The sequence below is a fragment of the Mesocricetus auratus genome, unplaced genomic scaffold (assembly GCF_017639785.1).
Source record: "Mesocricetus auratus isolate SY011 unplaced genomic scaffold, BCM_Maur_2.0 Super-Scaffold_100014, whole genome shotgun sequence".
Classification (NCBI taxonomy): domain Eukaryota; kingdom Metazoa; phylum Chordata; class Mammalia; order Rodentia; family Cricetidae; genus Mesocricetus; species Mesocricetus auratus.
Genome location: NW_024429197.1, coordinates 39,239,402 through 39,365,830, shown reverse-complemented (window position 1 = coordinate 39,365,830; position 126,429 = coordinate 39,239,402). Strand labels below are relative to the sequence as shown.

At 42.4% G+C, this 126,429-nt stretch overlaps 1 protein-coding gene and 1 long non-coding RNA gene across 4 annotated transcripts; both read left to right on the top strand.

Moving 5' to 3' along the window:
• The first annotated feature begins 14,354 nt into the window (after positions 1-14,354).
• On the top strand, positions 14,355-73,720 carry Ube2u (ubiquitin conjugating enzyme E2 U). Of its 3 annotated transcripts, XM_040757109.1 has the most exons (10): positions 14,355-14,817; positions 16,546-16,627; positions 17,892-17,984; positions 20,611-20,708; positions 25,724-25,841; positions 41,608-41,656; positions 49,010-49,098; positions 57,197-57,278; positions 71,464-71,561; positions 73,414-73,720. In XM_040757109.1, the coding sequence occupies exons 1-10, from the start codon at positions 14,752-14,754 to the stop codon at positions 73,590-73,592; spliced, it is 954 nt and encodes a 317-aa protein (XP_040613043.1). In that variant the 5' UTR covers positions 14,355-14,751; the 3' UTR covers positions 73,593-73,720. The 3 variants fall into 3 exon arrangements, with proteins under 3 accessions (XP_040613043.1, XP_040613044.1, XP_040613045.1); XM_040757110.1 differs by lacking the exon at positions 57,197-57,278; XM_040757111.1 differs by lacking the exon at positions 71,464-71,561 and having other exon boundaries at positions 14,356-14,817; positions 73,414-73,552.
• A 31,965-nt stretch (positions 73,721-105,685) lies between these two features.
• On the top strand, positions 105,686-106,636 carry LOC121144062. Its single transcript, XR_005881401.1, has 3 exons — positions 105,686-105,974; positions 106,092-106,293; positions 106,499-106,636. It is a non-coding gene; the product is annotated as an uncharacterized LOC121144062 (long non-coding RNA).
• Positions 106,637-126,429: the final 19,793 nt, after the last annotated feature.

Below are 126,429 nucleotides of genomic sequence, written 5' to 3'. Positions count from 1 at the left end.
GGACAGATGGAAAGAAATAAACTCAGGGCTGAAATCAATGACTAGAAACAAAAAAAAATCAATGAAGCCAAGAGTTGGTTCTTTGAGAGAAAATCAGTAAGACTGATAAAATGTTACACAAATTAACTAAAAGATACAGAGGGAAGATCCAAATTAATAAAATTAGAGCTGAAAAGGAGGGTGTAAGACAATGAGGAACTCCAGAGAATCATAAGGACACCCTATAAAACTCTGTATTCCACCAAACTGGAAAACCTAAAATAAATGAATTTCTTCATAATAACCTACCAAAGTTGAATCGGGAAGATAAGCAATTTGAGCAGACCCTTAGCCCCTAGAGAAATAGGAGGAGTATTTAAAATCTCCCAAGCAGGAAAACCTGGGCCAAATGCTTTCAGTGCAGAATTCTACTGGGCCTTCAAAGAAGAACTGATACCAATACTGTGCAAACTATTCTGAAAAATAAAAACTGAAAAAAATTCCTAATTCTTTTTATAAGACCAGAATAGATGTGATACTAAAGTAACACAATGATCAAACAAAGAGAGAGAATTATAGACCAATTTCCCTTATGGACATAGATGCAAAAATTCTCAATAAAATACTTGCAAAACTATGGACAAGCAGAAACTTGAGGGTAGATTGCCCCATTTTAGCTAGACAAAGTGAGGTCACCACCCTCCATAGGAAATCCTCTCATCTTCGGGGTCTAGTAGCTGAAGACTGATGGTATCCTGGGACCTCTGCCCCAACACCATGGAGACCACAGGAGCCTGGAATGATCATCTAGGCAACGGACATGGATTCGTCTCTGTCATTTTAATTAATACATAGGCCATTTAGATTATACTTCCTGCTATAATTTATCTTTCTCAGGTCTCTGATGGCACTGATGGCTAAGCTAACTGTACCTTTGTCAGCTTGGTAGCAGCAGGCAACCAGCAACTTCCCTCAAGGTTGTAGCCACCTTGTGAGTTCATCAAGAGCTACTAAGTATCTTATTAAGCAAAGACTGACAGGTTTGCCTTATTAAAAGGCTTCATATTAAAGGATAAACAAGTTTTAGGTTTTCACTAACAGAACATAACTTGCAGTGATTATTCTCAATAGTGACTACTCTGACAAATGATTAGATAGAAATAAAGTGTTCTAAGATAGATAAAGGTATGAAGATATGAAAACTTAAGTTCTGATGATATAAAAATGATTTAGGATATATAAAAATGGAGAAGGTTTTAGATTTCTCCCCCTTCTACACTACTGTTATACTAAGATTTCAAAAGTTCAGAGTTTTGATGTTGATCAATAGAGTTCTGATAAGCTGATAGTGTACTTTCAAGTCAGTCAAAACCTCAAGATTCTCAATTTCCTTTTATCTTCTAATATAGACTTAAAGATGACCCAAAGCTATAATTTTTGCTAGGACTCAAAGGCATGAGTCTATTCCAGCTGTTTTACAGACATCTGTGAGCTGATTTTCCTACAATACGGATTTCAGTACAATGGTATCTTAGAGTTTCTATTGCTGTGCAAAGACATCATGACCACAGCAACTCTTTTTTTCTTTTTTCTTTTTAAATTTAAGTTAGAAACAAGCTTGTTTCACATGTCAATCCTAGCTCCCTCTCTCCGTCCCCTCCTCCCCCCCCCCACCAGGGCTCCCAGTCCCCCACCCGATCTCCACTCCGATCCCCAGAGAGGGTGAGGCCCTCCATGGTGGATCTCCAGTGACTGTCATTTCATCAAGGGCAGGGCCTAGGCCCTCCCCCAAGAGTCCCAGCTGAGAGAGTATCCCATATTGTGGCATGGGCACTCAAAGTCTATTTGTACGCCAGGGATAAATACTACCCAAGGCCCCTAGATTACCTAGGCCTCCTCACTAACACCCACCTTAAAAAGGAAAATATTTAATTGGGGTAGCTTGCTTAGAGTTCAGTGGTTTAGCCATCATTGTGACAAGCAAGGCAGTATGCAGGTAGACATGGTGCTGGGAAAGAAACTGAGAGTTCTCACATTGATGGGGGATGTCCTTCCGTCTATATGCTTCTCTTATAGGTTGATGAAGAAAGCACTGTTTGGCCAATAGTCAGGCAGGAAGGATAGGTGGGGCTACAAAACCAGGAGAAGACTGGAAGAAGAAGGCAGAAAGAGGCCACAAAGAGACACCATGTAGCAGAGAAAGGCATAACAGGTCCGGACCCTTCTCTGGTAAGATGAGACTACTTGGAAATACTTAGGTTAATAGAAATGGGTTAATAATTAAGACACAGCTAGCCAATAGAATCCCTAGCCATCCATCGGCCAATGGTTTTATAATTAATATAGCATCTGTGTGCTTATTTGGGGTGAATTGGAATGGGACCAGTTAGGACAGAAACCTCCATCATTACTTCTTGATCCATAGGCAATAGGAAGTGGTCTGAAATACTGGGCATGGCTTCAACATATATGAGACCTCAAAGCCCACACACACTGTGACACACTTCCTCCATCAAGGCCATGCCTGCTCCAACAAAGCCACACTTCCCAATAGTGCCATTCTATGAGCTTATAGGGGCCAATTACATTCAAACCACCACATTCTACTCTCTGGCTCCCATAATCTTATAACAATACCATAATGCAAAATGCTTTTAATCCAACTTCAAAAGTCCCCATAGTCTATTCCTGTCTCAACAATGTTTAAAAGTCCAAAATTCAAAGACTCTTCTGAGACTCATGCAATTTCTTAACTATAATCTCCTTTTAAATCAAAATCAAAAAGCAATCACATACTTCCAAGATATAAAGACATAGGATATACATTACCATTCAAAAACGTGTGAAAGGTAGCATAGTGAGGAAACACTGGTCCAAAGCAAGACCGAAAACAAGCTGGGCAAACTCCAAACTCTGCATCTCATGTCTGAAGTCAAAATGCTCTTTATATCTCCAACTCCTTTCAACCTTGTTGACTACAACACACTTCCTTCTCTTGGGCTGTTTCCATTCCCTGTTAGCATCTTTGCTCAGCAAGTATCCCACAGCTCTGGCATCTATAACATCTTGGGTTCTCCAAAAGCAATCTTCACAGCTTCTTGCAATGGCCTCTCTAGGCCTCCATTCAAAGGCACCCCTGACACACGTCTGACTTCACTCAGTTTCCTTTAGTTTCATAGGCCAGGACCACATGGCCAAAGCTGCCAAGATCTGCTGTTTACTGTGTTTGGAACATGGGTGGCCCCACTGTTCAATTACATCTTCACCAGTTTTCTATTTTTGATGCTTGCCTTCACTGACTAAGTTGGACTGTCCTTGAACTTGCTCTGTAGACTAGGCTGGCCTCAAACTCAGAAATCTGACAGTCTCTGCCTATAGGTGCTAGGATTAAAGGTTTGCACCACCACGCACAGCTTTAAGCTTTTCTTTAATTCATTTTCACAAGTTGGAATCTTAGCTGGGTGAGATCTCGTACTGAGGTCACCACTTTTAGCTTTAGGCAGACTCTTCAGACAAGGGCAAAAAGCAGTCACATTCTTCACCAAAATATCACAAGAATGATCTCTAGGCCACATATTAAAATTGTTCTCCTCTGAAAACTCTTGACAATCCCCCCAATTCATCAAATCACACTTAGCACCACTGTCTTCTATGCTTCTGATAGTATGTCCTATTAAGCAATGCTTCAAGCATTCAACTGCTTTTCTAATCTACAATCCCAAGGTCCCTATTCCTTCAATCAAAAGCATCATTGGGCCTATCACAGCAATACTCCATTCCTGATACCAACTTCTGTCCTAGGCAGGGTTTCTGTGGCTATGAAGAGACATCATGACCATAGCAAGTCTTATGAAAGAAACATGTAATTGAGGTGTCTTGATAAGAGTTCAGAAGTTCAGTCCATTATTACCATGGTGGGAAGCAAGGCAGCATGCAGACAGACATGGTGCTAGAGAAGGAGCTGAGAGTTCTTATAATTTGGCCTGCAAGCAACAGGAAGTGTTCTGAAATACTGGGTGTGGCTTGAGCATATATGAGACCTCAAAGCCCACCTCCACAGTGACATAGTCCACCTCCAACAAGGCCATACCTATTCCAACAAAGCCACTCCTCCCAATGGTGCCATTCCCTATCAGCTTATCGGGGCCAATTACATCACTACCACCAGTGATGATGCAAGTATATCTAGAACTTTTAACTTCTTTTGCAAACTAAAAATTCATGTAAACCTCATAGAGTCAAAGAAGCCATAAGATTTGGATCTACCTGTCACAGGTCAAACAGACTCCAGATAAGCACAGCCTAAGTTTTTCTACCTGACTATTTCTGAGGGTGGATTCTCTCCCCTGGTCTTAGGACTCCTTCTTTCCCCAATTACTAGGACTACAGGCCTGAAAATTCCAAATGTTAGATTTTCCTTTGTGTTCCTAAAATTTAACTTCTGCACCTAGCCTATTTTTGCCTGAGCACATTTCCACTTCGGCTGACAGACACCATGCAGGGATCACCTGTGGACTGCAAACTGCTGATCTCTGGACTGGCTGAAAGCTGATATAAACCAGTCCAACCTACCTATGCAATTGCTCCTCTTCAGCTGGGTCAGCTCCTAGATGCTTCTGATGAATGCTCCACTGACTGCCCAGGCCAGCCTTTGATAGCCTTTCAGTCTTCCTGGGACCTGACAGTGATGCCCTAGTTTTAGCTGGAAATAATTAGAGAATAGAGGATATCATCCCTTGCCTCCACAACAGGTTGAAATGCTAAGTGGAAAGGAAAGTCTCCGGCATGGGAGAAAGTGGCTACCTGTAATGCCAACTGGCATACCAGGAAAATGGGCCCAGATTTATCAACAGGTAGATTCGTTAACTGAAATAGTTCTACAATATGGTAGTGTGCTTGGCTTGCTCTATGTAGAACAAAGAGGTATTATATGGTTTTAAGAGAAAATTATTATTTCTATACATTTTGAATTATAAGCTGGCTGTACTCAAAGAAATATTACAAAAAGGGGACCTGAGAGGAAATAAATGGCTGGTGCCCCATCCATTTCCAGGCTCCTCCTAGGTAGTAACTCTGATGTCAGCCATCACAGGGCCTTTGGGCCTCCTGCTTCTGCTAATTACTGTTAGCTCTTATATCATTAATATAATAACTAAATGATAATTCCTATCTGGGCATGATTTAGATACCAATATAAACAGGTAACCATCACAGAGTCAAGGATTTAACTCAGGATAAAACTCAAAGGGAGACTCTAAGAGTCAAATTAATTTGTAAGCCCAACCTGCCCAAGGAACAGGTAACTTCCTGAATGCTGGGAATTGTATTTCTTGGAAAATAACAAAGCCACATGGGAAATATGACCATGTGGTTTTGTCCTTAGAAAGACCCTGTAATGTGTCTCCTCACCACTTCCTGGGATTATGGAGAGTGGACCTGACCAAAGTCCCTTCTGGTCAGTGTTAATTAAAGCTTGCTTCAAATTTGGCTCAAAATTGTGGAACTGGCTTTTCTCTTGTGAATCTCAGAATTAATGGGGGAGCGGGGTAAACATGAGCTCCCATCCCTAACCAAGACACTGTCTCCAACTGACATCTACTTGCCAAGAAAAAATTAGTTTTCTCCAATGGAGTCTCACTGGGTATATTAATCACACTTAAGGGAAGATCCCAGACCCAGCAGTAGATGGCCAAGACAAAATGAACTTTTTGTCTCATATTGCTCTGCTTAGGCATTTTTTTTTGTCTTGTTTTTTGTTTGTATAATTTGGTTTCTGATTTTGTGTTTTTAAGGATTTAATTTTTGTGTTTCTTGTTATTTCTTCTTTTTTTATTTTGACTTGTTTCCTTTGTTTGCTGTTTGTTTGTTTTGTTTTTCTAAAAGAGAAATGCCGGGCGTTGGTAACACACGCCTTTAATCCCAGCACTTGGGAGGCAGAGGCAGGTGGATCTCTGTTAGTTCGAGGCCAGCCTGATCTACAGAGCCAGTTCCAAGAGAGTGAGAGAGAAAGAAAGGACCTGGAATTTGGTGGGTGGGGAGGCGGGAAAGATTTGGGAGGAGTGGGGGGAGAGAAAACTATGATAAGTATATACTGTATGCTAAAAAATTGTCAATAAAAATAAGTAAATAAACAATTTTAAAATAAAGAACTTCGCATACTAGACTAGACAACTTACCGCTCAGCCAAGAAAGTTTAATGGTCAGTGACATGTATTAGGCATCCTTGTGCTATAGCAATCATTGTTCAGCTTGGTTCTTGTCAGAATTATCTAAAACTTGTAACCCGTAAAGACTACAGCAGAATGTGTCAGAAAAGGTGCCTGAGAGTAAGTTCTATAACATGGCATGTCACACCATATCCAAGATTCCTTTTTCTTCCTGGAAGACTAGAAGTCTATATTTTCAACTACTCCAGCATAGGAGCTGACTGACCTTGAGTAAGTAAGGTTCCCTATTTCCTTATCTAGGAGATAGTCTAAGTAGAGCATCCTGGATAACAGCATTCGGGGATGAGAGAGCAGCTAAGTTACGGTGCCAACTTAGTGAATTTGGGGACCTGGCTCAATCAGCCATGCCGCCAAAGGAAAACAAGGATTTTAATCTCCCCATCACTCCACAGACATGTGAACTGCAGTTACTGAACCACTGTTTCCTCACCTGAAACTATATCTGTTTCATAGGTTTGTTTTTTTTTAATGAGCTAAATCATGGTAATTATAGAGAAAAAAACTGACAAAGTTCTCAGCAAATTTGGTCCATATAATTTTACAGCTTTTTGTAATTCCAAGCTTTTAGATGATTTAGTAAGAATATATAGATATGTATTATACAGATATAATTATATAAATGAAAAATAAGTGTCTAGCATGTGCTAGTAGCTCAAAAAATAATATTATAATTCCTCATGTTTTACACAGTTTTTATAAAAGGATACATTATTTTCAAACAAAGTTAATAGAGTACAAAATATTCTGTTTGCTTATTCACGCCTATATTATAATGTAGAACACGCGGCACTGATGCTGGAGATCCAAGGGTGGGCTTTGCCCACCAGTAGTTGTAACCAGCCCTCAGAAGTACACAATAAGTAAAAACAGCTTAAAGACACATCCCTCAGCCACCCCTAAACCATATGCCATCCCCACCCTTGCAAAGCCAACCTCAAAGCCTGTCCTGTGTTGAATTTCTGGAACTACCCCTGGAGGGTGACTGAAAACACCATGGAAAGATATACTAAAGTGACACACATGAAGGAAGCCTGGAATAATTGTGCCTTTTAGCCACCCATCCACAATTGCACTCAGATATTATAAATGCTGTGTCTCTCGACAGATGGCATTTTCCGGTGGGGAAATGAAAGGAGACCCAGCTCTCCTAAAACACTTCAGCACATGTAGCGTTCCAGGCAGACCCTGCATTCCTTCATCACAGACACCTCCAGCATCTTCTCCTAACATGACTCTGAGCATGACTTTCATAACTTTGATTATGAGGGCTTGAATGCCAGCCTGTCACAGGAAACAAATTGGGTGCTTTTTCATGGCCAAGTTCCAAGTTCCAAAAACAAGTAAATGGCTTTTATCAAGTTATTACACAATTCTCACTAAAAAAGACAAAAAAAAAAAAAACAGTGCCTTGGTACTGAAGTTACCATGACAAACCAAGCCCCTTTGCAAGGGACTCTTCTAGGTTAGCAATGCCAAGTCCAAGTTCATTGTCCCAGGCACACCAGGGCTGCTGCTCACACTAGCCAAAGCCGAGGATGGTAAAATCAAAGCCAATGTGTATTGGTTCTGAGTTCTTCTGTTATTCATGTTTAGCTCTAAATAGAGATTAGGAGGCTTACATCTCAGGTGCCTCATGGGGAGAGATCATATTTTTTTGCTAAATAATTCTGAAATCCAGGGGCTCCGACTTTGAAAAGAGGAACCAAGCGTGCCTTCAACTGATGCTTTTATTAGTGAAAAATAAATGTTTTAAATGAGAAATTTCAGGAATTCAAGCCACTGAGCTGGGCTGCCCACCTCTTTCTTCCTGTTTGATCTTTGAAGATTAGAGTTCGGTACTTTCCGTGACATTTATATTGAGGAAGGAATATAAGATTATTAAAAGCAGAGAAACTCAATATTGGGAAGGCACATCAAAAGGTCTTCATGACAAAGAAGAGATCATCTGATTTGAAACCCGTGACTAGAAGCATGTGTGCTGCACTTATTTTCTGGTTAACAGCGTAACATACGTCAAAATATGACTTAAAGCACTTCTCGAAGCTGAGCTGACACTTGGCCATCCTCCACTTTCTTTTGCTCTTGAGGGTGGGGCTTCAAATCCAAACGAGGTTAACACTTTGTACTGAGACATATTCCTGGTGGATGAGGAAAACAGTCTTTTTGTTGAAGTAAAATAAAAACATCTGTTCAGGTCCCCAGGGAAAGAATTATTTTTAAAAAGAAGAAGGGGGGATGGGAAAGCCTGGTTTCAAAGCTGGAGACAGCTTCAGTAACATTACATATGTCAGACAATTACACTGTCTGTTGCCTGGCTCACCAAGGACGATGAAAATTTGTATGTGAGCTGTAGCTGATCTTGAATTTTAAAGATTGCTCCTCCATATTTATCCACTCACCTTGTGCAAAGTCACATGGGAAGAGCTATTCCCTGGCTTCAAATTCTCTTCCTGGTGAAGCAGGATAAACACAGGTCAGTAAGTGACCAGTTTCCCATGATATGGTGTGTCTTGATCAGCAGCTGTGTCCTCTGGATAGATGTTATATTTGTTTGATGTTTTTGATGTAATATGAAATAAAGTTAAGCATCCCTGATCTAAAAATCCAAAATGGGAAGGGCTTCAAAATCTGAATCTATTGAGTTGCTAGCCTGAAGCTTGGTTTCAGATCTTGGTGTGTTTTGGACTTCAGATTTGGGGACTAGAAGTGTTTGCATATATTTATGTCCAATGTCAAGAAAACATTTCTAATCCTAAGAATTTCAGATGAATCATACTCAAGCTGCATATAACTCAGCATCTCAACATAGCATCCATTGATCTCAGTGGTTCCATCAACCTGATCCAGGTGTGGCTTGTGTCATAATCTGCTCAGGGTTTCAGGGTGTTGGCAGCTATGATCTGGAATTCAAGTTCCCTTCCAGGCTCATGGGCTTGTGGCAGAATCCCATGCCTTTCAGTTGATGGGCAGATACTCTGATCCTCTTGTCACTGCTGGCCAGTTGCTCCTTGCAACTCTGGCATGCTGTCCACACCATCATATGGCCTCTTCCATTTTCAATGCTAAAAACAGAAAATCAATCTGCCACGTGTGGACTCCCTTAGTTTTCTGGACCACTGATTTCTAGAATGTCCTAGTCCCATTAGGGCTCACCTGGGTCAATTAGGTTCACAATGCTGGAGGGATTACCAGATCTTAAGATATATTACTGAGACACAGTAATAAAAACAAGATGGTATTGGCACAAAAACAGACAAGTAGGGCAGTACTTCAGCCACTTAATATTTGACAAGGACATTAAAAATATATACACTAAAGAAAAGATCGTCAACAAATGGCACTAGGAAAACTGGTTGTCCACTTGCAGTGGGATGAAATTAGACCCGTATCTGTCATCTTGCACAAAAACTTGCACAAAACCTGAGACTGAAATGGCTAGAAGAAAGCATGGCCAGTACTCTACGTGGTATTGGTATAGGAAAGGATTTCTTGAATAGGACTCATTTGCCCAATAATTAAGGTCAACATCTGACAACAAGTCAGCTTAATGAAACCAAAAGATATCTGCACAGCTAAAGAAATAATCAACTGAGTAAAGAGGAAGCCAACAAAATAGGAGAGAACCATTCCCAGTTACACATGTGACAGAGGGTCAATATCCAGAATATATAAAGAGCTCAACAACAACAACAGAAAAGGTCAAGAAGAGGGGCGGGGGAGACCCATTCCAGAAAAGGGGGTGTGGAAGATGTAAATGGCTAAGAAATATCTCAAAAAATATTCGGGAAATGCAACTCAAAACAACTTTGAGACTTTTATCTTACCCCAGTCACAAGGGTAAAGATCAATGGAACAACTGACAGCAAATGCTGGAGGAGATGTGGGCATAAAGGAAACCTTTACATACTGATGGTGGGATTACAAACTGTGCAGCCGCTATGGAAATCAGAGTGGTGAATTCTCAGAAAACAACTAAAAATAAATCTACCATATGACCCACCTATTCCACTCCTAAACACGTGCCCAAAGGACTCAGAATCATACTCCACAGACACTTGTTTAGCTGTGTTCATTGTTGCTCTCTTTACAATATCTAGGAAATAGAAACAACCTAAATGCCCTAAACCAACAAATGGACAGTGCACTGTAGAATACTATTTGGCTGTAAAGAAAAGTGAAATCATGAACTTCCCAGGTAAGTGGATGGAACCAGAAAAGATCATATTGAACCAGAAAGACGAATGTTACCTGTTCTTTTTCATTGGAGGCTCCTAGCTCCAGATCTTCAAATGTGAGTACATGGCCTGAAGTAACTAGAAATACCAGGAAAGTGAAATGGGACCATTGTCAGGATAGGGATTTAGGGAACAAAAGAGAGGAAATGGGAAATGGGAAAAGAAGGGAGTCTGTAGGGAGGGGAATGGAGGTAAAAGCAGAAGAATGTGTAAAGAGGGTAAAAGGAAATAGCAGGATACAAGTGATCTGATGGAAATGAAGGGGCCTCCTAATGGAACAGGGACAGAGGTAAGTAGAGAAGGATGGAGGCTGATAATAACAATATGGATGTCTGAAAAAGCCACAAGGAATCATACTATTAACTATTCACCTTCAAAAAACTCCACAATACACATAATTCAGTCTTGTAACTATACAGATAAAGTTTTAACAAACTCCTCTCATCTGGACTAATGATACTCCCTCCAAGAGCCAAAGACCACCTATCAAAAACCCAGACATGAGAACCCCTCCTTTGAGTTGTTAGTAGGGGTTGTCTAAGAGACTCTCCAAACATACAGCCTGTTGCTGTTGCCCTTCATTACCCCCCAGAGGTGGAAGGTAAGTCTTTGTCATTGAAGACACCATGCATTTTAGAAACAGAACCCAGAGACACCCTCAGCTAGAAGTGACCTGAATGCCCCTTAACTGGGGACTAGCTTTTACAGTACCAGAGGGAGGGAGACAAACAACAGACCTACCCAGCTATGATGCCTAGGCACCACATCAACAACCAGCATAACCCTAAGGGTGAAGCAGGGGCATGAATAGCTTAATAACAAACCAACAGCTCTCTAATTGGACTTAAGACCCATTCAACAACAGAGATGTCATTCCTGGTATTGTAAACCTAGCTAACTACTCAATGCTAGCAAACTCATGATTATTAGAAGGTAATCGACAACCACAAATTAACCAGTATAATATTAACTATTTATAACCATCTGCCCTTGCCCCCACAGAGTATAATCTTCAAGGAAACTTCTCTTTGAATCATATGGAGACCACTACGGAAAATCACAACCAAAATACAGAATTGTGGAGTCCAGTCCCAGGGAATACAGCTACAAAACACTCCCACACCTAAGGTTCAGGGAATGTTGTAGGACAGGAGGTGAAAAGATATAAGAGCCAGAGGGTCAAAGAATTTGCTGTAAGATTTTGTCTCCTAGTAACATCAGAAGGTACACTCATAAGGTCTCACCAACATGACCACCCAAACATGAACTGAACAAGGACGACACCAATGAGCATATCAAATTGGATGGGAAGAAGCCCAAGATACCTCAACCTTACACAAAGAACTACAGGCAATTGTAAAGCTGGGAGTAGGAAGGGTGGTCCTCCCTAGAAGCAAATTGGTCATACAGTGCCAAACATCAGCCCTGAAAACATACATCCAAATAACATTATATAGACTCAATAGGTTATATTTAGGAATATATGTTTATACATGTGTATATATGTATGCAATAACAATTAATGAAAAAATAGAGCATGAATTGGAAGAGGAGTGGGATGGGGTATATGGCAAGGTTTGGAGGGAGGTGAGGAAAGGGATATATGTTGTAAGTAAGTTATGGACTCAAAACTAAAAAGAAAATCTAAGAATAAGAAATTTACAGGTGAAAATGAAGCTAGAACAGTCAGTAGAAACAAAACTACAGATGCACACAGATAGTGTCACCCACTAATGAGAGGAGTGGAAATCTGTTAATGCAGCACAGAGTGCTTATTTGGTAGGACATGAAATAATGGAAGGCACCTGAATGTGGATGTCAGTTAGGAAACCCAGGTAATCTATGGGGCCTTGGGTAGTATTGAGTGCCCATGCCACAATACGGGAGGCTCTCTCAGCCAGGACTCTTGAAGGAGGGCCTAGACCCTACCCTGGATGACATGACAGACTCTGGAGATACACCATGGAGGGCCTCACTCTTCCTAGGGATCAGAGTGAAGATTGGGTGGGGGGTTGAGGGGCCTGGTCGGGAGGGATGGGGAGGAGGGGAGGGAGAGGGAGCTGGGATTGACATGTGAAACAAATGAAGAGGAAAAAAAGAAATAGTGGGAGGCAGTGTGACCAGTGGTTAAAAACGTGGGTGACAGAGCTAGTACCCTGGGTTTGCCTCCTGCCTCTGTTGCACTCAGCTGCCAACTGTCTGTTGTCTCTGGACCTCAGCGTCCCCATCTGTAAATTCAAATCATGAGTGCATACTTACAACTTGTTTTGGAGGCTAAAACTAATTCTCACAAGGCACTTAACACAATGACCAGCTCATAGAACGTGTTAGCTATCTGTGCCAAAGAGGGTTACTTCTCTTACTACTCACAATGTCCTTGCAACATGTTAGCACTAACTCATGTAAGGATGAGAAAACATGCGTATCATGGGACTAACTTCTTCAAGACTACAATTGCTAATAAAACAGATATGCTGTGATACAGCCCAGGTCCTTGCAAGCTTCTGCTTGGTTACAACCACATATGAAGATAGTAGAGGACCTGGGAGTGGGGTGAAGTTTCCTGATTGAGTTATTTTAGCCCTGTCCTCGTTTAGTTTCTAATACTGTGATAAATACCATGACTAAAAGCAACTTGAGATAGAAATGTTTATTTCATCTTCCAGCTTACAGTCTGTCACTGAGAGAATCCAGAGCAAGAATTCAAGACAGGAACCTAGAGGCAGAAAAGGATGCAGAAGCCATAGAGAGGCGCTGCCTACTAGCTTGCTCCCCATGACTTGCTCAGCCTGCTCTCTTGTATAACCTGCTCAGAGCTAGCACCACTCACAATTGACTGCTCAGAACCCAAGCCTTCCTGCCCTCCTCTTCTCCTCTGCTCTGTCCGTGTTCCATGGCTGCCCTCCTTGCTATCCTCAGCTAGACATTAAGTCTCTGTATGCTAAGAGCTGAGTCATGTCCCAGCAATTGTCTGCACATCTTTGCTTGTGTCTGGGACTTCCATTGTTATCTCTCTTTACCCCCAATCTTTCATCCTGCTCGGTTCAATTCATTCAGTCATGTCTTGATGCCTTTCTGAGTCACCTGCTTCGGAGCTGGCAGTGAGGAATAGACATGCCACCATTTATATTCTGGTGGGTGATGGTTACATGGTAGTAATATGCAAAGATGAACCCAGGTTAAATTAGAGACAACTCATCCTGGTGGCTCCAAAAGGCTTTGCAAGAGGAATTTAGGAGTTTCCAATGTGTAAGCATTGATCATCAGAGAACAGGAATGAAACTCGGGCAAAGAGGATGGTTGGTAGACACGGGAAAAGGGCATGCAGTTCAGTACCAAGGGCACCTCAAGTGTGAATCGGGGTGAGAGAAACAGCAGCGTAGGAGAAAACAGTCGCCGTTTAAAATGCTGAAGATGGAGGCAAAATGAACCGGGGAAGTAGCAAGTTCCCGTTAAAGTACTTTAGGCAGGAATCGCATGCTCACATGTTAGTTTAAATCTATGGTTGGCAGGTCCTATGAGAGGATGCTCTGTGTCTACTAGGCAAGTGACAAGGCTGTTGTTAACTTGAGCGAAGTTAGGAAAATGAGTGAAAGACATGAAGAGGGTTGGGATTGCTGTCAGCTATCCAGCCTGGAAAAGAGGTGAGTAAATTGGGGTAGAAGCCTAGGTGGGAAGCAGGAATGGTTTTGGGTTTTAAATTGGCTTTTGGAAAGTTTTTGCGAAAGGCGGCTGTTTACAGTTTACAGTCCTAGGATGCAGGGAAAGCCCTCTACACCAGCGGAGTCCCGGAGCACTGAGGGGCGGGGATTGCCATCTTGAATGCTGACTTCATTGGCCTTCCCCACGGAGACTGTTCATCGATTGGCTAAGAGGAGCCGCAACCTCAAGGTGGCACCTCCTCCAAAGGCCTGTCGCTTAGCAACTGGTTTGCTTCGTCCAGCTGAGCTGACACTGCTTTCACCTGTAAGGTAGAAAGAGAACTTGCCAGCACTGCTTCGGGCTTGCCCTTTCCACTCCCTCTTCGCGTGCTCACAGCACGGGCTTCTCTAAAATGGTCCCCCAAGTTTGTCTTGTGGGTGGTGGCTGGCAGTGAGATACCTCGGATAAGAAGGACCTCAGTTCTGGAGGTCTCTGCTTGGGGGCGTCAGAGAGGTGGGAAGTCACAACAAAATCGAAACTTAGCAGTCATTTAACTGGGGAACTAGTAACCGTTAACCAGGGGTCAAGAGGGTAACTCGAGACCTCTGCCAAAAGAGTTCCACCCAGAGTAGTTCAGGGACAGGTGGCAGTCCCTCCACTGCTTCACCATGCACTCCAGAGCTTACATCTTGCTGAGAAGAGAGCTCGAGCAGTTACAACGCAACACAAATGAGGTAAGTACAGGGGTGTGGAGGGTTCTGTTTCATCCGGTGATGAAGCAGGCTAGTACGTATTTATTCCATAAACCATGATTGAACTATACCGACTTTCCCACTATAGTATTCCAGAATGATAACTACTGTTTCAAGGTTATGATGGGTAACAATTTTAAGTATATTGTGAGGGGCAATGTCTCTAAGCTGAAGCCCCGGATTATCAGAGTGTGTCAAGGAGTGACTGGAAAATTCAATTCGTACTCATTAATATCGTAGCCAAGTAGTGTTTCGTTTTCCTACCAGCAAACTAGCACCCAGATTCCGTATAGATTTGTCCCAAGATACACTCCATCATTTTCTGACGCTTTGTGTTCTATTGCATACTCTCTAGTACTTCTTTCTTTTACCAACACAAGGCATAAGTGGCTTTGCCTTCTAATTTTAATGCAGAAAAAAATACCCTTTGCCCAATGACCCCAGTGAAGTTATTGATGTTCATTTGTGCCATTGGGTTAATTTATGGAAAATGAAAAATAAATGAGAGGGAGAAAGGGGAAATGCTTTTTAAAAACATAGAAACAAAGCCATCCTTAGAAGAGTGTGTGCAGTTGTACTAACAATAGCCCTGTTGGTGGTAGGTCATAATACATGTTCATTTCATGCCCACTATAAACACACTTTTTTAAAACCCTCTGGAGATGCTTAGGATCAACTATATATGCATTACGGGTGTGTGGACCTCATATTGAATAGCACTTCTGTTTGGTCTAAACGTTGTTGTTCTCTGGCATAATAGAATTTAGTGGTGGATTATATCAGTGCAGATAATGAAGAAAGACAAATATAGTGCTTGCTTTGATAGTCACTGCACTTACTTATTCACTATGTTGGCTCAGAAATAATTTGCTGAACTTATTCAGGTACACTCAGCGTAGCTGTTATGATTTTTGTGAAACACATTCTTGTCTCTTCATAGAAACAATACTTAAATATAGGAAAAGTTTGCTTTTATATACAACAGTAAGCTGGGCATTTTTATTTTCTTTTCCTAAAAAAGTTTTGTAAAGTTTAATGAAAATTTTTTAAAAATCACATCTAAATTAACCATACTTAAAGCATATACGTACATTTCAGTGAACCTCCACATATTTATAATGGCCATTTGGAAAAAGAAACTGTGGAGCTTCACATTGGATTTTACACTTTCAAGACTGAACATATTTTTATCCATTTATCCATTACCAAAAGCAAACAAAAATCATGGCAGAGTTAGAACTAGAAATGCAATTAACTTTATATTCTCTTTCATAACACAAGAAAAACTCCAACTCATAAATACAACGAACTTGAGTTCAGAATTTTTTAGTGAAAATGTCCCTACATCATGCCTTCCACATGACATTCATCATCTTCCAGAACTTTCAGGAAACACGTGCTTTCCAATTCCTAAATATTTCCCCCTTTTTCCATTGGATCTTAAATGATCATGCCCTCCACATATACTGTCTCAGTTTTCTGGTCCCACTAGTGATTTCTATGCTTAGCAATTTGTTTTTAATTTACTATCATTTCATGTGTTCCCTAGCAACTACCTTAACTTAAGACAAGCAGCACTTCCCCATATCAACAAATAAAACTATCAAGAAAAAAAATCAAGGTTTTGAAATTAAATGAAACCCAGACTCTGATTTTCAAAGCAGGTCACTTTAATCTATTTTTGTTTTACTGTTTTTTTTTTTATGACAGGGTGTTACTGCTTTTCCTGTAAGTGAAGATCTGATGACCTGGGAAGCTCAGATCCAAGGACTTGAGAATTCAATCTGGGAAGGTTTGTGTTTCCAAAGTCAATCTGTCTTGAGAGATGGCAGGGAAGGGGGAGCTAGGGATCAACTCCTGGACCTTAATGTTACTGTGTTTGTTCCCTTTTCAAATTTTTATTTATTTATTATTTTTATTTCATGTGCATTCACATCTTGCCTGCATGTATGTCTGTGTGACGGTATCAGAACCCCTGGAACTGCAGTTACAGGCATTTATAAGCTGCCATGGAGGTGCTGAGAATTGAACCTGGGTCCTCCGGAAGAACAGCCATTGCTCTTAACTGCTGAGCCATCTCTCCAGTTCCGCGTTACTGTATTTTTAAGAAGCAAACACAATAAAGTGTATTTATCAGAATATTCGCCAACAGTCTACATGAGAGCAGGGACTACCTATCAAATTCCCTGTTAACTTCAGCATTCCACACTTATTTCTTGGCTTTCCTTTCATAATTTCCCCCTAAATTTCCAGAAGTCAAATCCTCAAGGAACCCAGACCACTATAAACTTTATTAACTATGAGTTATTTCAGTTATTTATTTAAAGGAGAGTCTTTAAGTGAAGTGAGTGAGACAAACATAAAACAACAATGACAGTAAAATATAATTTATGTTGCCATGGATTTTGGAAAGAATGCCAAAGAAGGGGGAGGGATTAGCAATCCCACCCACAGGAGTCAAGAGGGCTTTCAAAGGAAGGAGCATTTGAGTAGCCAAGTTCTAAAGGAGAGGGACATTCATGCTGCGGGCAAGAAGGGTTGCTGCAGTTTGTGGGAAAGAGGAGTTCCATCAATATGAGAGGAGGCAGTGTGCAGGGGACAGAGACCCTGAGTGCCAAGAACTGTGGGAGAAAGAAACTCCAACTGAGTGCAGTCATGTGGAAAAGGGTCTGGTTCACAACAAAGAATGGCCTGTGCACACTGAAGGAATTTAAGAAAGTCACAGGGAAGCAGCTGGTGAGATGGCTCAGCAGGTAAGAGCACTTGCTGCCGAGCCTAAAGACATGAGTTCAAATCCCAGAACCCATGCAGTAGAAGGCAAAGGCTGTCTTTGGCATGTTGTCCTCTAACGTACATGCTCATGTGGATTCGTGCAAGCGTGCACAGACACACACACACACACACACACACACACGCACTTAAAAAAATAAGAAAATTATATTGAAGGAAAAAACAAGAAAATAATGGATAGGTTTAATCATAGAAGACCTCCAGTGTTCAATCAGGCTAGAGCTAACCATAACACTTTAATGTCATCATTCATTTCTATATTACAGGATTTGTTTTCCACCTGGCAATAGATTTTACACCAGAATACAACCTTGCTCCTCCAGCTGTGAAATTTCTAACAATTCCTTTTCATCCAAATGGTAAGGACTAAGTGAGACTCTTATTGTTGTGCTATTATGGCTTTGTCTATACAATCTTTCGGGGGGGGGTGCTTAATAACCATGTTCCTCTTTAACAACCTACAATTAAAGTAAGAATGCTCACTGGAGAAGCTTTAAAAGACAGAAAAAATGGCAATCCCTTTGAATCCTAATGGTGAAACCATTTTCAATAGTTTACCTCATCAGTCCTCATTTTTCTGTGCACACATTTTTCCAAAATTGAGATGTGATGTATGGTTTGTAATCTAGTTTTACTTTAAATGGTATGCTTTCCTGCCTTGGAAACTTGTTAGTTTTAATTATGTATGTATGTGACGGGTGAGGGCTGTGCACATGAGTGCGGTGCTGTGCAGGTCAGAAGAGGGTTTTGGATCCCCGGGAGCAGGTGTTACAGGTCTTTATGAGCCACCCAGTGTGAGTGCTACGAACCAAGCTCAGCAGTGCTCTTGACAGAGAATCCATCTCCCCAGTCCCGTCTTGCATTTCCATGCAATCTGTAAAAGACCGTCTTAAATGGCTGGATAGTACACTATTTATTGTTTAAGTTAAATCTAAGTTTTCATCTTATAAAAATAATACACGAGATAACTTAATCTTTGGGGGGAAAAGTATGTCAGGTTGCTCTGCTGAGTTCTATGTAAAGTGGTTGCCTGAAGCATCGCATTTCCTTTAATTGGATTCTAAAACAGAAGACAAGGTGATGCAACTGTTTAATTGGATTCTAAAACAGAAGACAAGGTGATGCAACTGTTTAATTGGATTCTAAACAGAAGACAAGGTGATGCAACTGTTTGCCGGTTTGTATAGGAGCCTCTCCCTGAAACTACTGAAAATCATGACATCTAAGCTATACAAACTTTTAAAAACCTTTATAGCTGTGCACATTATAAACAAACTAAAGCATAACAGACTGCATTATGCAAACTCAGGGACCATTCGTGGTACAGGATAGAATATATACACCACATAAAGAACCCTTGTGAACTACCAGAAAACAGTGTGAAATCCATGAAGAAACACTGGATAGACAGAACACAACAACACAATCTCATTGTGAAGAAAATAGATGCATATCAAAACATTGGGACTCATCACTTCTGTTTACAGAATTTTAAAAGCATTAAAACTCAGTTTTAGTGGGCTTGGGCAGACATTATTCCTTGACATGATGATGACCTTTTAGGGAAGTGATTTGAAAATTTATAATTGGGTATAATATATTTTTCCAGGTTTATAGATTATCCTGTAGATATAGTAGCACAAGAGTATGTTATATTGAAGGATGCCCATTTCCAGTACACTTAGCCCGCAGCCTTGCTGCGTCTTCTCCCATGTACTTCAAATCATTGCTGGGTTACTTAACAATATGCATGGTTGGTCTACTACATTGTCTCAGAAATATTGACAGGAAAAATGTTTGTACAAATTCAATATAAATTTTATCTTTTCTGAATACTTCTGAACCTCTGTTGAACCCACGGATTCCCAACCTATATATACAAACAATGGCTGTTGACAAAGAAATTTTTTTACATAGGAAGTTTTTAAGTGAAATTTTCTATATACTACATCTTTCCCCTATGTAGAAAAAGGAAGGCCTATGAAAACTGGATTTATTTTCTTTGTCACTGTGGTGTCCTTAGAATAGTCATGTCTTTTTAATAAACATATCTGAACCAGCAAAGTGATCCATCAGGGAAGGGCACCAGCTGAGCAGCCTGACAATCCCCAACTCCCACAAGTTGTCCTCTGACCTCTGGACATACATTGGAGTACATGGGTATATGCACATGCATGCATACACACACACACGCACACACACAGATGAATGTAAGTCAATTTTAATAAATAAATACAACTAGAGATATGTTGCACATTTATTTTAAATGAAAAAAAACACAATGTAAAAGTGTCCTTTCGTGTGATAAACAGTTGAGCACTTACAGGTATACAGAAGGAAGTTTGTAGATCAATGTGACTTAATAGCAGAATTGTTAGGCAGGGAACATTCATATTTTACTTTATATTTTCTTATATACTTTTTCCCTATTATTTTTGTAATTAAAATTAGTTTTGCAGCTGGGCAGATGGCTTGTGCAAGCATAAGAACCTGACTTCAAATCTTATGTACTCATGTAAAACTCCAGTCACAGCCACCCACCCCTCTAACACCAGCAATGTGTGGAGAGAGGGGGAGCTCCGAGCAAGAGGATTGCTAGGACTTAATGACCACCAGCTTCAATGAGAAACCCTTTCTCAAAGAAGTAAGATGGAGACAGACAGAGCAGGGTACCTGGCCTCCTCCTCTGGCTTCTTGGCATTCACAGGCATGCACACCCATACACACATGCACATGTGAATCACACACATACACACTCACACACAAGCCTCAAGAACATACTATATTTGAAATTCATATTATCGAATTGCTGCACCAGGAGCCTATAATCAGCTAAAGCTGATGGACACTGGAGACCCACGCAGTGACTATCATTATATGAAATAGGAAAAGAGGAAGAAGAGTAGATGAAATAGTTTTCTTGATGTGTCAATATGATGCTCTATAAGTTTTGAATGCTAAAATTAATACGTTGTTTTAATACAGTAGACCTGTATACCGGTCAGCCCAGTATAGACTTTTTGAACAGCCTTGACAACTGGAACACAAATTATACACTAAGCAGCATCTTACTTGCTCTACAGGTAAGAATACAGTTACTGTAATGCTCTTTCTGTGTGTTAGATTCTACTTAAGACAGGCCTCACTATGTAGCCCCAGGTTGACCTTGAACTCCTGATTATCCTGCCTCCACCTCCTGAGCGCTGGAATTACAGGCATGTACACCATGCCTAACTTAATGGTTTAACACATTTAATGCTCCCACCTACTCATCACACAAGGGTTAACATGTACTCAACGTATTCAAATGCCTAGAGGACCTTAGCAAGCTGGTGTCAATCAAAATGTCTTCATCTTGAACTGAAGAGTGGATCTTCAGCTGAAGACTTATTTTGAAATTGATGGTTAAAGCCCTTCACAGACAAAGAATACACATTTTATGAAAGAAGAAAAAAACCACTGAGATGCTTTAAATTACAGACATACAGCCGGGCTTTATTTCAGCTTCTAACACTGAACGTGTCTTTGGAGTTTTTCCTAGTTCCTGGGCCTCGTCTGCCTCAGAGGAGTTAGTCACTGGTTACACCTTAAAATATTCAGCTTTTTTCTGTGTTCCAGACAATGCTAGCTGCTCTCTTTCTCTTATAAGTGTTCATATCAAATGTGGTGAATAATGAAACCAAAGATACTCTCTCCTCAGGTCAATGTCTGGTTCCCAAATGCCACATTCACCGCTGAGCTCACGTCCTCAGACACATACACCTCCATCACATGTCCTCCTTTTTCATCAAATGCTAACATCAATTATTTCAGTAGCATTGCTTTGACTGCAATATTCTCCCAAGGAATCTATTTGTCATCAAGAATATCGGTGACAAATTATTAAATTTTGAGCATTTGGACTACCTGGAGAATAATTTTAACACAATTCAATTTTTCACCAGGATTGTACTATAATTTTGATTTCTTATTCCTGAAAATAAAAGTTAATATTATGGCGAATCATCTTGGCAGATTAAAATGTCACTTTTAAAACCATTCATTTCATTCATTCATTCTATAAACATATATTGAACATCCACCTACCAGTGTGAGCTTGTGTTCTGATAGAGAAATCTGAGACCTGGAGCAGGAGAGATGACTCAATGTTAGAATCACCCGTTGGCTCTCACATTCTCTTCAGGGCTAAGTACAAATTCTGTCCCATAACAGAGGACCTGCTTTTTGCAGTCGGGCTCAGACACACTTTTGTGTCCCCATGCTTTTCTGCCCTCACATTACTTGATGCAATTCTGATCAAAAAGAATTTACAGAGTTGCAAACTCTAACAGTACAAACCCAAACAAGGCTTGAACCTCGAGTAATGCTCGGTCACCTCTCCATCAGATGGCCACCCATCTTTCTCCTGCTATCCAGACTGTCCATCAAGGGCTCTTCACATCATAGTGAGGCCAAGTGATTCTCTCTCTCATATGTCTTTCCTAATTCCTTTTACTAGGGCAGGATTTATGGCTTTGGTTTGGAGGATGCTTGCCTTGCCAGTGTTTAGGTTTCTACCCAAGTACTGTGGCAATTCAATGTGCATACTATTTCCTGAACTCTTTTTCTATTGAGTATAGTTGATAGCCTCATTGAAGTTTTCCCTTACTCTTCAGTAATTTCATTTAAATCACTGCCTGTGACCAATGGTTACTAGTAATGGACACCACAAATACAGATCATAATTATTGTTTACTTCCTTTTGAATGAAAAAGCATATTAATTACCATATTGTTGCTTTTCTCAGAGATGGCACTTTAAATATCCTTTAAAGTATTTTAAAAATACTAGTCATCACACCAGAAAGATTGCAATCTTAAATAATCAGATTTTCTAATTCACATAAAATAAAAAGGTAAAAATCAATACTCATCGATAAATCAAATTTCAAAACCATGGACTGCAACCAAATGGATATTATAAAATCTATCTCTCTATTGTTGTAGTCACTTACTGAAGATCCAGAATGGTCCGTTTATCTCTGGAGATTTTTGTTATTGAAATTCCATCACCATGTGGCTAAGTTAAAGACTGGGTCTTTGTTATACTTGGCTCCTTTAGCAGTGTGTCTGACTTACACATATGCTAATATACTAATAACATACACTAACAGGCCAATTTTTAGAAAAATCATTAAGTGCATGCAAAAGCTGAGTATATGCTATGTGCGTAAGTCTCAGACACACAGTTAATGAGAAAATAAGCAGTTAGATTTGCCAGATGCGCCTTGCTGAATAAGATTCTCTCCAGTCACAGACCAAAAGCTTGCTCTTGAAAATTAGTCTCCTCGGCTTCCCACCCACTTTGAAAGATCAGGTGGGATATGCACTGAATCCTTACGTAGGCAATTTTCATGATCCTGGAAATGCAACCTGAATGTGTTTCTCGAAGAGAAAACTCTAGTAATAGGAGAGAATGCCTGTTACTTTTGAAATATCAGATGTCAAAATGATTGCGTTCATTTGAGAAAGTCTGCTATAACTTGCACTTTTTTGTTTTGGTTTTGCTTATGGTTTTCTGTATGCATTTATCACTTACTGTGTGTGTGTGTGTGTGTGTGTGTGTGTGTGTGTGTGTGTGTGTGTGCGCGTGCGCGCTACAACATGCACATGGGAGTCAAAGGACAACTTTCTGGAGAAGTTTCTCTCCTTTCACTGTGTGGGCCCTGGGGACCAGACTCACGTAGTGAAGCTTGGCAGCAAGCCCCATCACCCATGAACCATCTCCCTTGCCTCCTTTTTTCTTTCTTTGCTTGCTTGCTTTAAGGAAGGGGCTCACTATGAAGTCCTGGCTGACCTCAAATTCACCTCTCCTGCTTCCATCTGCCCAGATGTGTGCCACCATACATGACTTTTTCATGTTATTTATGTTTACCTTTGTCTCTTTATTTGGGGGTGACAGGCCATGAAGTGCATGTGGATGTCAGAGGACAGCTTATGGGACTCAGTTCCCCTTCCACCATGTGTGTTCCAGGGATCAAACATGATAGTCAGGCTTGATGGTAAATACCATTACCCACTGAGCTATCTTGCCTACCTGGTTTTTTTATTAACTTTTCAGCTGCAATTCTTCCTTTTTCCCTGTATCCACACTGAAGTATGATAGCAGTATCCTAGTTTGTTTCTCTGTTGCTGTGATAAAACATTAAACAAAATTAACATGGAGATGGAAGGGTTTATTAACTTACACTTTCTGATCACCATCCATCACTGGGGAAGCCATGACAGGAACTCGAGGCAGAAACCTGGAGTCAAGAACTGACACAGAGATCACAAAGGAGTGGTCATTCCTCGTGGCATGCTCAGCTTGATACATCTCAGAACTACCTGCCTGGAGGGGCACTACCTACAGTGGGCTGGGTCCTTCTACATCAATCATTAATCAAGAAAATGGACCATAGGCTTGCCGACAGGCCAAGTTGATGGAGGCTATTCCTCAATAAAGGTGCCCTTTTCCCAGATGGCCCCAGTTTTTGTAAAGTTGACAAACAAAAAACAAACAGGCACAAGTAGTGCCTGCAATAATCCTGTTCACTGTGTTCTATCAGCCTGTGTATTATAACATGCAAGGTTCAAAATATTGAATTATTATAACAAACATTTTCAGCTTAGAGTAAAGCAATTTTTTAGGTGACCAAGAAGCAAATCATGGTCTAGCACCACAATTTTGGTCACCACTGGTCATCTGTTTGACCCAAGTGCATGGATTCTGTGGTATGCAGAATTTTAAAGGGGTTCCCCCAAAACACTAATGTAAGGGAAGCCTTTTCCTTGAGAGAAGCCTTCCTGCCAGCCTGGCTCCAGAGCCGCATCAGTCCCAAATAAACACACAGGAGGCTATATTAATTATGAAGCTGTTGGTCTTGCTTGTTTCTTACTGGCTAGCTCTGACTTAAGTATTTATCCCATAATTGTTAATCTAAGTATTTCTCTTACCGGAGAATAGTTCCGGGCTTCCTACCCCATGGCATTACATCTTGACTCTCCGTGTTTCTCCTACCCAGAGTCCTCCTGGACAACTAGTCCCACCTATCTTGGTTCCCTATTGGCCAACAGTGCTTTATTGACATATACATAGGACTTCCCCCATCACACTAACCTACATACTACTGTGAATGGACTACCTACAGAATTTTGGTTATCAGTCAGCTCACCTTAAGACAAGAAAGTTAGTCTATACTATGTGAAGTGTTGATTGTCTCTTAGCATTGGAAGGTAGGAGAATGAAGACAGTTGAAGAAGGAATGTGACCAAAGGAAAGGTCAGATTCCAAGCTCTGGGAGGTTTTCTCACACCATGGCTGGCTCTGAGATGCTAAATGTCAAAGACAAGGACTGAAGAGATGTCTATAGGAGCAAAGGCTGGCACACAGCTAACAGTCTGAGCAATAATGAGATCCTCAATGCTACAGCTGCAAGGAACTCAATTCATCCAACCTCATGCTTGTGAGAACATATCAGATTCTTCTGCCAAGAGCCCAGCCTGCTGCCTCGTGGCCTCTGACCTTGTTCAGTCTGGAAACTAGTCATACATCCTGGGTTTTCCACCTAAAAATACAGAGATTACAAGATTTTTTTCTTTTAAGATGCTAATTTGTGATAGTCACAACAATCACAGAATGCTACTACAGACATAAATCAATCATTTAGTGCCTGAAAGGGATATCGACACTTGTGTGTAAGCTTCCATACCTGTGTGTTTATCCATGCTCTAATGTGGTCTCCTATTAGTATGTAATGGAAGTTTTTTCATTGTTCTCTGATGCCTAGCCTACTTTACATAAAAATCCAATTTAAATTTATATGAAAGGAATGGATGTTATAGAGGGGGAAAAAGCTTTTGCTTTGATCCCAGTGTTTAATGAATACACAAAATAAAAGCAAGATAGAGTGAGTTTCCCGGGGATGATCTGTATCTCATCATCTCTATGCCTATTTCCTAGGATGTATAGACATACGAGGCACTCGTTAAATGCTTGTTGAGTTTACATGCATTGGCTTGCCTTGCTATTCCAAGAAAATTTTATTTTAAACTTGTTTGCTGTATGTGCTTTCTTTTAGGTCATGCTTTCCAACCCTATCCTAGAAAACCCAGTGAATTTGGAAGCAGCACAGCTGTTCATTAAAGATGAGTCTATGTATAGAAGAGTAATTCAGAAACTTTCCCAGCCAGCACCAGGTAAGAATTGCTTGCAAGGTTTTCCTTGGCAATTAGCATCTCTACATGAAATATTTAGAGCAAATAATTGACTTGTAAAGGATATTTTAATATTTTCTGTATCCATTTTCAGTAATGAAATGACATTAAATTTCCTCTCCAATGACTATTTTTCAAACCACTCAGTTGGTCCTTTTACACTTTTAATTTTTTATTATTAATGTGTGGTTTGCATGAGTGGGTAGACACGGTGCATGTGTGGAGATGAGAGGAAGACTTGAAGGAGTTTGTTCTCTCCTCCCACCATGGATCCCCATTATTAAACTCATGCCATCCAGCCTGTGTATCAAGGGACTTTTGCCTGCTGAGCAGCCATCTTGCCAGCACAGTGTTAAAGTATCATCAAAGATTTTAAGTGCAATGTAATTACATGTTATGGTCATGTAAATGATAGAGATGGATGCTGTCAGCTGAAATTCATCTATCCATCATCCTATGGCATCTAATATTTATCCTCACATCTGTAATGGGTGTTTCTCAGACTACCTGTAGTTCCCCAGATGTTGCTAACCCTTGCCTCCTTTCCTCCCATTGAAGAAAACATTCAGCACTTTCTTCCTGGGCATTCCTTTCCCAGATATTCCTTCTAATGGTCCTGCGGGGATGACGCTGGAAGCACCCCAGTCTTCTTTCTACTTATTTATTGGTATCCTTGGGTCTCTGCCAGCATTCTCTACTCTTTGTGCTGGCTCCTTCCACCTCCATTGTTTTCCTGTATTGTCTCTCCAGTCAGCGCAGCTCAGAGGGCTTTCCCACAGGCAAGCAAGTTCTGTCTTTCCTGCCCTGGCCCGCCTAGAAGCATTCAGAAACCTTGTGCACTATTATAACTGCCTCTCCAGCCAGCAGACTTCTATCACTTTGCATAGTTTTCTCTCATATTTTTATGACCTCACCCCTGCTGCCCTTCTGAGACTCCACGTTTTACAGTCCATTCATACGACGTGTAAATGCTTGTACCATCACCATCGTGATCAGTTCAATTTTTCCTCCTTCACAGGCTTTTGGATCCAGTATGAATTAAGCAGTATTAATCAGAAGTCTTCTCCAGTGCCTCCGGACATGTATTCATTTTTTTCCGGAGTTTTTCCAGCTTTGGCTGGCACTTTCGAAGTTGATCGATACATAGAGGAATAGCATTGCTTCACACTGGCATCATTTCTGAACCTAGCAGTTTTCCGTGCCATCCACCGACACATTCTCTAGAAAAGTACTGGCTCTCAGTAAATAGCTGTAAGACGTGTGAAGACTATACACCATTTAACCTTTCACTGAAACCTACAAATACCCTCACTATAAAGAAATATTCTGTAAGGTGAAGTGTGTCCATATGCTGATGAATAGCAATTTTTTAAAGCTGGGTTCAAAGAATGTTCTACAACAAATGACTCTGTACAATAGACTCCAATTTTGTCCTTCTGTGGGATAAACTTGAAATTAAAGCTAAGTATGATAGCACATACCTGCCATTCCAGTACTTAGACTTAGCTATGCAGCAAGATCTTGGCTCAAATAAAAACAAACACTAACTTACTTTCCCTGTTTCTGTGATTTAAAAAAATCTTAAACTACAACTTAAGGAAGAAGAGTCTTATTTTGGTTTATAGATGGTGGTTATAGTCCACTGTGGTAGGGAAATCACGGGAATAGAAGCATGAAGCAGCTGGTCATGTTGCACGCACAGTCAAGAGGCAGAGAGCAATGCATGCTGGTACTCAACTTTCTTTCTCCTATTTATGCAGTCTAGGACCCATCCCCAGCAAATGGTGCCACTCACAATAGATGGTCTTATCTACTTCTGACTATCCTAATTAAGAAAATAGCACACAGTTATGTTCAGAGATCCATCATCTTCTAGATGATCTCATCAAGCTCACAATAAAGATTAACAATTGCAGCTCCAGTCCTTGTCAATACGACACCCAATTGCATCACCTTCAATCAATATCTTCCACTTTTGTCCCTAAACTCTCATGTTCGTCTCATAACACAAAATAGAATCCAACTTCAGAAGTCCCTATAGTCACCAACAATTCTACCAGTGCAAATGTCCAAGGTTCTCGACTCATTTGAGATTCAAGGCAAAGGCTTCTAACATGCAGTGGCACAGAATAAGCATTCATATTCCAAAAGGGAAGAATAGGGGCATAGAAAGGAATGATCAGATCAAAGCAAGACCCAAATCCAGTAGGAAAAACACCAACTACTGCAGCTCCATCCTTAGCACCTGGAGCTCATGATTGGATCATCTGGGCTTCCCCGGGTTTATGTCCCCTACTGCTCCAGTGCTATTCCAGTCTATAGCATATGCAGAATCTCTCATACAAGCTCCATTCTGTACCTGTAGCCTGCCTTGGTACACATCCCATGGTCCTGAAATACCCAACATTCTGACATCTCCCTTGTAACTTAGACTCCACCTTTAATGCCCACTTCAGGACCTCCTTGCAGGGACTCCAACCCTGCCACACTGTCTTGCCTTATCCTCTGCCTAGAACTACTGATCAGGACTTTATGACTCTCTCTCATGCTTGTAAAAACAGTGCCACATAGGTGATACTGTGAAGTTCTGATGACCTTGGGAAAACACTTCTCTATTCAGTTGCTTTGGAGGAACAGGGAAACTCTGCAGTTTAGGCTTTCTTCCTGCAAATGAATTTGGATTTTTACAAGGTTCAGCCTCTGATGGGTGAGGTTTTACCCTTAGGACACCTTGCCCAAAGTCCCAGTGAAACCCAAGCTCAGTGCCGCTCATCTCTGTAACAATTACAGCTGTTTTCTCAGCGCCAGCTGAAATGCCCTCCTGTCTTGAAGTTTTCCCTGCCAAACCAATTCGTCCATCAGCTGTAAATTCAACTTCACTCAAGTTCTCAGGACACAGGCAGAATGAATCCAGATTCTTAGCCAAAATATCACAGGAACTGCCCAAGCCAGTTCATGGAGTTCCTGTTCCCTGGCTGGGCCCACACTGACCATGTGTCTCTGGTCATTCTTGTCTTTTAGGTTGCTATCAGAATAGCTCATTTAAGCTCTGCTTGCAGCATTAAAGAGCTTTCCTGGCCCAAACCTCTACATTCGTCCCTCAAACCAGTTCCAAAGGGCTAAGAACAATATGGTCAGGTTTCCTCATTGCAAAGTTGATGTATTATTTATTCCTTTACTGATGTCATAAAGCACTCTGACAAAGGCAATCTAATTAAGGAAGGCTTTGTTTGGGTTCACAGTTTGAGGCTACTGTGGTCCACAGCCAGGGGGCAGAGAGCAATGAATGCAGTGTGTAACCAGCTTTCCCAGGTTTCCACTATAGGACACAAGCCCTGGTGTAGTTGGCGGTTCTTCTCTGTTTCTCCTGGTCTAGTTGGTGTGCACTGGCTGACTCGCCACCTTGGCTGTTCTGGGAGTAGAGTCTAGGACCCCATCAAAGGAATGCGTTTCTGAGGCTGTTAGGCTAAGAGCACGCTGATTTGGAGGCAGCAGCTGCTTCTATACCCCAGGAGGAAGAAGCGTCAGGAAGCTTACATAGAGCTGTATTAGACAGAAGTACATCTATGTGGACTTGTGTGAAAACTACATCCAGCAGGAAATAACTGCCTGTAAACACTTGCAAAAAGGTCCCCGCAAGGCTATAAGCATGCTCACTTTTATATTATACATATGGAATACTACGACAGAAATCCAGAAAACACACAGGAAGAATTATTGTCACATCTTAGACAATATGAATTTGGGTCAATACACGAGAAACATGAGGCAACTCATTTTACCATCTTGAGGCACTAACTGTAGACGAGAACTCTGTCCTCGGTGTCCAGTGTAGTAGCTGACTGAGGGGCTGAATAAAAATCTGTAGAATGAGTGAATGCAAAAAAAAAATCCCACCTATTTAGATTCAGATTTTACTTCATAGTTTACTTAGTACTTCGAAGGGCTTCTAATCATCTTGTCCTCACCACCTCATCCACGGGGAGGAATCCAAGGGTGAGGGGATTAGTTGGAGGCCACATAGCACCAGGGAATCCACACAGACCTTCCCATTCTATAGTGCTTCCAAGTTCAATGGGATGAATGGAATCAATTGTTTAGGGGTCAAATTGTAAGAATTTGCATGTGTAAAATGAAAGGCCAATGCAGTAGCCAAATTCAATTCAATGAAGATGTTCCTGGGAAACTATTTACTAAGGGTAAAGCAAAGTAGGAAATGTGTTACCCAGCTTTACCCTCCTGTTTGTTGGGCCCTTGTCTGAAACACCTGCGCACTTCACTTGGAACATGATACTTTCTAAGAAGCTGCTTAGCTTGTGCAAGATCAAAGGTGGTGGAAGGTGTTTTCCAGACATCTGAAGAGATGTCCTGCAGAGGGAAGCTTGAGTCTGCGTGGTTCCAGAAAACTATGGTCCTGACATTTACATGTCAGTCAACCTGTCCTAGGTCTTCCAGACAGTAGCCGCTGAAGTCCAATATTTGCAGGCTTGGCGCTATTTTGTACCAGAATATATCTTAACTACATTGGAGATGTTTTCCTCAATAGTCAGTGTTGGGAATTAGTTTATCCTAACCCCCAGATATGTAGACACACAAACGCTGTTATTCCCCCAGGTTTCCCCAAATAACTTCAGGGTTGGTCCAGCCTACAAAGCAATCCAAGCTCTGAGTCCACACTGGTTAGCTAGTGACCCAGTGGCTGTTTCCCGCCCTAATTTGGCTCCTGTCCTTGTGACTTGACTCCCTTATCTAGAGTGCTCACACACCTCAAGCTACCTTGTATCATCCTGATAGAACTGTCCCTAGTGACCCCTTTTACTTGAAGTGTGCTAATTTGGGCAATGAATTATCAGTCCGCTGGTAGACTCCTAACTGACCATTCCGAGAAGCAAATGCTACTGTAGCTGCATCCTTCATCATAGACAGTAGCCTACAAGTCCTAAAGAAGTTCTCTAACTCCAGTTGCTTAGGAGATGAGATCAGTTGGCCAGGTATTAAAATCAAAATGGCGTTATTTTATAAGCACCAGTGTTGATTCAGGAGAGCTAAATGGCTATTTGCAATGTTATCTAAGAGGCTTGTTGCCTCGTTAAGCCAGGAATTGGACAAGGAGCCACTCAAGCATCTTCCAGCGTACCCTTGCTGGTCATGAAAATTTGGAGGAAAGTAGGTCTGGGAGGGGCCAGTGTGTAGCAGCCGTCTGCCTTCCTCACTGATTAATGCGGCCTTCTGACTTGTCACGAAGGGATCTCGCATCAGCTCTGTGTCCTCTGTTGTTTCCCAAGCTGTTCTCCGAAGTTTGCTTTCTGGATGTTTAACTTCTGAGGACTGCGGTTGCTTTGACATTTTAAACATAGTTTTATATGATTTTTAAATTTTTTGGTTGAAGGAAAGGCTTGAGTATCAAAATAGAAAAAAAAACAATAAATGGTAACTAATTCTGGTATGATGATTGTTTTTATTAGCCAGGTGTCTTCATGTAGTTTTCAATAGAGGAAGATCATTTTAACTATCAGGTGCTAATCTAAATAAACTATTATAATAAGCTGGCAGATGAGTCAATAAACTACCATACATAACTGTCAGGTGAATTAATATCTGAATAAAGGGAATTACAGAAGTCGGGGGATTATAATACTTCTTTATATCATATGCCTTTTCAAAACTTGTTTTTGAAATTAAATCCTCCTGTATATAGTTTTCACAGAAGTACCCTGTCTGCTATAGAGTGAGCAAGCTTCCTGCCTCTTCCTCCTCCTGGCATATGTATTCAAATATGTTCTGTTCAATTTATAGTTAGGAAATGGCCGTTAGCATTTGATTCTCCAGTGTAAGCTCCCAATTAGTTCGCTGATTTTTTAAAAATTGCTATAACTTTGAAAGAACATTTTCTCTACATGGCAAGCTGTTGAAGTTTCACAGAATTGTGAGTCTTCGTTTTTATTTTTGAAAACATTCGTGGGGGAGGCGTGTGGGGTGGAGGTGGGGGTGGAGATTCTCCTTCCCCTGGAAAATGTATTTTCTAGACAGCAGAGGGAAGAACATTTAGCCCGGTGGCACTGCTCACTTCTCACATAACAGAAGCCTCAGAAGCGTCCCTGAAACCTAGCGACTGCAACGTTCTTGCACACATCCTTAGGGGGAAGGGAAGTTAAAAAGGTCCTCGCTGAGACAGCCCACTGCTCAGCTTCTTTGCCTCTTCGTGTTTGAGCGGCTCACATAGGCCGGGAAACCTTTTAGCGAAGTGTCTAAGATGTTAGTTTTACCTGAAATGTTAGGCTTATATTTTCGCCAAAGGAACACATTCACAGCTTTGAAAGCAGAAAGCAGAACTCAGTTTTGAGTTATAGCACTTCAAGACCTTAAAAGCCTGAAGCGGTCATCCTTGAGTGCTGCCCCCTGGAGGCAGCAACGATCTGCGCGCTTAGCTATTTCTTCCAGTACTAGCCCACCAAATTTTTTACAGCAGCTTTCCTGCTAGTTATTTCTGAGATTTTCAGTTATTAGTTGTTATTTGTTATTTGTCTTATGAAACACAAAGATCGGCCTCTTACGTTGTTATTCACACCTACACTTCTTCCACCTCATAATTTCTTTCTCTTTTTTTTGTGGTTTTTTGTTTTGTTTTGTTTTGTTTTGCTTTGGTTTTGGTTTTGGTTTTTCGAGACAGGGTTTCTCTGTATTGTTTTGGAGGCTGTCCTGCAACTCACTCTGTAGACCAGGCAGTCCTCGAACCCACAGAGATCCGCCTGACTCTGTCTCCCGAGTGCTGGGATTAAAGACGTGCACCACCAACGCCCAGCCCTTTCATAGTTTTTGTTATGTCAATATATAATTTTTAAAAATTTGTTAAGACTTTGTAATTACTTTTTAAATGCTTTAAATACTCCTCACAGTTCAGACATGGTGATTGTCTTTCCTTTCATGTCCCGAACGGCCTGATTTTTTTTTTTCTTTCCCTTGCTTCAGTAAAAGTCCTATCAAGAAGGCTAAACTTCCCGGTCAAATTGTGAAATAGCTCCTAGTTATTTGATCAGTCGTCTTCCCTCACTTTTGTTTCTGTCAATTTCTTAGTTAGTGTACAAATGACATTCCTGGTTTCATCAAGGCGTCCTCATACATAAGCATTCTTAACTGTTCTTCCTCTACTTTCCCCCTCTCCCACTGCTCTCCCCATCTCCCTCTGCCTGCCTTTTTCACGTGTGACGCTGCCCTCGCTACTTCCCACCTCCTCGAAGAGCGTTTCCCCTGAGTCTCATGATCTGATGTCTAAGTGTGGCTTGTTTCACTTGACTCAATGATTTTCAGTTGCATCCATTTTCCCTTGCAGATGCCTAGAAATCCATTGTAAATGTAAACCACATTTTCTTTGTCTGTTCATCTGTTGGTGGACATCTCAACCAGCCTATTTCTTGACTACTATGAATAGTGCAGCTATAAACATAATCATGTGGTATGTTGCTTAAGAGCCTTGAGAAATGTACTCAGCTTTTTGGCGAGTCTCCATACTAATTTCTAGAATGGTTGTGTAAGTTTATATCCCTAATGGCAATGAATGAATAAGGATTTCTCTTCTCTAACTTCCATTCGGCATGTGTTCTCGTCTGCTTCCTTGGCAGCTGTTCTAACTGGGGTGAAATGGACTCAAAGAGTAGTTTCAATTTGCAGTCCCCTAACAGCTAAGAATGTTGAACATCTTGGGTATCTTCTTTTCATGGTGTCCTTTCAGTTACTTGGCTGTTCTGGGTTTGGATGAGCTGCTTTGGGGCTGTTTAACTTTCACGGTTCTTTATGGATCCCCCTGTCTGACATGCAATTGGTTGTTTGTCTACAAACAGTCTCTTCACCTAGTGATGGTTTATTTTAATGTGCTGAAGCTTCTTAACTTCAAATAATCTCCTTTGTCAATTTTGGGCATTATTTTCTGTACTATTCAACACTGTTGAATTGTACAGAATAGAATTCTGCACAAACCTTTGCCTAAGCCTGTATCTTGAAGTGTTTTACCTGTTTCTCTCTCGAAGTTTCAAAGTTTCAGGTCTTACATTAAGGTCATTAATCCATTTTGACTAATTTTTTGCAAGGTGAGGAATGAGGATCTATTTTCACTTTTCTGCACATAGAAATCCAGTTTAACCAGCGCCGTTTGATTAAAGGAGTATTATATTCTTCAATTTATGCTTTTGATGGCCTTTAAAAAAAAAGAAACTATTTGGTGTCTATAGCTGCAGAGGGTCCTTTCTGGGTCCTCTGCTCTACACCATTGCTCCACATGTCTGTTTTTGTGCCAGTGTGCGGTGGCTTGAAAGAAAATGACCCCCAAAAAGAGCGGCATTATTAGGGGGTGGGGCCTTGTCAGAGGAAGTGTGTCACTGTGGAGGCGGGCTTTGAGGTCTCTTTTGCTCAAGCTTTCTACTGCCTGCCTAGCAAGATGTAAAGGCTCTCAGCTCCAGCACCACATCTGCCTGCATGCCACCACACTTCCTGCCATGATGATAATGGACTGAACCTCTGAAACTGTTAGTGAGCCCCTTCAATTACATGATTTCCTTATAAGAGTTACAAGGTCATGGGAGTCTCTTCACAGCAATAAAAACCCTAACTAAGACATGGTGTCATGTTATTTTTGTTACCGTGGCTCTGTAATATATTTTAAGACCAGATATTATGATGCCTCCAACATTTTTCTTTCTGCAAAGGATTGCTTTATCTAGTCAAGGTCTTTGTGTTTCCATGTGAATTTCAGGATCGATTTTTCTAGTTCTGTGAAGAATGTCATTAGGATTTTGACAGAAGTTACCATCAGCCTGTAGATTATTTTCAGTAACACAGGTATGTTTCCCATTAATTAAGCCTATCCATGATCATCAGAGATGTTGGTTTAGTGTCTGTATGCTCTAAGAGCTTTCTGATGGGTATTTAGGATCTTAAATAAAGATTCAAGATGTCTGAACATAGAGATGATGTAACTGCTTCCCTTTGTATTTGCATTTCTTTTAATTTTTTTCATTTTATGTGTATTTAGGTGTTTTGCCTGTGTGTACGTCTGTGCACAATGTGCATACAGCGCCCAAGGGAACAGAAGAGGGTGTCAGATCCCCTGGGATTGGAGTTGAAGGTGGTTGTGAACCTCCTTGTGCATGTTGGGAACTGAGCTCACAGAGCGACCAATGCTCTTAAGCTATAAATCAACTCTTCAGCCTCCTTTCACTTTTGTTGTCTTACTGCTTAACAGAAGACTTTGAGCACTTTATTGAATAGAGTTTAAAGGAAATGTTCTCCATTTTTTCATGTTTAGTTTAATGTTGGCTATAGGTTTTTCATACAACCTTTATTATGTCAGGATGTTGTGTGCTCTCCTCTCTCTCTTTGTCTCTCTGTCTCTCTGTCTCTGTCTCTCTGTCTCTCTGTCTCTCTCTCTCCTCTCCTCTTCTGTCTTCTCCTTTTCTCTCCTCTACTTTCCTTTACCCCTTCTCTCTGTCTCTCTTTCTCTCCACTAAGCAGGCATTGAACTCACTATGTAGACTGGGATGGCCCTCCTACTTCTGCCTCCTGAGTGCAAGGACTGAAAGCATGTACCACCATTTACAGAATATTCCTGGGGTTGTATTTTTTTAACTCTAAAAATGGGGTTATTTTTATTTCGAATGTATGAGCATTTGCTTGCATATGTTTTTGTACCATGTACATGCCTTGTGCTTGCAGAAGCCAGAAGTCATTGGATCCCTAGAAACTAGAGTTACACATAGCTGTGAGCCACCATGCAGGTACTGGGACTAGAACCCAGATTCTCAACCAAAGTATCACATGCTCTTAACTACTGAGCCATCTCTCCAGTTCTTATTTCTAGTTTCTTTAAGACTTTTATCATTAAGAAAAGTTGAAGGATCCTTTTGGTATCTGCTGGGATGATGATATGGTTTCTGTTCTTATGTGTCTTTATGTCCCAAGTTATTTTTATGCATTTGTATATGTTTGGCCAAATTTGCATCCATGGAAGAAACAAGCTTAGTCATTGTTCTCACTTGATTTCTGTGGTTGTGATAAGACACTCTGATCAAAAGCACATAGGGTAGAAAAGATTTATTTGGCTTACACTTTCAGGTCTCAGTCTATCCTTGAAGGAAAGCAGAGCATGAACCCAACCAAGAACTTGAAGCAGAAACCATGCTGCTTGCTGGCTTACTCAAGCTCATATTTGCCTAACTTTCTTATATACCCCAGGACCACCTGTCCAGGGAATGGTACCACCTATACTGGTAATCAACACGGTCCTCCACAGACATACCCAGGGCCAGTGTGGTACAGGCAATTCCTCGATTGAGCGTTCTTCTTTTAGGTGACTCTAGGTTGGCAGTTAAAGTTGACAGTTAAGTCTAACTAGGACAGTCATGATATGAGATCTTTTTAATGTGTTCCCCAACTGTTTTCACAAGAAATATTTAAGAATTTTTACATGTATTTTCATCAAAGAAACTGATCTGTAGTTTTCTTTCTTTGGTGTATCTTTATGCAGTTTTGGAATCATGGTCATACTACCTTGTAGAATGCCTTTGGTAGTATTCCTTCCCCTTCTACTACGTGAAACAGTTTGAGGAGTATTGGTATTAACTCTTCTTTGAAGGCCTGGTAAAAATGGTCAGTGAATCCATCTAAAACTGAACTTTTCTTATTTTGCATTGTTTTAATTTTAATTACTACCCAGTTCATTGAATACCGTAGATCTGTTTAAGTGGTTTAAGTCTTGACTTAAATTTGGTAGGTCATTTGTATGAGGAATTCATATTTGTTCTAGATTTTCCAGATTTTTAAAGTGTAAGTTTCCAAAGTACTCCCTAATGATTCTCTGGGTGTTTGTTGTTGTTGTTGTAATTTGTATTAACCTTATTTTTCACACCTCTCACTTCATTAATTTGGATGTTCTCTTTATTTTTGTTATTTGATTAGTTACCTGTAAATCTTATATTTATTTTTCAAAGTACCAACTCTTGATTGATTCTATAAATTATTAGTCCCCATTTCATTAATTTCTTCCATGATCTTTATTATTTCTTGCCATCCTGGGTTAGGATTTGTTTTGTTTCTTTCATGACTCACTGATCCTTCAGAGAGTGTATTGTTCAGTCTCCATTTATTCCTGTAGTTTCTGCAGTCTTTCTCCCTACTTATTTCTGATTTTACTGTACTATAATTTAATAATATATTAGATTATTTTGACTGCTTTTTATTTGGTAAAGTTTGACTTTCAGCCTAGAATGTGGTCTCTTTACTTACAGAAAGTCCAATAGGCTGCTGGCAAAAGAAGGATATTGTTTCCTTTGGATGAAATATTTCATAGCTGTTAAGTCCATTTGGTCTATGGTATAGATTAGCTCTGGGGTTCCTTTCATTGATTTTAAATTGGAATGAATCTAGAAAGAAGAGTGAAATAATGAAACCAGCCACTATTATTGTATTAGCACCCATCTATCCTTTCCTCCATTAGTGTTTGCTTTATAAAACTAGGAGTCACATTGTTTAGTGCATATATATTTATAATTGCTTAGTATTCTCAATGGATTGTTTCCTTTAGTAAAGCACAGTCCCATTCTCTGTCTCTTCTGACGCATTTCAATTTGAAGTCCCTTTATCAGCCATCAGAGTGCTATGCAAGGTGATTCTAGTTTCTGTTCACTTGGTAGATTACTTTTCCATCTCTGTCAGCCTGTAAGTATCTTCCAATGAGGTGTGTTTCTCAGAGACAGCAGAAGTTTGGATCTAACTTTTTATTTAATCCAGTCAGTCTATGCGTCTTTATTGGTGAACTGAAGCCACTTTACATTTTGTGTTGTAATATAGAGATATTTACTAATTTTTGTAATTTGTTGACTGCTTTTCTGGTTGGCTGGATTATTGTTTCTTATATTCTCTTCTATCAGTATCAAAGGTTTGCTGTGTAAGACATGATGGATTCCCTCATAGCTCTCCTTCATTCCATCATTCTCCTCCTGAAATCTGTTCTATGATGTCCTCCATGATGAATATTGGCTCTCTCAATCCTTTGTGTATAAAACTCCTTTAAGTGCCTTTGGCAGTGCTGACTTAGTGGCCACAAACTGCTTTATTTGTACTTGTCTTGAAATGTCTTAATTGTTTTAAATAGCACTGATGTATATAGCAGTCTTGGTTGTTGTGATGGCTTAAAGAAAAATGGCCCCAAAAGGGAGTGGCACTAATGGGAAGTATGGCCTTGTTGGAGGAAGTGTGTCACTGTGGGGGTGGTCTTTGAAATCTCCTATGCTCAAGCTACACCCAATGAGACAGACCATTTCCTGTTGCCTGCAAGATGTAAGACTCTCAGCTACTTCTCCAACACCATATCTGCCTGCATACCACCATGTCAAATCATGTTAATTATGGACTAAACCTCTGAAAATGTAAGCCACTCAATTAACAGTTTTCCTATATAAGTGTTGCTGTGGTCATGGTGTCTCTTTAAAGCAATAGAAACCCTAACTAAGACAGTTGGTAAGTATTTTTAAAGATTGAAATGTATCATAGAGATATCTGATGTTTGGCCTCTGTGGTGTCATCCTCTTAAAGCTGTTGGTGTTGTGACTTTGTTTTGTATTTTTGACATCTTGATTATAATATGCTGTGAAGATATTCTCTAGTCATGTCTACTTAGAATTCTAAATGCTTCTTGTATTCAAATGTGTTTTTCTTTCTAGTTTTGAAATTTTTTCCTGTTGTCATTTCTTTGACAATTCTCTATGCATCTTTCTATTCTTTGTATTCTTATTTTTTTCTGAATTTCAACTTCATTTATTATCATTGTGGGATGTGCAGTGTCATCACACACAGGCCACTGAATGCATGTGGAGGTTAGGGGACAATTTCATAGAGTTTCTTCCCTCCATCCTCCTTTAAGTGGGTTCTGGCCATCTATCAAACCCACAACAGCAGGCTTGTACAGGAAGAACCCTTACCTGCTGAGCATCTCATTGGTCTGGTTTTGTCTCTGTTTGTGTCACTAAATGCCATGGTCATTCTATCCCATTCCCATTTGATACTTTTCTAATTGGTACAGTGTTTCACCAGCCTGTCTTGATACTCTTTCTGCTTGGTCAGTTCTATCGATGTTTCCCATTGTGTTCTTTACTTGATTCATTGATTATTTTTTTTCACTTTCAAACTCTCTTTTTTAAAATCTCAACTTTCTTGCTGATGTTTCCTTCCATGTTGCTGACTTTTTCTTCAACCATATGGCTTATTTCTTATCCATATTTTGATACTCTCTTCTCTGTCACTGACTTTCTTCTCTAGATCTGAATTGAATTCATCCACTTTGAATTTCACCCTCTCTCAGGTGATTGATCATTTTTACATAGAATCTTGGAAACTCCATCTGAAATCTTCCTTACTTCAGCATCTTTGATTTTAGGAGTTGAGGAGGTAAGAACTTTTGCAGGAGTCATGTTACTGTGCCTTTTCTAGTTTCCTGCACTTTTGGCTCACAGGATGTGTATTGTTTGACTAGTAAATGCTTCTGGATTTGGGAAGTGGGCACATAGTTCTTACTGAGCAGCCTACTCTTGGGAGCTCAATTCTCAATAACACTCAGCTAGGAGGAGATAAACTCCTGTGTCAGCAATATCAACCAACAAGACATGGAAATACACTTGCAGTGATGTATTAGTATGTGTATGTAGGTGCATGCGTGCATGCATGTGCATGCATGTGTGTGTGTGTGTGTGTGTGTGTATGTTGTCACCCTGACAGGATCAAAAATTACCTCAGAGACAAATCCCTATGTTTATCTGTGAGAGATTTTCTAGAGTAGGTTAATGGAGGTGGGAAAAACTACCCTGACTGCTGGACTGAATAAAATGGAGAACGTGAGTTTAGTGACTGCATTCTTCACTCTCTGCCTAGTGACTGTGGATGCAATGTGAGCCGCTGCGTCCAGCTTCCTCCTTCATGCCTGCCTTGCCACAGTGGACTGTGTTCTCAAACACAGTGTTCCCTTTCTTAAGTTGCTTTTGTCAAGTATTTGCCCAGCAAGGAGACAGCAACTATATGACACTTAAAATCAATTGCAATTCACTAATATGCACCAAATGACCACAGAACTCCTGTAGCAGGTACTGTGACGTTAGAAATTAGTTAAGGGTGGGACTAGTGAATGACCGAGATCCAGGAAGGAGGAGAGAAAAGCAGGATCCGGGGTGGGAAGCAAGGTTAAGCATGAAAGCAGAGAGACAATGGAGAATGGTAAAGAACATTATAGAGGGGAAGGGAAAAGAAAATTGTGTAGGAAGTGTGATCTGAACAAGAATGGCCCTCAGAGACTCATAGGTTTGAAGATTTGCTCCCTCCTTGGTGGAACTGTTTGGGAACACTTAGCAGGGTTAGTAGGCGTGGCCTTGCTCTGGGTGACATTTTAGCTGAAGGGTGTCGCCCACGTATTGTTGGGAGTCTAGGAAGTAGCAAGATATGGACAGGCAAATGACCTGCCTTTGTCCTTCCGAGGCTTCCTGAGTAGCAGTTTCTCTGCTGGGAAACAGCTGTTGTGTTCAGAATTCTCAGACACTTCAGCAGTGAATGACAACTATGTGACTCCAGAATTTGACCCCATTCTGACCTCAGGCTCGAAGCCATCAAACTTCAGGGCCTTCTGAGTTGAGGACCTGTGTCCTGGGACTCCAAGGGCAGGGCTGTCTCTCCTCCTATACTTACTTCCCAGCCTGAGCTCGGCTCCTGCTGCCTATACTTTCCACTCTCCACCCCTGGGCCTTCCCTCCCCCAGAGGCTGTGACAGGCCCCAAAGAGTGTTTCTAACCTGTGGGTGTTCCCTAATCTCAGGCCCTCAGGGAAGCTCAGTTGTTAACAATAGAAGGGCCCAGCTGCTGCTTGACAAAATGGAATCTCTCCTCCACTGACTCTGCTCCAAGGAATCACTGTCTCGCCAATATGTGCAGCTCGATTTGAGGCTGTGGGAGCCGTGGGCTTGTTTTGAGGGCAGGCCTGCCTGTCTGCTCTAGGCCTTCTGCATTCCCTCCCCCACCAGGGATCGACGCCAATGCAGCTGTACTGTGCTCTGCCTGTCTCTCAGTGTCATGGTGTGGTTTCCGTTCCCCCCCCGATCTTTCCCAGTACCCTTCACTTCCTTCAGGAATTTCTGAAGCTTTTATCTATGTTTCTCTCATTGGGATAAAGTCTGTTTTGGTTTTTCTTTGTGTGAACATCTCTTTCACAGTCCCTCAGAGGGGAGGGGTCTTTACTGACTCCCCGCCTTCTGTCCTCCACACTCCTGTGCTGTTCAGCCCCGAGTCTCCAGGACTGTTTCTGCAGTGGGGAGGCGTCCTCCCTCCTTCCTGGGCAGGGACTCCACGCGGTTCTCAGCGGTGAGGATGGTGAGGGCAGGTCTGTGCTCACTGGGCCTCTGGCCTCTCCTCTCAGAGTTACCTGGCACCTCTGGCCCCTGAGTTCTCTTCTGGGATGCAGCTCTGCTTGCTGTCTGTTGGCCTGCTTCTCCTACTTGAGCCGTTGGGTTCCAGATTCCGGGGACCTGCCAACACAGTTGCCACTTGACATTTGCTTTCCTTCTTGAAATTCTTTCTTGTCGTTTTCCTGTGACAGATTCGATGTTTTGTGCTATACTTTTGTCCCTTTCGTGTGGTATTATCGAGGTTCTAGAAAGAATACACATAGCATCCCCTCTTCCGGCTCTGAGTCAGCACACCCCTTTTCTGCTTTCTCTTTGCAGTAACAGAGGGCAGCCTAGTGTCAATTGAAGAGCCACAGGAACGTGTCAGGTAAGGTTTGCTTGATCCCTGTCTCCGTCGGTTTTCCAAACCAAACTCCTGTTAAATGATACTGACTTATGGTTTGTAATGAAAACATTCAAAAAAATCTATATTTATGTTATGTCTGAGTACGTGGGTATCTGTGGAGAACAAAAGAGAGCATTGGTTCCTGGAAGTTATAGTCTCCTGTGACTGTCAGCCACCTGATGAGGCTTCTGGGAAGTGAACTCTGATTCCCCGGAAGAGCAGTAATTGCTCTTAACTGCTGAGTCATCTCTCCAGCCCTACCCTTTACGACATTTAACTTAGAAAGGGAGGTATTTGTTTCTCTTATAATAAATATTTTTAGGAAGAAGATGGGAAATTATTGAGTTCTTTCTATTGAATCTACCTTTGTCTATAATGAATGGATCTATTTAATTTGTATTTTTTATGGAAAGAAGTGTTCCATGGAATAAGGATAAGCCATTGTAGATCACAAAACCATGAGCATTGTCAGAGAAGATACAGTTAACCTTATCCTAGAAAACTGAATCAGGGCCAAAGCCGTTGTATCTTTTCTTTCTTTCTTTCTTTTACATTTTATATTTTTATTTTTAATGGGGGTGGTGTACGTGAGCAGTGCCCAGAGAGGCCAGAAGAGGATGTCGGATCCCTCCAATGAGAAATTCCAGGGGATTGTGAGCTTTGCAGTCATTTCATGTTGGGAGTCAAACTGGTCCTCTAGAAGAGCAGCAAATCCCCTTGAGCTCTGAGCCATCTCTCCAGCCTGGCAATGTAGCATTACTCTGGCTTTGAGCATCTGAGTAAGGCACAGTCTATAGTCTCCCAGACTGTAAATACTTGATAAAAGTATTCCAGCCTTTGCTTTCCTGAGCTCTAAACTTAAAGCCAATTAGCTAGTGTTGAAGTCATGCTTGATCTAGCCCAGGTTCCCCTGACTGCCATCATAAAAGGTAAGCAAACTTTGGTCACTTAAGTGACTTCTGTTTATGACACAGTCCTGAAAATGTGCAGAAAGATGGTGTTCAGTCCAGTGAATGGTCCCCTTGGCTGGGACTCAGTGAAGGCACTGCTGTCTACTCAACCTGTGGAGGATCCTCATCATCTAACAACACCAGACACGTGTTGTCTTATTATCTATGAAATAAGGGTATCCCTGGAACAGCAAATGTTCTTGCTGCCTGGCGTTTAACTGTTCGCAGTATCCTGCACACAGTGCTGGCACTAAACTCAGGTCTGGTTTGGTTTCAGCTGTTTCTCTGAACCTAGACAAGGATAAATGACACCAAATCAGGTCCAGTTTATCAGGCTATCTTTGTGCAACCCTGAATTCTCTAGAGAAGCTAGAGAGTCAGGAATTCAGAAACACTCCATGGTTCTGGTAAATATCATGAGGAGACTGGCTGTGTTGGGCTCCCATGTTTGCCCCATATGCTTGTTCTGGTGTACAGCTCAACTGCGTCTTCTCTCTTTGGTTTGGGTCACTCATTCTTTGTTTATTGGTATTTGTGTTTATGTGTTCATGTGGTGTGTGTGTGTGTGTGTGTGAGAGAGAGAGAGAGAGAGAGAGAGAGAGAGAGAGAGAGAGAGAGAGAGAGAGAGAGAGAGAGAGAGAGAGGAGAGAGGAGAGAGAGGAGAGGAAGGGTTTTTCAGGCCAATAGTTAGAGGGTAGGGAAGTCATGGTGGTAGCTGGTCGCATTGTGGTCAAGAAGAAGAGACATGTTGCTGCTTGGCTCTCCTTTTCCTTTTAAAAAATGTTTTGAGACATGAGGCTAGAGAGTTAGCTCAACGGTTTAGAGCCCTTGTTGGCTTGCAGAGGACCTGGGTACAATTCCCAGCACCCACACGGTGTCTCTCAGTTATCCCTAACTCCAGTTCCAGGGGATACAATGCTTTCATCTGACTCCTGGAGACACCAGGCACACATATGGTACGCATACATGAATGCAGGCAAAACAGTTACAGTCATAAAATATAAATAAATCTAAAGACAAGTAATCTGAAACAGAACAATTATGACAACATACTATAATAAAGCGCCATTGAATGAGTATAGTGTCTCTGTGTCTTATACTATTTTATTGCCCTGCACTTACTCTTCCTGCTATGATGTGAGTTGACAGATGCCTTCATGAAAAGATGAAGTGTCATGAGTGATGCAGGCATTGTAAGATAGATTATACACTGTGGCAGTCCATCTGAGAGTCTTAATGGCTGTTGGGTGACTGTTGGGCATGGAGTATGTTGAGCGTGGATACTCTGGATAAGGGTTTAAGTCTCCTTCCAGGTGACAGAGCAAAATGCCACAAGATTCACCCTGCTGCTTAAACTGTGAGCAATTTAAAACTTAGGGGAAAAATTCTTTCTGGAATTTTCCATCAAGGGGAAAAGGCAGGCTCACTGCCTGGAAGAAGAAAATAATGGTGATGCTGTCTTATGAAAGCAACATGCAGTTCGAACACCAGCTGGTTGGAAACGTCTCCTACACCACCAGCTAGTTCTTAGCGTCATGGTTAAGACTAGAAGGTCTGGAATTAGCAGGGCGAACTCTCTGGCTCTGTTACTTATTGGCTGTGTGATGGGGTTAGCTATGTAACCTTTCCACACTTGTTTCCTCTTCGCAAAAAGAGAAAGAACTTTTCTCATGGGGTTGTCATGAGTATTCAGTGAAATCATGCAAGGAAAGAGCCAAGTTTAGCGCCTCGTCAGCACTCAGAGTCACTGGCCTCCTCGACTGCCTTCCCAAAGTATCTCGTCATTTCTCACAGCTCTATAGACAGCCTCCTAGCTGCCTTACTATCTTCTAGTCTTTATGCCAGAGTTAGGGCAATGAATGCATCTGTGGGAAGTGTTATCTGTCATCTAATTCCACAGGATGAAGTCTCAACACTTTTAAACTTAACTTGAGGCTCTCCATCAGCTGGACATGCTCTTCCTTCTTCCGGTCTCTCATTTCTCCAAAACCCCACCATCTCTTGGGATTTCCTGTAAATCTTGAATATCCTGTAATATTGTACTTCTGTTTCTGTGCAAATTTTTCTAGTTAGAGAACCCCCTTTCTCCTCATTCCATACTCTTATTCATCAAAGTCGGGGTACAGTCAGATAATTCTAAATGAAGTCTGCCACAGGAAACACCTGGGGTGTCATCTCAGTACCTCTCATTCTCTTCTCCCACCATGTAGAGAGCCAGCTCTAAATGAGAGCAGGATTGACAGCCCAGGCTGTCGGACCACAGCACTTATTTCAGGGATAGGATCAGGAATTACAAAGATTAAACCAGGACTGGGGAGATGGCTCTCTAGGTAAGGACATTTGCTACACATGAGGACCAGAGTTCCATTCCCAAAACCATGTAAAAGCTGGACTGACTGTTTGCACCTGCAGTCCCAACATGATTGCAAATGTAAGACAGTAAGATAGCTAGGGCTTGCTGGCCAGCCAGCCTAGCCAAAAAGGGGCAAGTTCTAGGTTCAGTAAGGGACCCTGTCTTGAGTTAACAAGACAGAGAGGGATAGAGCAATCCTTCCAATGTTCAATCCACTCAGTGGTTTCCCTTGGCCACCACATGAGTGCACATGGCTACATGTGGGCACATGCACACATCAATGTGTGCACTCATGCATACACATACAGGATTGAATTAGGGTGAGGCTCATTGCAACATTCTAGACAGCATATGTTGGTATCTTAGGTCAGCCCCTTTGTTATCTTTACTGCTTTGTTGCTGTCATCCTTTTACAATCCCAGGCAAGTGTTAGAAGGGGGAAACTCAACCAATTCTTAAGTAGGATTAAATACATTGAGAACAATCAATATATACGTAGTAATATAGCATCATTTAACTTTTATCTCAGAAATATTTTGTGGATTTCAGTATAGGTGTCTTACATATCTTTTGTTACATTGTGATACTATTACATTGACATGTAAGCATCTTCTTGCTGGTGACACACCTCTAGAACCTCAGCATTGGGGACACTGAGATAAGAAGCTGACGAGTTGTCTCAAACACCTTTATTTTTCCTGTTTGGAAACACACACACACACACACACACACACACACAGTTTATTTAAAATATTCCTTTGTCCCTAGGATCTTTGCTATATTCACTTACCAGTTTTTAAGCTTTCTGTACTAAATTGGATTTAACTAAGGACATAATCATGTCATCTGGGAAAAAAATTTGTAGTAGTCTGCCCCTTACCCATAGTTTTACTCTCTGAGGTTTTAGTTACCTGTGATTAGTCATGGTACATGCTTGGAATGATACCCAGGTCCTCTGAAAGAGCAACAAGAGCTCTAAACTGTTGAGCCATCTCCCTAGTCCCATGCCCCCAAAACATTTTTTTAAAAACAAGAGCCAGGCAGCAACAAGTATTGCTCTCTTCTTCTTGACCACAATGAGACCAGCTGCCACCATGACTTACATTGTGCTGGTGCAACTCAACAATAAATGATCACAGTTCAGTTAAACACCAGACTCACCCTTGCTGACTCCCTTTAAGCTGGTGTCTGTGCTTCCTCATCTCACACTGGTTTGGAGATTGTTATCCTTAACAGCTTCATCTGTCAATATCTTTTTTTTTTCATTAATAATTTCACCATCAGATCCCTAGAGATAATTTTGGTTCCTCTGTCATAGCTTCATGTGAGTTCACCTCTAAAATCACATTCATATTTTACTTCAATCCCACAGAATTCTTTCTATTAATAGAAAACTAGTCTTCCGGGCTTTGCAAAAGATTTGACCCCAACATTCCTTCATCTCTCACATGTCTGATAACCATTAGATCTTTCTTCAGTACTGGTTTGGTTTCGTCTGTGCCTGTTCCTAACCTTCGCTCCCAACCCTGTTAGCTCTCAGGTAGCTCACACCTCCACTGCTTCCTTTCCTAGGTGATCCTACATTTAGTCTTATGGAATTTTCCTGGTGTGAGACCCCCCCCCTGAGGAAACTGTTGCTCAAGTCCCAGCTTCTTCTTTACTTTCCTATTTAGGAACTACTGATGGCTCTCAGCTCTGATGGACCAAGGTAGTCAACTAATTCTAACCACTCTCTGCCTGCATTGAAGATCCTGTACCACCTGTTTGAACAGCCTTCAGCTGCTCTCAGTCTGAACCCTCCGCTGACGTCATCCTTGTCTTCCCTTCCTCCAAGATCCTCAGTGTATACATGCATGCACTCCATACCCCAGCCCGGAAGATGGCTGAAGCTGTTCCCTGAGTCTAGGATGCCTCCTTCCTTTCCACACACATACACCCCAAATGACTCCCTGATGAGTGTCAAACAAAAGTTTTATTACCTCCATCCAAATTCTTTCATTTATTGCCACTTCAAAAGACGTATTGTGAGTTCGAGACCAGCCTGGTCTACATAGTGAATTCCAGGTCATGTTATCCAAATGCTGAACCACGCAGCACCTTATTATGGGAATAGAGAAAGCTGTTCTCTTCACTCATTCAACAGAATAATCAGCTTTAGTGCCCAGTATAAATTTTATTTCCTCATTTTTCACTGTCACAGACAATATTCAGTATATTCCTGATATCGATGGGAGCCACGCATACATTTTTATGCCGTTTATCTCCTTATTAGCTCCATAGCCTATCTGAATAATAGTAAATATAATTATTATTTTAAGGAACTATTTCCTTTATAGAATTGGAAATGCAAACGTTTAAGATATTCTGCTTTGTGTATTCAAGCTAACCACAGTTACACCTTTTAGGGTAATATTTTTAATTATTCTGGAAGAAAGAAAAGCAATCCCCAGAGGGCTAACAGTTTGAAACGGAACAGGGCACCTCTGGGAAGGGAGAGGGTCATGGGTCATCCTCAAACAGACAAAAGACAATGGAGACGATTGTGTCTAAAGATGGTATATGTTTTTTCTTGAGACAGTGTGTTGACAGTTTCCTTCCTCTTGGGTCATTGTTGTCTGCTAAATGATCTGTGACAGCAAATTGATCTCAAGATTTCCATGCAGGAGACACAAGGCAGCCTTTCATTTTGTTGTCCTCTCTGCGAAACGCTAAAACATTTCAGGGGGAAATTCATGTTACCTTAACATATCATTTGGCCATGTGAAGCTTGGCAGCTGTGCTGGAAGCAATAATAGTAATGGTTAATTTATCTTCACCCAGTTTCAGAGTTCTACTTACGTGTGATTGGAAAAGTAATAGCACATTTGAAAAACGTTAGTCTTCTTTTTTTTTTTTGAAAAAATGTTAGTCTTAAAATTAGGTGTCGCAAACTACGAAATAAATGGATGCACTGATCCATTTAAATATTGCCCCATTAATTTCAAAACTGAGTCAAATATTTACCTTAAGGATCTTACAGTTGACCCATAAAAATTAATACTAATATATTTGTTTTGACTAAAAATGTGTTTCTTCTCCCAAAGAACTGAGAAATTAAATTGGAGAACAGACAGGGATATTACACCTGGTTTTCCAGCATCTACTTGCACTGGTCAGCTGGCGATATCACGTGGCTGAATGTTATCTCTGAGTAATGTTTTGTTTATAGAGCTATAAATCACTGGGTTCAACAAGTTCATGGTAAAAGTATGAGCAGACACAGTGACTCGGAAGTATTCTACAGTTGCCACTTACTGCTTTTCAATACTCTTCATTCTCCTGCTAGGGCATAATGGCACTACTAGAAAGGGGTTCAGGTGGGGGGGATGAGAAAAGAGGGGTGATTCCATGTGGCTAGATTCTGTGTAAAAATTAGTCTCCATTCTGATGCTTTTATTCTCCCTGTGAGTAGGAAATAAAAAGAATCATACCAAATGGAGCTGATATGACATTTAAGAAAATTTTACTGTAGAATTTAAAAAATTACAAATATGCTTCCCTTAAAGTTCCTTTTAAATACTGGCATTAAAGGCAGAGGTCTTAAAGCTATTTCTTTTTGCAGTATACATAAATGTGCTCGTAAGTGGATATTTCCAATTCATTATTGAAAAATGAACTACACTACACAGCTTGTCTTTTCTGTGATTTATACTTGTCAGTGGTGAAATTAATGTGTTTGATCCATCTATTAAATGTGCATTTGTTAAAGATATATGTCCAAAACCCAGCATGGTGGCACACACACATAATCCGAGCACACAGGGGCTGAAGCAGGAAGATTGTTAGTTTCAGCCTGGGACACACAGAGATCCAGACTATCAGGGACACACATATCTGGTCTCAAAAAGAATGAAAAAAAGAAAGAGAGAGAGAGAGAGAGGAAAGAAGTATCATAATTTTCAAATCAGTCTAGTTTGATATGATATTAGCTGAATTGTGTGCTGTAATAATTTGGCAAATTATATATGGTCTGACTTTTGTTTATATTTTCAGAGTAATTAAAACAATCTCGTTTAATGATTACTACAAGACATGGTCAGAGATTGCCACGTCAAAAACTACAGAACTCTCCAAAACTCCATGTAAGCTGATCTAGCCTTATTCTGTGTCCTTCTAATATCTATTGACCTGCTGGTTGTTCTCAGTTTGTCTTGCTTTCAAAGACTGGTTGACACGTGTCTGCTCTGCAAGAGTAATAAAGTATTCTGTTGACTCTCTATACTATACTGTTCACTCAACAACTGTTAATTTAGTTCATTTGTGTAGAGCCCTGACCTGAGTCTGTTCAAAAGCCAGCAGAAGGGAGAGCTGATGGAGCTCTTAATCTTATGAGGTTAACTTAACTGCCTTCACCCAAGAAAGAAGAGTTCACAGCAGGGTGGACCTTTCCATTTCAAAGGCAATTATCCCCTAAGCCAGAGTCTCTCTCCACCGTGGAGAGCAAATGCAGTCAGAAAATGTGAGAGTGGAGAGCTGTTCAGTTACACCAGTGTAAGGAAACATTGTCAGAGGACCACAAGGACAGAATATGAGAGCTGGGCAACCAGTTCCATTTAGCTGGACTTTTAAACTACATGTCTTTATTTGCCTCCAAGTAGGCTATCCCGTTAAGTGAAAATGTGCCTTTGCCCCAGCCATCCAGCCGAAGGAGTAGGGCATTGTGAAATTAGAAAGGGCCGCACATCCCAGTGTCTGCGATGATGCTTTGTAATGCTTCTCTTTCTTAGCTGTTACTGCCTATGTTCTCCCTGATGTGTGTGTGATACCCTGCATCCAGTTTTATTCTTTTTTCCTAAGTGCTCTTCTGCCTCTTTTCTCAGTAATGACCTCTTTTCCTACCCTTCTCCGGATCTCCCTGAAGGGCCCCTCCTACTGCCATGTTTTTATCAGTCAGTGATGTCAAAGCCACCTCTCTAGCCAGACTCTCTTCTGCCCCCACACGCACATTTGCAGACCTGCACCAAGGCTCACCAACAGGCATGCCATTTAAGTAGCCTGAACCTGGTCCACTTTGAGCTCCCAAAAGTGTCCTTTCTTCCTTCTGTGTCTTAGGCACTGGTAACTCACTATTTTTGCATTTTCTTCCACCTAAGAATCCTTAAAACAACTATAAGTCTTTTAATCTTTTTTTGTATTCCTGATTTATCTCTTGCCTCTACCCTGGTGGTCACTGCTTTAGTCTCATTGTACATCATCCCATAGTAGTTGTTTCCTAACTATAGCAAAAAGTTGTATTTAGTTTTGGGGCATAAGTTAAGGCAAAAGTACTACTACGCTTAACTAACACAAAACCAAGTAAGATAGATAATGTTTATGAAATTACATGTTCTTTCAGAAAAGATGGTTGTTGACTATTTTAAAATTATACATTATCATCCTCACTCACACACTAGTGGTTGAAAAAAATCATTCAAAGTGCATTATGATATGCATTATGTACACAGATTTTAGCAATGCTATTAGTTCAAAAGCTATTTCTAGCATTAGAGTTAGCGGGTGTTTAATTTCAAAGTTTGGTGGCCAGATGTACCTTAGCGAGTTGGTACATTTCAAGTACCTACCATGTATGGAGTATGGAGGGAGGCACACAGATGGATTTGGGGATAATAAGCATTTGTTGTTAAAACATGACGTTGAAAGATACTATAACTCCAGGAACTAAGAGGCAAATTCCTCCAAAAAAAAAGATTTATTTTTCTTTCAGGATGGCAATGTGTAAATACATAGGGGTCCTCAGAAACTTAACTCCTAGACAAAAGATACAATAATGTGCCAGAATTTGAGAGCATTTGGGAATAATTGTCTCTTAATAAAAAGCTGTTTTAAAATGGAAGAAAATTATGGCAGTTTCCCGATGGCGGTTCCTCCCTCGAAGATGTTTGACTCCAACTTGTTGAATTTTGTTGTTTCTACTTCAGTCAGTTACTAACCCAGTCTGTAACTCATCCTCTGTGAAAGCAAGAGCCCGGGCATACATATTTCTCTGCAGCCCAGAAATAGTTCTGGAACTTTGAATCTAACAGTGGATGGCAGATTTCACAATCCCACTGCCCTCCTTCCCCTGGAATCATTCTAAAACTGTTCCGAGAGACTGCCTTTCAAAACAACCAGAACCGAATTTTCAAAGTAAATGCAACCCTGACACATACTGTTGGCCATGTTGTCTTCTGATAGTTCAACTGGACAAGAGCCAACATTCTCTTTTTAATGGCCTAAGTTCCTTTCAGTAAAGAAGACACAGCTTTTATATTGTAGAATGCTTCTCCAGTGACTCAGAAATACATAGGAAGCCTCTTATAACTTCGTTTATGCATGTATGTTCTTATCACTGGTGAGGTTATTCATAATACATGCATATTTTAAGTGTTTTGTATTTTATGAGTGGGAAATAGTTGTATTTTGATTTGGATATTAACACTTTTTCTTATCTTTGAGTCACAAAGCTATGTCTCAATATCAATGCCATAATAGTCACAAGTGTATTCTTTCACAATAAGTATAGAGTATATCTGTATATATTATGCTTTTAACCACTCCAGTTCATCATTCCTTCAATTATTCAACCAATATTTATTTACTAAACACCTTAATATATGTAACCAATAACCATACATCTATATGTCTGAGGGACCAGACATTATTCTAACCCTCTTTTTTTTCAGATGAGAAATGAGACTAAGAGAAACCAGGTAATTTAGCTAAGGTCACCCACATAGAAGAAGATACCATATATTGATAAAGGAGGTAAATTCTGGAGCCAAATTTCCAGGGCTTATCTTGGCTATCATTTGCTGGCTGTGTGACATTGGCAAGTCTATTGCTGTCCTTGGCCTAGTTTGCCTTGTTTATAAAAATGAGAGTAGTCACAACACCATCATGTCATAGGTTAGAAGTGCCTAGATAGCAGCATTCAGTACATGTGCCCATTTGTAATCATTAGTGCTGTGGTTCAAAGCCTTGGATTAGACCTCTGGCCCTGCATTCCCCTCCTATGCTGCTTTCTGCCTTTATAGTATGACGGCATATTATCCCAGCATAGTGTGAGATTTACATTCAAATAATGAAGGATGAGTAGCATTTCTGAAACGCATGTCATTTCCATTCACAATCATAGGAAATCATACAGAGAAATACACCAGTGACCCCACTGTGCTCTGCCCATCTCTATAAAATGTCAAATACAGGGTTTGGCAGAGAGAAAAGCCATGCATATGGTTATAGGAACGGCTCTTTAACGGCAGAATGTGATCTCCATACGGAAATGCTTACGTTCCAGGAAAAGAATTCCTGAGAGCAGCACGCTGTGCAGCCTGAGCGGAGGCTCCCTGGTGCTTGTTTGCTGTCAGCAGGCAAACCAAACAGCCTCCGGCATCAGGGGGGTGCTTGCTTTCACCCCAGGAGACTTTCAGTCTTTGAGGCTTCCAAAGGCCCCTCCTTCCTCGCGAGAGGCAGTGTGCCTGCCTCCAGAGCTGTGCTGCACAGCCCCAGCTGCTCATTAGAGCCACCTGAGGAGCCTGTAAAAATTCCGACAGAAAGAGCACACCCAGACCAGTTCCATCAGGGTTGGCAGGAGGACTGGGTAGTGGGGGTTTTGAAAGCTCCCCAGGTGACCATAACGCACAGCCACAGGTGGGAATAGCATGATGTCAGAAGTTAGCAACGCCTTAGTCCTATGCTAGTTTTTGCAAAGCACAGGTAAGAAAGTGAGTGGCTTACCTAATTGAACACCATCTTTCATTCCTATTAATGAGCAAAGAATATTCTCCCTACTTTTAGATGCTCTGCGGTTGCATGAGATAATATTTACGTAAACAAAACACACTAGTGCAAACCGGTACCATGTTTTCTGGATGTGACAGTCCCTCCAGAGAAGATGGATGACTTTGAAGTAAACACAACTTGGATTCTCCTACATTTTTAGAGACCTCAACTCAGGCCAGGCTAGGATTCCTGGTTTCAATGCCAAAGATGAGACATAGTTGGAAAGTCTGTTAAAACTATTTTAGCATAGATTTAAGCAAGGGATTTAAGAGACAGGCACTCAGAAAGAAAGTCACACCTGAGTGGGTTATATGTTTCTCAAGAGAAAGTAAGAAAAATAAGGCTTGGGCTTCTCAAAGAAGAGTGATGACTGATTGTCTCAGTATTATCCATAGGTACCATTTTGGTGACTCTCAAGTTACATTTCAAAAGGTTGCTCTGAGATTCCTACCTGCTTTGTTCTCATTTGATAAGTGAGATTATAGAGTGGTTCTGGAGGTACCTTAGATGGAATTATAATCTGATAAAGGGAAACCAGAAGCCTCTAGGGTTGCACAAGGACTTTGGTACACATGTGTCCTTTTCCTGCAAATGGGGTTTCTGGTGAGATTCCTAGAAAATTACAGGTTTACAGCTGGGAAGGGAGAGAGGCCCTAAGCAGTTGTTAACCGTGCATTCTTGCTTTCCTGCTGCCAAGGGGCTTCAACTGGATTCCAAGGAGAGAAGTATCTCTCTCTTCTCATGCCCCCACTCCTAAATTTTCCCTGCTTCTTTCTATCCTGCCCCATTATGAAAAAAAATGAGCAGAGAGACAGAAGAGTTCTATCTCCCGCCCTGCTGCAAAAATAAACAAATCCCAGAATGGAAACAACACTGTAATTTCCAAGAGAAAGAATTATACTATGGAAGAGAAAAAAATTACATTACGAAAGCTGTGGAAGGGACCCTTTTCTGCCATGACATACAAAATTGTCCCACAAGCAAGAGATGTGAGGGAGAGATTTCACCCTCTAGAACTTAGGCCCCTAACTCCCCCTCTGTCCCTCTCCTGCCCTCATCCTTCATTGCTGTCCTCTAATCAGCATTGTTTCTTGAACATGTATGTGCTAACAGTTGACTGTGTGACTTGGAGACAGAAGATGCATTTTGTAAGTAAGCTCTCTAAGGAGTTTACGGGCAGGTGGCAGGAGACAGCGAAGTCAAAATAATAATAATAATAATAATAATAATAATGATAATGATAGAAGTAAAGTATGAGAAGTGTTGAAAGTCTGTAGGAAGAACTGTGATGTCTTCACCCGTGAGATGCAAGAAAACTGTGAAGCAAGAGTCAAGAGAACATGGATGGACGGCTTGGGAGAGGTGACCTGGTCCCTCTGGATTTGTAATATATAAGGTAGAGACTGTCTGCCACACAGATTCACATACACAATGCAGGAAAAGTTTTTCTTTTTTTCTAAGGAAAAATATGAATTTTCTTTAAATGGAAACTTGCAAAAGTCTTAATTTTGTCCATGCAAATGGAAGATTACTAATAAGAAGACACTGGAGAGGACTGAAGAGATGGCTCAGAGGTTAAGAGCACTGACTGCTCTTCCAGAGGTTCTGAGTTCAATTCCCAGCAACCACATGTTGGCTCACAACCATCTGTAATGAGATCTAGTGCCCTCTTCTGTTGTGCAGAGACCTGCAGACAGAACACTGGATACATAATAAATAAATAAATCTTTATTTTAAAAAAGGAAAAAGGAGAAGAAGAAGAAGAAGTGGAGGAGGAGGAAGAGGAGGAAAAAAAGGAGGAAGAGAAGGAAGAGGAGGAAGAAGGGGAAGAAGAAAGAGAAGAAGGAGGAGAAGGAGAAGATGATGACGACACTGGAATATTGCTAGTCTGTTTGTCTGGACTGGAACATTGCCAGTCTATTTGTCTGGTATAATGGCTCTCCTCCACACTACTCTGTGTACACACAGCCTAGAGTAATAATTCCAGTAATGTTACTTAGAATACTCACCTATAGGAAAGACACCGAAAATTCCAGAGAGCTGAGATTGGCTTCTTTAATGGGAAGGATGCTCTCCTCAAATGCCAGCCTGGAGTCAATTGAGGCTTGGAAGACAGTGTGGTTGCATGTGCTTGTGTGGATCTGAGGAAGAAAAAAGTTAGAGTGTATATAGGAACATTGCTGGTGCAAAATCATGTAATTTAACAGAAGGGAAAAACTTTTTTTAAATAAAAAGCAAATGACATTACATTACAAAGAAAAAGTAAAATCATTGGCCAGGTGTGGTGGGGCACACCTTTAATGTCAGTGCTCAGGATGCAGGGCAGGCAGATCTATTTGAGTTTGAGGCCAGCCTGGCCTACAGAACTAGTTCCAGGACAGTCAGGGCTACACAGAGAAGCCCTGTCAAAAGAAAAATTAAACCATTGATATGATAGAGATTCCAAATAACAATTAGACTAGTGGAAAGCATCTGGCCAGTTAGGTGGTTCAAGTACAAACTCAGAATAGGGGAGGGGAAGGGAGAAGGGAGGAGGAAGGGGAGAGGAAAAGGGAGGAGAGAGGGGAGGGGAGAGAGGAGAAGGAAGGAAGGGAAGGGAAATGGGAGGAGAGGGAAGGGGAGTAGTATGTGTGGATATGTGACATAAGTTAAGAATACAGAACAGTTTTCAGTACATTTTATGTGAATTTGATTGGCAGCATAAAGCTTGTGACTAAGCACAAACTTGTGAGCCAGTAAGGTAACATGATTTCAAAATATTCTAGTGAAGACATGAGCTAGGTTGACAGAAATGCAGCAAGCACACTTGCACCTGTACCAGTCAAACTAAATAAAAATCCTGATGTTTTGGGAGTGCTAGGAACAGAAGCACAGTGCTCTGCCCTGAACTGAATTTTCTGCTGTGGACATAAAGGGGTTTTTGTTTTGTTTTAGTTATGTATAATTATATGTGTCTGCTAGTGGAAGCCGGAGGTGTTAGATCCCCTGGAGTTGGAACTACAGGCAGTTGTGAGTACCATGTGGTGAGAAGTGAATGATCTGGATCCTCTGGCAGAACAGCAAATGCTCTTAACCACCAATCCATCTCTCCAGCTTCTGGACATAAATCTTAATAAGAACTAAGGTTCTTTGAGAACAGTGAAAATGATTGTCATAGAAAACCCAGGTTCTAAGAAAACATTGAAGGAGTAGAGGCTTCCTTAAGATATGCCTTAGAGCCTCACTGCTGGGGAGAAGGATGAACTTGACTGGCATGAATGCAGGAAGATGAACTCCCAGTGCTCAGATCAAGGGAGGCCACTGGAGCCCTTGTCATCAACTAGGAGAAGGGACGGTGTCACGGAAACATGGCCAAAGGGCTCCCTCAGGGCCAGCAGGACCATCTGTTTGAGACTCTTGCTCTGTGGAAAATCCAGATCTGAAATGTCCCTGGCAGTAGGTGTGCCCCAGAAGCTTTACTTGATATGCACAGCCTCTGGATTTTCCCAGGACTGGAAGCAAAACAAAATAGCAGTTCTCAGAGTAGAAACGAAAACATTGTTACTTCCAATCCCAAGATTTAATTTTTCGCTCCAAGTGCTAAATTAGAAATTCATTAAACTATTAAGGTCCGTGATTTTCATGAGTTTCTCTTAATACTTTATTACTATTACTATTACTAAGTTTCTGCAAGTTTAAAGATGTAATTGGCTTTTTTATTAGTGTATCATGAATTGGGTAGCATTTAACTAAGGGATAGGACAGCTTGGCTCCTACAGGAACGAGAAAAAAAAAACAGGCTAGTTTTCTCATAAGGGGACAGAAGAGGGGACTCTATCATCTCACTGCCCGGCCTGTTTGCTTTGTTTGGGGACTCTGCTGCTTGCTTGAAGCATTCATGACACTATGAGCATGTCAACAAAAAAGGAAACGCCACCTTTTGTTGTTGTTGTTGTTTTTCCCCAAGATATGGTTTCTCTGTGTAGCCCTGGCTGTAATAGGACACACTCTGGAGACCAGGCAGGCTGGCCTCAAATTCAGAAATCCCTCTGCTTCTGCCTCCCTAGTGCTGGAATTAAAGGCATGTACCACCACCCAGATTAAAGAACTCCATCTTGTATTGGTGTTGGGGCCTAGTGTAGAACCTCAGTCCAAAACAATGGTCTCCCATAAATTTTATTTAACTGCATAAATGATATGTAAACGAATGTCATTATAATGAAAACAATTTCTGAGTCACAATCTACTTATTTCAAACAATATCGAGTATTACACAGCTCCAATATAAAGAAAACACTTGCAAAGTCTTCATGCATTGTAACATGAACTATATAGTGTGTGCAATTGCCACATATCAACTTAATGAGAAGTGAGTTACTTTCAGCTCTGAACTATATTAAAGAATGTATATGAAGACTTCTTGTAATCACTTTATTCCAGCTTTTGGAGACCCAAATTTCATGGAACGGTATTACAGATGGAAGCAACAGGATCAGCAGCGGCCCAAGCAGTGGAAGCCGACGTAAGACACCTAAGTGCTTTGATTGTGTGACATCGCTGACCTTGAGTCTCAGTGATTCCGCTCTCTATCTCCTGAGCTATTAGCAGAAACCCTGAGAATCGCAGCCTCTGCCTTTTCTAAGCATAAGAACAATGATAAGAGAGTATAATCTCCCTTCAGTGGAACTCAGGTAGGAAAGCTGGCAAACATGGAGATGGGACATGAGCCATAGTGAAGACCAAGCCGGTCCTCAGAGTTAGTTATCACATTACCTTTTCATCTTTCTCATAGCTCTGACTTCATTTTCCCAAACATTTCCCACTCAGGAACTACACACACACACACACACACACACACACACACACACACACACACACACACACACGTGGGTGTATATCTTTATTCTTGTATGATTTAATTTATTTTATTGGAGGAAGATACAGGAATAAAGTGTTTGCCATGCATGTATGAAGACCAGAGTCCAGGTCCCAACACCCGTATAAATGCCAGGTAGGCCGGCTGTCCATCCTGCAATCCCTGTTCTCAGAAGATAGAGACAGGGATACTTTTTCTACTAACCAAATTGGAGAGCTCCGGGTTAAGCAAGGAACCCTACCTTAGTAGAACAATCAAGAAAGGCATCAAATGTCAACCATTAGCCTCCATACTCTTGTGCATAGCTATACATGTAAACACGTAGGTATATATGCACACACACACACACAGATACACATGTGTATTCACACCACATACACACAACAAATAATGGTATATTAACTATACAAAATGATAGATTTTATAATGATTCTTTACCCAAATATAACACATACTCAGACTATATTAAGCAATCACCTTCTCTCCCTGACCATCTCTCTGTTAGGCCCCTTCCTCTTCCCAGTCTCCCTTCTATTTTCAGTGTGTGTGTGTGTGTGTGTGTGTGTGTGTGTGTGTTCTGGATTCTGCATAGGAGAGAAAGCATGTCAACAGTGTGCTTTCTTCCGTGTTCAGCAAACATGCTACCATGAGGCATGGGGAGGGAAGACTCTGTTGCACTCAGGCTCCTCATCTTGCATTTTAGCTGCTGTTATCAGCAGTCAGTATTCTGCATTTTTTCAGAGGCGACTATATGGTCATTAAACACACACTGTGTTCTGAATTTGAGCAAAGTCAAATAGGCTTTCCTATCCTTTTCTTCTTCTCCAAACTTTAGCAACAACTTTTCTTTGGGCCAAAGTAAAGCAAAGTTTTTATATTACTCTTCTGCTCTCGGCATAAATTATAGACAGGACAGAAATATATTAAGCTGAATTTGAAGGCCTGTTTCAAGTTTCTTTTGCAGTTGAAAAATTTCTTCAGAATCTAAGATGGTCATTGTTTTGACGTGACTCCCTTTCCTGTTTCCTGTAACAGAGCTCCTTTGTCTTATTTGTTTGCTCATTGGTTCATTATGTTGGCCAGAGTCTCCCAGAAGCCCAAGATTTAGAAAAATGAGGACCATGTCAATATCAACTTAGTCACTCACTTCTACATGTGGCTAAAATAACTGAGCTGTTTGAGTGATAGAACGCTTCAAAATACATTATTAGGTCAAGGTATGTGCAGTGACCCTGTCAGGAGAAAGCGCTCACACCTCATGCCATCTGGTGGCTGATGAGAATATGTACAGATCAAATGCTATTTGCTTCTTACAAATTGTGAAATTGAGTAGTCAGAAAAATAATACTTTGGATAAAGTTTTTAAAAGATGCTTCATTTATGGGCACTTTATAGTGGCAAAAAATATTTGTATATGCAACTGAATGCACGCCTAGCAGAAACCCAAGGAGTAGTGAAACTCAGCTTCTTTCCAAAATGCATGATATGTGACAAAGTGCTCAACTGAAGTAAAAAATGCTTTCAAGTGAGTAATTGTATAGGTGTGCCAAAATACTTTAATGTTCTTTAAAGGTTATTATTTTATGCATGAGTGTGCATGCGTGGGTGTGGTGTGCACGTGTACAATGTATAAGTCACATCCCCTGGAGATGGAGTTACAGGTAGTTGTAAATTGCCTGATGTGGGTTATGGGAACCGAACTCTGGTCTTCTGAGAGAGAGAAAAGCTTTTTTAACTTCTGAGCCATCTCTCCAGCCTCCTTTGTGGTGTTTTTGTTGGGGCTGCATGTTAGCTACTTATTGTTGTCAACAGATAAATACCCAAGGAAAGGATGTAAGAAGGAAGGATGGGCTTTGGCTGGCCGTGTGAGGGTATGGGCTATCATGGTGGGGAAGGCATGAGGCGGGAGGCAAGGAGGCCATCACGCTGTGCCCACAGTTAAGGAGCACAGAGTGCTGGCACCCAGTTTATTGTCTCCTTTTTCTTATTTTACTCAGTCCAGGGTCCTAGCCCATGGGGAAGTGCTACACAGTCAAGATGGCTCCTTCTTCCCCAGTCAAATCTCTCTGGAAATCAGACATGCCCATAAGTATGTCTCCTTCATGATTCTAAATCAAGTTAACAATTTAAAGTAGCCATCATGGCAGGGTGAGGGGCTTTCAGGACTCCTGGAGACACACCCCAGGGTAGGCATTGCACCATTAGCAAGCCCTCAACCACTGAGCTAAGTACCCAGCCCCTGGTTTCTTGAGACAAGGCTGGCTTTGAACTAACTTTGTAACCTTTCAAACTCTCTGTCCTCCTGCCTCAGCCTTTTGGGTGTGGAGATTACAAATGTGTACCATCATGCCTACCATCTCTCTGTTTCCAAAAAATGTTTGAAAATGTCTTCCTTATCCTTATATTTCCTGTTTAAAGAGGAAAATAAAAAAAAACAAAAACAGAGTTGGAAATGTGGCTCAGTGGTAGAGTTCCTAGCTTACCACATATAAGAATATTAACGCCATCCTCATTAATTATCCATTCATTAGTTCTTTAGAAATAAAACACAAATTGAGACTTCTATCCGCATCGTTTATTACTCTTCCTGTTATTCCCCTGCTCACTGTCCTCCTCCAGCAATACTTGATTCCTAAGCAATACTCAACTATTTTCTCACTAGTTCATGGAGACTTGAGATTTCTTCTGCTGTCAACCTGGAGTATCTCTCCCAGCAGAGGCTTTTACTGGGATTCTGAGTTAAGTCTTGGCCTGAGCCAAAAGGTAGCCTTTGCTGTATGTGCTTAAGTGTGGAGCCCTGGAACTGTCTGGTTACCACCTCTGGGACCTTGAACATCATAGCTGACTCCCTTTGCTTTAGTTGTATTCACTCAATAACACCTGCCTTCCAAAGAGCTCTTGAGGACTCACTAATTCAACATATGTAAATACTTCTAATGCTGCCTAGCACACAGATACGCCCATAAGGCTTGCCATTGCTAGTTCTGCTTCTGCTCTGGCCCTTGTTCCCATCACAGAAGGGAAACTTTTCTTTGGAAATAGTAGGGGGAAGAGGCAGGCAGATCTTGGCAGGGCTCTTCCCTCTCAGAAAGTGTCACCCTGGTCATAACACAACCTTCCTTACAAAAGCTGTTTTGCATTGAGTTTCCTGAATGATCCCACATATTTAAAGTTTAGCATGTGAACATTCAAGAAACATCCTGAGGAGTGGGAAATATGGGAAGTTTATGCCCCCCAGCATACCAAAGAATGAAAATAATCTCTGGCAGAAATATGTAAAAAATGTAAATTTATCTCAAGTTAGAAAATAACACGTAGCTGACCGCATGTATCTAGTGCCATCATGCCTGCAGTTTGCCTTCTCTCCTCCACCTCTCGTCTGCCTGGCTCAGCATTCCACGAGGGTGACATGGATCCAGCACATACTTCTCCATGTGAAACTGCCCTTTGTGTGCTCCAAGGTCCCAAGCACTCCATCCCCTCTTCTGTAGTATGAAGCTCCTGTCTCTGTCAGCACCCCTGTGTTTCAGATTCGTCTGTTCATGGGCAAGTACCTAGGACAGGGGAATTGGAATAGCTTTGCATTCTCAATGCTTAGTGGAGTGCATAGCATATAGTAGGTACTCAGTCAACTTTGTTGAAAAAAAATGCATGTGTATCTTGCCTCACCATTTACTATTAGAATTGAAGGAAATTAATTTTAGGGAAAAATGAAAGTTAAGGCCCATGATGTAGAGATCTTGGTTCTGTTTGGGGAGTTCTAGGGTATAGTCCATAAACCAGGATTGAAAACTGGAAATATGACTGTCATAAATATTTTATGCAAATTCTAAACTCTTACACGTATTTTGGTTGCTATTAATAGAAACTCATTATCATAATCAGCTCATAAATATTCACCAATCAATCTTGTGATTTGGTGTTCATTTCTAAGGCTTTCTTTTTACACCACTTTGACTGTCATTTGAATATTCATGAATGTCTCATTCCTAAGACACAGGAAAGAAAATGGCTCTAACATCTGATCATTTTACTTACTTTCTCAAGAGAAATAGTGAACATATAAAATCAGAAAATAATGAAGGTCATTCTTTAGAGTGTTTTTGGTCATGTACACTCAAAACTGCCATACACTACAGCAAATAATAGAAACAATCTCTATCCAGGGTCTAAGCTCCAAGAGCTAGCACGTTATCTAAGTTATTAGTTCTGGTGGAGTCTTATTTTCAGTTTATAAAGAATTTGTAAAAGAATGTTGCTCCTGGTGGAGAAACCCACAGAAACAGCTGACCTGAACAAGGGGTTGCTTATGGACCCCAGATTGATAGCTGGGAAACCAGCATAGGACTGTTCCAGACCCCCTGAACAAGGATGTTGGTTTGGAGGTCTGGTTAATTTATGGGGCCTCTGGTAGTGGAACAGTATTTATCCCTAGTCCATGAATGGACTTTGGGAGCCCACTCCACATAGAAGGACACTCTCAGCCTACACACACAGGGGAGGGTCTAAGCCCTGCTCCAAATGATGTGACAGACTTTGAAGATCCCCCATGGAAGGCCTCACCCTCCCTGGGGAGCAGAAAGGGGATGGGATAGGGGGGTCAGTGGGGAGCAGGGTAGGAGGGGAGGGAGAGGGAGCTGGGATTGATATGTAAAAGAAGCTTGTTTCTAATTTACATTAAAAAGATGTAAAAAAGAAAAAAAGACTGTTGCTCCTGTGCCCACAGCAGGTTGTTATAGTCTGAGTCTTTTGTGTTCCCCAAAGACCATGTGTCCTGCTTTTTCTGTCAATTTGATACAAGCTAGAGTTATCTGGGAAAAGAAACCTTAATTTGGAAAAGGCCTGCATCAGATTGCCTGTGGATAAGTCTGTGAGGCATTTTCTTGATAGCTAATTGCTAGAGGAAAGCCCAGCCTATGGTGGTCACCCCAGGTGACCAAGGTGTCACCTTGGGGCAGGTGGTCCTGGGTGGTAGAAGAAAGCAGCTTAGTGAACCATGAGGAACAAGTCAGTGGCATGCTCCTGCATGGCTTCTGCTTCAGTTCCTGTTTTCAGGTCCCAGCCCTGAGTTCCAGCTTTCCTGATGATAGATTGTAACTTGTAACCCAAATAAACCTTCTCTGCAGTTGCTTCTCTGCAAGTTCCATCACAGCAATGGAAAAGCAAGCCAGTAAAGCATGCTAAGGGCTTGGTCTGTGGTCCTGCCAGGAGTTGGTGGGATCTTCAGGAGGTATGGCCTAGTTCAAGGAACTTAGGTCACTGGGGCATGCTTTGGAGAGGGGGACACTGAGACTCAAACCACTTCATTTGGTTTCCAACTACCATGAAATAAGCAGTTTTGTTTCACTGTGAGGTCTCCCCTTGTCAAAGGTTCAAAATGATAGGACCAAGTGACCAAGGACTGAAACCATGATCCACAAAGAAACCTTTTTTTTTTTAAAGTTGACTATCTCAGGTATTTTGTCCCAGTGAAAGAAGCTAAAAGAGAGTTATAGAAAGAACAGGAAGTAGTATGAGAGAATAGTATCCACTCACTAGGTATTTCCCCTCCATCCCTGATGTTCTGTTGGAGTTGACAGGCAGGGCTATCAGTGCGACATACGAAGATATACGTAAGCATCCTGCAAAGCCACAGCTAAGCAGCCCCACAGCCCATCACTTAGCCCGCCCCGTGCACAGCACCAAACCCAGACTCCTTGCCTCCATTTTCAATGGGGTCACCACCTCTGACACTTTTCTCTGATTTACCAGTTTAAAAATATTGGAGGCACCAAGATCAACCAAGTTGTGTTGATAAGCACAAATCTTATTTGAAAATTAAAACAAGTATGTCCTGCTTGGCTACTAGTAGGTCCTTCCCGGAGACTGGAAGTCTCAGTACGTGTGTCCCTCCTGTCTGCTCACAGCCAGGAGCAGATCATGTCCACCTTTAAAGGAGAGGGGTTTGTGTGAGTGCCTCCATATCAGGGTTTACTCTTAAACAGTCTTCCTTTAGACCTTTGAAAAGGAGATGAATACCTGTGCCACGTCAGATAGCAATGTAAAACTTTCTTGTATTTGCAGAGCACACTCCGGACTCAGGAGTCCTGCATTTCGACTTCTGAAGTTAGTGTGTATTATGTTTATATCTGACTTTAACCAGTTGTGGGTTTTTTAAAATCTGTTTGGGTGTATTTAAACCCATAAAACACAAATAATCTTTTTCTTAGAATAGTAATTGCCTTTTCCTCCAGTTACATAGACTTATTTTAATGCATTTCACGTATGTTAGTGCAGTCCTTTCATCGTGATTGGATTTAAACATCCTTCTTATAGGCTTACATAATTACATAGTGAATATATTTTTAAAGGAAATCCAGCCTTTTTTATTCCCCTAAGATTAGACCTTTAGTGCCATCTTGTGTTTAAAGAGAGAATTGGCATCAATGTGGACAAGTGTTCATGTTTTAAAATATAAAGGAAAAAAATATATTCAAGAAAGAAAAAAGTACTTTTAAAAACTGAGTTCTCCCAGGCATAGTAGCACACACATAGAATTCCAGAACTCTGGATGGTGGAGGCAGGAGGGTTAAGAATTCAAGACCAGTATCAGCAACATCATTTATGGGAGTCATCTGCTGTCATATACTATCTCCAAGGACCAAGTGGCAGAACACTTGCCTAGCCCTCCGGAGGCCCTGGGTTTAACCTGTAGTCCACAAACCAAAGAAAGGTGAAAACAGAAATAAACAATTCCTCTCAGGCCAGTACTTTCTCTCTCCTTAGATGCTTTTAGGGACTCGGAACGTCACATGTCATGACGCACCCACTCAACTCTAATCTTCTTTCCTAGTTTACATCTAACACCTGATGGTGTTCGACTATTCCAATGCCTTCCATTTGTCTGTGAGACCTTCCAGGAAATTAGAAAGTATCCACACATTATAAAACTGCAGAAAAGGGTAAAACTAAAATAAGCTTAAGCTTTCTAGGGTTACACATTTAATAGCAGCTGAAATTTAGATTTTGGCCTGCATTGCCACAGACAGGCACCAGGGCAGACACTGAGGCCTGGGGCAGGGCTGGAGCTGAGAGAAGGTGTGATTCAAAACAAGTCATGGCAGAAACAGATCGCAGCTCATTCTCGGACATCTTAGCCTGGCTGTCTCTGGCGTGTGAAGTCACTCTGACTCAGAAGAGAGCTGACACCCTCTTCCCCTCGATGCTCCTTTTGAAAATCTGTGTCTCCAGCTCCTTAAATGTATTTCAGTGGATTCTTGGTTCTTTTCCCTTCCTCTTATGGAGGTAATCGATTTCACCAATTTACTGTGGCTTTGTGGCTGTGGCAGAGATTTGGTGGACCCTGACTTAAACAGGTCTCCTCTGGTGAGCCTGGTGGCAGAGACAGGAGAACTGTCCAGATGTTTTCAGGACAGCTAATCTGGACCACACAGCACAGCAGCAGAAACAAGAGGGGCCCTTCCTCAGCAAGGTGGAAGGTGAGAACCACAGCCCAGAAGTTGACCTCTGACCTGCACATTTGTTCTGTACTTTGTGTATACCGTACCCACAGATGCAGGTGCACGTGTGATAAGTAATTTTAAATCATATTTTCTTTAAGACAGGGCCTTATCAGTAACAAGGGAGAGAGAATGAACATTGGATGGATTTGAGAGGAGTCATGTCTAGCTTCTAGTAAAAGACTGTCCTGGAACCATAAAAATAAATAAATTAAATTAAAAAAAACAAGAAATTTCAAACTGATTGAAAGGTACTGAGTTCCACATCACAACAAAACACAGACATATTTAAAGGAAGATAAGAAAATTCAGAGCCTGACTAATCAAAATTAGTTTTTAGCCTTCCATATTAAACAACCAGTTATGAATATAAGCAGGAGTATGACCCCAGACCAGAAGTAATTAACATTGATGGTACAGTTAGTAGACATGAACCTTAAAGCAGCAATATTCATATCCAATAAAAGATGGCCAACTCAAAACAAACTCAGTAATACATTTGGATATTTTTTGTCTCCCAATGCTTTGTCTGGGCAATTTTTTAAACCTTGGTGGTCTTTGGCTTATGTATTATGAATTCTGATTTTGTGGTTTTATGAGTTTTCTCACTCTGTGTGTATGTGCTTCTAGTGACTTTTCTTTGTTTCGCTCTCTCTATGTTGTTCTATTCTGGTTTGTTTCCTTATTTGCCTGTTTGTTTTCTAAAGAGAGAGGGGAAGGTAAGGAGTTGGATGGGTGGGAAGGTGCGGGGGATCTGGGAGGAGATGAGGGAGGGGAAACCATGGTCAGAATATATTATATGGAAAGAAATCTATTTTAAACTAAAATAAAACCATAAAAATGAAGAGGAAATAAACAGAAGACACATAAAAGAACAGATAATCTATAGATAAAAATAAATCAACATGGTACAAATACAGACTGTGTGGAGCATGGATATAGTAGTACATTCTTGAAATCCCAGCAGTTGGGAATCTAAGGCAGGAGGATCACAAGTTTGAGGCCACGCTGGATTAATAGATCCTGTCTCCAAAAGAGGTATATATACATATATATAATTTATATGTAATATGCTTACATATTATACATTAAACTTTATCAACACACTAAATTATATATAAATGTATACATACAACTTAAAATTAATATCTGCAAACACACCTTCCTATGGGAAGACCAGAAAAATCACTGTAGAGGAAATCTTCAGTGAACTCAAAAGTATAACAATCATGTTCACTTAAGCAACATGTACAGTTCACTTAAGCAACAGGTGCAGAAACGCCTACACCAAGATGACATGAGAATCACGATGTCTTCCATAGTTTCAACATGACACTTCCAAAAGGCATATATATAAAAGACATATATATATATGAAAAGGAGACCTATATACATGCTAACTTAAATATTTTTTAAAGAACACACTCCATGCTCCATGTAAACTCTTAGTAGAGAAGGGAAAAGACCAAAACAAGACTAAAGAGCAAGAGTGAGCCACGGGACCATTATCAGATGAAGCAAGAGGCATGCAATTGGAGAAGAAGGGACAGGAAACTATCAGAAGAAATTGCTAAGGCTTACGAATTTCCAAATTGATGAAAATCTTAAAGACACACACCAAGAAAAATCATCAATCCCAAGAAAAAGAAATATTAAGAAATACCAAAGTCTATCCTAATCAAATGGCTGGAACTCAGGGATGAGGAAAAAATCTAACAGTAGCAAAGGGGGCTGGGATGTGTGACTCAACAGTCAACTACTTGTCTGGCAAAAGTGAGACTCTGCATTTGAACCCTAGCACCACAAAACAACAACAACAACAACAACAACAACAACACACACATACACACACGCACACAGGCACGCACACAAGCTAGCAAAGGTTTGTTTTTTAATTCACACATAGAGAATGAATGAGAACAACCAATAACATCATGTCAGAAAATGTGTAAGTGAAACACAATGAATGACAACCTTTAAGTACTTGAAACTGTTAAACCTGGAATCTATATCCAATAAGCATATCTCTCTGAAATAAAAGTCTCAGACCAATAAATCTAATGAGCACAAGTCTTGAAAGACAATGTCTATTGAGACATAATTAGAGTAGATAGATAGCCTGGCAGTGATGGTACACCCCTTTAATCTCAGCACTCTGGAGGCAGAGCTCTGTAAGTACGAGGCCAGCCTAGTCTACAGAGCGAGTTCCAGGACAGCCAGGGCTACACAGAAAAAGCCTGTCTTGAAAACAAAAAGACAAGGACTTGTGGGGGCAGCGCCCATGATTGGGGGAAAAAGAAAAGAAAAGAAATGGATAGCTGAAATAATTACATATCTGATAAACTGTATCTAGACCTAAAATACCTGTACAAAACACTAAGCACAGGACGGTTTCTGTGGAGAATTTTCTTCACACTTAGGAAAATAACTGAAATATACACAAAATCTTTCAGAGCCAGGTTGGGGAGGAAGAGCTCCCAGCACCTGTCCTAGGGCATTAGCTCCACAAAAGCCAAGTGCATGCAAAGTGGAGCTCAGTGTGTCCCAGGTACATAAATGCTACACTTAAAATAGTTCAAACATGTAACTCTAACAATTATTTTTAAATTAGTCCAAGTGGGCTTTACACCGGAATATAATCTTCATTTAACAGCTAAAATCTCCAAACCATCAAAGAGAAGATGAATGAAGGTTCAAACGACCTTCTCAGTAGTGAAGAGAAATGAATAGGACAGAGCCCGGCGTTGGTGGCACACGCCTTTAATCCCAGCACTCGGGAGGCAGAGGCAGGCAGATCTCTGTGAGTCTGAGACCAGCCTGGTCTATGAGAGCTAGTTCCAGGACAGCCTCCAAAGCCACAAAGAAACCCTGTCTCGAAAAACCAAAAAAAAAAAAAAATAGGACAGAGCTGACCACAGTGGCACTCACCACTTAGGAGACTGAGGCAGGAGGCCAGCCTGGGCTACAGAGTAAGTCTGAAGCCATTCTGACTATACAGTGCATAAAAAATAATCCATATCAAATAAACAAACAAACAAACAGAAGGGCTGGGAGTGTGGAGACCTTCTTCAACTGGATAAAACACATCTGTGAAGAATCAATACAGAAGGGAGAAAGACCAAAAGCCTTGCCACTGTTCTCTGAGAGAAGAAGACATTATTGGTCGCCATTCTTATGCAATGTTTGTTTGGGAGGTGGGCTTCATAGCATTCTAGGATGTGTCACCGCTGAGCCGTCTTGATTTCTATATTGGTTCCACTTTGTCTCCTCTTCATAGAGGTGAGCCTCCTTGTCCATCCCATTCTTCCAGCCCCAGTTCCCCATGTAGTCCGATGTGGCACAAAATGGATACTCCAAGTAAAGGAGCTGTCAGAAGTATTGCATAAATGGGCTACACCTTGAACAAGAATGTCTCTCTGCCTCTTGATTTTGATTAACAACTTTTTTCAAAAGGTGACCGTCCCCAAACTTTTTATGGAAAGTTTCACTTCTGTACTGATCCTTCAGACATCTTCGTAGCTTGACTTAGGCTCTCTGTTGTCTTCACTGTCTTGTTAGTTTCTCCGGAAGTCACGAATTTTTCTGTTCAAACATCTCCCTGATGTAATGGGTTGGATAGAGGTCCCTTTCTCCATTTTTATCCTTCCCTTTTTGCATCTCAGACTAAGACCCTGTTTCAAAGGCAATGTCTGCTTGCCCATCCTTGACGTGAGGGTTTGTACCTAGTTTTATTGCACCTTATTATGCCATGTTCAGTTGATATCCATGAGAGGCCTGCTCTTCTCTGAAGGGAAGTGGAGAAGCAGTGGATCTGGGGGAAAGGGAAAGTTTCGGGGGGAGACTGGGAGAAATGGAGGGAAGGGAAACTCTGATCAGGATGTCTGTATGAGAGAAGAATAAATAAACAGAAAAATAATAAAAGTTAATAAAACAAAAAAATTAAAAACGATGTCTACAAGATATAAATTGTTAAGATGAAGCCACGCTGAACTGGCAGGTGTCCTATCTAAGACTTTGGCCCTGTTAAAAAAGAGTTGGACACTCGTTTTTTACGAGTGGCACATTCCTAAAATCCTAGTGCGCAGGAGGCTGAGGCAGGAATAGGTGGAGTTTGAAATCTCTCTGAACCTTGCTGCAAGAGCAAGAGTAAGGACTCTTGCAAATACACAAAGACACACCTGGGAGGGGCAGCTTTGGAACAGAGTGAAGACAGAAGTTAGAATCTGTAGCTATGAGCCAAGGGATCCAAGGGTTGCTGGGAGCCTTGTTGGAGGAAGCATGTCACTATGGAGGAAGGCTTTGGGGTCTCTTATATGCGCAAGTCATGATCAGTCTCCCAGACCACTTCCTGTTGTCTTCAGATCAAGATGTAAGAACTCTCAGCTCACATGGTCCCCTGGTAAAGGGGAACGGGACAAGAGCTCCTGAACAAATAGAAAGCATGGGGGCAGGGGCGAGGGAGGGAGGATAAAGAGGAGGGAAGAAGAGGAGGAGGGAGAAGAACATGAGGGATTGAGTCAGGAGATGAATAGAGGAGAGCAAGAAAAGAGACATCAATAGAGGGAGCCATTATAGGTTTAAAGAGAAATCTGGCACTAGGGAATTGTACAGATATCCACAGGGATGACACCAACTAGGAATCTAAGCAGTAGTGGAGAGGCTACCTTAAATGCCCTTCCCCTATAATGAGAGTGATGACTACCTTAAATGTCATCCTAGAGCCTTCATCCAGTAGCTGATGGAAGCAGAAGCAGAGATGCACAGCTAAGCACTGGGCCAAACTCCTGGAATCCAGTTGTAGAGAGGGAGGAGTGACCAACAAAGGAGTCAAGACCATGCTGGGAAAACCCACAGAAACAGCTAACCTGAGCAAGTGGGAACTCATGGACCCCAGTCTGACAGCTGGGGAACCAACATAAGATGAAACCAGGCCTCCTGAATGTGGGTGTCAGCTAGGAGCACTGGGAAGTCTATGGGACCTCTGGAAGTGGAACCAGGATGTATCCCTAGTGCACTTTCCCCATGGAGGGATACTCTCTTAGCCTAGATACACAGGGGAGGGCCTAGACCCTGCCCCAAATGACTTGACAGATTTTGATGATCCCTCATGGAAGGCCTCACCCTCCCTAGGGAGTGGATGGGGGTGGTATGGGAGAGTCAGTGGGGGGCATGGGAGGATGGAAGGGAGAAGGAACTGGGATTGATATGTAAAATAAGATTGTTTCTAATTTAAATAAAATTTATTTTTAAAAAGAAGAACTCTCAGCTCCTTCTCCAGCACCATGTCTGCCTGAATGTTGCCTTGCTTCTCACCATGATGATAATGGATTAAGTCTTTGAAATGTAAGCCAGCCACCCCATTTGAATACTTTCCTTTATAAGAGTTGGCATGGTCATGGTATCTCACAGCAATAGAAACCCTAACTAAGATACAACCACAGTCTAAAAATATTAATAAAAAATCTAGAAAAAATAGTTCTTTAAATGCATGTATTCCTAGAAAAAATAATAGTTCTTTAAATGCATGTATTCTTAATGACATACTGGAATTTGGCAGCCTCTATCCCCTTCTTCTCACCCAGAGTGGGACTTGGCCTTTAGTCCAGCACTCATACACTATCCACCATGTCACTCAGTAACTGATTGGGTTATCAATCACCTTGACAGTATCTCAGGAAGCCCCTTTTCCCTTAATGGCAGCCTACAAAGCACATGGATAATGATGTAGTAATTTGGACAAACCAAAGATACTGTAAACTGCTTTCTGGAAGGACAACCCCTGACTTAATCAGCAAAGGAAAACCACACTGAGGTTACTGAAGTTGGATCTTCCATTTGTGAGAAGAGAAAAAGAAATGTGTCTTAGTGTCATTGCCCCTCCCTGCAAAGGTCAGGGTGACAAGACATCAGAGGTATTAAATATATGCATGTGTGTATTTTGTGGGGCCTGGCACTGGCCTTGGTTCTACTCATCCATTGGGGGTCCCAAACACATGTAGTGCAGAGGCAAAGGGGGCATTTTAAGACACCAAGTTTGTGCTCATTTGTCACGGTAGCCCTCGCTTTGCAGCATTCTATTTTTACCTTTGCAATATGGCAGCATGTACCATAGGAATCCCCAGCACAATTGTTTCTCTCACTACTGCTCCTTTGGAAAAGCACATACTAAAATGATGCCATTGTTGGTCAGCACTCAGAATGGCACCATGTCCTAGCCTGTCATTCCCGGCCCATGTTCCACCTTTCTGTTTCATTCAACCTGTTTGGTTTGTCTTCCCTAAATTAATGTATACTTCCCACAGTTCACAGATGCCTTTCCCCCTGTTTTACAGGCTCGGGCTCACTAAGTGTCGGTTTGCTAGAGAAAATAGATCACCAGAACACAGTAGCAATCAGTTCGCCCAAAGGATGGTTGTCGGCCCATCTCCAAGTAAATTGAATTCAGCTTTCTTTCCTTTTATATCTCAGTTATCAATTATAATAGTGAGTTATTGCTCAGGTGAAGTAAGTTTGAGTGCACAAGGCTTAAAAAGTGTGCTGCAGCTGTACCAAAATTAGTTCAACAAACCAATTACGTAGGAATTAAAGACTGTTAAACTGAACTGTTTTTTATACTTTCAAGCTTGCTTTGCATCTTAATCTGTTAATATTTGAAAGGTTAAGGGTAAGTTGCAAACTGTGAAAAAGTAGCCAAAACCAAAATGCTTGGAAACTAACGTGTAGATATATGGTCACTGTTGAAGTTGAAGAGTAGAGTGTTGTCTACCCATGCTTTGTCCGCCACAGCTCACATCTGCTATTGTTACCAGACCTCAAATCTCTTCATCACTTCCCATTTCCTTCAGGGTGAAATTGAGGCTGCTTGGTTTTCCCATAACTGTCTGTCTTTTTCAGTAACACCTCTTACTCTTATCCCTCCATCCCTCCAGCCAGCGGGTCACACTTCCTTATTTTCTGCATTATTTTAATTATTTAGGAAAGTACACAGGTTCTTCATATCCCACTACAAACACACTCTTTCTTTCTTTCTTTCTTTCTTTCTTTCTTTCTTTTTTTTGTTTTGTTTTTTAAGACAAGGTATCTCTGTGTAGCGTTTGGCTGTCCTGGAACTCACACTGTAGACCAGGCTGGCCTCAAACTCACAGAGATCTGCCTGCTTCTGGCCCCCAACTGCTGGGATTAAAGGTGTGCAATTCCACTGCCCAGCTATTACCCCTTCTTAATCTTCAAGTATGTAGGCATCCTTTTCCATCCAATTCAGATATAGGATGAGCATCTCTAATGCAAAAACCTGACACCAGAAATGCTCTAAAACTTCTGAGAGTGAAGATGTTGCCATGTTGTCCCATGCGTAAAATTATTACACACATTGTATAAGTTACCCTTTGGTCATGAGGTGTATATGAAACAAATTGTTTTTAATTATTATTAGTTCCTTGTGAATTTCATAAGTGTGTTCTGATCATATATGCCCTCCTGCAACTATAATGAATTCTGTGTTTAGGTTTGGACCATCAGAAAATATTTCATCATGTGCAGGCAGATATTCCAGAAATCTAAATCACCTTTGGTTTTCTCCATTTCTCACTAGGCATTCTCAGTCCATGCTGACCCCTCTAGAAGTTTCCCAAGAGTTCTCATAGCACCTCTCTCATGGCCATGTCATCCTCTGTATAAAACTGCGACAACACACACTTACAGACTCATAGTTCTTGTGTGCCAGGAATATCTGAGCTGATCCTCTGCTCACACACTTGCACAACCTTGAGGGCGAAACCTGGGAAGAATCTGCCTTCCATCTCAGCAAGGTTGCTGACAGAATGGCTTTTCCTAAAATACAGTACATATATTGTAAACCCTAACCCTAACCCTAACCCTAACCCTATGTAAACATAGGCCAACTGGATGAACTAATGAGTAATGAAAAGGTTTAGAAAAAAGGAAAGAATGAAGGTTTTAAAAGGGAGGAGGGCTGGAGAGACAGCTCAGCAGTTAACAGTTCTTACTGCTCTTAAGGAGGACAGCAGCTCAGGTACCAGCACTCAAGAAGGCCAGCTCACAACCATCTGCAACTCCCCCTCCAGGGGCTCTACTTCCTCTCCTGGCTTCCACAGGCACTGAACACACACACACACACACACACACACACACACACACACATTTTCTATAAAAAAGAATGTTTTAAATGGTTGTATGTTACCATTCAGATAATTTAGCATTAGATCTCATTGATCATCCCACTAAGTTCAATAAATGTCTGTTTTCCCCTTTTCCCACCACAGCTGAAGTTTCTTATGATTCTATGGAAAGTGAATCACGGTCTTATGAACCAGAGCCAGAGTGGAGTAAAGAAAACCAGCCAGAAGAAAGCGAGTCAAATGAGTCCTGGGAAAAGGAAGTGGACAACCTGGTCGCCTGGACCAATGCTCTCGATATAGATTCCTTGGACTATACGAACTAACATTCAAGGGTTTTCAACACCACCCAGTCATCATGCAGCAACCATGGCGGATGTTAGGGCACGGCTTCTGCTCTCTACCCCTGTCGGTCTTATCTTTCTGCAAGCACAAAATACAAGTATGAATCAGAGAACTGCTTGCTCTGGGTTCTTCAGACTCTGTTCTTGCTTGGAACTAAGTGAGTCAAAATCAGGTTCTCACTGCAGCATCTGTCAATGCTGCTTTTCATATCCCCACAACCCACAGGGCAACACGTGGTATGGGATTAGGGAAAATGCTGAAGGAGAAAAGAATGGAAAAGCCTTTCAGAGACTGCACATAACCCAAGTACAGGCAGCTGTGATTTCACCCGGACCTGCCTAGGTTCTCGGGTCCTCTGTAATCAAGGGAAGAGATGCCACCATCCACTCTTCAGTTTTCCTAGACCTCCACCAGCCATCCCTCATATCTATCCTTTGTTCTCTGTCACTTTACTGTCTCAGCTTGTACATGCCGTGGCTCTTCTATAACAAAACACATTCCTGCCATGGCCTGCAGCCCTCTTCCCCTCCACACGCTGTCCAAATCAGATTTGTCAATGGCATTTGTCACTACACTTACTATTCCTTTAGTTGTCACATTTGGACATGCTGCACAGTAGAACCTATCCTCTAACTATAATCTAAACTTGTTGAGATTACCAAAGAATGGAATTCTACATAAGCCTGGTCATGCTTATGGAGCCTCCAGCTTCTCCCTTTCTTAAAGGATTGTTTTTGTTTTGTTTGGTTGGTTTTTGCCTGTAATCAGCACACGCACGTGTGTGTGTGTGTGTGTGTGTGTGTGTGTGTGTGTGTGTGTGTGTGTGTGTGTGTGTGTGTGTGCAGTCCCCAAGGAGGCCAGAGGGAGCTGGAGTTAGAACCTGCCGGGTGTGGGTGATGGAAACTATTTTCATGCCGTTTGCATGAGCAGTATGTACTCTTAACCACTGAGCACTGTCTAGCCCCTGGACTATGCCTTTCAAAGCAATGCTTATTGCCATGCCCTCACCAGCACATATCCATGCATGCATGTAAGTCCAACTCTGGGTCTAGTTATCAGGCAGTCTATTTCTATGAAATAAAAAACCACTCTACAGCATGGCTTCTGATCATGTGCTACACTTCCCTGGTTAACTAACTGCCCCAAGTCTGCCTGAGACAGTTCAGACAGTAAGGCCTCAACTGATCACAAACTCTGACACCTTTGCTGTCCACCTATTCTCCTCACCCAACCCCCAACCAGGGTTACAAAATTTTCCTCCTTCAACAGCTGCCACATCCAGCAGAGAGCCACGTCACAAAACACATCTGGATCGGGACCACTAAGAGTTCTTTTTTTGGGGGGGGTTCAAGACAGGGTTTCTCTGTGGCTTTGGAGGCTGTCCTGGAACTAGCTCTTATAGACCAGACTGGTCTCTGAACTCACAGAGATCCCTCTGCCTCTGCCTCCCAAGTGCTGGGATTAAAGGCGTGCACCACCACCCAGACACTAAGAGTTCTCACACACCTGATGAGAACTATTACAAATGACTTATCCTGCACCTCTGTGATGTAGGATGTAGAGGAAGATGCCTTTGGTGATGGTCACAGCCACAGAAGGTAGATTTCTGAACCATGTCTCCAATGCAATTTTAGGATGGCAAATCGGTGGAAACAAACCCCAAATGGACCATGACAATAGCTAATCAAAAGCTTTTCTTTCTCTCTGGCTGCCGTATATGATATTTCCTTTCCTCTTAATCCCTTCCCTTCAGAACTGGGGGAGGGGGGGTCACACTTGCTTTCACTTCCTGTAGCCATGATATCTGACAGTGGAGTAAGGGAAGGGGTGAGGTGGGGACAGGGATACTAGTCAATAGGACAAGGTGGTGTGGCTGTCCTTCTGTCCCGGCGCTCATGCTGAGTCTCGGGTAGAGCCATCCTTTCTACTGACTCAACCCTGTGCTCTTCTCTCCACCTTCTCATGTCATCTGTCCATTTCCTTTAAAAGCATCTTGACTTGAGAATGCCATGTGTATCTGCAGTGCCCTAGTAGGAGCTCATCCTCCCTCTTCCCCCCTCCACAGTCATACCTCAGATGCCTTCTTACAGTTGGAGGGACAGTCTTAAGACAAAGGCTGGAGGCTCACATCACTCCAGGCCATTTAATCACCAGGACTGCAAATGTTTTCCTCTAGATATATATGCGATAAACCCATACTCTTATTTTACCACTTTCTATCATGAAGCTTTCAAAAGCAGTAGACAAGAGGATACTTTAAACATTTAAATTTTTTATTTCAATTAAAAATTTTAAATATAATTACATTATTTCCCACCTCCTACTCCTCTTTCTAACTCTTCCCATGACCCCCTATCTAACTCAAAAGTGTGTCTTCTTTTTAATTATGATTGTGTGTGAATATGTAAAGTATAACCTGTTCAATCCATTTAGTGTTGCTCAGATGTGTATGTTTCAAGGCTGACCACTTGGTGTTGGACAACCTATTGGGGGGCCATTTCTGGTAAAGACTAGTTCTCCTTCAGCCAACTGTGTTTAATTGCCTGTATCTATTAGCCAAGAGGTGGGACCCTGTGAGAGTTCTCTTTTTCAAGTTCGTATTTCTATTGGCATTATCATCGTTCAGGTCTTGCTTAAGCACCTGTATTTCCCTGTCATTTCTAAGAGGCACGGTCTCACAGAAAGCTTTCTAATCCTCAGATTCTTACAATCTTTCCACCCACCTTCCCGTGATGTTGCCTGAGTCTCTTAGATGGGGGATTGTACTGTAGATGAGTCAGTTTGGGCTGGACACCCTACTAAGATGAGTTGTTCTCCTCATTTTGACCACGTATGGCTTTCCATAATGAATGGTGTCTGTCTACTTCAAGGAGAAATTTGTTTGATGAGCGATGAAAGCTGCACTCCTCTTTGACAATATAGCTAAGTGTTTAGAGTGATTTAGGAAAGTAGCTGCAGTCCATTCTTCTCTAGGCCTCATGGTCTCACTATCAGAGGTAGCTGACTGCATTTCCAGACCAGGCATGATGGCCTTCCCGTCACGTGGACCTGTGTTCAGTTAGACAGCTCTTGGTTACTGCCAAAAAAATGAGTGTCACTATTGCACTTTAAGGTGGCTTAGAAGCATCACATCTGGGTTTATTTCCCTCCCAAGGCAGCTTACATAACACCTATATAAGCACCTGTGAAAGATATTCCTCGGGGAAGGGGCTGCGGGTTTTTTTCTTTTTATCTAGCTAACAAACTTCCTTTATGCCATCTCTCACCTTCCTAAACCACAATGCCCTCCGTGAGTCAGAAGGACACCCACTCCAGCACTGCTCCCTACCTTTGTGTCTTGGTCTCTTCGGGTTGCTATTCAAAATGCTACAAACTTTGTAGCTTAGAAACAACAGAAATTCATTTATCTCAGCTGGAGAGAATGGTAAGTGTCGAGGTGTTATGCAGCATTTCTGTGTTTACCAGAGTTTACTCATTCAGTCACAGGCAGACTTGAGAATCATTTCCAGTTTGACTGTGTGCCTAGAAAAGCTACTGTGTCAAACCCATCCTAAGAGCAATGATTCATTCTTGTCTAATCCCTTCTGTGAGTATAGGCTGGGCCTTGTTGATTGATAGCTAATGTGATATGTATTGAGGATAATGGGATTGTCATGCCTGTCACTATGTCATATTATGTAAGATTCCATCTCAGCCAACTGAGCGGGTCTCCTGAAGGCTTTGAAGAAGACCTGTAGTGTTGGGGAAAGGTCACAAGGCAAGGAATTGCCATCTGCTTGCAGAAGTTGATAGTAGGGCATAGCTGATCATCAATGAGGTAATGAATGACCTCAATCCTACCACCTCCAGAAATGCTGTAAATAGTAGTATAACCCAGAAAAGGCTTATGCTCTAAAAAATGATGTTACCTAACCAACATTCTGCCTCAGCTCTGTGCAAGCCTGGGCACCACCCCAGGCCATGTCCAGAGTTCTGTCTTGGAAACTAGAAGACAGCAGAAGACTCTGGTTTGTGCTGCCACATTTAGTAGTTGGTCATACAGAAAATTAATTTAGCCTTTGCAAACATTTGGAGTCTTTTCATAGACCTATGCTTTACTGTGTTGTAAATAAATACAGAGAACAGAGGTGGTTAGATTAAAGGCGGGAGTGTGTTGGAGCTTTTAAGAAGCTGCCAAACTGTCTCCCAGTCATATTATAGTAGAATGGTTCTGGTTGTCTCTTCATGATGACTAGTTCTTGATGTCAGCCATTGTAGAATGCATAAATGTCGTCACTCTCCTTTTCCCTGAAGACCAGCACACTGCCTGTGTTTTCATTTGCTTACTTGTGGTGCTTTTGTCTTAAAGCACCCTATGATGCTTATTTTCCCATAATATTTTGAGAGTTCTAATCCTGGCTAGCAGCTCCTTATCAGATCATGACCTGAAGACATTCAATTTTCAAACTAGTGGCTGGTCTTTTTCTTTTCATCATCTTATCACTGTCTTTTCAAGAGCAATTTTTAAAAATTTGATTAAGTTTGATTATTTTCTCTTACAAATTATGTTCTTTGTATTATTTATGATAACTGCTTATTTAATCCAGTCAACAAGACTTCCTTTTGTTTCTTGTAGAAATTGCATAATTGTGGGTTTTATATTATATCTACCATGTATTAAAAGCTAACTTTAGCCGGGCGGTGGTGGCACATGCCTTTAATCCCAGCACTTGGGAGGCAGAGGCAGGCGGATCTCTGTGAGTTCAAGGTCAGCCGGGTCTACAGAGCGAGTTCCAGGACAGGCTCCAAACAATACAGAGAAATTCTGTCTCTAAAAACCAAAAATAAAAACAACAACAACAAAAATGCACCAGTAAAGCTAGAGCAGAATCGATATGTACTGATTAATGACTTAATAAGTTCTAGTTATAACTTGCTGCCAGTTAAGTTCCAAGAAGATATATCGTGGCAATAAATTGATCATGCAAAGCTTAACCAGCTAGCAAATCCTAAGGAGACATAGGGTTAGGAGTGGCAGCTCTGGATTCAAATTCCAGCCTTGCCCTGAGTGAATTTTGATCAACTTTTAACCCTTCAAAGCTTTGTTTTCATCTTGGTAAGCACAGTCATTTAAAAAAATAGGCATACAAGATTCCATGAGTGCATTGCATTAGGTTTCTGTATCTAAGTATTGGGATAACAATAGTGTCTGTCAGGGCTGGAGAAATGGCTCAGCAGTTAAGAGTGCGGGGACCCACATAAGACTCATGCCAGGTGCCTCACAGCCACCTGTGGTTCCAGAGCCAGGGAATCCAACCCCTGTGCTCCATGAACACCTGCACTCAGGTCCACAAGCCTTCACACAGGCACACATACATGCACTTAAATAAAAAGAAAAAAATGTAAATCGTGCCTTGAAACCCTGTCTCAAAAAACAACAACAACAAAAAAGAATCCAACCAACCTCTTCTGAACCACTGCCACTTCTTTTTGTCACTTCTTGCTGATACTGAAAGGTTTTGGGCTTGGAGTTCAAGTGAACACTGAGCTAGAATGTCCTTTGGGGGTGAAATATTTATTAGAAGAGTTATCAATGCTGTAAACAGACAGACAACATCATGGCAGGGGCTGTGGGAATCCCTGCAAGCTCTGCTACTGGCAGGGAAATGATCTGCTAGAGACAAGAAAGAAATTCAGTTTGGCACAACTTAGTTATCCAGGCTGTTCAAACTTCTAGAGTCTCACCCTGAGCAGTTTATTTAAACACAGTGCAAGTTTGGGGAAGAGTTCCTCATGACAATTATCACAACAAAGCTTGCATTATCACATGGAAACTCATTTGCTAAGCACATCTCTTTTGCAAAGTGCCTGTGAGCTCTTTCATAAGGATGGGCTCTACTGACTGAGAAGCAGTGCTCAGGGTGAGGGTCTAGGGAGGAAGGGTTTATAGTAAGCATAATAGTAAAGTCCTTTGCAAAGTGCATGGGACTGCTTTCCCAAGAATGAACTCTATTGGCGAGAAACAATGCTCTGGAGTCTGGGGGAGTCTACAAAATAGCAAAGATCACCAGACTCTTACCACGCACTCCCAGCCTTCGGAATGAAAAACAGGTGTAAATCCCTTCTGTTGAAGAGAAAAGCCTTTCTATATAACATTTCTGATTTCTCTATTGCTATCTGTGAACACAAGAACCTAGGACCCTCTGCAAGGGGCTTTGAGGAAAGTTCAGGTCCCAATGTCATAGATAAAGAGACAGCAGTGAAGGGACTCTGAAGAGACTTGGGTCCTGAATCCTGTCCACTCTTACAGATTTCAGTGGAGGAGGAGGTTTAATGCCACACAGTTATAAGGAGTAGTCCACAGCGCAGGCCAGCTTTCCAGGGAAGGTGTCTGTAATGGGGCAGAGGACACATCTTGTGGAGTTGTTCCTAGTATACTGGCTGCCCTCTGATGTCTCTTAGTCTGGCAACATGAACCTGTAAACTTCGCTGGGAATGTGAGAATGGTATCTATTATTCTCTTGGACTATGGACACCTGCAAGTCTATAATGGACTAGATTCGCAAAAAGGCTTCCCATTCCCTTTACAGCCATCACAAGTAGGTATGGCCTGATTAGCCCCAGTCCAAAACCTACCACACAGTAGTATTACGTCATAGTATTCTTTAACTTCATTATTTTTGATTCCCAATTTTTGGTTGACTAATTTTGTTCTCTGACAATGTCATGCATTTATACAATGCATCTAGATTGTTCGTACCTCCCTCCCATCCCTACCAGTCCCATTCTGAGATTAATGACTTGGTTTTGCTTTGTAACCCATTTGTTTAACTGAGGCTACCTGTGTGAGTGTTGGATAGGAACCATCCATGGGATAGTAATCTCCATTGGGTTTGTTGATAGTTTTTCTTAGAGTTAGCTCTAAAGGTTCCCTGGAAATCTCATATATTCTCATCGATTTTATTCCTTCTGGTGTCTCTGTTACCAGTTCTTAGACCAAGTATAATGAGCCCTCCCCCTTTGAGGTCTGTATGGTGATCTCAGTGGTCAGACCTTAAAACCCAACTCTTAGGTTCCAATACCTGTTAAAATGGAAACAAAGACCTAATCCATCAAGGACCTATCCTATAGTTATAGGATCCAGGAAAGTTCCCTAAATATACTAACTTTGCTTTTTGGCTTCTGTAGTTTCACTTTTTGCTAACTATTCTTGTTAACTGAAGTGTATCAAAGAGGATGTGGTTTTCACCCATAAAAGACAAAGAACTGTGAGGCTCAGGCTGTATGATTTGGACAAGTTCTCTGTGTAGCTGCCATGTATGTTCTCTGGTGGACTTAACTGGTAACAGTGTTGAACACCCAGAAGGAGAGCTTTACCAGTCTTGTAATTTTAACTTTTGTGTAACATTTAGATAAAGCTTCTGTTATAAATACAAACAAAAGCTTTAAATAAATCCTGATTTCATTATGGCTTGATTTCCTCAAATGGTTAAACACCAGCAAAGCAAAATACAAATGATTATTGTGTTAGACATACATTCTTTGCTCTGCTCTTTTGAGCCATTTCTCATGAGTGTTATCATCACAATAAGCTTAGGAATTGTGGTAACCTATGACCAGCAAATACACACCAGTCTTACATCCCACCCTCCATAAGCCTTGACAGTGTATTCATATTCTCTGGGTTTCAGTTTCAGCTATTTTTATTTTGTTCTCATGACTTTAGGAAAAAATCTTATATTTTATACAAAATCTGTATAATCTAAAATATTCTCTTTTCTTTTTAATCCTTTTTACCAAAATATAACCTCATATTTACAGTTTTGTAAATTTCTCTCACCTACTTACTGTGTCTTTCCTATTTCATTTCCCTAAACAAGAATACAAATTACATACATGACCCACTGTAGCACCTTTTATTTATATTCATATATAATTATACATAATTATCAAACTGTTGTTGCAAGTCTCAGGCAAACCTTGTCACCACTTAGGTTTTCATATCTCCTTTCCTGTGGTCTCCCACAGTCTCAGTTAGAGAAAGCTTTGATTGCAGGACAAACCTGCAGAAACAATATTTGATCATTTTCTGATTTTTCTTTCCTTTGGATTGGGAATTACTTTACCAGAGCTTCAACAGCTTGCTAATGAACTACCTGGGGGAAATGTCAGAGAAGAAAATCCTCATTTCTTCTTTTCTCTGGCTCTCTAGGTCTAGAATTTTCATTGGCCAACTCTGGTTAGTCCCTGGGTCTGAGTTTCCCTACATACTCAACTGCTCCACACTTGGTGATTGGATTGGTCCTTGCAGCTGCTTCAGCCATCTCCATGTCCTGGCAGGACCATGGAACCACAGAGGTAGACTCTAACTCCCTTCAGATCTAGAACACATTGCAGCACATTTTTTGACCTCTGAAACTTCCAGTCACCAAATTTACCTACATTGGTCCACACATGAAGTTGCTTAGTTGACCCAGTTAAAGGGGTCCCTTTCTTGTGGAGCACTCTCCAAGTTCCCCCCACATCAGCTTTGTAGCTCTCAAAATTGTCTTGTGTCTTTTCAGAAGTGTTGGGGAGGCACAAAGTCCTGACACAGTAGGCCACCAAAAAGGGAAATGGGACACATCCCCCACTTTCTCGAGACTGGGGTCCCCACCCTAACAGAAACCCTATAGGACTCCTGTGCTGGCTAGTTTTTAATGTCAACCTGACACAGACAGGCTAGAGTCATCTTGGAAGAGAGAACCTCATTTGAGAAAATGCCTGTGGGCAGGCCTGTGGTGTGTTTTCTTGATTAATGATGTGGGTGGGCCCATTCCACAAGGGGCAGTGCCACCCACTGGCAGTGGTCCTGGATGGCATGAGAAAGCAGGCCGAGCAAGCCAGGAAATAGCACTGTTCCATGGCCTCTGCATTAGAGCCCGACTCCAAGTTGCCCTGTTTCAGTCCCCACTCTGACTTTCCTCAGTGAAGGGCTATGATGAGGAAATGTAAGATGAAACAAACCCTTTCCTCCTCAAGTTGGTTTTGGTCATAGTGTTTTATCACAGCAATAGATACCCTAACTAAGACAAAGCCAGAGCAGTAGCATAGGAGACAGATATAAAAGGGATTAAAATAGGAAATTAATAGGTTAAACATCCCTATCTGCAGGTAACATGGTTCTATACTTACAAGACCCTCATGGACTTCACCCAAGCGTCCTGAATCTTGATAGACACTTTCAGCAAGATATCAGGATACAGAATCATCATATTTTAAAAAATCAGCAGTTTATATCAATAACAAAGTTTCTGGGAAGGAAATTAGGAAAAATATGCCATTCACAAGAACACACACACACACACACACACACACACAAAATATCTAGGAGTAAATTTAACCATGGAGGTGAAAGATTTCTATAAAGAAACTTGAGGCTCAGGTGGGTACTAGTCAGTCACAAGCCAGCCAGGGCCTTATAGTGTCCTTAAAACTTGCTGTGCAAACCAGAGAGCCAGCAGTCTCTGCCTTCCCAGGGCTGGGATTAAAGGTGTGCTCCACCACACCAGACTCTAAGCTTTCCTTTAGTTTCGTTTCACAATCTGGAAACTTAGCTGCGTGGGATCCTGCCATGAGGTCATCACTCCTTTTTTTCTATTTCTTAATCAGTTTATCTCCTTGAACACAGGACTTAGCTCTATTCCAAGTCCTGGTGCTCTTTTTCTCCTCAAAAATCACATTTTTAAAATTCTCTCTGCTCAGCTTGCTCCTTTTCATTATGAATCTTCATTAGAATCACCACTAATGTCCACGCAGCATAGTCTATACTAGGCTGTTGAGATTTCTTCTGACAACAGAATTAATCCAAAGCTCTTCACTTTAGCTTCAGGTTGTCTCTTCAGTCAAAGGCTAAAAGCAGCCACTTTCTTCACCAGAATATCACAAGAACGATCTCTCGGCAACATAATACAATTCTTCTCCTATGAAACCTGAGCGAGCCCCTAACAGTTCAACTAAGTCTCAGCACCTCTGTGTTCCATGCTCCTTTTAGTATGGTCCATTAAGCAGTGCTTAAAGCATTGCACTACTTTCATAGTCCAAAGTACCAAAGTCCAAATTAAAGAAAACAAAAAACATGGTCAGGCCTGTCACAGCACTATACCTATTACCAATTTCTATCTTAGGGTTTTCTATTGCTGTGAAGAGACACCATGACCACAGCAACTCTTATAAAGAAAACATTTTATTGAGTGGCTCACTCACAGTTCAGAGGTTCAGTCCATTATCATCATGGCAGGGAGCACGGCACAGGCAGACAAGGTGATGGAGCTGAGAGTGCTGCATCTTACAGGCAACAGGAAGTTGACTGAGGAAACCCCAAAGCCCACCCCCACAGTGACACACCTCCTCCAACAAGGCCACACCCACTCCAACAAAGCCACTCCCTATGAGATTATGGGGCCAATTACATTCAAATGTCCCTAACATTGTTCATTCAAAAGTGTATTGTTATTTGGGTCAGCAAATGGCTCGGTGGGCAAATGTGTTTGCTGCCTGAAAAGATGCAACCCTGACAGTCTGAGTTCAATCCCCAGAACCCGTGAAAGGGTAGGAGAGAACTGTCTCCACACACTTATCCTCTGGTATCTACATGCTTGCCGTGGTACATGTACCCACACAAACACATTAAAACACACACTGCAGTAATAAATAAAATCTAATTTAAAAATAATGTGTTGTTGGACTGGAAAAATGACTCATGGGTAAAGGGTTTGCCATGCAAGTTTGAGGAGCAGAGTTCAGATCTCCAGAACCCAGATAAAAGCTGGGCAGACACGGTGGCCACCAGTAACCCCAGCACATGGAAGACAACAACCAGGGATCCCTGAAGTAAGCTGACTAGCTAGACTAGCCAGAAATGTTGAGCTCCAGATTCATCAGGATCCCTGCCTCAGTAAACAAAGAGAAATCCAGAAGACACCCTTCGAAAACTTCCAGGCTCCAGACACCCCGTGTAATGCCCTATACACATACATATTATTCATAAACATGCAAACACACAGGTAGATACACCACATACGATGCACACATACAGTAATGGGTGTTCTTCTGTGTTCAAGTATCTCTGAATTTTCTGAAGTTTACTAACTTTTTTTAAACTGGTTTGGGATTTTCCTACTCGCTGAACTCTTTTCCTGTTGAAATTATTTACAGGGGGTTGGTGAGGTGTCTGGGGAAGTGTAGGTGCTTGTCACCAAGCCTGAGGACCTAAGTTCTACCCCTAAGGACCCACATGATAAGGGTACGGGAAGAAAAGACTCCTGAGACTTGTTCTCTGACATTCACATGTTCTCTGCAGTGTGTGGGTATCTGCACATGAGCGTGCAAACATACACACACACACACACACACACACAGTGTCATTTAAAATTTGGTCTACAATATTCCTTATTTACCTTTCTGTTTGCTTTGCACTCAGCTTGCTCTTGTTTTTATTTGTTATTTTTGTGGGGATGTTTGTTTGGGAGAGGTGTTTGGAGGTAAGTTCTCGACATTACATCAACTCTTGGCGCTGGGGGTTACCGCTGTGTACCACTATGCTCAGCTTAGCTGACTCTCCCCCACCCCATTCCTTACAATCAAAGCTGGTACTATAAATTAGAGACTTGTTAACCCAAGAACTTGCAACAGACCAATTGTTCTTAATCCAAAAATGTCCCCCAAAAGGTTTTGAGAGCTGACCTGCAGAAAAGTTCCAGGTTTTAGAGTATTTTGGATTTGGGGGTTTCCTGGTTAGGCACATTGAACTGGTAATGTCTAAGCAAGCATTTTGAAACCCTCGGGGTCCCCACATTTTTAGAAAAGGGGACGGCCGGGCATTGGTGGCTCACGCCTTTAATCCCAGCACTCAGGAGGCAGAGGCAGGTGGATCTCTGTGAGTTCAAGGCCAGCCTGGTCTACAGAGCAAGTTCCAGGACAGCCTCCAAAACAATACAGAGAAACCCTGTCTCGAAAAAAAAAAAAAAAAAAAAAAAAAAGAAAAGGGGACCAACCCTGGGTAAAGCACTCTTTGACACTGCTTGCTTCCCTGGCATACAGAGGAAGTGTTATGATTTGCGTTTTCACTCGAGTCCTAATTCTGTTTTTATTCTTTGACCCATGTACTATTTAGAAGTTGTTTTTAGTAAATATTTGGAGATTTCCCAGAGATCTTTCTGCTTTTGATTTCTAAAAAAAAATCCATGTGGAAAGAGAACATTTCCTAAAATATCATAAGAGTTTTTTCATTACCAAGTTAGGATTATATTTCCTATTTTTAGGTGCAAAGGGAAAAAGTATGTCAAAAATACATGCGAGTTGAAATAGAAGCATTTAGAAACAAAACACTAAATTGCAGTTTGAGAGCATTTCTTACTCTTACCCCAGAGGCAGCAGGGGTTGCTGGTTGGGAAATCCAAATTTGGAGCCAGACACCAAGAGTCAGTCACATGCTTTGCAAACTGTGTGGACAGGGGACATAGTGTTAATCTATTTTCACGCAGTTTCTGAAGTCAGGAAAGGCAGTCACGGCACCTAAGTTTCAATGGCTGCTGAGAAGACCACACAAATACACAAATGCATTATAAAAATACTAAACGTAGTGTAGACCTTTAGTGAGCCCTGTGCGTGTATCTGACAAAAGAAATTGTACTTCTGTTAATTCCTCTAATAGAATATGGAAGAATTCTGTATTCTCAGTTTCTGCAGACCTGAACCCAAACCCATCAATTCCACGGCCGACTTTGAAGAGCATCCATGCATAGGACTTTGAGATGCAGCTTGATGGGAGATTTTTCTTAAATCCATCCTTGGTGTGTGACAAGTGGTGCAGTTGGGTCACCTATTGCTGGAAGGGACAGATCGGCCTCTACTACACAAGGCGAATCCGAAGTAGAAGTGTGCGTGGACATGAGCCCGATCTCTGTGACTTGCAGACTTCCGAGAACAGAGGAGGATAAAAGATGGGAAATTTAATTTCAAAACATTCCCCCCAAATGCTGCTATTGATGTTATTACAGTCTTACTGTTTTCTAAAATCCGCTTCCGACTCCTCTTTCCCTGCAGGTGGCGCCCGTTAGCCGCTGTGGCCAGCGTTAGGCACTGTGGTCCCCCAAAGCCACGCACCATGAAAGGCTTGCACGGTTCAGGAGCATTTATGAGTGGGGCCATTGTGCTTCCCTGGGGTAGATGTTTCCTCACAGCGAGAGAGCTAAGAGGAAATAATCCCTAGTTTAACAATGGTGCTCCGTGATAAAGTCCGAGACAACCTGGAGAAGTCAGTCAACCCTGCCTGTTAGAGTGCAGAGTCCCTGTGCTCAGTGACTTCCAACACTCAGAACCAGCCCTGGGGGGTCGTAGAGGGCGGGGCGTGCCCTAAGTAACAACCAACCAGAAAGCTGCAGGGCCGGATCTCCACTTAGAGCAACTCCTGCCTCCTTCTCATTACAGGCTACCTGGTCCCTAAAGAGCAAAGATCACCGGTGTTTAAGGACAAGAGGCCATGGGGGACCCTATGAGCACCGACAGTTGAAGTTGATTAAGACCTAGAAGGCCCAGTACTTTCCTCTTCCTCATCCCTTCCCCCTGCCCATCCCTTCTCTTCTCCCTATCTATCCTCTTTCCTTCCTTCCCTCCCCTCCCCTCCCCTCCCCTTCCCTTCTCTTTCTCTCTCTCTCTCTTCTTCCCCTCCAGAAAGAGAGAGACCAAACCTTGTACTAAACAAGTCCATTGCTTAACCACCCTTCTGAGCACGTGTTCTGTTTAACTAATCTGAGCCGCAGATACAAAAACTGTGTGCGTGTGTTTTGGGGTCTTTATCAGGCATGCAGGGAAAGGCACACTTCCCTGCAGGAGGTCTACGGGGCCCCTTCTTGATTTATTGTGGCCTCGGAGTTCAGGCCCTCTCCCCTGTTCTTCGTCTCATTCTTGAGTTCTTGGAGACCACACTGGAATCCAAATGAAAAGTGATCACCCTAACAACCAGGGATAATTAAATTTACTAGTTGAATTTTGTTTCCACAAATACAATTACAACATCCAATCTCATCTCCTGGGGCTTTTTGCATGTCTTTGCAAGGAGCCCTTGGTAACAATGCTCTACTTAGCATAGAGAAAAAAGTTTTCTGCAGAGGGGACAGCCATTCATAACAGGTGTGTTCACAAGTTGCTAGCCACCTCTAAGGGAAACTATGCACCTAAGACTGCCCTGGTTAAACTCTGCATGTGACAGTTGCATTATAGAAAGTCTAAAATAAACCCAGTGTCACAAGGGAAGGTTAATAGTAGGATAATACTACTCTAATGTTCACAAAGTTTATCATATTTCTAAATGCCCACTTTGGGTGACCAATAGGAACACGCCCACACCCACACACGTGCATACACACACAGAGCCGCAAACAGCAGACAATGTAATGAGACTCAAAGTCACGGGGACTCATTTTCCTCTGAGTTAGGAGTGGCTGGCAGTTGTGGTATATGACACTACCAAAGACCAAGCCCTTTTCCTTTCTACACTTCCACATATGGAGTGCTGCCTTTTGTTTCGATGCCTTTATGACCACAAAATAATGTGACTGCAAGACCTCCAGGCTCCCTGGGTTCAAGACTTAGAGACTGGGGAAGGGAAAAGATGAAAACGCTGCTTCCTACTTCTGTTTCAAAGCAAAGGGCTACCCTCTGCAGTTAGGTGGTTGGATATCCTGGATGACCTAGGTCAGGGAACTTTAATATCTCCTAAGAAACTGATAGGAGTCATTCATCCTAAAGCAAGGTCCTCTCTAAGTGATGTTTCCAGTCAGAGATCAGCTTAGAACATCAAAACTGTGGAATGACTGGGTCCATTCTGTCTCAGAGTGGCCTACTTTCTGAGTGAGCACCTCCTAAACTAGAGTGTCAGACCTGGCAACCAGGGTCATTGCCACTGTTCAGAAAGAGACCCTGGGGCCCAGAAAAGTGCCACACACTTCTTATCATTTCTCTAACTTGGGTTTGAATATAGTCATTTGGCCAAAAACTACAGAGTCAAATCAGAAGAAACTTGGAGGGTGCTCTCGGGCTCTCTATAGCTACTGGGAAAGGGAAGGAAACAGATCAAGAGGGTGTGCGGGTAAGGAACAAGCTGCAGTGGTTTGGCCAGAATATTTGCAGGGGATCTTGTCTCATAAAGGGGGCGGGGCATGATTCCTATTAAAGTAAAAGTTTTGAAAACAAAGAGAGAGTGAATTAAATCAAGAATCCTTAGAAACATAGATCTGAATAGATACAACCTTTCAAATTCAATTTGCCTTCTGTTGTGAAAAGAGACTGGGAAACTCTCTCTCTCTCTCTCTCTCTCTGTGTGTGTGTGTGTGTGTGTGTGTGTGTGTGTGTGAGTGTAAAATACAACTAGTGTGTTGAAAAGACATCTGCATCCATGTGTACCACTTATAATATCCAATCCAAGACATAGAATCAGTGTAACTGTCCAGGAACAAATAAAGAAATTGTGACTGGTGCACACTATGGCCCACCATAGACTATTATATGGCCATAAGAAAGACTGATTTTTTTTCAATTGAAGCTACATGGACTGAAGAATGTGGTAAGTGAAATAAGGCCAAAACAGACAAATGCTACACGTTGTTATCAATATGTGGATGCTAAAAACTTAATCTCAGAGTAGACAATAGAATAATGGCTACCAGGTACCAGTGAAGGTGTGGGAGGGAGAAGCATGGAGAAGATGTGGCTAATGGATACCAGGTGCAGTTGGATGGGAAAACACAGACTCTAGCATCCTATAGCACAGAAAAGCAGCTGTTCAGCAATCATTAACTGAACAGCAAGTAAGGAAACATGCGTGTTCCCAAAACAAGGAATTGATATGTTTGAGGTGGTAGACACACAATTACCCTATCTGACATTCTACAATGTACCTGTATGGAAATGCCACACAGTGCCCGGTGAATATGCACAATTACTATGTTCTCAAAATGTATTTTACATAAAGAAAAGATTTACAAAATCAAAGAAAAATATTATCTGCACATTAAGCTAACTTAAAATTTTCCCAAAGCTTTTAGTTAATTTGTCTTGAAGTCCAGTCACTTGTGAAGTCTCCCTGTGGGCCTGCTGTGGTTACTAATCCTGGCTGTTAACTTGACTGGATTGAGAACCACCTAGAAACTTGGATAAACACACTTCTGAGCCTGTCTGTGACAGTATTCCCAAGAGGATTGGCATGTGGGCCAGTAAGCCGAGTTGGGAAAGGCCTGCCCTCAATATGGTGTGCACCATCCAGTAGCATGGAGGCCCAGATGGAACAAAAAGCAGAACGGGAAGCTCACACACACCATAGGTTCAGTCCTTCTCAACATATATGCTCAGACTGCTGCCGTTAACCGGTGGACCTCAGACTCCAGCCTCTTCAGCCTGTAAACTCAAACTCACACCAGCTACTCTGCAGGGACTGGGTCACTCTCATTCTGACACTTCTAAAGTCTTGGACTGAGCTGCTACTGATTATCCCTGCTCTCCAGCCTGCAGATGGCTGCTATGGGCGACTCACCTCTCATTATGTAACAATCTCCTTATAATTCTACGTACATCCCATTGTTTTCTCTTTTATAATTTCCTCAATAATATGCAGGGATTCTCTAGTGGGGGGTACAGACCTCCATTATGTCTATCGGAACATCTGCAATAGTACGATGGTTAAGTAGCTCTATTGATCAAAAAAGTGTATCAGCTAATTTCGCTATGTAACAAATGACCCCTCAACTCTGTGGTCCAAACAACAACTACTTACTTGTCTCCCAGTTTTTCCTGTGAAGCTGCGTCAGGCTCAGCTTTCCAGCTCCTCTAGGAATGGTAGGCGTGCCAATAATTCTACAGTCAGCATCCAGCTTAGTTGCTGTCTGGTCTAGCGAGCAGCAACTCCAACAGCTTGTCTTTGTTCTCTTTGGTCTTTTATCCTTGAATGGGCCTGCACAGACTTGGTCCCACAACAGCGGAATAGGTTTCCAGAGAAGGAAAATGGAGGTCCCTTGAGGCTCTGGTTCAGACTTGGCACTTCTGCTAAAATCTATTATGCAAAACAGCTCACAAGCCCAGACCAGACTCGAGGGAGGCAAACTGACTATCTCTAATGGAAGGAGTTGCAAGGGCACATTACGAAGAGACAAATGCAGGGAGGAGACTTTTTCAATCTGCTACTGAAAGCCCAGATAATCAGTAGCAACTTCTTTCTCCTCCAGGGAAGGCCTCCGTTTACTCAAGTGCCAGACACAGTAGTAGGGGACAAGATAGTTCAGTGGTTTTGTGTGAAATATGAAAGACTAGGCCTGGGCTAGAGATAGGGCTCAGTGGTTAAGATCATAGACTGCTCTTACAAACGACCAAAATTGGATTCCCAGCTCCCACTTTTGTCAGCTCACAATTGCTTGGAACTCCAGTTCTGGGGGAATCCAACACCTCTGGACTCCACGGAAGCTTGTACTCCCATGTACATACCCATACACAGATGTACACACCAACACATTACTTTAAAATGATAAAATACTTAAAAATAGGCCTCTCCTAGATAGACAGGAGCAACTTATTTCAAGTTTTTAGATCTAGAGCAGCCTTTCTGGTTGTTCAGTAAAAAGGAAGCTGTTTCCATCTTATAATATGAATATATTTAAAAATCAACCAGAGTAATCCCATGTGGAGACTTACCCACTCCTCCTGCCTCTAGATGCCATGCTCCACGAGGACAAGGCTTTTGAGATTCTCTCACTAGGCTGTGTCTCTTGTGCCTGAACCCTGTCTGGCATGCACTGGGCACTCGGTCCATCCCTGGATCATGTGTCTCATGGGCAGGAGGCAGATGAGAGTGACACTCTGGGCGCTGTCACGTGCACAGAGTAACTCTGTTGGTTTTTTCCTTGTTTATTTCTTCTTTTCTGGTATTATTTAAGGCGAGGCTGCATGTGAGAGCGGACTGATGCCATGATCACCTTGCCCAGCCCTGGCTGCCAGCAAGTGAGACTGAGTAGGGACAGTAGGGACTAGGGACAGGTATTGCCTCAGATGTTTTGATATTTCAATGAATGAGGTTGCAAATGAGAGAATGTGGCAGTCACAGCGGGGAACAGACAAAAGCAGCCACTGTGTTTTATTCTTCAGGAACTAAAATGCTAGGTCTTCCGTTCCTCCAGCTGACCAATGGCAATGACTTTGAAGTTGCTTTCAGTCAGCTGTGGACCAGCAGAGACCATGAGGTCATCGGCTTGTTCATACATTGGTTCACTATGGCTGTGTTGTAGTTAGTGGGTAAGTGCTCAGGAAAATGAAGCAAGAGAAGGAGGCAGACACCGGGTGATGAATGAGAGAAGCTGTCAGCGGGAATGAATCAGGATCAGCTGATGAGGGAGGGGAGAAAAGAGCAGATGGGCTGAGGGCTGTGTAGTAGCCTAGGCCGGCAAGACTCGATGGGGAACTAGACCACATTCTCTGCTTAGCAAGCACTACAGACAGGGCCATTTATTTAAATGGTGAATTGAGAGATCTAGAACGGCAGGCCAGAGGGATAGTACAGTGGGTAGAGACGCTTGTGACCAAGGCTAATAATGATCTGAGTTCAATCCCCAGAACCCACAAGGTGGAGGGAGAGGGGTGGAGAGGAGAGGAAAGAAGAGGGGAGGGGAGGGAGAGGAGGGGAAGGGGAGGGGAACGGGATGGCAGGGGAGAGGATGGCAGGGGAGGGGATGGGAGAGGAGAGGCAGGGAGGGGAGGGAAGGGGAGGGCAGGGGAGAGGAGAGGCGGGGAGGGGAGGGGAGGGGAGAAGAGGAGAGGAGAGGAGTGTGTGCTGCGTTGGGGGATAGCAGTAAGGGTGATGTCAGAACATGGTAGGAAAACAGTAAGAAAATGAAACCCAAAGTTACCCAGAAAATTCAGAGGAGCAAGGCAGGGAGTGGAGGAGGAGTGGGGCTGGAGGAGCCCCATTTACCTCCACTGCTGGCTCCTGCCACTGCTCTTCATCCCCATAAGAAGCCATATTGTCTCATCTGAACAGCAGCGTGAGCTGCCCCTCCCTCTTCTGCAAAGTCTCACCTTTGAATTTCCCAAATTCCCAGCATGGCATTAATACTAGGGTTCTGAGGAGCACACGGCTGAGCCAGATGTCCGTCCACCAGAAAAAAGTCCTGCTCTGTGATGCTGTACAGCAGCCCACAGATGTAGCTAAGACTCACATCTGTGCCCACCAATCACTGGCATTGGACATATACTGGACCTCTCTACACCCAGGCCCCTCCCCTGGTGGCTGAAAGTAAGAATAGTGACAGTTTCAGAGGAGTCTGTGATGATTAACTGGCTTAACAATTCTCATTGTCAGGGCCAACGCAGAGTATGGTCCAAGCAGACCCTAATAGGGGTCTGTGTCATCATGTCATGGTGTAGCTGGAGGAAGTTGTGGGCATTCAGGCCTCTTTTGCACCTGAGCAGAAGCTGCAGCCAGGCAGAGGTTTCTGGGCATCCTGGGTGCCCCACACTGGATGGGAGAAGGCAACAATGACCACACTTGCCATTTGTCAGCTAGGATTGGTGACTCTTGCCTGTAACTCCAGCATGTAGTAGACTGAGTCAGGAGGATTGCTCCAGGTTAGAGAGCACCCAGGCCTACACAGGGAGTTCCAGGGCAGGCTGGGTCACAGAGCAAGGCCCTGTTTCAAACAAACAGCAATACAGAGTTCCAAAGCATCACTCTGGTTCATAACTCATGAGGAAGAGGCTTCCTTTGCAGGGACTGGATAGTTAACAGGAGACATTAGGAGCCTCTGTTGAGTTTAGAGCCTGTGGCCCTGCATAACTCTTGGAGCTTCATGGAGATTGGCCAGCCTGAGAACTTTCTCCACAGACTCCTGAGGTGCCCCACCCCCAGCCCCAGTCCTGGCTTGGGATGTGGGACAGTGCATCTGTCGCCTCCTCCTCTGCCAGCCTGGTGACCTGGCAGACTGCCAGCCTATCAGCCAGGGCATTTGGGGAGGTCTGATTTTAATCAATTTCTATTTCCTGTAGAAACAGGTTTTTTCAGTGGCTTTGTAACAGCAAAAAGCGCTTTTGATCACATTAGGGCTAACCATGGCAGCCAAGTTGGCAGCCTGTATGCAGATTGCCTACAATGGCAGATTGTTTAGAGTTTAGTGCAACTCAAAGCCACCTAAGGAGGGGGGAGAGAGGAGAAGAAAGGGGGGAAAGCGAAAGGAAAGAAATAATAACCCTAGTCCCGTGTTATATAATTACATAATGCAGCCATAATTCTCTTGAAGGAAAATCAATTCACCTCTCTGTATCTCTCATCCTGCCTGTCTCCCTTTTTTCTGTCTCTTGAAATGCAGTGTCTCTCTCACAGGCACTAGTGTGAAAACACACACACACACACACACACACACACACACACACACACACACACACACGCACGCACACACCGTGGTTCAGTGGTTATGGTTGGAAAATCCTGCAGGCAACGAGTTCCAACTTGCCTTCTTTCTTCCTTGTCTTTTCCCCCTACATATTACATGCGAGGAGAGCTGAAGTAGTAAAATATCAAGAATACCCTGAAGGAACATGTAGGTTGAAAGATCGAGGAGTCAGGAAGGGAAAAAACGATTGTGTTAAAAGTAAATGAGAAGATACAAAATCAAATGAGGAGGACTTGGCTGGCCAGATGGCTCAGCAGGTAAAGGTACTGGTTATGGAGCCTGAGGACCTGAGTTCATTCCCTGGCATCCACATGGTGGAAAGAGAAAACTGACTCTCACAAGTGGTCCTCTGACCTCCACTTGTATAGTATGCGCCCACACGCACACACATACACAAATAAATAAGTGGCTTTAAAAATAATCAGCATATTAAAATATATGGTGAAAGGAATGGTCTGAAATTTGAAATTTAATGAGTTTAATAGTCAGACAATATCTAGTTTGGTCATATATTCTTAGAAAAGTCTGGTTCTCCATTTCCCAACTTGATCAAACATTCTGCCCTGCCAACACCTCTCATGCTGTCAATGCATTAATCTCACTGTGCCTTCAGAGAGTCCCTGCAGGCCTTCTGTTTGGTTCCCAGAATGCTTTCCTAGCCATCCAAACTTGATTGACACAGGTTCTACTCTCAGGACTATCTGAGATAGCTGGATAATCTAGTTGTGTTTATAGATGGCAATGTGCCTGTGTCATGCTTGTATTGTTCTGGAAGAAAACATGACCCCTCAAATTAGAAGCTCTGGGTGCCTACGTAAGCATGTTGGGGAGTAGTTCTCTACAAGAATGGTCCTCCTGTGTTCGGGCACACAAGCTCCATGATTCACTTGCTTTGGAACTGGTCTTGCTGGGTATACATCACTACCAATGACAAACACTCAGGTTTAAGGCACCTACAGTAAACCTCAGCCTTCTGAGTAGCAAAGAACCAAGGGATTGAAAAGCTCTGGGATTACTGAGAAAGCAAAAGACACTGGGGAAAACCAGAAGTGCACTCTTGGCTGTGCTGCAGGGCCAAAGGCTAGTCCAATGGAAATGGGTACGAGAATGGAACCTTTAGCTCAACTGAACAGTGACCCCTGCACTGCCTCACAGCCTTGGCATTGCTTTCCATTTCTGCTTACAAGAGAGGGGTGGGGGGCTGCAGAGATGGCTCAGTGGTTGAGAGCACTGGCTGCTCTTCCAGAGGTCCTGAGTTTGATTGCCAACAACCACATGGTGGCTCACAACCACCTATGGTAGTAGGATCTGATGCCCTCTTCTGCTTTAAAGACCCACACCCAGACAGAGCACTCACATACATCAAACAAACAAACAAATAAATAAGATCCTTTAAAAAAACAAGATGGGCTTCTTGCCATCATATTTTGATTTTGGGGGCTGGGGGCAAGAGAGGGCAGGCAGGGTTCCTCAAGCACGTTTATGGAGCTCTGAGAAATGAGCCTTAAGCTGAGACAAAGGGAAGAAAGCAGCACTCTTGATGCTTGAGTGTGGACACACTAACCAGAGCGAGACTCTGAGAGGTGGAGGGGAAAGTGGCCTTGCCTGGCTTGAAAGCCCTCACAAGACTCAGGAGTACATGCCGGTCCTGACTATTTAGCAGTACTTCTCAATGTTACTGATACCAAGCTTAGGAAACCATAGGATCCCCAGCCCCACCTACCCCCAGCGTCGTTGGTTCAGCAGTTAGAAGGGCCCCAGAAGGCACGTTTTCATTTCTTTTAATTGACAAATCAAATGTGTGTGTTGCACAACATAATCCCTTGGCACATTTACATAATCTGAACGATGTGGATCAAGCTACTTAGCACACCCACTTCCTCAAACACTCGTCACTTTTTGTGATGAAGACAGTCAGACTGTAGTCCCAGCCATTTGAGCATCTGCAGTATGTTGTCATGAACCACAGTCACCCAAGATATGCAACGTCTCAAACTTAACTCTGCTTGGTGGAAATTTCATGTCCTTCAACCAGCTCCTCCAGAACGTCCTGACCTCTCAACTGCGCTGACATTGACTCAACTCTCTGCTTCTATGAGCCAGACTTTTAGATTCAGCATGTGTGAGAGCACACGGAGTTTCTGCCTGTACCTGTACGATATCTTACTCTCAGCACGGTGACCTCCAGGTTCAGCCGTGTTGTCACAGATGACAGGGTTCTTTTCACTATGACAGTATCCCATTGTGTGTGCCAACCGTCCTTTGTTCACCAGCGGATGGACACTTGAGTTGGTTGTTGTGAAAAGTGCCTCAGTGACCATGCCATATAGACTTGCCTTTACACACATTGGTTGGTGGATCGTGAGGCAGCTCTGTTTGGGGCTTTGGGGAACCTCTATACTGTCATCCATCATGGGCCTGCTAACTTACACTCTAACCAATGGTGTGCAAAGGCTCCACTTTCTCCATGTCCTTGCCAAGACTTACTTTGCCTCCTGACAGCTGCTCAGTACATTTAAGGAGTACTAAATTAGATAGTATTCACTTGTTCACAAATATTATTGGGGGGCTGCTGAGCAGGCTCAGCAGTTAAGAACATTTGCTGCTCTTATAGAGGATCAGGGTTTTATTTCTCTCACCCTCATCAGATGGATCACAACTGCCTGTAACTCTAGTTCTAGGGAACCTGATACCCCCTCTTCTACTGTCCCCCAGTAGCTGAATGCGTGCATTGCACACACACGCATGCATATACATATATATACATATATATATATATACATATAATAAAATTATATTTTAAAAAGAGATGGCAGGTTCTTTCCATTGGGATAAACACCAAGGAAAGAGAACTCAGAAGATCCTGCTGGCCTAGGGGATGGGGGGCTGCCCCACCTGGCAGGTGCAGTCAGGGTTAGGGTGAGAGCTTACATTGGATCAGGGACAGTTGTTGGGGATTAAATGTGGTGAGGGGTGGGAGCTGAACAAGACTACAAGGACTTGGCAGAAAGACTAGAAAGACAGGCTATCAGAACAGAAAGTAGTAAGAGTAGCACATTCTAAAGCCCTGAGAGCAGGAAGCTGGTGTGGAAACCTGAGTGGCTCCTTTTGGTTAGGGTTGAGCCACTACTATGTCCCACAGAAAGCTCAGTCCCTGGACTCAGGCACCACCCTCCAGGAATTGGATCATGGCTCCACTCCCATTGTGTTGTCAATAAGATGCATAGATAGGTTAAGACAGGTGTGCCTCTTGTGAAATAAGAAGGGTAACTGTCTCCTAGGTAACGGTCAGGTTTGTGTCCACAGAAAACTCCCTGTATGTTAGTATTATTAGCATACTTTTTTTTTGGTTTTTTTGGTTTTTCGATCTCTGTGGCTTTGGAGGATGTCCTGGAACTCACTTTGTAGACCAGGCTGGCCTCGAACTCACAGAGATCCCCCTGCCTCTGCCTCCCGAGTGCTGGGATTAAAGGCGTGGTACCTAGTATTTAGCACGATTTTCAGGGCACTGAATCATTTGAGTCTCTCAATAACCTGGAGAGGCAGCCATTATGACTAATCCCATTTTTACAAACGAGAAAATTGGAACTGAAAGAGGTTAAGAAATCCAAACAAACTAATCGCAGTTTAAACTTGAACCCAGGTCTCTTAATCCCTAACACAATCTGTCCTTTCTTTCAGCTCAAAACAAGGGAATCAGATTACAGAAGCCTTGAGCATGGCATTCATGAGTCATCCTGAATTCTGTGCACCATTGCTGAGACCATTGCAACAGAGTATGGACATACTGGAATAAATACTGCCAAAGGATGAGTCTCCTGAATTAAATGGCAGATAGAACCCCTGGGTCCTGAGCAGGAAGAAATCAGTTGATAACAGCATTTGGGGGAGCATCTTGGTTAGTTTTCTGTCAACTTGACACAAGCTAGAGTCATTTGGGAAGAGGAACTCCCAACTGAGAAAATGCCTGTAAGCAAGTCTGTAGTGTATTTTCTTGATTAAAGACTGATGTGGGTGGTCGCAGCACATGGGAGGTGGTGGCACCCCTGAGCAGATGGTCCAGAGTTGTATAAGAAATCTGGCTAAGTAAATCATGAGAAACAAGCCAATAAGCCACACTCCTCCGTGGCCTCTGCATCAGTTCCTGCCTCCAGGCTCCTGCCTTGAGTTCCATCCCTGCCTTCCCTCTGTGATGAAATGTGACCTGAAAGCTGTAAGATTAAGTAGCCTCCACCCCAGATGCTTTTGGTCATGGTGTTTCATCACAGCGATAGATACCCTAACAAAGATGGGTAATAAAACAGAGTCATAGCACAGTGAGGTTGCTGAGTGAGAAGGGAAGAGAGGAACCATGGATGGAAAAGAAAAGGAAAGAGTCTTAACAAGCAATAGAAAATGCTTAGAATGGGGCAATTCGTAGCTGCTGTTTTCACACCTTCTGTTGCTTTTCCTGATTCTCTGGTGACCCAGCATTCTTTCGATAGCTTTGCAGGGAACTTTCTATTCCACAAGTGCTGGGGTCATTGTTGTTTACTCTTCCGCAGATCAAGGACCAAGGTCTTAGCACTAAACTCTGAAAGGTGACATGGAGAGGCCCAGCCCTGGGGGGGGGGGCTTGACTGTGGAGGAAGCTTTTCAGCATTTGAAGCACTAATATGTCTCGAATAAAAGCATTGATTAGGAAGGCTGGGTGGATAGACTTCACTGTGGTGATCAGTGACATATGGTTTACATCCTGGGTATAGAGAGTAAGGTGTTTCATGGAGTCTGGTAATGTCAATATTAAGTAACACAAAACTGCATTCTGGGAGCCTCCTACCCAGAATCCCATCTACTCCTTTATCTGCTACTCTTTCGTGTGCATCGGTGTGGAGATGGGCTCCATTGTACAGCCACATGCCAACTAGATTAGTGATGGGTGTGATTTCTACAGAGAATAAATTGTTAAAAGTGTGTCCCTCGTAAGTCGCAAAGCTGATATTCAAACGAAGTCTTCTTCCTATCTCTATTGCTTTAAGGCTTGCTGAGAAATGTGGCCTATAAAGGTAATTTTTAGATAATCTATGACAGAAATGTTCAAACAGCATAGAGGTGGCTGGGTCAGAAAGCAAAGTCACCTTCACATGCTGTCAGAGGTCTTCAGTAAATCAAGTAGCCTATAATGAGTTCAGGCATGGGTCGCTGCAACTCTCTATGATGTTATCTTTGAGAAAGTCAGAAGGACCATCCCAGCCACATAGCCTATAACTATCTTTTCCTTCCCCAACAGACTGCGCTAGAGGAGATCTGCTATGCCGAGTTGTGTTAGGTGGCTTTGAAATGAATACAGATGGGAACAGAGTTTGTCCCGTGGGTGAATGATGTTTTCTCTGCGATAATAAAAACCTGATGAGTCCTACGCCTTTCCATGAAAATGTTATGCCACATCTTTGGGGACTCACATGTGAGGTGCTGATCTCAACCACTGAACTCCAAACTGGAACAAGAAAATGTCACAAGCTTGACAAACAGACACCAAGGGTCCAGGCCCTGAAAGGTTGAGAATCAGCTCAGCCTGCAACAGGCCCACACCCATCATATTTAGAATTTTGAAACCTTGTTCACTAACAACGCCACTGCCCAGGTTCAGAAAATGCCAGATCTGGTGTTCATCACTTCTTCAGAGTAGTAAGCTCTATCTCAAGCTTCACTTAGACTTTTCTCTGTTTTTACCCCCACTCTCAGCCAGACTTTAATAATAGGACCCCAACAAGATTATGCCTCACTCACCCTGAGTTTGGTATATTGCATTTATGAGGTATATTACCTCTGAGATTTGTCCTTAGGATGCTCTCTGTCTTTAAGCATTGGGAGACAAAGTGGGAAGACCTCTTTGTGACAATACCCCATATAATTTGTGCAGTCATACTTTATCTCCTCATTATAAATGTACAAAACAGGGTGGTGAGAGCTGTAGGGAGAGAGCTGAAATTGAGTAGTATACATATGAAAGCCCTGCCAGGCGGTGGTGGCACAAGCCTTTAATCCCAGCACTGGAGAGGCAGAGGCAGGCGGATCTCTGTGAGTTCGAGACCAGCCTGATCTATAAGAGCTAGTTCCAGGACAGGCTCCAAAACCACAGAGAAACCCTGTCTCAAAAAAACAAAAAACAAACCAAAACACATGGAAGCCCCTTTTTAAAAAATTATCATTTTAATTTTATGTACATGACTGTTTTGCCTACATAGATGTATGTTTGTGTACCACATGCATCCCTGATGCCCACAGAGGGTGGATTAGAACATTTTATGCTCAGGAACTGGAGTTTACAAACTGTTGTGAACTGCTGTGTGAGTGCTGAGAATCAAACCCGGATCTTCTGCAAGAGCAGCCAGTGTTCTTAGGCACTGATCCATCTCTCCAGCCCTAAAAGGAAGCCTGTATCAGTTACGAAGCAAAACTTGAATGAAGGGAACAGACCACATAGATATCTAAGGAAAGCAACTCCCTAGTTCAGAGAAGAGCAGGTGAATTCAAAACCCTGGGGAAGGAGCCTACCTATTGGGTCCAGAACAAAGAGGAGACTAGTATGGAGAAGGAAGGATGAACAAAAAGGAGAGATTGGCAATAGCTTTGAGCCAAGGCACAGAAAAGCCACAAAGAAACTGGTTTTAGAATTCGAAGAAGGCTCAGCAGGTAAAAACACTTGCCACCCAACAATGCAAGCCTGGAGGCCTGAGTTCAATCCCTGGAACCAGCATAAAAGTAGAAGGAGACAACCAAGTCTACAGAGTGGCTCACCAACTTCCACGGGTGTACAGTGGCACACACACACACATGCACGCACACACACGCATGCACACACACACACACACCAACATCATAATCATCACCACAATAACAACAGCAGTAACAACAATGTAATAATAATAATAATGGTTTTACTAAAACTCCAACTGATGTGAAAACCCTGGAATGTTTTGAGCTAAGGTAGGATATAACCTAACATGTCTTGAAAGAGTCTCTGTTATGTGGAGAATAGACTAAGAAGATTCATGAGGTGAGTTAGGAGCCCAGTGAAGGAAAAGGAGCTTCACATAGAGGGTGAGTGGACAGATGACTTTAATGTGAAGTTTACAGAATTTGCTGATGGCTCAGATGTTTGCTACAAGAAAGATACGGTAGTTCAGACTAGCTGAAACAGCTTTACCTGAAGAATTAAGAAAATGGCATCATCATTAACTATGCAAGAACATTATATTGTGCAATGAACAGATTTGAGATTGGAAGAAAAACTAAGGTTAGTTTTTTATCATGGTTACTTTGTGAAAAGACAAAAACCTTTCATTCCAATAGCCCCAGCAGTTCTCACTGATCCAGGGAGGACAACTGAGGTCCACATGTGAAGGCAGCTGTAAGCACAGAACCCCTTTCCCCCACAAAGCAGAAGAAATAAGGGAGAAAGCTGCTAGCTGGTGTGTCAGAGTGGAAGAATCTGGGGGAAGACAGAGGCTCGGGGCTTACTCACACTCTTACCCTGTGTGTTTTCACACAGTAACAAAGGCAGCTGTGTACACTTTAGGACTACCTCCAGATAAAGTGTCTGCTCCTCATGATATCACCACCCTCTTTTAGTAAAAGCACAACTCACCTTTTGTCCTTGGGCAAAGGTGAAAAAGCACAGTGTCGTACATAAGGAACTTCAAGGGCACCATGTTTATGGAAGTTCAAGACCAGGACCAGCTAACACAAGGCCAAAGACTTCAGCAAGAGCTAATGGTAACAGAGAGCCTCATATACCATGACCAGGAGTTTTCTTCATTTATAGCTTGGAAAGGCAACCAGTGATCTAGATGTAACATAGACAGGTCAGCTTTCCTTGATTGGCAGCACAAATCCACCCTTAATGGTCTTAATGATTGTCTTAACTGACTCTGGCTACTGTAACAAAATCTCAGAGACTGGGCAACTTAAACAGAATTCACCCACACTATATTCCTGGAGGCTGGTAGATCAAGGTCAAGGAGCTAGCAGCAGAAGAGTTAGTTCCTGATGAGACTCTCTTCCTTTGGGAATTATGAATTCTATCTATTAATCTGGTGGTAACACAAGTATTGAGGCCACACCTATGTTACTTAAGGCCAGCACACCAATTCTCAGCCCTTTCACATTACATGTGAAAAGGGAAATCATGCTGACAATTCTTGTATTTAGAGCCTGGCTCTTGCTATTTGTGGCACAAACTTGTGCTGGTTTACAACACTGAACCACAATTTATTCACTCCTAAGATTAGGATAATAATATCTGCACAGTTCTTGGAATTTTTGTAGGATCCAAATAAGCAAATGTACATAGAGCATATACTATAGACCATAAAGCATAACTCACATGAAGGTTACACTTCTTGAATATATCGTATCACTATAATATAATTGAAACTTTCATGGAACCCCATCAGTGGATATATTTGCATATGCATTTGTGTTTTCTGTGAGATTCTGGAAACATTCATCCAATACTATGCCCTTACAGCCTGTGGCATATAATGAACATTTTTCCCGCCAGCCTGGTCCTAGAGCCACGTCAGTCCCAAATGAACATGCAGGATGCTATATTAATTATGAAGCTGTTGGCCGTTTACTATGGCTGGCTAGCTCTGACTTAATTATTAACCCATAACTACTGAGTATTTCCACATGGTCTTCTCTTACTGGAAAAAGGGTCTGGACCTCTTATTTCTCTCGCATCCTACATGGAGACTGACTGTGCCTCCGTTTCCCAGAATCCTCCACCTCTCCTAGTCCCACCTATCTTGCTTCCCTATTGGCCAACAGTGCTTTATTCAGCAACCAATAAGACAAACATATATACAGAAGGACTTCCCCCATCAGTGGCATCTTATTTCCCATTGATGACCCAGGTGCTTGAATGAATGTTTATGGAATTGAGCCAATGTTAATCTTCATCAGCCCTTCTTGTTGCTAACTCTTACAACACACATATGAGAACATCACCTCTTGTGGATAATGCTGTCTTTAGTAGTGATGCAGGAAAGTACTCATATTCCTAGAGAAAGCCAAGTTCATGCAGTGGTTTGTTTGGCTTTCTTTCTGTTTAGAATTTTCTCTCCTTTCAAGACATATGCGGGCATCCTGCATGATTAAAGAAGATGTTAAAGGACGATTAACATCAAAACAAAATTAGCCCCATTAAGATGAACAAAGAGCCCACAGAGCAGCGGGGCAGCACTAAGCACCTGGAATGGGTTAGTTACTGCATTTAAGGCAATTAGTGTGGAAGGCATCCGTATTTTTCTTTGTTTTATTTCTTCCTTAGTGAGCAGTAGTTTTCAGAGAAAGGGGACCATTGTTCCCACTCATATGCCAGCATGTTAGATTTGTATTTGTTCTAAGTGTGCATCTCACTTGTCTCCACATTCTTCAGCAACTGTGTAGCCAGTGTTTGGGGAGCATCCTGGGCTCTGAAGGTGTCATCACTTTTAGTCGCAAGCCGCACTCATTCTTGAGGCAATCGTGCCTTAAACGCATGGTACATTAATTGTTACAGCATTGTGCAATTCCCTTGGAAAAGCATATTACAGCCTCATTAAAACCACATTACTTTATCATGATTCACAGGGAGTAGACTAGGAAATGAATTATTGAGTAACTTCTTATTAACACAAAAGAAGTCTGTCACGCTAAATTATATAGTGTAGTTTAAGACATCAATTACAGGCTTCGGAAGCCGTGTATACAAAGATATTCTTCAACCCAAATGCCTCTACTCCCCGACACCGCTCATTGCCTTCTCAAACGTCAGTATTTGCAAAAAGATGGGCTGCCTAGGCAGGCTCACACAAATTATTTACGCAGAAATGAGGCTTAGCAGCACAGGTTGTCATAAGAGATAAATAATGTGTGTAGGACCTGGGATGTTTCTATGGCAGGGAGGTTCCAGACGACTTCACATTTCCAAATATAAAATCTCTTAAAAGAAGTGAGCACCCACCAGCTCAGCAGACTCGTGTAATTGGCTCAGTGCTGTGGGCACTGAGCTCACTGCCACACCACAGGGACGGAGGCCCCAAAGGGTTAAAGAATTTGCGTAGGTTGGGGCACAGTTGGGATTCAGTGCCACCTCCCTCTGTCTTGTTATATGCATCAGAATACGGCTTTCGTACAACAAGGCTTCCTTTATCCACCAAACCTGGAAGGAGGAGTACAAAAGATGACACAGAGCCTCAGACATGGCTGCATTGTTAAAATGCATTGTTTTTCTACCTCAGTAAACAAGATCGCCACAGAGTTCAGCTCAGCGCCAGAGCCCTTGTCTGGCATGCACAAGACTCTGGGTTTGGTCTCTCATCCCCTCATACAAAGATTTTTTCAGTAAATACACCTTACCATAAAAAGGACATTGCACAATGATAAACTCAGCCTTTCGTGGCTATACACCATGTCCAAGAACTATCCCATCTGTTAGTGCAGCTTAGAAACGGAAAAAACAGAAGAATTAATAGATTGAAAAGGACACATGAGTAAGCCCACGGTCCTAGGATGGGAGGACAAGGCTCTGAAAGGATGCCCAGCAACTGAATACGCGGGCAGAGAAAATTATTATAATGAGGGGCTGGAAAAATAACTCTGCCCTTAAAGGCTAAGGCTCACAGCCAAAACGTCAAGAGTTCAGTCCCCGGCAGCCATATTAAGCCCGTCTCCTCAGCTTCCCCTTTCTCCTCTACAACAGCTCATGTGCGCACACTCATCGGTTCAAGGAAAGGAAACTACATCTAAAGTGAGGAGGCGGCAGTTACAGCACTTGTTGCAGAGAACCAGGTTTCAGGTCCCACATGTTGGCTCACAATGATCTGTAGCTACAATTCCAGGGGACCCAAAGCCACCTTCCCACCTCCACAGGACACACAGGCAAAACGCTCACAGGTATAAAATAAAGTAAATCCTTAAAAATGAACAAGCCAAAGATTTTTAATTATTCTCTTTGGAGAATGGAGATGTTGATGTCGGGTCTCTTAAAGATCACGGTGGAAGTAACGTTGGATAATCTGCTTCGTCTGCCTCATGAAATTCCTCTCACTGCCTCCCTGTGATAGCTGTTACTTCCCCCATTGTAAAGATGACAAAACTGAACAACACATGTTCACATAACTGCTCAGGTCACAGTCAGGACCTGAACCTGAGTTGATCTGGCTTTGCAGCACCCATCTTTGGCCGCTTAACAGTGGCCCTCTGTCAAGGCCATACCCTAGGTTTCCTGCTCTTTGCCTCAAAGGGAAGGTTGTGGTGGAGAAGAACTAAGCCGCCTCTGGTGGTGACCACCTTGGCTCAGGTCCTGAGCCAGAGCAGAAGGAAAGAGAGAGAGGGAGAGGCAGAGAGGTAGGGAGAGGGGAAGAGAAAGAAGGGGAGGGAGAGGAAAGGGAGAGGGGAAGAGGAGATGGAAGAGGAGGAGGAGGAAGAGGAGGTGAAGGAGGAGGAGGCTTCCTTTTATAAGGGGATAAAGCGCATGCGCAGCGTGAAAGCGCTCTACTTAGTGGCTTCAGCGTGTACAGTGGGTCACAATGTCACATCTTGGCGGCTGCTGCTGATACGTCCTGCGAGGTCCCTGAGAGCAGGCCGGTATAAATGCCTGAATGCTTACACCTTTACCTTCATTAGCGATGTCAGGAAGCCAGCGTGGCTAGCTGGGCCAGACTGCAGGAAAGAGGCTATGAAGTTCTTCTGTTTACTGACAGAGAAACGTGTCCTAGAGAGGCGATGAAGTGGAGAAGCGGGTAACACTCCCCCAGAGATGAGGTCATGGAATTACAATGTTGAGAGAGGGTTCCCAGGGGCCCCTCAAAAGTGAGCAGTGGCAATTTCTGTTGAAAGATTTTGAGAGGCTTCCATTTTCTTCAGCTTTTCTAAATTTCCTCACTGGTAAGTGACTAGAGCCCTATCCTAAAAACACTCTGCTTGTGATGGGGTCGGGGCATGGGCGGGGCAGAGGCAGGGCAAAGCTAAAAGATGGACAGCAGGATTTCTGATTGCCTGTAGGTACTGCCTGGTGTTCTGGTGGGTCGCCCTGTCTTATAGAGAGGTCCATAAAGATGACCAAGTAATGGGAGCATCATGTCCGGGGGAAGGAAAGAACATTATCTGTTCAGAGAAGGACGACTATCTCTGGCCTCAGCACCAACAGTGCAGGAAGACAGCAGCATCTCCCTTCCAACAGTGGGACAACTGCATGTCCTGTAATGTAAGTTCCTTCCTCACCAGAAACAAAGGCCCTCCAAAATCTGCCCATACCCCTAGGGCTCATGGGAAAAAAAGCTGCCTGGGCCCCAAGTCTCAGTGCTACCCCAAAATTCACTGCCTTGCTCCTCTGGAGGCTGGCACCCCTGTCGTGTTCCTTTGTGTCAGAGAGTGTGGGTCTAGGGAAGTCTTCATTCTTCTAACCTCAGGTGAGCCTGAGTGCGCCTTGCTGAGGAGAGCTCTTGACACATGAAGCAGTCCAAGGCTGACATCTTCTGCTGCCATGGAGACGAGCTAAGAGACACTGTTCTATCTTCAAGCAGAGTTCAAAGGAACTAGGACTCACACTGCATTGAAAAATAAAATTATTTCATACTTTTAATCTCTCCAGAGGGCCGACAGTCTCAAGGTATGACGTGGCCTTGGGGTAACCAGAACAAAGCTTGGACAAGATGATAAGATCTGTGTATTTAAAACCCAGAAATAGCAAACTGGCACCTAGAAAACTCTCAGTTAGAAGAATGGTTAAGATCCCTAAGGTGTAGTTCCATAGAAACCAATGACAACCTTTCTATACGTCTGTCAAGAGAAAGAGGCCATTGTGGCAAGGATGTTAGGTATGCCTTTTGTCTAATGAGGCAGGCTACATGGGATGGATGATAAGCTAATACATTTTTTAGTGAGATAGATTATGGTATGAACTAAAGCAGATGGAAAGGGTTCAGAATGAAAGAGGTCTCTCTGCTTCTGAGTGAGCAAGCGTAAACACTGTCAAAGCATGGACACTGAAGGCCCTCCCATGATCCCTGGAGAGTACATTTCCTTCAGTCAGGTAGTCTGATGTTGTGTTCCCCTCACCCTGGTCCTGGCCCAGGGTTCTAGGACCACCTCCGCTTGCACTGATTGTGTTTCCCTGACGGGTTATGGTCCTCCTTGGGTGACAGTCCTCCTTGGGTGACGACAGTCCTCCTTGGGTGGCAACAGTCCTCCTTGGGTGACGACAGTCCTCCTTGGGTGACGACAGTCCTCCTTGGGTGACGACAGTCCTCCTTGGGTGACGACAGTCCTCCTTGGGTGTCTATTTGGCACCAGTCTCCCACCAACAGGTTTTCAAGTTTTCCGAGAAATTTTCAAATGTGTGTCCTCCCTACCACACTCACAGGAGCCATGCTGGTGAAAAATTAGACATAAGCAAAGGAAGGAAGAAGCACACAGCCAAAAGCCAAGCGGAAGTGGCTGCATGACCTCATGACCTCTTCCAAGCCAGAGTGGGAGAAGGCCTCGTAGTCAACAATTCGCTTCCAAACATAAAACAAATAATCTTACCCATGTTGTTCCTAGGACGATTGCAGTGACAAGTCCTAAATTATCCTACAGAGAAGTAAGGTTGCTAACTTTGCACCAGAATCTTGAGATGTGTACCAAGACCTGGCTTGGCCAGGGCCTTTTCTTTACCCCTTCAGATCCTGCAGGAGAGAGTATTAACTGAGATGTGCCTATCACTTAATGAAATAAGAAGTTCCCTACTTCACACAGATGTTAGCTGGTAGTGAACATGGTGATGGGCATTCAGCTCCAGATAATCTCTCCGTGACCAGATTAATGGAGGCCCTGCCATCTGCAACATGTGGCTTTCAGGGTCTTGTCACCAGACTAGCAGCAGGGGAAGGGAAGAAATGAAGGGCTCAGCCTGGATTGGGTCCGCACCACTTCCCCGTGCCTCATGCCAGTCAGGGTGCAGTCATATGCCACTCATTGCTGCCAGGAAGGCTGGGGGAGACGGTCTAGATAAAAGGGGTAGATGGGGTAGGGAGAGCGTTTGGGACAATGTCTGAGTGGCAGTCCAGTGGGTCTCAATGCTACATGTTATATTGCCACTAGGACTCTTTAAAACCTCTTACTTAGAACCTCAACATATAAGCAGAGTGTTTGCTTTTAAGTACAGGCTCTGGAATAAGACAAAATTAGGCTCATCTCTGTCTTTTGCTGCTAGGTGTCCACCCTTCCCCCCACCCCAGTTTAGGTGATCCTGAACACAATGATTAATAGTGTGTCTGGAAGCCAATGAGACCTGGGTTAACTAGCCAGAGGATGATTCTGCTATTTGATTGCTGTGGGATCTTGATTTATATTTTGCCTTTCATTAAACCTTTTTCTAAGATGGAGACTCTATTCCATGTATCATCTGGTTGTTGGAAAAATCAAATGAACTGTAGTATATAACTTGATTACTCCCTGCCTGGCACATTTCAGAATAGTCAATAAATAATAGTGTATTTGTTAACATCTTAAAGATTTTGGTTTCTGGTCTTCTCGGAAGGAAAGCTGAAGGCTGAGGTCAGATCTACACAAACACACCATTACAATGAAATACCTGACCTCTGCTAGTTTAAAAAATAAAGGCATAGCTGTCAGGATTCATGGGCAAGCAGAACTGTTGGTGACAATTCTTCTCTAGAGCCATGAAAACAGACCACCAAAGACCAAGTGAGCTTCTCTCTCTGTCCCAGCCTTATTTCTCCATGTTCCACAACCAAAGAAGGTGGTACCTTCAGACAGGTCTGGCTGTCTGTTCTGAATTGCAGCCACAGTAATGGTAATCATGTTTATGGTCTGTGGGGCCTTGAGGACTAACCTAGCCAGCAGCTCACAGAGAGGTAGTTAAACCCCCTGATTCTGCTATTTTTATTCAGTTATCTTATGGCTTCTGGGGGTGCCCTGCTCCACTGTGCAGGATTCCTTCCTTTAAATTCCTTAACTACTGTCTTTAATGCTTTTTCAGATGACTTTACAGTCTGTAGGATACCAAACAGCATTAGATTACAAAAACACCTTTTTACAGAAGGTGGACATAGTCTCTGAAGACCTGCTGCTGTCTACACCAAGCAAGTACCAGTTGGTCTTGGATTGCTAAATGGACACCAAAAAAGAAATGTTCTACCATTTGTATCAGTTGTGTGGTGATTTGAATGTAATTGGCCCCCATAAGTTCATAGGGAGTATCTCTATTAGGAGATGCAGCCTTGTTGGAGTAGGTATGGTCTTGTTGGAGGAAATGTGTCACTATGGAGGCAGGCTTTAAGGTCCCATATATGCTGAAGTCATGCCTAGTGAATTGGTCCACTTCCTGTTGCCTTCTGATCAAGATGTAACCAGCACCATGTCTGCCTGCATGTTGTCTCCCTGCTGCCATGCTCTCGGACATGATGATAATGGACTAAACCTCTGAACTGTAAGCAGCCACCTCAATTAAATGTTTTCCTTTATAAGAGTTGCCATGGTCGTGGTGTCTCTTCACAGCAATAGAAACCCTAACTAAGACAGGTTGTATCTTCAAAACAGCAATGCTGGGCATAGTGGCATGGATGGAAGACAATACCCCATCTAGAACTCTATAATACATTCTTTCTATGAGATATCTTGCTTCCTTATCTTGGGGTGCTACAGGGTCATTGTGTATCTGCCTTCTACTTATGGTCGTAAAGGAGCCACCTGGTGCTGCTTATTCAGTCGGATTAAGACCCAAGTGGGAACAAGGCTGTGATCTAGGCATCCGTGCTTGCTTCTGGAGCCAATTCTCCAGTTCTAACTGGCTCCCCATCAGAATCCTTGTCCTTACCTTTTCATCAGCCACATTTGGTTCCTGAATCAGTCCCAGCCTGAAAGAAGAGTCTCTCAGTATACTTTCTTTTAGGGGAGAAATATATACAGTGTACTCTGCAGAAATAGCTTCTCACCCAAGGTGTGGTTATTTGAATAGGAATGTCCCCCCACAGGCTCATATGTTTAAATACATGCTCATTAGGGAGTGGTGTTAACTGAGAGAAAATAAGGAGTGTGGCCTTGTTGGAGGAAGTGTGTCACTAGGAGTGGGCTTTAGGGTTTCAAGAGCCCAAGCCCTGCCAAGTGGCTCTCTCTCTTCTTGCTGCCTGTGGATCCAGATGTAGAACCCTCAACTGCCAAGCCTGCCTGAGTGCGGCCACACTCCCTGCCATGAGGGTAATGTTCTGAAAATCTGAAACTGTAAGCCAATTCTGATTAAATGCTTTCCTTTGTAAGAGTTGCCACGGCCATGGTGTCTCTTCACAGCAATACAACACTAAGACACTAGGTCAAATTTAATCCTTTTCATCTGTTCTGTCACTTTGTGTTTGTGATGAACTGTTGCTCTGACTTTAAAGCCTCCTAGCAGCTCACTAGCAGGGCATTTATTCAGCTTCCTATTAATGCCCACTTCCCTCAGTAACGCCTGTCCTTTCTCAAGTCCCTGATATTCACTGCATAGTGAAAACAAAGTGATCCTAAGGACTTGTGTGGGCTGGTCCATCAGGATCACTTGCCTCAGTTTACATGACCTTTGTTTCAGGGAGGGATGGGTTTCTCTATCTCACAACACTCACACTGATGCCACCATTAACATAAGTTAAAATAAGTTAACATAAGTTTTATGCTATAGCATTGTTAAGGCTCATGTGTGCATGCTGAATCATGGAGTTTTCTCCCCTTCCTCTCTATTAAAGGCCAGACTGGAAGGACATATCTTCTACCGCTTCTAACTCACTTTCTTCCTCTTCATTATCTAAATCTTCCCGCGGGTTCCAGGTTTTTGAACCCCAGGAAGGCTCTTCAGCATGTAGCTAATCTGCTCTTTCCCTTCCATTTCATCAGCTGTAAGACACTACAATCCACCAATACCATGTCGTCTTCCCTTTTCTCCACCTTTCCCTCTAAATCAGAGATAATAGACAGGGCAGTGTTCTCATGCCTCTTCTCCTCTGCAAGTCTTCCCCAACACAGGCAAACTCATTCTGAACAGATCGCTCCGCCTCAGCTATGTCTTCTGCACGCAGAAGATGCCACCACGTGCTTATGATTTTGCCTCACACGTATTAGTTGCAGTGTATTCTTTCCTCAGCTCCTTTGAGGGCATCTCACTCATCAAGGACATATCTCACCTTGTGCCTCATGGAGGAATTCCCTGTGAGGGTGCTTCACTCTCAGAATATTGGCCTTCTTTTGTGTCCTGGAACCCTCCTTAGGGAGTATAAACTACCCCTTCACCAAAGAGCCTCTCCATCACTTACTACATAGGGAAAGGTAGCCATTTAGGCATTCCCTGAAATGCTCCAAACTCACATGGTACAGCTTCAACTGCCAGTCTTACCACCATCACAAGGGTCATAGACTTGTTCCTGTCCACATTCTCTGTGGCTCTGTCAGCCTTCTTTAAGCACTGCTTATGTCGTATGACTTTTCCTGGGTAGATGTCAATAAATACCCGTTCACTCAGACATGCATTGATGGCAGAGTGAGAAGTGACTCTACCAAAGTCCAGTGCTGTGGAATATTATTTTAACTCTGAAAAGACATGTTGCATTTGTTTCTGCTGTGGAATGTTACTTTAACTGTGTAAAGATGTGTTACAATTGCTTATGCTGCCTTTGTTAACGATATAAAGATGTGTTGCATTTGTTTCACATTGCCTGCCTAAGGCACCTGATTGGTCTAATTAAAATGCTGAACAGGGCCGGCGGTGGTGGCGCATGCCTTTAATCCCAGCACTTGGGAGGCAGAGGCAGGCGGATTTCTGTGAGTTCAAGACCAGCCTGGTCTACCAAAGCTAGTGCTAGGACAGCCTCCAAAGCCCAAACAGACAATAGCTAGGCAGGAGAGGGATATAAAGGACTGGCAGGCAGAAAGAATAAGTAGGAGGAGAAATCTAGAGGAGAGAGAGAAAAAGAGGGAAGGACAGAGGGAGGAGGAGAGAGAGAGAGGGAAGAGAGGAGAGAGAAATAGGGGGGGGGAGAGGGAGAGGGAGAGGGAGAGAGAGAGAGAAGAGGGAGGAAGGAAGATGAAGAAGAGAGGGACATGCCCAGAGCCAGAAGCCAGGCAGCCACCAACCAGCCAGACATGAGAAACCGTGAAAGTAAGATATATGGAAACAAAGAAAGGTAAAAAGTCCCAAGGCAAACATAGGTAAAAAGAAATGCATTAAGTTATAAGAGCTAGTGGGACAAGCATAAAATAAAGCTGAGCATTCACAACTAACAAGAAGTCTCCATGTCATGATTTGGGAGCTGGTTGTTGGCCCAAGAGAAAGCCGGCTACAGTCCAGTTTAATTATTTATAGGAACATGTGTGCCAAAAGTCAGTTGTATCTTCAAGAAGCCCACAATGCATGGGTGACATCTTACAAAAGCTGAACCCCTGAGAATCTTGCAGGCAGCTCAGCTGTCTGATGAGTCTCTTCTCCCCAGAAATTCCCTATTACTTTCATAGTCTTCGGTAGAAGCTTGTGACTCCTGGGAGCTTAAGGACTTCCTGCATCCTGTTGGTTTGTTTCGCTTGCGTCTTGAAACTTAGGCTCTTCCCCCTCCGTCCAGGAGGGAAAAGATCTGCACAACACTGCCTAGAACTCATGCTTGCTATGGACCTCTTTAAACTGTTTACAGCCTCTTGACTTACCTTTAGTCAGTGATGATATGTCTAGGAAATTATGCCTTTCTTCTAGAATTTATCCTTTGAATACAAATTTTCAAGGTATTCCCTAATGGTTCTCTAAATTTCACTGGAATCTGGGTTACCATCCTACTTTTAGCTCTAAGTTTACTATTTTGATTCTTTTTTTCTTTTTCTTAGATTGGCTAGGGGTTTGTGAATCTCGTTTATTTTTCCTTAAAGCTCTTTGCTTCTATGTGTTCTTTTGTTCTCCACATTTACTTCATTAATTCCTTGATTTTTCTTTGATTTGCATTCTTTTTTGTCATATATTGCTTCTGTGCTTAGCTTTTCTTGTTTTTCTGACACCTTTATTTGCATCATTAGTTCAATTACTTGAGACTTTCTCAGTTGTTTTAATGCAAGCAGTCATAACTAAAATTTTTTATCTTAAAACTGCTTAATCCATGTCCCAAAGGTTCCTGTGAATTATGCCCCCATTCTCATTTGGTCCTGGGACTTTTCAGTTTTCTTCTCTGGATTCTTCATTAACACACTGCTTGGTCAAACATGTATTGCTCAGTCTTAAAGGACCTGTGTGATTTCTGTGGTTTCGCTTATTAATATTTAACTTTACTTCAACATAACCTGATTAAATACAAGAACTCATTTCAATTCTTTTGTATTTATGATTTAGAATGTTGTCATTTTAGAGATGGACTGCCAAGTAGAATATGTAACATCCCATATCTGCTAGATGGAATGCTAAATGTGTGTAAATATATGTTTCATTTCTGTTCGGATGCAGTATAACTCTGAAGTTTCTATGTTGATTTTTTGAGGTGATTTTAGATGCAAGTTGGATATAGCAGTCACCCACTATTCTTGTGTCAGAACCTATCTGAACTTTTTAATTCACATTAAGTTTTTTTTTAAATTAAATCATGAGTCACACTATTTTGGTGCATATATATTTACAACTGTTGATGAATTGTTCCTTTCTTAGTATACGATAACCTTCTTTATCTTTTCTGACTGATTTCCATTTGAGGTCTTCTTTACCAGATATCAGAATAGCTATCCAATCCTATTGGATGCTTGGTAATTGACTTTTATTCTTTGACTCTCAATCAGTGGTTGCCTTTTGCCATTTGGCGCATTTCTTGAAGAAAGCGTTGAATGCTGGCTAATCAATGTCTCTTTATGAGTGACTCAAGCCTACTTATATTCAGTGTTATTATTGGGAAAGGTTTGCTGATGCCTGAATGTTGCTAGTTAGTTGGATTACTAGGGGTTGCTGCCCACATTCTTATTAGAGGGTCATTGCACTGAATATCATGGATTCTTTCCTAACTGTCCTCTGTTCATATGTGCCTTGCATGAAATTTATTATTTTCTGTGTGCTGGTGACAGTCAATCTGTCTTCCTTTTCTCTCTATCATGTTCTAAGTGTCTTCTGCAGTGCTGACCGGTGCCTTAGTTTGCCCATGTGCTGACATGTCCTTATTTCTCCATCCAATTTTAAAGACACCTTTGTGGGACAGCAAGCTTGGTTGTCACCTTTTCACTTTCAGGACTTTTAGGGCTGTGGAGGAAAGATGAGGTGTTATTGGGGCATGTTGGCCTTTGATGTCAGTTGGTGTCTTCTCTTGCAGCTTTTAATATTGCTTCTTTGCTTGGTGCTTTTGTCTTGACTATAGCATGGAGAGTTTCCCCTCTGGTTACCCTTTAATCTCTTGATCTTACTTCTGAGTCCTTTGGGCACTGTGGTCACATCCACTGACTTTTCTTTTTTCTTTCAAAACAGGGTTTCTCTGTGTAGCACTAGCTATCTTGGAACTTACTTTGTAGACCAGATTGGTCTGGAACTCACAGAGCTCTGACTGCCTCTGCCTCCTGAGTGCTGGAACTAAAGACATGCACCACCACCACAAGCCTGCCTTTTCTTTATTGATGTTTGAATGCAATATCTTGTCAACGTTCTCCTCCTTTTCTGATATTCTTTCTTTCCTCTGTTTTTTCTTTCCATTGAGTTGTTTAGCACTGCCATTTTTGTTTGTTGTAGGTTTATTTTTTTTAATAATCTGATTTTCCTTGCCACATTTCCCCTTTGCTGACTTTCCCACCTATATTGTTGGTTTCCATCAATTTTCTGACTTTGTTCTCACCACTGCTGGCTTCCTTGTCTGCTTCCTGGATTGATTTTTCTACTTTTTCATCTGCTTTTTTGTGTCTTCTTTGGAGTCATTGCTCATCTTTGCTAGGAAATGTTAGAGATCTGCTTCTGGTGTTTCATTCATTTAAGTTTTTTAATTGAATAGTTGAGGGATTTTCTCTTCTGGAGGTGAAATGCTTGCTCTACCTTTTCATGTGTCTCTGTAACATTTTATTTGGGGCTCATCTTAGTGAATGACCTAAGCTTTGGGGCTCAGCCCTAAAGGTATCACCCAGAGATGAGAATACACATATTATAGCAGCAACAATGCAAAGCTATAAAGTAGGGGGCTGGAGAGATGGCTCAGCGACTAAGAGCATTGGCTGCTCTTCCAGAGGACCTGGATTCAGCTCTCAGCACTCACCTGGTGGCTCACAGCCATCCCTAACTCTAGTTCCAGGGGATCTGATGCCCTCTTTTGACCTGTGTGAGCACCAGGCATGCATGTGATGCACGTGCAGGCAAGGTACCCATACATATAAAACAAAATAAATAAATCTTAAAAATTTTAAACTAAGATATTAGAATATAAAAGTGTAACTACCATTATTTAATGTTCACTAACATACTACCAATTACCACAAAACATAAGATGTCAAAATTAATGGAGCATGTACTATGAAATTAAGAACAATTTAGGTCAAATATGGAAATAGTACATGGTGAATGGAGCAGGATGAAGGGAAATAAGAAGCAAGGTTATATTAAGAGATGTAGAAAAGTTGTTATGAAGAGGAAATGAGAAGTAAAAATTAGAAAAACAAATATGAAATTAAAACAAAAGAGGATTTTAACAAAATTGACAAAAATCATAATCAAATTAGATAAATGTAAGAAGGGGAATAAAAAATATAAGCATAGAAGCTTTTAAAAACAAAAGATAAAGTCAGATTCCACTTTAGTAAAGGAGAAAGAAAAAGGGAAAATGCCGTGGGCCAGAAAGAAAAGGACAAAAGGAGAATGGAAGAAAGGAAGAACAGCTTCCCAATAATGAAAAAATACAAAAAAATTTAGATAAATGTTTGAAGGAGAATAAACTTTTTTCACATTGATTTTTAGTACAATAAAGCAAAAACACGGCTAAAGCATAGTTACAAGGAAGAGGGGAGACATGAGGGTCAATACAAGGAAAACAAAGGTGAAGCATTGGAGTGACCTCTGTCTGGGCTGAGAAAACTGTGACTGTCACCTATGTGTAAGGTGGAGTCCCCTGAACCCCTCCCCTGTACTGTACGCCTGTGCGGGGCAAGTGTCTATCCTGCCAACGCTGTCTGCATGTTAGTAACTTTTCCTCTTTGCTTACCAAGGACCAGTCAGGATGTCCCACCCTCCAGGGACTCCCAGTTTCAAACTCTCTGCTGTGACTAATGTTCTAACTGGGGGTCTCTCACTGGGAGTCAGGGCAGCAACCCATGGCGCTGACGTTAGTATACGTGGACCTGCCTGCCTTAGTATTTCCAAAGCCCACAGCCTGGCGCTAGAGTTATTCTACACTGATGAGCCCCCTCCCTGCCACTGAGGACAGGTATGCCTTTCTCTGTACACTTCAAGGCCTGAGGGGAGCCTCTTCCCACCTGCACTTTTTGGGTCTTCAGTGCCAGGTACCCCCACCCTCTGCAATGAACTGTCTCCCAGGGCAGTCACTCACCCTCTGGCTGTGACAAGTTGAGTTCCAACTTGTGTCTGTTCCGTGGTCTCAGCTCCCAGTGCAGCTCAGTTTAGAACAACGCGTGGCCGTAACCCACTATGAACGAACCCTCACCACTGCTGACCTGTCACTGTCCCATCAAGACAGGCAGCTGGACTTGAGACTAGTGAGTGCCGGGAGCCTGTCCTGTGGGCAGGACTGCCAGTCTCTTTTGTCTTAGGCCTCCTCTCTTACCTCTTAGATGAGGTTTCTGCTTGTCCTCTGCTCACTGGGTAGCCACCAGGCAGCCGTGTTCAGCTTGGCTTTCTCCCTGTGGTCTCATGCCTTTCCGTTCTCATTTTCTCAGCTGTCCTATTGTTCCTTCTGTGTATGTCTAAAACTCTGCCTCTCTTTGGGAAAGAGTCTGTTTGTTTCTTATCCTGACAAAAATCCTTCACTAGATCATATGGAGGCAGCTTCTAACCTACCACCTTCCTTGAAAATGCTTCTGCTTTTTATTAGCTGTAAGACTGGGTAGGCATAATAACTGTGATTATTTACTGAGCATTTGCTATATGCCAGTTACCACGCCCATGCCATTTACTTAATATTTTCAACAACTCCAGAGACACAGAGAGAGTAATCTGTGTTTACAGAAGAGCCGGAGGTTTGCAGAATTGTAGATAATTCAATTACACTGTTAATGAGAGGCAGGGTACCAGTTGTGAGCCTTTTATTCAGGATAAGGGGTGCAGCTGACTGTGAAAGAGTGCTTGGAACTTGACAAACCCAAGTTTGCATAACAAACACATTAAAATATGTGGTAGATTAATGCAACTTTAAAAAAATCTACAAATGCGTTGGTTCCTGCATATGTAGAGAAAGTATCATGTACCTGTGTTAAAAAAATAAAGAAGATCAAAGGGGTGACACTGAGGTGCCACAGGTGTGACTGTGAATTCCTGACCTCTGTGGGCAGCCCAGTGATTCTCTGAGCCTGCCCAAGGTGTGTGTGATGGAGCTTCTGTTCCCAGAGGAAATGACAGAAACCAAGACACAGATGGTGGTTGAGTGTGCTTCCTGAAGAACCAGTAAAGGGGTAAAAAAAATCATAAAGACAGTTGAAATACTTCATCTGTGATTAATTATCAAAGGATAAAATGCAAATTCCCAAAATGACTTAGGCCAAGTTCATAGGCCCAGGAAAGCCACAGTCTCTACTCTTCATCTGTTAGTCATAAACGAAGCCACAGGAGTCTTTGGGGCTGGAGTGAGGGCCCAAGACAAGCTGCAGTGTTTACATGTTCCGTTTTAATATTTGGCCAAAAAGTATCTACATCCATGGTCATCATGGGATCTAAGCGCTCAGAGCCTTTATAGACTCTTAACACTTGTTTATAGTTCCTGTCCCCGGCTTAAACAGAGCCATCCTAAGGGAGGCTGTTGACAAGATCATGTGCTTGCCAACTCCACACCCCGCATTGGCCTAGCGCCTGCCAGCCCACGCCCCACACCAGCCCTCCAGTGTAGCTTCCAGCATCATATCCTTCCCCGCATCCCTCTAGGCCCTTTCTGAATTCATGTCTCCTTTCTTCCCCACCACGTTTCTTTTCCCAACTGGGCTAGCCTTATGCAATCACAGACACACTGAGGGTTTTGTAACTGCTAATGTTCTGGGTATTAGATAAAAAAAAAAAAAGGACCCTCACTTCTCAAGAGTTTCCTGAGTTCCCAGCCTTGTGTTCTATAGTTTATATACTTAATTGAATCCTCAAGCAAACTTACACGATTCTGTTTATCTGCATTCTACAGATGACAAATTGAGAAGTAAGATTTACTAGCCTGAAGTCACAGGCTATGTACATGCAGGTTTTTAGAACTCTGAAATCTACAACCATAATGATACATAACTGCTGATACTTCATGATGCTGAAGGTACAATGGATAGTCCTATTGAAACCTCAGCTGTTATTTGAATTGTTTGCCCTCCAAAGAATATCCTTCCATCCTGAGCAAATACAAGTTTCCCAGGAGACGCACCTTGGCAGGGTGAAGGTGTTGATCACCAGTGCCAGATACTCTCTGTCTTCCAAAAGTCTCTTCTGTACAGAGAAGCTGAAACCTACAAGTGACATTTCCAGGAGCCCATCATCAACAGAGCTCTGATTGCACTCTGTCAATAGTGTGTATACACTTGAGATTTGAAAGATAAACAAGAGGTTGTGCTTTCTGGAAGCAGATTGGGATCTCCAGGTTGCCTGCCTGGGGATCATCGTCTGAGTGCTGGATGCTGAGACCCTGACAGCTATACTGGAATTCTTGGATATAAAGATTCCTTAGAGTGAGCAAGAGTCTTGCCAATCTTTGATCTTGGCTTTTCCAACAGTATATGGTCCTCTACCTCCTTATGTTAAATTTACTTCTAATCTGAAGTACCTAATCACCACATTACCCACAATAATAACCCATTAACCCATTAACAAGAGGCATCCTAACATATATATATATGTGTGTGTGTGTGTAATATTTTGTGTGTATGCATATATGTGTATGTGTGTTATCTGCTATGTTCAAGACACCCTGTTGATGGAATAGCACTCTCCCTGGGAACAAAATACCCGTACCCTGACAATCTTAAGTGAACCATTTCATCTGCTTTCTTTCCCTATCACCACGGCCACCCCCACATGATATGCCCCTGGTGTGTCTTGTCTTCCACAGTGAACAGTCATCTAGGGATTAAACTTCTGTTTTCATTGCTTTTCTCCTGATAATTTGTCTCTGTGGCATTTATGTTTTCTATCTTCAAAAGTGAGTTGGAGTGTGCCAAGAAAAGACAATAGTAGTCAAAAGGCAAGATGTGGCTTTAACCTCAGTGCACAACACACTGGGTTGCTGTAGGAAGTAGACAGTCTGCCTTCTTTCCTCTCTCTTCCAGGTCTCTCATCTCCTCTCTTCAACTCATGCAGAACCACCTGGAATTCCCCTAAGTCCTTCTCATCTATTTTGCATTTGTGTTTTCTGTTTTCTCCACTAGAATATGAGTTCCTACTCAGTCTACAAAATAAGCTCTCATTTTAACAGTTCATTTTAAAGTCTTTCTTGTCCTTTTCAGTCCATCATCACTGTATATTTCTGGGTTTTTCCACCTCTCTATGATTAGCATGCATTCATGACTGTAATAACTGCTGTCATGAGTTTGTCCCCTGTTTGCAGCTTTGGATCCTAGCACAAAACTTGTTTCTGAATGATGGGAGATGTTCTTCTGTATGTATGTTTCTCTTATTGGTTGATAAATAAAACACTGACTGGGTGATTGGCCAGGAAGGCAGTATAGGCAGGGCTAGGAGATGAGGAGAATTTTGGGAAACATAAGCAGATGGAGTCGTCATGTAGAGTCTAGGAAGAGAAGACATGCTAGGTGTTCTCTGGTAAACCAAGGCCATGAGGAAATACATAGATTAATAGGAATGGGTTAATAATTAATACAGAGCTAGCCAATAAGAAGCCCACGTCACAGGCCAACAGTTTTATAACTAATAGAGCGTCCATATGCTCATTTGGGGCTAAAGGGCAGCAGAACCAGGCTGGACAAGAAAATTTGTAACATCTGAAGACAAGGCAAAAAAAGTGATAAAGACCCAGAGAATTGGAGAGAAAACAAGGGGAAGTTGACACTGATTGGTTGTTTCCTGACATCTGTGTCCTCCTCCAATCTGATTTCCTGTGCTCAGCCCAGGTGAGTGATTGCAACTGATACAATGTTCAAGAATAGACTCAGTTGGACCCAGTAAACAGCAGTATTCCTCGTCTCTTCCTGAAGATCAGGTTGGGTCAGATGGGTACCTAACCCTTTGGGGACATGCTCTGAGTCTTCGGAGAATGACCAATCTCTTACTTTTCTGAGATCCACCTGAGATACTCTGCTCTTCTCATTGGATAACAACTAGGAAGAGTGTCATCCTGGGACTGGCTGGAACTACTTTGAACTTCAAAAGGAAACCTTTCTGTGAATGAAGCAACATGTGCAAGGAAAAGCCAGCAACAGAAGAGAAAGAAAAAAAAGCCTACATCTTGGTCACTTTCTCTGAACTCATGATTGGTATACATTAAAAAATGAACTCATGGCTTTCACATTTTAAAAAACATCTTTATCAAATATTGAAATGTTGCATGTTTTTTCTTACATGCAGATACTAGCTTTTGAGCTTTGAGGAGATCTTACAAGGAAGAGGAAATGGAGTATAATATTACAAAGACAAAAGGGACTTAGAACAGGAGGGTTAAATGGGGGAGAGGCAGGATGAAGGAAGGAAGGAATATGAGGTGGTACAAATAACACTAACAGCCTTTTGAAAATCCACATGGAAATCTACTACCATAGAAACTTTCTAAAATATGGACACATATGAAAGGAATTTAAATGGAGTTACTAAATGATGGAGGAACCATTGAAAAATAATGGAGGAAACAGTACTCAAACTAGACATTTTATGCTACCAGAAAAACCTCCAATGCCAGAAATGGGTTACATCTTATTGAGTTGTTGATCCAAAGACCACATGCCCCACCCCAAACATCACAGGCTATTGCTAAAGCTATTGATTACACTTCATAACCCAATGATAAGGCTCTATTGCAGAAGATACAACTTATTTACGTTACCAAACATGGAGAGATTGAGATAGTACTCAATAGAAGCTTTACCCCTACTGACTAGCATTCATTGTGCTGGAAGTTATTTTGTAGGCTACTGGAGGGGAAAAGAAATCACTAACATGGCCCAGCCCCTGCAACCTACAACAGAGACATGCTTGTATACTGGTGCAATAGTGGCACAAATGTTATTGAAAGAAACGTTGGTGGCACACGCCTTTAATCCTTTAATGCTCGGAGGCAGAGGCAGGCAGATCTCTGTGAGTTCGAAGCCAGCCTGGTCTACAGAGCGAGTTCCAGGACAGGCTCCAAAGCAATACAAAGAAACCCTGTCTCAAAAAAAAAAAAACCAAAAACAAAAACAGTAAAAACCCAATCACTTTGATTGGATTTAAGGCCAACTCCATGAGATGGAACTGATACATAACACTGCTAAAGTGGTCAATAACATGAGACTAGATAGTTCGTGAGCCTGGGGGAAATCTACTATTATTCTGCTAAAGGAGGATGGCCAACAAAATAAGCCCTAATGACATATTGCTATACCCATAGTTCACAGCATCACTCAACCCTCAGAAGAGAAGCTTCTTTTTGAGGCAAATGCTAATTTAAAGAGAGATCCACAACTCCACAGTGTGCAGAGACCAAGAGTCTTTGGAGCACTCAGTCCTAAATGGGATGCCCTAAACCCCTTCCTCAAGACTCAGAGACCTGTGCAGAAGAGGAGACAGGAAGACTGTAAGAGCCAGAAGTGATGAGTGACTCCAAAGAGTCACAACAGGGCTGGTGCATATGTGAACTCACAGAGACCGTGATAGCACACACAGGAAAAGGAGGTGGACACTAAGAAGCTATTTGTAACTGATACCTACTGGGAAAGAGAAAAGTCAGTTTTCTGCAACTGAGTGTCACTGGGTGTGTCAACCACACTGCAGGGCAGACCCGTGCTCAGGAGTTGTTTGTCAACACAAAATGGACTCCATGTCTTCTTATGTGCTTTTTGCTTTGTTTTGATTATTGAGGGGAGGGTCTTATTGAGTTTTTTCTTTCTTTTTCAGTTTGATTTTTAGTTTTAGTCTTTTGAGTTGTTTTGTTTTTCTTTGTTTTGTTTTGTTTTTTGAGAGTAGGGAGGTGGGGAGGATTTAGGAGGAGTTGGGTGAGGAGAAAGCATATGACCCAAATATATTGTATAAAATATTAATAAAGTTAAAATGGATATAAAAACTTTACTATTAATGGAAGTTTCAAATGGGCTTTATATCATTTGTAATATTTTGAAGGAAGCACCCAAATTTTCTCATCAAGATGTGCAAGAAGCACAATTTGGTACCTAACAGAACAGGCTTCATTCATCTGAGTAATTCACTCCCCTGTGATGCTAGATTAGAAAGACCTTACTGCTCTGCCCTTCTGCCTAACCAGGGGAAGCCAAGTAATAAAGACACTCAAGGCAGAACTATTTCTTCATTCAATCACTAGCTGGCCCCTTCCAGAAGGTACCTGGCTGACACAAAAAGACAGTACCTTTGTCAAATAGAGGGGAGAGACGGTGCATCTAGTCTGGTGTGTCTAACACAGAGCTGCTTTATCAGAGTGGGTGTTAAAGATTAAGAAATGAGCTCCTGCTGGGCGGCAGTGGTGCACGCCTTTAATCCCAGCACTTGGGAGACAGAGGCAGGTGGATCTCTGTGAGTTCAAGGCTGGCCTGTTCTACAAGAGCTAGTTCCAGAACAGGCTCTGAAGCTACACAGAGAAACCCTATCTCGAACCCCCCCCCAAAAAAAAAGGAAGAAAGAAAAAAAGAAGAAAGGAAATGAGCTGCTGCTGTTGATAGCAGCCATGCATTCCCTGAGCATGTCTTCTAGGAAAAGGAGAGCAAAGGAGACAGAAGGAAATTGGCAACAGAAAGAATAATAGTTGGTCCAGGCTGAAGAAATTGTCAAATGGTTTACGAAAAAGGCCACATAAGTTAGAAAGAAGAAATCGAAGACCACCTGAAAGAAAAATATGGCCCTATGAACTTACAGGGACTGGGAGGGCCTAGAAAGGATATGTGACTTCTAGGGTCAGGTTAAAGTGAGTGTGAGCCAGGCAGGTTAGGGAGGGGACACCCATGCAACGGTCATCCTGGCAAATGAAGTCCAGTGGAGCTAGAGAAGGGGCTGCCTTCACTCTCCCTCCCGGCTCTCCTTGAATTTCTTTCCACTGGGTACCCTGCTTCCAGGATACCCTCTCTACAGAACCCTGACATCCAAAATGCTTCTGTGGTCCTCCCCCTATTAATAAATGGCCCAGGGAACCTACAGGATTAATCTAGAACTTTTGCCCACACCAGTCTCCAGCCAATGTCTGGATTCATTTCTTTTTCCAACGTGGAAAACCCCCTACTATTGCATTTTGTCTATATACTAACCTCTCACGCTTCCTCATGGGCAGACTGCACTGTATTCATTACCTTGACACTTTTCCTAACTCTTCTCTTTCTAAGAGTTTGACGAGGCAGTGTGGTCAAGTAGTTACTAAAGGGCCCCTGAATCAACCCAAAGCTTTACCCCTCCTCACTAGGGGTTTGGAACAAGCTATCTGAACACAGAAATTCTCATTACTGTATCGGGATTCTCAGACTCACATGCCCTGGTTATTAATAAGAGGCTACATGAAAATGTACAGGGAAAGCATTGTGGCCAGTGACTTGGCTTTGTTACAAGATAGAAGTTGTCATTGACAGCATTTGAGAAATGCAAAGTTAAACCCAGAAAATGTTTAAGTTCCAGCCCAAAGCTGCAAGTCAGCTAACAGTAAGACACTTCTGCAGGTTACTGTGTGATGGGCAAACATAGTTTATCCTTCTCAGCATCTCTAATCAGTCCCACAGTGGGCATGAGTGTCTGAAATGTTTATACTACACATCATGGGATGCAAGGCCACAGGCCTCCTCTCATGTGAGTAGACAGCAGGTGTTACTTACCTAGGGCTAGAGTAAGAAACCCCCTCAAGCTGGGTGTCTCCAAGATGCTCCCACATCTCTGGAGGCCTGACACCCATCATGTCAGCTTGTATATGGTCCCTGAGGAAGCACAGGAGGAAATTCTTCCCTGGCTTCCCTGGCTTCCCTGGCTTGTCCAGCTTCTAAAGGATCCAGGTGTTCGTTGACTAGTGACAAAAGAACTCCAAGCCTTCTCCTTCCCCTGCCCCCCACATACACACCTCTTCCCACCACCATTTTCATCACATGGCCTTCTCCTCTGTGTGTCCAGGTCTTTTCTCCTTTGGCTATTTTTAAGGACTCATTTTTAGGAGCTTCCTAGGATAGCTTCCCAGATGATTTCCCAAGCCAAGGTCCCCAAAGTCAATCTACTGGCAAGAACTCTCTCTTTCTCTCTCTCTCTCTCTCTCTCTCTCTCTCTCTCTCTCTCTCTCTCTCTCTCTCTCTCTCTCTCTCTCTCTCTCTCTGTGTGTGTGTGTGTGTGTGTGTTTGCATACCGTGTGTGCAGAAACAACTAGAGGTCAAAAGAGGGCAACAGATCCCTTGGAGCTGGAGTTACAGATAATTGTGAGCCACCTTGTGTGATGGGAACTCAACCCTTGTCTTTGGTCAGAGCTGCAAGTGCTCATAACTGCTGTGCCATTTCTCTAGTCCCAAGTCCTCTTTCTTAAAATAAGTTTATATTCAAGTGAGAGTCTTTTAGGGCACCCTTCATTTCACCTACTGCAGCATAGATGTCCTTGCTCAAGCAGAATTGAGTCCTCGTGGGTCTTTAGAAATCGGGGAGTGGGCTTTGTTTGTCATGGGAAAGGTGTGACAAGGCTACTCCTCCGGGAAAGATTATGGCTGCTGAGTTTAGGAAGGAAGTGGCCCTGACTCAAGCCCATGCCTTACAAGTTCCCACCAGGGTTTGGATGTTGGAATTCAGGCCCCTAAACAAGACGGGCAGGCAGAGGAGCACAGCCGTGCATTTCCCAGGAGGGTGAAGAAGGTCTATGCGCAACATCTGGCCTTTTACCCTTGAGAACGGACTGTTTGCTGGAACACTGTGGCCTGCCATCCAGCATAGGCAATGATTAGAGAAATGGTGTGTGAACTAGGTGTGGCCTTGGAGCTGAGTAACGTCACTACAAGTCACTGTGACAGCCCAAGAGGCAGAGGCACCACTGTCCTGGAGGGGCTCTGAATGATACTAGAGGAGCAAGAGCAATTAAGGACTTCTCTGTCCCTTTGTTGACTCTGCCAGACCCTTGGAAGACAGGTTGGAGAATTCTAAGACATTCTTCCAACTGGCTGTGAGTCTGGCATAAAGAACCCAGCATCAGGAGGGCCAGAAAGCAAGACAGCAGATGCTTGTAAATAAGGCTGCTTTGGAAACCTAAGTTAGAAAAGACCCTTAAGCTACAAGCTACTAACTACTAGCCCAGGGCGCAAGAACTGTCAGAGCTCTTGCCTGCCGTGTGTCACACACTGAATTTGTTCTTGTAGTCTTCCTTCTTCACGTTACAGATGAGCAGAGTGAGGTCAGATGAACTGCCCACGGTCGTGCAGCTAGTAGGACAGCATCAGCTCCTAGCTTGAACCCAGGCAGGCTGGCCTCCATTGTCTGTGCTTGCCTTAGCTGCACACTCCCAATCACGCTGGTTATGTGCAAGGAAATGAGAGGATGCTGTCTGATCCTGACAGCTGTCCTGCAACAGGTAGAGACAGGAATTATTGTCCCCTTGGCAAAGTTAACACTTAGAGGTAGTGAGTGACTTGGTTAATATCACCCAGGAAGCTGGAGCCATTATTTCGATCTAGTCTCTGAGCCCAGGAGAGGGCATTTAAACTCCTCAATGCTGCTTTCACTGAAGCGGATGTTCTCCCAAGTCCTATGCTTTTTTGCTTCCAAATCCTGAGTTTATAACCCAGCAGCCAACATCCCTCAGGGCGTTGTTGTCGAGGGGGAGAAAGAGGGGGAGATTAGGCAGAAGGTACTTGACTCTCAGTGCTGAGACCCTGTGAGCTGAATCCCGCTGCTCTACACCAGGGATGGAATCTCCATCTTTACAGGTGCCTTTACCTCCGCACTCCCACCCTAGCGCCAGGGCCCTTTTCAAAGCCTGAAGATGCTCTCTCCAGATGAAAGCCTTGGCATCGATTGCAAATGACAGCCTAGATAAGGGAGAGTGGTCAGGGATGCTTGGTCATCATCCTATCCCAACACACTATACAG

Bases quoted from the DNA above. Each gene is read 5' to 3' on its own strand.
- Ube2u (XM_040757109.1), top strand. From the start codon at position 14,752: ATGCACTCCAGAGCTTACATCTTGCTGAGAAGAGAGCTCGAGCAGTTA. The intron at 16,628-17,891 runs GTTTGTGTTTCC...TCTATATTACAG, and splicing joins TGAGAATTCAATCTGGGAAG to GATTTGTTTTCCACCTGGCA. The intron at 25,842-41,607 runs GTAAGAATTGCT...TTCTCTTTGCAG, and splicing joins ACTTTCCCAGCCAGCACCAG to TAACAGAGGGCAGCCTAGTG.